The sequence below is a fragment of the Pezoporus flaviventris genome, unplaced genomic scaffold (assembly GCF_033815535.1).
Source record: "Pezoporus flaviventris isolate CSIRO_AGI_PZ_B2104156 unplaced genomic scaffold, CSIRO_AGI_Pfla_v1 ptg000172l, whole genome shotgun sequence".
Lineage (NCBI taxonomy): Eukaryota > Metazoa > Chordata > Aves > Psittaciformes > Psittacidae > Pezoporus > Pezoporus flaviventris.
The window spans coordinates 118260-257342 of NW_026892720.1; the positions used below are offsets into that span (position 1 = coordinate 118260).

Here is a 139083-nt window from a genome sequence, read left to right on the forward strand (position 1 = left end):
CCCCAGCTTCTACCACATGGCTGCAAAGTGAAAATACTTAATTTACACAGTTTTTTCAGCTGTGATTTATGGGAGTGTTTGTAAATTAATATAGGCATTTCCCATGAAAGAAGCAACAAACCTGCCATTGTAACAGCCCAATCCTCTGTTACACTAAAGCTGGTTTATACTGCTCTTGTGCTACCAGGGTGTTAGAGCAAAGAGTATCTGAGAATATCTCATCTTCCAGCAGTCACTGCTAGCATTAAGGGATCTAATTTGAATCCCTGACACAGAGGACTGGGACAAAACTATTCGTGCTTTTCGAGGAAAGTACAGCACAAGGAAGAAGACTTCCTATGTGTTCAACCTGTCTTAGTTATGTGCATCTGATTTAATTTATTAGCTCCCTGAGGCCAAGACATTTTGTAAAGCACTTGCCCAACATCCAAATTCAGAGGAGGCATTCATCTCCAAACAATTCCAACAGCCCTCTCCTCACCTTCAACATTCCTTTTTTTACTTTCATTTCTCCTGCAGATTCTCCAGTGTGTAATATTAAGCAGCATCTTCTAAAAAGTCAAAGAATTCAGTACCTGTCTCTCCTAGGCTGATATAAGAAATGGTTCTGTAGGTATAATATTTGCATCATGTTTCTCACTGTCCATTCTGTGAGTTTGATTCTCCTTCCAGTCAACAGGAAATTCAGTACCATCAGCAAGGCACTGGTCCAGGAGTCATGAATATCCTTCATCTAACAAAGGAGTCTGATGGCTGTTCTTTTCACTGGTGGAGGGGGCAACAGAATTATTGGGGCAGAACTCACATGTCTTTCTGTTCTCTATTCCAAAGTGGAGAGAGCAAAATTTCCAGTGGAAAAGTTTGAGCAATTAAATAAACACAACAAGCACGGAGCAGTTAAACTTCAGGGTGAGTATAAACATGCTTGTTTGGTTCAGAATGTTTTAAGAATGAAAACGAGGGGCCCCGCCTCTCCCTGCCTAGAAAAGGACTGTGACTAATGTGAAAAATGTTTTTGAATCAGAGCAGGAAAAAGTGTGCTCTCTGTTTTTTGGAATACTTCCTTGGCATTTTTGATGAAGTGAAAGCTTTCCTTGGAGAAAACACATTGCCTCCTGTAATGTATGCCTGATGGGAGCAGGGAAGAAAAGGCTTTCCTTTTGAGAAGCAATTTCCTTTTGAGAAGCAAACTGGAGAGGAAAAGCATAAAACTCAAGGAGAGAAATGAAGCAAAACTTTGAATGAAAGAAATAGTCCTAGTTATGCAGGTGTTTCTTTGTTAGTCAGAGTTTACTGGTGAGTCCCAAAATCAAGAACGTTGTGTCATATTAGGCTGAAGCAGTCTTGAAGTGTTAGAGCAGGTAATTCAGTATCCACGTGATACAAAGTTTAAGCTGAATCATAGCCTTCAACCACATTATGAAACACTTCCGTTCCAAAATGAACACCAAAGCCATTAGCTTTCTCCAGCAATCATTATATAACATGTAAAATAACAGACGAAACAACCTGGGGAGGTGTGACAGAGAGTATGTGCCTCATCATCCAAGCTAAACGAAAGGTGTTGTTGGGAAGTAAAAAGAATCAGAATGGCAAGACCATGCTGTTCCTTAATTTGGAGGATTGTTATGAAATGTAAAATATTATTGACTTAAACTGTTACAAAAGCAATAGTGATAAAATTACATTTTCTAATTGGAAATAGAAATTAGGAATAGGAGGCAAAAGTTTCCTTCAGATGCCATCGTCAGCTGGCACCACAGTCACTAGAAGCACTGGTTTCAATCCAAGATAGACTATTCTCTAAATATGTGATATAAGAAATCTCCTGTGACCACCTATTTCATTTATTTAATGCTATGATATTTTGTTGAACCAGCTTCTCTACAGAATCATTCTTTCCCTGGAAAAGGGTGCTTTTGAGATATGTAAATCTGGCCTACCCTTTATAAGTAAATGCACACACATATTAGGCCATAAACAAGACTCTTCTCAGTCATAATATTTACTAAATATTTTCAACAGTTCCTGGACCAATCCTTCTACTAGAACAGAATATAATCAAAACTCCTAATTAGCCTTAACTGCTGGCTATAAGCTTGTTCTCGTGCACTAACTTCTCTTACCACCTTTCTGCAATTCCTACCTTCTGTTTCAGGATATGAATTCATGTTCAGTTTTCCCTTTCTTGTTATCTATTATTTCTGAAATAATGGCTTTAATATTCTCTCTAAATGCAGGGTGTTTTTTAGATTGTATCACCTACTTTTTTATTCTTGGACATCTAAAAAAATCTTTAAAAGTTTGCAATAATCATTCACAATTTTTCTGTTCCTTTTAATAAATTATTTAGCTTTTAATTATTTACAGCATTAATTAATGAAATAAGAAAATATGAAGCACAAATTTAGGAAATGTACATGTTAGCTGTCCTTGTTCTGGCTGGGGTAAAGTTATTTTTCTTAGTAGCTGGCGAAGTACTGTGTTTTGGCTTTAGTCTGAGAACAATGCTGCAAGACACAGATGTTTTAGTTATTGATCAACAGTGCTCACTCTAAGTCAAGGACTTCTCAGCCTCTCATGCTCTCCCAGTGTGGAGGGGTACAAGAAGCTGAGAAGGAGCAGAGACAGGACACCTGACCCAAACTAGCCAAAGGGGTATTCACAGAATCATAGAATGGTTTGAGTTGGAAGGAACTTTAAAGATCACCCAGTTCCAACCCTCTGCTATGGGCAAGGACACCTTCCACTAGACCAGGTTTCTCAAAGCCCCTTCCAACCTGGCTCTGGTCATAGAACGTCATGCTCAGTATCTAATCTGGGGGGAGATAGCCAGAAGCCACTGATCACTGCTCAGAGATTGGCTGGGCATTGATCAGCAAGTAGTGAGCAGTAGTATTATGCACATGTTCTGCTTCTTAAGTTCTAGTCCTCTTTTTATTTTTATTGTCGTTGTTGTTACATTTTAGTTTATTTCAGTTATTAAATTGTTCTTATCTCAACCCACAGGTTTTACTTTTTTCCAGTTCTTCCCCCCATCCCACAATGAACAAGCAGCTGTGTGGTGCTTGGATGTGACTGCAGTTAAACCACAACATAGAATCATAGAATCATAGAATAGTTCGGGTTGGAAAGGACCTTAAGATCATCAAGTTCCACCCCCCTGCCGTGGGCAGGGACACGTCACACTAAACCATATCATCCAAGGCCTCATCCAACCTGGTCTTGAACACTGCCAGGGATGGAGCATTCACAATCTCCCTGGGCAAACTATTCCAGTGCCTCACCACCCTAAGAGGAAAGAATTTCCTCCTTATATTCAATCTAAACTTCTCCTGTTTAAGTTTTAACCCGTTACCCCTTGTCCTATCACTACAGTCCCTAATGAAGAGTCCCTCCCCAGCATCCCTATAGGCCCCCTTCAGATACTGAACATACCAAACACAGCTTTTGATAAAAAAAAGCAAATGCTGTAAGCAAAACAAATTGCTTACAAAATAGGGTTTATTGCAGGTAAATAACTGGTAGATGACAACAAGCTCAATATAAAGTGAACAGTGTAGTGCTGTGGCAAGGAAGGCCAACAGGATGCTGGCTTACATCAACAAAGGCATCACCAGCAGAGATAAAAATGTCATTATCCTACACTACTCTACACTTGTCAGGTCACACCTGGAATATCTGTGTTCAGTTTTGGTCCCTGCTATACAAAATAGATGTGGACAGGCTGCAGAGGGTCCAGAAAAGGGCTACAGAGATGACCCAAGGAGATGATCCAAGGACTGGGAAGCCTGCCCTACGAGGACAGGCTAAGAGAAGCGGGTTGGTTCAGCCTTGAGAAAAGAAGGCTCGGGGAGACCTTATCATCACGTTCCAGTATTTAAAGGGTGGCTACAAAGAAGATGGAGACTCTCTTTTTATAAAGAGTCACATGGAAAAGATGAGGGATAATGGGTACAAGATGATCCCAAGGAGATTTCAGTTGGACACAAGGGGAAAATTCTTCATAATGAGAACAATCAGCCACTGCAGTAATCTCCCTCAGGAAGTGGCAAATTCTCCAGTGTTGAACACTTCTAGTACTGAGCTGGATAGTATGCTAGGATATCTTGTCTAGACTGTGCTTTGCCAAGAAAGGTTGGACTAGATGATCCTTGAGGTCCCTTCCAACATGGTTTCTATGATTCTGTGAACAGTAATTATTGAAATGAAAAGTTTCCTGGTAGAACTGATTAGACTTGAGAATCTGTTTTGATATTAAGCACCTATTTCAATATAAAGAATATTGATATTCTTTATCAATAAGCCTGGCATTACAAGTAATGTGTCAATGACCAAGTTAGATATTTGGAGAATTGTTTCCAGTTCAAGGCTCCCGCATACAAGGCAGACAAGGAGACCAGAGCAAGTCCAGAAGATGTCGAAGAAGATGATTAAAGGGTTGGAGCATCTTTAGTATGAAGAAATGGTAAAAGAGCAGGGACTGTTCATCCTGGAGAGGAGAAGGCTCAGAGGGATCTTATCAATCTGTATAGATGCCTGACTCAGGGCAGGAGAAGAGGCACAAAGAAGGTGCAGCCAGACTCTTCCCATTGGTGCCCAAAGGACCAAAAGCAATGAGCATGAACTAGGAAATGCCACACTTTTCTTACTTTGAGGGCAGCCAAACACTTGAACGGTTTGCCCAGAGAAGTTGTGGAGTCTCCACTCTTGGAGATACTGAAAACACTACTGGACATGGTCTTCAGAACCTTGTTCCGGGTGACCCTTGGTCACATTGGTCCCTTTCAACCTCAACTATTCCATAATACTATGAAAATTGAGGACAATGATGGCATCAAAAAGCAAAACAAAACAAAACAACAAAACCAAAACAAAACCAAGCCAAAACAAAACCAAACCAAAACACAAAACACAAAAACAACCAACAAATGAAAGATGCTTATAAACTGGCTATAAACAAAGTTAGATGACAAAATTAAATGTTACAAACCTTCAGAATGAAGAAATTCTGCACAAAACCTCCAACAGGAAAAAATAGTTTTGAGGCTGAATTAGATCAGTTTATGAAAAGGATTAGAAGACAGTCTCCCACAATATCTTGTAATAAGACTAATCCACTTAGAAGATACCTTCCAGTAATAATTTCCAAAACTAGGGTTTTTAGAGCATGAAGTATGTAAGGACATTTTAGACATCCTGATCTAAACACAGTCAATTTGAATTAAGAGGTTGCTTACCCTAAAGGCTTACCAGCACTAGTGCATATGTAATTGCTCTCTAATCCAGTTGTGTTAAATTTCTCAGTTTATCTTAAAAACACTTTAAACACAATTTGCATTAAACATGTTTTTAGTGGATGTTTTTAAACCAGATAATTCTGACAGAAGTGTTAGAAAGCAATTACAAGCACAGGTCCAGCTGGGTGATGGCCACTCACAATAAAAGCTTTGACAAGTTAACACTGGGGGCAGCTTCTTAACTTGCATCAGCTATAGGCAGAACAGTTCACCCCACCATGCCCAAAATTACATGTGTGGATTTTAACTGTTTTCTAGACAAGTGAGTCAACTCAGACTATAATTATAGTTGGTGTGCCAAGCTTTGTTACATCCCCAAGTGCATCTCTTCTCCAGAGATCGTGGCCCAACCTTAAGTACTGCGTGCAGTTGTGGGTCCCCCTTCTTATATAGAAGGACATCAAACTATTAGTTGTAAAAAGAAGGGTGACCACAATGGTGAAAATTCTCAAGGGCAATACCTGTCTCATGACCACAGGCTTGCCTGGTAATCTGAACTGTTGGCTGAAACTTGCTACCATCACCAAGCCTGCTCTGCTCACTACCAGGGACTGCGTCCTTTGTCAGTGAGGACACTGACCTGCCTCCCTTGTCCCCTGCCTGCCTTCCTTACAGAGAGGCCTGCCCATGCTGCTTCCCGCTGAGTATAACTGTGAACTTTTGAAGGGTAGAGAATATATCCTTGTGCTAATTCTGTGGACAGAGCTCTCAAAAAGCATCCTTGCAGGAACGAATATTTCCATCTTTAGAAACATATCTGGTCTCTTCTATAAAGGCTTTCCAACACAAGAGAAAGCAAAGTCAGGTGAGCATTCGAATACTGCTTACGTATGCTTAGAATGGAGAAACAGTTTAGGAAAAAGCACCTGATTTTCTTGCAGGGATGGAACATCCTGAAGGCAATTTTCAGTTGCCTAAGCTCAACTGTCTGAGCTTTACAAACTAACCTACCAAGATGCTTCTAAACAAATCAGATCTATGCTACTGTATTGAATGACAATCTAAGTTACACAGTTTTAGTCGGTTGTTTTCCCTAAGTGCATACTCAATATGTTTGAAACTTAGGAGTGGGCCTGGCATTGGCAAGGATAGGCAGGCTGATAAGCAGGTGATTAACAATTCCATTTCAAGAATGTACATTTATACATTTTGCAAAACTGACCCCTACTGTTACAATAAAGGCAAATTTATGTCAGTGAGACATGACAGTTATGAGAGCATTTCTAAGAACATTATTTCCCATAATTTGATGAAAAAGGGAGTAAGCACAAGTTCCATAAGAGTGAATCATGTAAATTATGTATCTTTTCTTATTGTCTTTTGAACATGCAGTATCATTTTAATATGTGATCCTAAGCTGAGGGGTTTCAGCCCACAAAATCAGCATCAAGACTGGCTGATGCTTAGATCTTCTAGTCAAGACTAGAAGATCTAGTCTAGAACTAAATGTTCCTGTATGTCGGGTCAATCTGTTTTTCTGAGAATGAACTGAAAAGCTTTTCACTTTAGGTGTTTAAACTCCAGCATGAAAATTATGTAAGGGAATGTATGAGAATTTCCTGGTTTACTAAAGAGTACTTCACTGTCAAGCAGAAGGCAGGAGGGATGTATACATAATGCTACACACTGATAGAGCATTCCATTCCATAGGACTAAGAATTCAAATAAGGTATACACTTCCACTTCCACTGACAACAGTTTCAATCCATGTAAGACAGCGCAGGAAGCAGCCAACAAGGCTGGCTGTCTTTTAGATCTCAGCGACTCATACATATACCACTTTTGTAAGTTAATTTAATACTAAAATGGGCACTCATTGTCGTACTGAAGATTTATACAGTATCTTTGATCAGCAGAGAGCTCACAATACTTCACAAAGTGTTTCTAAACACAAATAAGGAAAAAAAGATACCACCATGTTCATATTGGAAAATGGCAGACATATAACATGTAGGAAAAATGTACCGTAGCATATAGGTCTAGTTACCCAAAAAGGAATAAGGAATTAGAATTAGAGTCCTTTGTTATGACTCATTAAAGTATATCCCATAATGAGGGTCTCAAGTTTCACTTTTACTCTGGAGTACCAGGAATCCCTGTGGTACTCTGTAAAATGAAAATCAAAATCATTGGAGCTATGAAGAGAATTTTTGTTTAGTGAAACATGCTACTTGAATTTAGCAAGGACACTGGAACAGCTGTGAGAGATATTCCCTGGCTATGTGATGAATACTTCAGAGCCCCGAAACACTGTACAGTGCAATTATTATTGCAAGTACCAGGACCTTATTCTTACACCATATGCAGAGCACAGTGATTCAGGAGGTTCTTGCATGCATGATCCTGGGACATTTGTTCAATTGCAATTAGGGACAGTGTGACCTGGTGAAGGAAGCAGCTGTGACACTTAGTGAAGCAGTACCACTTTCTACTTCTCCTAGAAAGAAACTATAAAAGCAATAATTGTGCTCAGCTCTCCTGTGAAATGTGACAGATTAGACAGAAGTATGGTTCTGGTTCTCTAGTTCTCAAAACATACATATCTCACACACATCAGGCTGAGTTTTTTACCTTACAGTGTACATCAGTTAAGTCCCAAAAAGAACATCATTTAAGACTTAAATGTCAATCAGTCTCCTTAACTTTGGCTGCTGTGCTGAAGAAGCCACAAATGAACCTCCTTGCACACAGCTTTGGGGAGATAGCTAGTTACCCACTAGAAACAACCAGTTCTAGTAAGTTTTTGTTATACAAAATTGGTTAAGAACCAAAACAGAAGAAGTATTAGAACTGCACCCATATACTCCCCCGATTTTAAAAGGTTGTGTTTAGATTTTACTTTATATGTTTTATAATAGACATAAATTGCTTGTCAAATTCAAGCTTCTACCAAAAAAAAAAAAAGAAAAAAAAAGAAAACATCTGAATCCTAAAAGCTCATTTGCTAGACATAATGGCACTGTTTCTTTTATTCAATACCTCAAAATATTTTAAGAAGGTGGATAAATATTATCACCTACCTATACATAAAGACATGGAGTTGATTCTCCGAAGGATATGCTGTTTGGCTTGGGTTTCTGGCGCTTCACTTGCCATTTAACTGAGGTGCTGGACTGGGAGCACTATCCTCAGTCCTTAGTGCCCTCTATGGTCCGTGAGAGGTAACAAGCAGCTTCAGAGAGCGACAAATCGTGGGGGGCCTGAGTCAGAGACAGGCACCCATCTCTCTCCATTGCCTTTCTCCTTTGCTCCCGGGGGGAACAGACTTCCGTGGAGATGCCTAAAATTTTCAGAATGAGCCCAGGCCCAGGGTTACAGTTGCTTTATGATCCTGTGATTCTTGGGTTTTTACCTGAACAGCTACATTAAGCTACCTCTGGGAAAAGCTCCGACGATTTCTAAAAGACATATTGATGATGTTTTTTTCTCTCCTTCCCTTTATTATAACCCAAGACAACCCAGAAGTATGTTAATACCCATATCAGTCATGCCCATATAAAAAATTCAGAAGAAATATGTCTATTGTTTGAGTATCTTCCATTTGTAACTTTGTTAATTCTTTCCCCTTTTTGAACTGTACAAAAACCTAAAAGATGAACAAATGAAGGATGGACACATGTCAGGTCTTCAATTATATCTCTCATCATAAAGGCAGTAAAACCAGCACTATTGCATAAATGAGTCCATCTCGAGCACAGAAGCATTTGATCATTCTTTAAGTGAATATAAGATATACATATTCCATGGTCTATCACATACTTACAATATGAAAGGGGGCAGCATGTTACTTGGCCTATGAGCCATGGACTGCCCCAACACTTGCTCTGTCCTTGAAAGTATATAATAGAATAATTCATAAGGATGGTTAGAAATGAATTAAGTAGGACTGCAGTATTACTCATTATTTTGACCACTTTCATCTTGGAAATTCAGATCTAACTGTGTTTAATACTAGGCAAACTACAAATACATGGGTATCATGCAATTTACAGAATGAAGATACACTGAAGATCCACTTACACATAAACCAACAATTTTCTAAAGCAAAGATTTGTACCAGAAAAAAAATCCTTAATCCCCAGTGGTACAAAGGAGTTTTGTTGGCTCAATTAAAGCTATTAAAATCAGACTGTTTATTGGCTGGCACATGCTGTGGATATAACAAAATGGTTAAAAAATGGCCAATAAAGCTTTCACAGCTTAGAGGTTTTACATGCTGGAGAAAAAAAGCAATAGTTGAGTTGCTTTTTAAAACTCTACAAAAACCCACCACTGTGCAATGGCACAAGAATTCCACCTAGCTTTTCTAGAGACAGCAATATTCAGCAGATGGAGTACAACATGCCTGGGACATTAATAACTATGCAAAAAATTTACTGGAGAATTCACACTCTATGTAGAAAAAACATAGCCTCAAGAAACTTGTTTATCGTCAGAATTTACAAATTATAAAAAGGTAGTTAGAGATTACATTGCATGACGTACTTGGGAGCTTCCGTATACAGAATGATTCTGGACCACTGACACATGTCAACACGTCTGAGTGAAAAGAATACATTTACCGAAAGCTTGTCTTCACCACACGGACTTAAACACTCAGACTTTCCAGCCACTGTTGGCATGAGAAAGTCTTTGCTTTCATGCAAGTAACTTTCCCATTTTCCATGCCTACATTATATTCTCTGCAGATTTCTCTGTATTGTACCTCACATTATTAATGCTGGATTTTTGCAGTGCTGCTTCCCTTCCTCTGTCCACTCCCTCTTTGAAAGTGTGACAATGGACAGTAATGTTTGTCTCCTCAAGCATGCTCTCATGAAATGCCATTGAAACTGAAATTTTAATGCTGTTCATATATATGTTTTTATGTCTAAAAATCAACTAGTGATTTAATTTTATCAAAGTTGATGATTCATAAATTCATACTGTATTACAGTTTGATGCTACTTCTGCAGCTGCTGCCATTAATGTTAGTAGCTGAAAAGCTACTTAAAGGAATTCTAGATGAGATGCAAAAGAAAGTGCATATTTACAAAGTAACAAAATTATAATTAACATAAGCATATGCTTAAGATGGTCTTTTAAAGTGTTCTGATGTTGTGCTAAGGGTCGTGCTGCTTTGTTCAAGTTGTAGTGAATTCTGGAATTTCTGTTCTCCCTTCGCTTACTTAAAGTATAAAACTGAATAACTCAGAAAAGCAAAACAAGTACCTTGATCTCCTGTGGTCTTGAGGTTAAATTATTCTGAATTTGGTAAAAGTGCAAGCCTCGAATGAAGCCTTTGTATCTGGTAGTAACCATTTCCTAGATTCGTAACAAAGATGCACTGCAGCTTTCAGTTTTGGTTGTATCCTGGGCCCCCTTCCTACCTACCTGCCTGTTTTCACAAATCTTCAAGGAGCAGACTTACAGAATCATAGAATCGTTACGGTTGGAAAGGACCTTAAGATCATCTAGTTCCAACCTCCCTGCCGTGGGCAGGGACACCTTACCACTCAAGGCCTCGTCCAACCTGGCCTTGAACACTGCCAGGGATGGAGCATTCACAACCTCCTGGGCAACCTAATCCAGTGCCACACCACCCTAACAGGAAAGAATTTCCTCCTTATATTCAGTCTAAACTTCCCCTGTTTAAGTTTTAACCCGTTACCCCTTGTCCTACCACTACAGTCTCTAATGAAGAGTCCCTTCCCAGCATCCCTATAGGCCCCCTTCAGATACTGGAAGGCTGCTATGAGGTCTCCACGCAGCCTTCTCTTCTCCAGGCTGAACAGCCCCAACTTCCTCAGCCTGTCTTCATACGGGAGGTGCTCCAGTCCCCTGATCATCCTCGTGGCCCTCCTCTGCACTTGTTCCAACAGTTCCATGTCCTTTTTATGTTGAGGACACCAGAACTGCACACAATACTCCAGGTGAGGTCTCACAAGAGCAGAGTAGAGGGGCAGGATCACCTCCTTCAACCTCCTGGTCACACTCCTTTTGATGCAGCCCAGGATATGGTTGGCTTTCTGGGCTGCAAGCACACACTGCCGGCCCATGTTCATTTTCTCATCAACCAACACCCCCAAGTCCTTCTCTGTAGGGCTGCTCTGAATCTCTTCCCTGCCCAACCTGTAGCAGTGCCTGGAATTGCTCTGACCCAGCTGTAGGACCTTGCACTTGTCATGGTTAAACTTCATAAGGTTGGCATCAGCCCACCTCACAAGCGTGTCAAGGTCCCTCTGGATGGCATTCCTTCCCTCCAGCGTATCAACCTAACCACACAGCTTGGTGTCATCGGCAAACTTGCTGAGGGCGCACTCAATCCCACTGTCCATGTCAGCGACAAAGATGTTGAGCAAGACCGGTCCCAACACCGATCCTTGAGGGACCCCACTCATTACCGGTCTCCAGCTGGACATTGAGCCATTGACCACAACTCTTTGCGTGCGGCCATCCAGCCAGTTCTTTATCCACTGAGTGGTCCATCCATCAAATTGATGTCGCTCCAATTTAGAGACAAGGATGTCATGTGGGACAGTGTCGAACGCTTTGGCAAGTCCAGGTAGATGACATCAACTGCTCTACCCCTGTCCATCAGCTCCGTAGCCCCATCATAGAAGGCCAACAAATTGGTCAGGCAGGATTTCCCCTTAGTGAAGCCATGCTGGCTGTCACAAAGCACCTTGTTGTTTTTCATGTGCCTTAGCATGCCTTCCAGGAGAATCTGCTCCAAGATTTTGCCAGGCATGGAGGTGAGACTGACTGGTCTGTAATTCCCTGGGTCATCCATTTTCCCCTTCTTGAAAATGGGGGTTATATTTCCCTTTTTCCAGTCATCGGGAACTTCACCTGACTGCCATGATTTCTCAAATATGATGGCCAGTGGCTTCGCAACTTCATTCACCAGCTCCTTCAGGACCCGCGGATGGATCTCATCAGGTCCCATGGCCTTGTGCACGTTCAGATTTTTAAGATGGTCTCGAACCAGATCCTCTCCTACAGTGGGCCCGAGGTCTTCATTCTCACAGTCCCTGCATCTACCTTCCAAGACTTGGGTGGTGCAGTCAGAGCCTTTGCCAGTGAAGACTGAGGCAAAGAAGTCATTCAGAACCTCAGCCTTCTCCAAATCCTGTGTAGCCAGCTCTCCTGAGAGCTTCCTGAGGGGGCCTACATTCTCCCTAGTCTATTTTTTATTTGCTATGTACCTGTAGAATCCCTTCCTGTTATCTTTAATACCTCTAGCTAAGTTTAATCCTAACTGAGCCTTAGCTTTCCTAACCTGGTCCCTAGCTTCTCGGACAACATCACTGTACTCTTCCCATGCTGCCTGTCCTTGCTTCCACTTATTATAAGCCTCTTTTTTCATTTGAATTTTCTTCAGGAGCTCCTTATCCATCCAAGGAGGTCTCCTGGCCCTCTTGCTGCACTTCCTTCTGGTTGGGATGCAACACTCCTGAGCTTGTAGCAGGTGATCCTTGAATATCAACCAACAGTCTTGGGCCCCCCTGCCCTCTAGGGCTATATCCCATGGAACCTTCCTAAGCAGGTTCCTGAAGAGGCCAAAGTCTGCTCTTTCGAAGTCCAGGGCAGTGAGCTTGCTGCACGCTCTTCTCACTGTCCTGAGGATCTCAAATTCGACCATCTCATGATCGTTGCATCCAAGGCTGCCCTAGAGCGTCACATTTCCAACGAGCCCTTCCCTGTTGGTGAGCACAAGGTCAAGCATGGCACCTCTCCTTGTCGGCTCCTCTATTACTTGCAGAAGGATGTCGTCTTCTACACAATCGAGGAACCTCCTGGATTGCTTGTGCCGGGCCGTACCGTCCTTCCAACAGATGTCAGGGTGGTTGAAGTCACCCATGAGGACAAGGGCCTGCGAGCGTGAGGCTGTTCTTATCTGTCTATGGAGTGCTTCATCCGCAGGTTCTCCTTGATCATGCGGTCTGTAACAGATCCCCACAGTAATGTCCCCCATAGCTATATTCCCTTTAACCCTGACTCACAAACTCTCTGTTGACTGCTCACCTGTCCCCAGACAGAGTTCCATACTCTCCAGCCTATCCCTAACATAAAGGGCAACTCCCCCTCCCCGCCTGCCAGGCCTGTCTTTTCTAAAGAGCTGTAACCTTCCATTCCAACACTCCAGTCATAGGAGCCATCCCACCATGTTTCTGTGATGCCTATTATATCATACCCCCTTAGATGTGTGCACATCTCTAATTCCTCTTGTTTGTTCCCCATGCTACGGGCGTTTGTATAGAGGCATCTGAGCCGAGCTCCAACTGAAGCCGGCTCATTGGCTGGAGCGGCTGGGATATCTCTGCATTGCTCCAGGCATTTATTATAGGTTCTGGGAACTGACTGGGTGTGTTGGGATGGAATGATGCCCCCCTCCCCCAACACATCTAGTTTAAAGCCTCCTTGACCAGTCTGGCAAGCCTCCTGCCAAAACTGCTCTTTCCCTTCTTTATCAGACCAGCTCCACCAGCCCCCACTAGACCTGGCCTATAAGCGTGGGTCTCATGTTCAAGACACCCAAACCCCTGACCATGACACCACCCTTTTAACCAGTTATTAACCTGGCCAATCCTCCTGGCTTTTTTTAGGTCCTCCCCTGTACCCTGGAGAATTGATGAAAGACCACCTGAGCTCCAGAGCCTCTAACCACCTCCCCCAGGGCTCTGTAGTCCTTCTTTATGTTCCCCAGGCTACTACTATCTATGTCCCTAGCACCCACATGTATTACCAGGAGATGCATGAGACCTCTATTACTTTGCCAATAAAACCAGTCAACAACTTCAGAAGATATTAGGGGCAGAAGAATACCAAAAAAGGTAATTAAATAAGACCTGTTTTCCTAGAAAAGAGAATTAAAAGTCCCTACTTTTCATTTCTTCCCTGCCACAATGAATCAGCCATTTTCCTCTTTAAATCAATAAGGCAGAGAAAGCATAGAAAGACAGACAGATGAGGCTATTACTATTATGAGAAATACAGGAACTGGAACTTAATTTTGCAGCAGGTCTAAAGGTGGTGGTATTTAGCAGCTTGTATATAGCTGTTGACTAAGTTAGTGCTTATTTTGGCATAAGTACCTGAACTTGACACCCAAGCATCAGAAATAGAACTGTGTCCCCTCTTGCCCCATATGCAATTTTACCATAAATAGGCTATACTTATGTAATAGCCCATCTTATTTTGACTTAACTACACAGCATGCAAAAACATCTGATAATGATACCAATAAATACAACACCTCAGCACTGATATCTAAGCTCTAGTAAATTTAGATTGTTATATTTTAACAAGATTTGCAAATTACAGACCAAACAGGGACTCTTGAACTCTCTAGAGGTTTAATGCTCACGTAAATGGCTGGGTAACACAAGTACAGAGATATATGCACAGATATCTGCCAAAGGTCTTGGGAGTCTGGGGAGATCCCCTCTGACTGGAAGCTAGCCAGTGTTACTCCAGTTTACAAAAAGGGCAGGAGAGAAGACCCAGGAAACTACGGATATGTCAGTCTGACCTCAGTTCCTGGAAAAAACATATGGAGAAGATCACACTGGGTACTATTGAAAGGCACTTAAAGAACAAAGAATAAATTATTGGTCACAGTCAACATGGGTTCACAGAAGGAAAATCCTGCGTAACTAATTTGATACCATTCTATGATAAGGTCACCTGCCTACGCGTGAATGGAAGGCAGTGGGTGTAGCTTTTCTGGATTATAGGGCTCTGGGGAGATGTTACAGCAGTCTGCCAATACCTAAAAGGAGTCTACAGGAGATCTGGAGCGGGACTTTTGACAAGGGCAACGAGGTCACCCCTCAGCCTCCTTGTCTCCAAACTAGACAAGCTCGGAGTCTTCAGCTGCTGCTCACAGGACATGCCCTCCAGTCCTTCCAACAGCTTTGTGGTCCTCTGGAGGCATTCGAGAGCCTTCACATCCCTTTTTAATGGTGGGCCCAGTACAGCACACAGGGCTCCAGGGGAGGCTGCACCAACACTGAATACAGTGGGAGAATCACATCTTTTGACTGGCTGGTCATACTGTGTGATGCACCCAGGGTACGGTTTGCTCTCTTGCCTGCCAGGGCACCATGCTGACTCCTGTTGAGCTTAGCATCAAACCAGCACCCAGAGGTCCCTTTCTGCAAGGCCGCTCCCCAGCCACTCCTCTCCTTTCCAACTGAACTAGTGTAGCCTGTGATGTGATATGATATGTTATGATAGGTTATATTACATTACATTCTGTTCTGCTCTTCTCTATTCTATTCTATTCTGGAAAGAGCCTTGACACTACAGACAGGTTTGGAATAAGAATGCACAAATAATGAAAATTCACACATTTGCATTTGTTGAATGCACAAAATTGCATTCAACAAAATCTACAGCATTTTAGATTGCTCAGATCTCGTCAGTGACTCTCATTGACAAATTGTATTTCTTATTTGCCTGTTTGCCGCCCTTTAAATGATATAAATAATCACAGAACAAAAAGACGTATGAAGGGGAATGCCCTGGTGGCATTTGCTGTCATGCTACAGCGAAAAGAACACCTTATTTGGTCAATAGTGTCAATGATTACAAGATCTTCTCACTTTCTAAGCTAATACCCTAATCTATGCTTAACTTTGCCTTCACATTAGTGTTTGCATGCACACACGTGTGGATAGGGAGAAGAGAAGGCGTGGTGCAACACACGTGAAGCAGAATGTCAAACCCTGCTTGTGCAGCCTGAGCACACTAAAGGCTGTTGAAGTCACTCGGAATACGCAGAGATCCGCTGAGCCCCTTTGTTGAGGTCAGTCCCGTGGGGAGCAGCGCAGCAGCGGCAGCCTCGGGCAGCTATGGCACAGATCGCTCGCGGCGGGAGCTGCTCGGTGCACTGCGGCCGGGCACCGGCTGTCCAACAGCCCCGGGCTGCCGGGATTTCCCGCACGGCGCAGGAGGCACACGGGGAACCTCCACAAGCCACCGGCAGGAGCTACTTGTGCTCTACCCGCAGGTCCTATCAGGCACTGGAGCAGCACCACAGCGGGAGATGAAAACATCACGGGGTACTGGTCCCAGCCTCGCACTGGCCCGAGCGGGTCAGAACAGCGCGGCTGTTCTGCGAGGTGAAAATCCACCCGGACACCGGTAAACCCGGCTTTTCGAGATACGGCCTCTGCCAAGCAGGCAACGCCAGCACCGCCACAGCAGCCTGCGCCCGCCCCGGGAGCTCCGCCCGCCGCCGGGCTGCCCCGCCCAGCCGTGACGGCTGCCGGCGCCTCCTTCCTGTTTCCGCTCGGCAGGCAGGGCTTCCCGCCGGGAAGCGGTACCGGGGGTCGGGGGGCGACGGGAGGGATGGGGGGGTGGTGCGGCCCCCTTCGCCCCGCCCCGAGCCCCGGCAGTGCCTTCCCGTCACGCTCCGCCCGAGCAGCGCCGCCTCTCTCTCACGGGCTGTGTGTTCTCTCCGCAGGGACCTGGGCGCCAGCCTTCCGTCGCTCGGCAGGCCCGGAGGGTGCCCGGGGCGGCGCTGGGCCCCCCGCCGCCGGTGAGTGAGGCAGCGGTCGAGGGCTCCACAACGCGGCCATTGGGAGGGGCGGGGCGCGGCGCGGCTGGCCGGGGGCGGGAGGGGGGAGAGGGATGGCTTTGGTGGCGGGCGGGAGGGGCCCCGCTCTCGGGCTCGGGCTCCTGCCCCGGGCCGAGGGGCCCCAGGTTTCCCCAGCACCCCCATGCGCCTCGCCGCTGACACAGGCCTGAGTTGGTTTTTGACTCCCGGACTATTTTTAGTTCACCGTTTAGCATAGCATCAACTGGGTTGGAAAAGACCTTTAAGATCACCAAGTACAACCTTGACCCCAGCACTGCCAAGACCACCACTAACCCATGTCACTGAGGGCCTCATCTACACGGCTTGTGAACACTTCCATGGACGGTGATTCCACCATTCCTCGAGTAGCCTGTTCCAATGCCTGAGCACCCTCTCTGGGGAAAGGATTTTTCCTGATACCCAGTCTAAACCTCCCCTGGTGCAGCTAGAGGCCATTACCTCTTGTCCTATCACTTGTTACTTGGGACACCGACCGCACCTCACTATTGCCTACTGCCAGGTAGCTGTGGCGAGTGATAAGGTCCCCCCTTAGCCTTCTCTTCTCCAGACTAAACAACCCAACTGGGCTCTCTTCTCTTACAAAGAAGCATGGACTTAACTTTTTTCATGTAGCACCTTGGTGTTACCTGAAGCTCTGTGAATGAAATGCCTAATTATTTTGTAAAGGCTGTACTTTAAGGCAGGGTCAACACTTTGTATTGCACTGTCATGTATGATGCACTACTTTTAACTTCTGGTAACAGTGAGCTTGCTCTTTAATAATGAAAGATGATGACATATTAAAATGACAGTTTGTGTGTATGCATTCCTTTATTTTCCTGAATACTCAGAAATATTTCTTTTTACTATTCTATAGGGTTTTCCCAATAGAAAACCAGAAAAGATGATTGATATTAAGGCCTGGGCTGAATACATCGTGGAGTGGGCTGCAAAGGACCCATACGGCTTTCTTACTACAGTGATCTTGGCCCTTACACCATTGTTCATAATTAGTGCAGCGCTTTCATGGAAGCTTGCAAAAATGATTGAGGCCAGGGAGCGAGAGCAAAAGAAGAAACAGAAACGCCAAGAGAATATTGCAAAAGCCAAACGAACAAAGAAGGATTAAATGGGAAAGAAAGGTCTTCCTTGTGCAAAGAATCCATTTCCTAAATGAAACACTTACTGTTTTATAACTGTCCTTTGATACTTGATCCTCTAATTTCTTGATGCAGGGAATTTAGTCCCTCTAGTGTATTTTTTTTCTGCTGAAATGATTTGTGTTAGTTTGTCCAAATGATACTTGTTACAGTCATTTAATCTACTTGTTCTAGTCCAGGTTGCTTTTCTAACTTTGCATGTTAAACTAAAATACCAACATGTTGGGTGGCTCTGGACATAGATGATTTTTTTCCCTTAGTTGAGCTATTGCTTAAGTGTCTTAAAATTGTCAAATTATGGGGGAAATTATGAATGGTGAACCAGATTACAGAAAGGCAAGTTTCTGCAGACCTTCAGCAGAGCTGTAGAGATGAGCTTGCATCAGTCTTCCTTAGTAGCACATGTTACCAGTTTCCTTTAATGACACTGCATATGGCCCTGCAGTTCATTTGGCTCTCTGCCCATAGAGGATGCTGTAGTGTCTTTGATGGTGGGGCTTGTCTGCAAAAAAAAACCCAACCTAGGTCTTCCTGAACTACCAGCCATCAACAGTATTTATATGCAGCCCAAACTCTAGGAATCTCATTGCTTGTTCTAACTACCTTCATTTGTCTTGAGCCACTTCTGTGTTGTCTAGGCTTCCCCTAATGCTCACCTGAATACTCCACCTGTAACTGTTTTCTGCCTTCAAACACTTTACGCCTCAAAGAATAGCCATAAATGGGGCAAGACCAAAGGCCCAGGTGGCCTAGTGTTTTGTGGCGGTTATGGGAGGAGGATGTGCCAGTAGTTCTTCCTACTTGCTAACCTGGCTACCTTTGGTCTAGGACCTTCTCAGTTTGGGGGCAGGGGATCTCTGCCCTCATGAACCCTGGAACTCTGCTGCTTTCCAGGTTGCAAAATGCTGCCATGCTGGAAAAAGTCCAAGTTGTGTTTGCGTTGTAACTATGCCAACATTATTTACCAATTAATGTTTTTCTAACAAGCGATTAATTTTTCAAAGCCTAATTTTTTTATTAAGTCTAGTTCTAAAATGCTTGTGTCAGTCATTAATTTCTTAGATTTAGTGTATTTCTAAACAGCAGCACAGAGTTATGCTTTCTAGCAGCTAGACCTTCATCATGTTTAAAAGTAAAACATCAATAATATTGTTGTTCAAAAGAGAGAACCTACAGAGCTGGTGGATACCAAGAGGGATTAGAAATGGGGAGTCTTTATGGAGTGAAGTGAATGTGAAGTACTGTTGCTCTCCTTTTAGTTTTGTTGGTCAAAGCAAGCATTATTGGAATGTGGCATTTCAGCATTTTATAAACACATGGGATTAAGCCTCCATGTTTTGTATCAAGTGTTGTCAAATGTGTACCTGTTCCATATTTGACATATACTAGCTTAAAACATGGAGAACTGATGAAGGATGCACTGCACAAATAAATTTGATACTTTTTTTTCAAAAAATTGGATGGTCTTTATTTTGACTTGAAGTTCTCAAACACCATCTCTAAGACAAGTAATCTACACATTCTATGTATCTAAACTATGGCCAAATACATGTATAATTTAGGGAAGTACTTGCATACACCAAGAATAAATAAAACCTTTTTCTTAATGACAGTCCCTTGTCCCAAACCTTGTGTTATTTTCCAGCAACTTTACCAAGTGCTTCTAACCTCTGCTATAGTAGTTAGATGTAGTTTAATTCAGCCTGATTTTACCCTGTGCTTACTGCTGGCTCAAATCAAGCATTATTCAAACACATTGACTGTTATGTTACAAGAATATCTGTAAGACTAATACAGTGCATAGTCAGTGTGGTGTCATAGTGATTCCTGTCAATGAGATCAACTTTTCCATCCACTTGCCAGAGTCAAGCACACTGGCACTGCCAAGGGAATTAAGCATTTTGAAAAACTATCTCAAACTGATGCCTAGGCTTAGGAAAATTTCAAGTGTACTGATTAACTAAAATTTATTACATCAAAAAACAATTTTAAATAATTATTTTTTTCCTTGAAAACTCATTTATTTTTAAGAAAATTAAGGTAGAAAACCTCCTATGATTTCAAATGTAACTGATGAACAGCAACTGTTGAAAACAAATTTACATAGTAACACAATGCTGCTTTTAACTAAACCCCAAAATTTTCCGTTTGTCATGATTAAGCCTATGTGAACAGTTCTGCAAACATAAATGAAACCACTTTAATATTACTTTATTGCAGACTTAGATATACGAGCTGTTTATGTTCGTGTTAAACTATTTATCCATTAGCAGTATCTGTACAATTGTTTACTTATTACGACTACTATCACTGCTTGGTGGCATCCATGAGCCTGGCTGAAATGTATTTGCAGTGCTGCTTGGATCTTGTGAAGGCTCCTCTTTTCCGTAGTAAGGGGCAGATGCATGGCCTTTAACACGTGTATGAGCTGGTTCAGCAACAAGTCCCTCCTTGTATCCCTGAGCCTGAAGCAGCTTATCCTTTTCAGATACATCTTTGATTTTCTGTTTCATTTCTTCTCTGTTACTTTCATTCTTAAGAATCTCCTAATAACACAATAGAAAGATAATTAGATACATCAGAAATAAGTGTGGTACATAGTTGGTATAAAATTATTTAAACAGTCACTGTTTCTTAATTTCATAACCCAAATTTTCAGGTATGTAGGTAAAATAAACTATCACAAAATTAACTGATCTTCAGTGTCAGCCCTGGTTTAGAATATTCTTAATGTTTCGATCATGTTGTTGAAGCAAAACTGTACTGTGGTACCCCAGTTTCAGTATTTTATTGGATCAAAAAGGTAAAGATACCCAGTCATCAACAAATGTGAAAATGCACTACAAATAAGGCTACCTTTTACACTGTTTTCTATGTAGGACTTGCTACTATACAGCTATTTATGATTTGCATCTCTTCTGTAACTCATTATGTCTCTGACATTAGTTATCTGCGCACTGGGATACTGACTGGGGAGAAACACACGTTCAATCTTGACTAAGCTGAAGCCACACAAGAAATAATAAAAAAACAGCAATAACAACAAAAACCTAAATAAAAAATAACAGGTGCAAAATCTTACCTACTGCCTCTGCACAGGTAAAAATAAAATAAAAATGATCTAGTTTTAGCATTTTACCTCTACCCCTGATAAACTGAAGCAACTGTATGATGTATGATCCTACTGCAAGGCCAAAAAACCCACCCACGACACGTATGCAGAAAAGGCTCGTACAGCTTGCTGATTCAACTTCATGAAGGTCTGTACTGAAACATGGCTGGGTACAGGTTACAGCTGGAAATTCACTAATAAAGATTACCTGAACTGGGATTGGCTTCTTCATCTGAGAAATGCTGAGGCTGAGTTGAAGCAAATGCAATTACTGGCTTGTCCACAGGTATAACAGAAAAACAGCTGCTAGTAGACTTTGCCTTCTTGTTTACAGGAAAACACAAAGAACTCCCAAAGTAAACACAAAAAAGTCTTGAAAAATACTGAAGTTTGATTTCTATCTGTTAGCATATGTTTCTTATTACAAGGATATTTTGCAAATCTTGCTAACAACATTTCTCTATGCTTTTGCTAGAGCAGATAGTGAAAAGTATTCTAAACAAAAGCAGACAGGTAATACACATAACAGATTGAGCGCAAATACAACTTGACTGTAACCAACACCATGCAATAAGGAAGCTGCTAATATCCACATTTAGACTGGAATACAGGAGGAAAAAGGCTGAACACTTTCTCTGGAAGACGTACGGAGAAACTAGACCAGTACCCATGACATTATTTCAAGAATGGCATTAAAACGTGATATTGCCAAGAGTTGACAAAGCAAATATGTGAACACTTAAGAACATTTTAAAAGACAGTATTTAAAGAAAACCTTGTCTTAGAGGTACTAAAACTATTTTTCTTAGTCCATAATTGCCTCTATTAAATTGCTTCTTAAATTCACAGATGCACAGAGCAGAGGCATAACACATACCTATTCATCATGAAAATACACAAGTAGCACACAAAAGATTTTGCAAACTGAAAGGGAGGCAGGGGGAAGGAACAAAATTCTGCCACACTCAAAGATATTGCCAAGTGTAAAAGGTCAAATTTTCAACAGTCAGTATAGCAAAGCCTCATTATAACATCTCTTAATTCCATCCTTGTTTACTATATGCCTGTATAAATCTACCATGACCTTACTGATTTCAAGGGGATTACTCCTACGGTGCTCATATAACCCCACTACTAAGAAATAAGTGTGTATACCTTTATGATATCTGACAACTGCAGTGTAGTATCTGCTAAAAGAGCATGAAATGATTTATTAAGGCACAAATGTAATTCACTTATCAACTAGCTAGTGGACAGCTACTTACTAACTTCAGAACTTTTCCAGTGATTACTTTAACAAAGTTATCCTAACCAGGTAATAGCAGCTGTAACTTAAGTCAGGTAACAGTAGCTGTAACTAAACTCCAAATTCTCCAAGTCCATCTTCAAGGTTGATGTGAAACTATCATCTGGTTTCCAGACTCAAGTAAAAACTCTTTTAATCAGCTTTCACTGGCCAAAGTGAAAGCAAACACATAAAGCTAAAGTGACTTGCTCAGCATCTTCTATACAACCCACAGCAGGAAAAAAAATTCTCAAGTCCAAAGTACCTGCACATGTTCATTTTATGCATTAAATTCATGCCACTAACATGTACACTGAAATAAGGGTTCTTGTGCTCAAACTAAAGAAGACGTGAATGAGGAATGTTGTGTCAATTGGCACCTTATAAAAATTGTGTCAAATAAGTGAGTTTTCTTAGCATAAACATCTTGTCCTTTGATACTGGAAAGTAACAAATTCCTATTACGATTCCATAATTGTGTGGAATTCTCAAAGTCCTTCCTGTTCCAAATATTGCCTCCAACAAATACTTCATTCCCAATTCTCAGTATATATACTTTTTTATAAAACACAGTGATTGTATTTTTAAGTACTATTGGTTCAATTACAATAGCTACTGCAGTTTGGAAAAGGTATAACGCCACAGTTCCCCTGCCATTACAGGAATTTCCAAATTTGAATAGGATAATCAACTTGGTTCACAATGCAAATTTTAATGAAATTACTAGATGCATATTTATCAAGGAATTATCCTCAAAACACACTAGAAATGTGCAGAATCTTTACAACAAATCTTCCAAATTTGGCTTTTATCTGCATGGCTCACTGTACTTAATTACAGTGAGTGTTAGAAAAGGTCCTCCTAAGACATCCTCCTGGTTCTACAGGGCTTCCTATCACCTGCAGAAGAATGGTAGAGAAGCCAACATCTGTGGGCTTTTCTACCCCTGACAAGTAGTCTAAGTAAATCCGCATAGCTCCACAGGCTCTTCAATCCACCTGCACACAGCTACATTTTCACCCTGAGTCTCTGTTGATGCCTGGCCCTTCACTGTTCAATAACTCTAAGCAGTGACTGGCAGCTGAGTCTTCTTTTTCTCTTAATTACATTGGCAGGTTCAGAACATTTATCTTCTCCTCCAAGATGAACTGCAATATTTTATAAATGGCTAGCTTCACCTACAGACAGCCCATCCCACCCACCCCCCAAACATACCATTTAAGTTTTCTGGGGAAATATAAGAACATAAATATGTAATGTACTCTGACCTTTAGGGGAAATACAAAAATCATACTATCCAGCACAGAGAACATGGTGTCTACTGGGTAACTGCAGTTTCCTAAGGGTTAGCTTGTTCTTCAAATACTCCTTTTTATACAAATTAAAAGAAAAAGCCCTTTGAACCTGCAGTTCTCAGGAGACATGGTATCTAAAGAGAATCAGAAATGCCCTTCATCATTTTTATTAAAAGAGAAATCTAAGGATTGGGATTGTGCTGCAAAACTGGAAAAGGAAAAATGCCTGAAGAGATCCAGCCACGTTTTATACCAGTTGAAATCCTTACATGTAGATATTCACCTTTAAATGCACCAGCTCCCAGCATTTGGAACAAGGTAACACATGACGTGGTGAGAACTAGGCCCAACTACGTGTACTACAGTTCACTTTTAGGTGGAATGTAAAAGAAGACATTTTACTCACTGCATGTAATTACTTGTCCAGCTTTGGTGATTACTGTAAGCTCTAAGAAGTTTTTGATCCTTCTAATGATTGCAGCTGCCTGCCTTCCCTCCTTAGAAAGGTAGGGTTTAATGAAGTGATCTCCAAGGTTTTCTTGAAGAACCTAACATTATTATTACTAAGGAAATGCCAAAGTGGTCCTATGGGGAGTTGAGGCAGCTGCTTTTCATCCAGATACTGACGACTTCTGCCCATTCTGACATCTTAGGTGGTAACTGCTGCAGAACAAATAATGAAAAACGGTCTGCTCACGGGGGCAATGAAGCACAAGACATGTTGCTGCCTTCCAAGTGTTGCTGCAAAAGGGATCAGGCTGCATTTTATGCCACTAGCATGAAATTTCCACTTTTCTTGGAAACTGTATTTTTCTTTAAAGCACTCAACTGTGGCAGCTGAGATGTATCATCAAGCATCCTCTGCTGCTTGGAAACTGTATTCACCTCTATAGGAGAAAAATCTAGAAGTTTGTCTCTAGTCAAAGGATTTAGTGCCTACAAGGCTGTACTGGAAGACCTGCTGCGTCTGAAGATCTGGAATGGACCCTTCTTTCACATTTAAAGGATCCCATCTTGACATAGCTTTCTCTTTTCTGAATAAACTAGTAGCCTTACACAATAAATAAAATTAGCTCCTCCGGGTAGAAAAATGTTGTAAATACAAAAAAGGTTTCTCTAGACCCAAGCTGAATCAGTTAAATACTAATTCTAACTCTCAACAAATCTACAATCAAATCTACAGAGAAGCAATGCTGTTATTATATAGCTACTTCTGAGAATGCAGAATCTCTGGCATGAGCTGAGATAGTCTCTAGGGCACCACAGTATAGCACACACGAATTTGGCAAGAACATGTATTGAGAGGCAAGAGAAAAGGCTCAGACAGTTACATTTACTGGAATGTAAAGCATGTCAGCAACACACAGACTCAGTAGGAGTTTGTGCCTGAATTATTTTTACAATGCTGCAAAGATTTTTCTACAGAACAACATATATAACATAATATAACATAGTAATAATATAACATAGTAATAATACAATATATTATAATACAATATAATATAATAAACATATAATATAACAGCAGTGTGCGCTCACAGCCCACAAAGCCAACCATATCCTGGACTGCATCAAAAGAAGAATGACCAGCAGGTCGAAGGAGGTGATCCTGCCCCTCTATTCTGCTCTCATGAGACCTCACCTGGAGTATTGTGTGCAGTTCTGGTGTCCTCAACATAAAAAGGACATGGAACTGTTGGAACAAGTCCAGAGGAGGGCCACGAGGATGAGCAGGGGACTGGAGCACCTCCCGTATGAAGACAGGCTGAGGAAGTTGGGGCTGTTCAGCCTGGAGAAGAGAAGGCTGCGTGGAGACCTCATAGCAGCCTTCCAGTATCTGAAGGGGGCCTATAGGGATGCTGGGGAGGGACTCTTCATTAGGGACTTAAACAGGGGAAGTTTAGATTGGATATAAGAAGGAAATTCTTTCCTGTTAGGGTGGTGAGGCACTGGAATGGGTTGCCCAGGGAAGTTGTGAATGCTCCATCCCTGCAGTGTTTAAGGCCAGGTTGGACAGAGCCTTGGGTGGCCTGGTTTAGCGGGAGGTGTCCCTGCCCATGGCAGGGGGGTTGGAACTTGATGATCCTAAGGTCCTTTCCAACCCTAACTATTCTGTGATTCTGTATGTTCAAGATCACAGATGAAGCTCTGCAGAGGCAGCAAAAGGCACAAATTACCCTGGCACCACTGCACCCTGCCCCGAATAAAGGGCAATGTATAGCCTTGATGTGCCCACAGAGCAAACAAGGAACTGTAGCCATGACTCAGTCCCAGTTTGGTCCTTGCTTTCCCCTTACGCTACAAATGATGTAATCTGTACCAGCCCTTTTCCTGGTACACATTACTTCTCCCTCCACCCCCATTCAGCTGTGCTGATAGCGAACTGGGAGACAGAGCCAATGCTCCGTGCGTTCACTCCCACTCGGGAGAGAAAGTAGCAGCTCTCCTCTACAGCCTTGGGATCTGCAGCACAGGCAAACTGGAAGTAATGGGACAAACTGGTGCCTCAATACTCTTCTGTGAAGGCTAACAAGCACATATGTTTTAAACCGGAGAGAAAGTTAAAGTGAGTAAGAGGGAAGGACTCTCAAATATGACTGCTTCTTCAAGTGCCTTTTTTAAAAATTACTATTATTTGAATGGCTTTTCTGACCACTCCCTTACATTTAGACCTTTGTAGTTCAGCTGTTTATACTGTTAAATTTCACTGCCCTTTCACACTGCGTAATAACCCTCTCTGGAACCATTCATAATTTACTATGCAAAAGGCTATTTAGTGCAAGTCAAGTCATTTGAGTATGTCCCGAATTTTCAATCCTGGTTGTCATCCTGGACAATGGTGGAAAACGTTTTGCTCAGACTGCTGTTCACTCCTGTGCTTTTCAAATAGCATTTCCCAGAACTGTAAATCTTATTCTGCAGCTTTTTTGTGGCTTCAGGAGTAAAATACTCATTTGCTAAGCCCTATTCTCTATGCAAGAATGTACAATCTCCATGTCAGAGTTTTTGTTTTAAAACTTCTCAACTGAAGCATCTGAAAAAAGACAGAAGCAAAACTGCAAATTGCAATCCCAAAAGTGACAAAAAAAAAAAAAAAGGATTTTGCTAAACTGCATCTCATTCTTGTTAAAGGAACATGAATTCTGTGTAAATTAATCACCATGACTGAAGCTAGTTTTGATCATACCATCTCTCAAATAAATAATGATTTATGTATGATCAAACAAATGGGAAAAGTGTGTATGTGCTGTGGCAAGCAAACAGAATGTAGTTTCAGTGTAATTATTTGGGCTGAGGGGGAAGGAGAAACAATCATTGAAATCTTATGCTTATTACAACTCACTGACGTATATTTTTCTTTCCTTCACAAGGAGTTTGTCAAAACAGATAATTATGGAAATGCCTGAAATGGTGTGAAAGAAGACAGGAGCTGTCACGAAAAGTTTCCTTTTTTAACATTTCACCTTCTATCCAAATGTGTAATTCAGAAGCCACAGAATTTTATTACTGTGTAACAAGTACATAATGCATGAGAAAAGCAGCCATTTACTGTGGTTTTCTATTTTAAATTATTTTCAGGCCCTTACACTAATTAAAGGAACATGCAATTCTACTTTACTTCCCATGAAATATTAACATACATACACATGCATACAAAGAAACAGTGAAGTTTCAGTTGAAACTGAGAATACTTGTAGCTATGCAGCCCTGTGTGCACTACAGAGGAAGTATAATCTAGCTTAACAGTGAACTGACTTCTAGAACAAAGATCTGTATCCACTGAAGAGCCACTATAGGTACGCATGTAGCAACTGCAGGACATGACACTGGCAGGTTCAGAGGTAAACCCCATTTTTCTCTAAACCAGTTTTTCTAGGCAGTATCATGATAACCTTCTCTATTTTTTTCTCCTGCATGTTCTGACACCCCAAGTTGGCCTGTAACTTTATTTCTATCTCCATCCTCCAGACAAGATCATACACAATGCCAAGTTTCTCAGATACTCTTGAACCTTAAGACACTGTCAGAAGTGGTGCATGGCTACAGGGACTCTCATAGAAAAAAAAAAAAGGGTTAGATTTCTAAATATATTCAAGTACTTGGAAATACATGCAGTAGGATTCTTTAAAAGCCCTTACAAATCTGATGCCCTCTAAAATCAGAAGTACTAAACAAACCAAATAGAAGCTAGACACAGAGAGGCTTAAAAACTGAGTGTATGCCTGCTATTTTTAAGGTTTGTTACATCCTTAAAAATATGCCTCTTAGTTACTCCCAGTGTTAGAAGCTGAAGACTCAATGTGTCTTAGATACAAGATACCTAAACCAATTCTGGTATGACTCCCCCTCCTACATGGGAGAAAACCCGTCTGTGTGTTACATACACACTGATCTTATCAAGAAGACAGAGAGGTATACTGTCTACTGAAACACGCACCACAGCCAAGGCTTACAAGCATTTTATGCATCCAGCCACTATCTCAATCAGTAGCTGCACCAACAGAAAATAATTTCGTTCATCAGTATCTTTAATGTATTTATGTAATGCTATCCCAAATTTTAAATAAAGCACTTTTTTTTTTAAACGGGGTATGACCCAGCACAAAAACAGGAAATGCAGAATGCAGCAAAGCTTGTCAATGCCATGCAAAGTTACCTATCAACCAATTGCTGCTCATCTGCAGAACTTTGACTGAAATTCATAAGGTGTATAAAATGTATGAGACATATCCACAGTGGTATCTTATAGGTGTTACATAGTTAAACATCCTCTAAATTTTGGGAGTTCTGCTTTGGTGATGGAATAGTGATGAAAGTCCCCCCAAAAAGGAGTCCTGAAGAGAATTATTTTACCCCTGCCTCCCAAGAGCATTTTTAATTTGCTTCGAAAACCAGATGTGAAAAATCCAAACATAAAGATGACATGTTTTAAGTTAGGAGTTAAATCTTTTAGCCACAAGGACAACTGGGAGGTAGGAGTATATGCAAGACAGCACGTTTGCATTTACCTCACCACCTAGTTGATGAGCCAAAGTGAAAGTGTACTACGGCTCAAAGAATGGAAGGGAATAGTCTGTTAAAGAAATAATTTGCATGGATGGAACATCACTCTCATAAAACAAAAGTTGTCCTGGGATAGAGCAGTTGTTAATAAATTCTGACAACATTAATGCTTAGCAGGTAAATTAATTTGCATGTAAAGTAATAAATTATTGAATCTGCTTCCACAAAATAGAATTTGATTAAAAATATTTTAATATTTGTAGCCTTTAAAACATTTTCATTAATTTAAAACTGTAAGCTCTTTAGACAAGACACATTTTCTATTTGCCCAAAAACTTGCTACATACATCTAGTTTCCTATATATATACTGAAGAAATGTAATAGTCTACTTCATTATTTATCACTTGCTAAACTGTTTAAAATATGATTTACGGCTGCACAGGAATAAAGGTAATGACTAGTTTTCCTCAGCCAACCACCTGTGACCATACATAATATATATAAAGGGACAGACGACAAAATGCTGTAGTAATGCAAAAATATACATATACAAGTCAGATTATCACCAATTATAAAGCAGTATGTGTACATGTATGTGTATACACACACGCATGCTAACACTGGATGCAGACGTGACCCAGAGTTCTCCATCAAGATGGGACTCCCTGATTACCATAGGAACAGAATACATTTAAGTGCAAGATAAGAAACAACTTGATCTGCATTCATTTGCAAAGTTATCACCCTCATTATAACTGAGTTGAGACTTGGCGTATTTCAAGCTGTAATAAAATCAAAAGGCAACCAACTATTTCCAGTATCCCAGAATCTGGCATTTAAAACCCAAGGTTTCCAACCACTAACACGCCTTACAATGCTGGTCAAATTAGAAATAACCAAGGCTATGAGCAGCATTCTTGGGTTATGACTAGTGCAGTACACAGAAGTCTAAGTGACTTCTTCCAAAAATGGGGGAAATGTGGTAGGGGAACAGGGGGGAAAGAAACCATGAAGCATATGAAACACTTAGGACTGAAGCTGACTTGTGAAGTCACTGGAGTACGCTTACCATATAAAATAGTAGAATCTAAAGAAGAAGAGATGTAAAGCAATTTCTTCTGTGACAAAATGAAAGCTTTACAATGGGAACATAAAAAGGTCAGTTAAGTGTTTGTGGAAGAAAGACTGGTTTGAACCAAAAACATTATCAAGTCTTAAGAACACCATGGACAGACTTAGCTGGTGTCATGACCTATCTACCTTGATCAATGTAAGGAAGGATAACTCACATTCGTCTCACTTAAGTGACTGACAAGTCATGATGATTATGAATGGCATTTTGTTGGCCTACAGAAGTTGGAACGGTGGTAGTCAAACAGAGCAGGGAATGGGTACAGAAATTTAGAGAAGTTTAACTATGTCTATAATAACTATAATAACTATGATGGGGGGGGGGAAGATATGATGAGCAAAGTACAGGGAAAAAAGTAAAAAACATCAAAAAAAGTGGTATTAACAGACTACAAACATAGGAACATAGAATGTATGTGAAAGAACAAAGAGATTTGTTACACAGGGTTTCGACATGAAATATGGTCACGAACAATCCCTCATTCCACAGCTGTCAACCAGCAGTTTACCATATCACCATTACTGTTGAAAAAGGCAATACAATATAGAGTAGCAGCCAGTAAAGTTTATGTAGCTAAAACACCAAAACCAATCAGTCCTACAAATAGGGACCAAAACAGTATTCTATATGTACTTCACTAGTGTAATTATATTAATAATATTATAAGGGTTTGTAGTATAACAGTTTCAAATAAGGAGAAAAGTAGATCCTACATATCACCACACACTAATACAGGGGAAAGCTTCATTATCATATATTTAAAATGTGACTGCAGCATTATTTTCAAAACATTATGTCAAGAATTTTTAACATAAATATATTTGAACTACCTTTCCTTATATATGAAAAAACAATTTAGAGATTACTTGAAAGAAAAAGATAACAGCCTTTCAAATCCCTGGTGTATAACTTCTGCTCTGATAAGGTCAATGCATAGCCCTGTAGGTAAAGTACCTAGCTGCTAAATTATTTTTCAGATTTATTACCTCATGAAACTCAAGGTGTAAGCTGTCCTGTAACTCTGAATGCACCATCACTCCCAAGAATCTTTCACTCTCCATAAATTGCTTTTTCTGGAAGGTAAATATTTAGCATGGTATTGAACCACAGTTCTGTCACCTGTGGAGACTCCTTGTTCCCTATTTTGAAACAGAATCACCACCTCCAGCACCAAGAGAAGCTTTGCTGCACCACTTCCAAACCCAGGGCTGCCCGTATTCTCTGAAGTAGGCTTATTTTAGTACAATTATCATGGCAGTCTGACTCATGAAATGGCAGGACAGAAGACATGAAACACCCCCAGTCTTTAAGTATCCCACAGGGTGGTAAGTTCAACAATAAAAGTTGTATGTATACAGTTAGTACGAACGAGAGCTACTTAAATGGAGATCAGTCCAAGCTTAGAACAACTGCACTTCTGCACAAGTAAGTACAATGAGGAGGTGGGGGGATAAAATTAATTAAAAAAAAATAAATAAAATCACACAATATTTCCTGGAATGTTAACACAAAGAAATGCATGTTAATTTGTTTTAAGTCCTAAAAGCTTTGAGAATAAATTTAACTAAACTTTATTCTGTTCATGGTTGTATTACAGGTCTTCTTATCTCTACAGTCACATTGGCAGGTATGAAACAGGGGCAGAGAGAATTACTTGAAAAGCTGTAAGCTGCATGGGAGCTCAGTTCAGTGACAAGCTTCCCATGTTATCTTAACTCACAGACAGGCAGGACAACTGTTCACAGACCACATCTCAGTGACCAAGTCTTTGACTAGAGCATGCCAACACAGCTTCACTGAACTCAACACAGTTACTCCTCCTGCTGCAAACTGTCTGCCTCTCTGGGTGTCAGTTTGAATCTTCTGTAGTAAACCATGCCTCCTCTACTGTCTCATTCCTAGCTGGTGCTTAGCAACTTGTCATACAAATCCAGGACAAATAGTGTATGTGCATGCATCTGTACACAGAGATCAACAGTCAAATTGTTCCAGTCTTCACAAACTCATCAGCATGAAAGACAATGGGATATTTCTCTGCTTCCGTTCATTAGAAACCACTCATGGAAAAAGCCATGGCTTCAACTCCCCCACCTCATTAGCACTATAAAATGCGAGTGCAATTTGTTTTCCCGTACTGATAAATCCACTGGCAACTGAATTTGAAACCTGCATTTTAATGTCAACTATCATGAAACAAACCTTGCATTAATACACAGACAACCTATTCTAAAAATTCATAGCAGTAATTTCAGAATTTGTTTAACTAAAGAAACTCTTGCATGGCCATGATCACCTTAAAAGAACCTACACAGGTCATCTTAGAAGAATTCATGTAGATGAAAGTAAGAACTAAAGAATATTGGAGTTTGTATTTCCATTTGCTTTTGTGCTCCCTAAGAGTTAGATATCTAGTATGTGTATTATTTCACCTAATTAGGCAAGCAACATATTAAATTCTTGCCCCAAAGTGTCAAAGTACTGGATAGATGAATCCACTACAAATTAATTCTTGTAGTTTAATTACAATTAAAAATTTAAAGACACTTCATCTCTCTCACCTCAATGGTGGGTGGATTCTTTCTTTTTTTTCTTATCCATGCTGCAAAAGAAAATAAAATCAAATGGATTATTTCAAAGATCAGAGAGACTATTAAAACTCAATTATGATGTATTTGTAACAGAAAGTAAATGCTTACATAAAAATTACAATAGAATTTGCCACAACCTGGCAACCCATAAAATTTCCTAATATATAAAGACCCAACATGTTATTTCCCACCTAAATACTCCCAGTCTTCACAGAAGGGGGGGGGGGGGAAGGAAAATTAAAAAGAAATCATGTTTGTGAGGAAAGCTTGGGCGCAGTTTACATACCACACTGGCTGCCAAAACAGGGCTTAAAAAGCAGCACTCACAGCCCACACCTGTTGTTGAGCTTTCTACACAGAGCTGAGCTTCACCCTGAGAAACCTGACTGGTGGAAAAGTATGAAAAACCTTAGACCTCTCTGGAGAAAAAGGATTCCTGTAAATGGCTCAGGCACTGTTAAAGCCAAAACCCTATTTATGTTAGTGCCAACTAGGATTCCTTTATGGGATGCAAGGCAGAGCCCCAAACCTGACTGAGGAGCTGCAGAGCCCTGCCTGCACCACGTTCTATGGCTGTGTGGGATTACCCACTGCATTAAGGGGGAGGACCCATAATCAGGGGAAAGCTTCTTCCATCTCAGTCAACTCATGCTGGAAGAGAGCAGAGGGATGAAAGCAATGGCAAGGACAACTGTTCTGTGGCTGATGGTTTCCATGATGAACCAAAATCAATATGCTTATGCCCATCCCACTGCAAACACTGATGGTCAGCATGGGACTGACTGGAAGCAGCAATCTAAAGGGACCCTACTGCAGACTCCATCAGTATTCCATTGGGTCTTGCTTCATTCAGTCAATGAATTATTAGGCATAGCTCAAGCTACAACAGGCATTATTTAGTCAAACAAATTATGTAACTGTGGGCAAGACAATATCCATCACTCTGCGTAAGTATATCACTGCTGTAGCTTTTCTTCATGCCTTCTCATCCACATAATTGGTAGGTACTTGGTTGTATACTTTTCAGACAGTCTTTTCTGCTCCTATTTTTCAAATGAACAAGAAGCAGAATGCAAGTGGCCAGTAATGAACAGAAGGACAAACATAAGGAAAGCCAGTTACAAGTGCCAAGACATGGCAAAACGTTCTTTTGTATATTTGCTTAGACAATTAAGACTTTGGTTACTGTGCTTGAAAATTAGAGTGAAAATGACATTTTTATTATCACCCAGTCAAATTCTTGTCTGACCTGTAGCTGTCTATGAAGTTTCAGCTTTAAGAAGGAATTATTCCAAATTTGAATTTTCTAATACCATCTGTGCTGCATTTTGAGAACTAGGGAATGATTCAGACAGCATGCCCAGAACACCAAAAGCTGCATAGAGTCAGTGCCACCTCACTACTGAAAATGCAGTTACACATAGAGTGAAATACTAATACCATTCTCTTACAACAACATTATGAACCTGGTTTTAGGAGGGTAGCTTCCAATTAAGATAAGAACAGAATTAAGGCAGGCAAAATGTCATTGCACAGCTTGGAATTTAGCCATGATAACAAGGCCAACAGCCTTAACTCAAGGTTAATGGTAAAATACCTGTAATAATACAAATCAAGGTATTACTTTTGGTTCTTGTCTAACAAATGACACTTTCTGAATATGTGTTCTTTTAAATACCATTCTCAAACATCTTCCACAAGCAGTTACTGCCAGCTCTTCTCAGAAGTCTTTTGGTCCTAACAAAGGTTAGACCTAAATTTGTTATTGTGGAGAAGTGATTCAGCACTGAACAGTCAACATCATCCTTTCTGAAAAAGTTTTATGTTAGTAGAAAGAAAGACAGCCTAGTAAAACAATCCAAAATACAACTAAATTACTTTAAATTTAATCTATAGAACCAGAAAGCATTTTGCATGTACCCATAGCACTTTTGAATCCTTTATGAGGATTTCCAAACACAAAATCTGGCAAGACCAGAGCTTAAACTGGCATGACTGAGACTGACACTTCCCACTGGAAGCCTTGTAGACAATCTTTTTAAAAGGGCTGACAATGCTATTAGACAAAATCACAGCACATACGCCTTTCCTCTTGACAGAAGTCATCTTTGTCTGTGCTTAGCAACAGTTCCAACATCACCCATTAAAGCAAGAAAGTGGTAGAGATATCAGGTATAGTGAAGGTTGTATACTAGGCACTAACCAATAAATGAGACAGCTGGATTAAAAAGGAAAAAGTAGTAGTTTTAAATACTTCATAGAAAAGTAAGTTTTAAACCTTCAAAATTCAAGGGATTGCTTTCAACAAAGTATCATCTGCTTTGCCATGCCTTGCTTCTGTCATGTGGAAGTACAATACCACTGGTTTCAGTTCCATATCTCTCAGCGCCTAAAAATTGCTTCATTAGTTTTAAACTGCCAGTATTTAAACAAAACAACCCCAAAACCAGCCACATTTTGACTTCAGCTGTGTGATTAGATTCTTAAAGAAAAATTCTTAAAATTTGAAATCCTAGAGAAGTTAAGTTGCAGTTAGAAACTGCTGCTGAAATACAACCATTATAATAGATTTTCTTTCAACAATAGATGGGACTTTTAGGCAGTTATTTGATTAACGATTTTCAGATGAATGAAATACTTCTACCAAAAGATTTTATCATTTAATTATCTGCCTCAGTTTAACAAGCCACAGACAGAACAGTGAAGGGTAGCACAATGACATGCATCCTGTGAACAGAAGCTGCAAAGCAAAGAGCATTATGCAATGCTTTCTCATTCATTAATAGATCTCAGTTAGTACCAACACTCAAAAGCAAGAAAACAATCCTTAATTTAGGAAGACTTCTCATATCAAACATTCCACTATCAGACTGTATCTATTTAAATTTATTAAATAATGCACACAGTTACAGCATTGTGCTGTTTTTCTTTCCAGCTATAAAAAGCATTTGAATGCATGGGTTTATAGGAGCTATCAACATTCCTTCTTTCTAATGAATGTCAGGACTACAATACTTTTTCAGTTTAACCCTTGCTGATAAAACTTGCTGACACAAAGACTGGAGACCATTTTCCAAATTATAACAGGTAAATTCATTTTAACATCTCTGATGAGCTGCATTAGGAAATTATTATTAAATTAAATATAATGCTATGTAGCTGAGGGATAAATACTGTAACAAAAATTACTAAAATCTCTTTATAGCCATGAGATGAAGTCAGTGTTAATATGTAATATTTCCTCCGTGCAAATCCATTTCTGAAATAGTCTATGTAAAGCACAGCTCAAGATACATTACAAAATTAAAAGCAAAGAAAACATCACCTGAATTGAGTAAAATTTAGTATATTGTACTTTAGCATTGAACAGTTTTACCAGTCTTTTAAAAGCAATACATTTTCCTAATAATTTATCTGTCCAGTCCTCAGTCTTTGAGGAGAACTGGAGGACTTTAATATATTTCTCATCTGTTTTTCCTGACAAAAAATTAAAAATCCTTTCAATTTTTTTAAGTTATCAAAAATATTTTGAGCTTCCAAAACAATGTTCAAAAAAACCATCAACACCTCATAACTCAGTCCTAAGGGAAATTCATTGTAATAATTAAAGGAAGAATGAATGTATGCAAAAATATAACCAGTGATTTTCTACTGAATTAGCACTAATTTTAACAAAATTTAAGTAAATAATATCTCAATAAAACATTCTGCATTCTCTTTGAAAAATACAGTCAATGTATACACTTTAGCAAGGAAAAGCTCTCCCACCTTTTTCCCACACCGTTAGCAAAGGAAAAGCTCTCCCACCTTTCTCCCACCTCTTTAGCAAAGGAAAAGCTCTCCCACCTTTCTTTCTTTCTTTGTGCTCTACATTACACTTTTAGTCAATTCAGGTTTCAATTACTGAAGGGACTTATTCCACAGTTAAATATTTGTTGATGGAAAAAAGGCAGGCAGGTGCTTTATTACACATTATTTGAAGACCATATGCACACAAGCATATATTTAATTAAAAAGCGAACAGTGACAGTTCTGGCTGGGAAAGATTTTCACATGAACACTCCCATTCCCTATGCTAATAAGAGAAAATGCCCCCATCACTGTCAGCCAGAATGTTTTAAATCTGGTAGAGAAGGTAACATGTATGTACTAAGCGCAACTAAAACATGCTTCCCTGTCCCCAAGAGCTTTGGCAAAATTACCTCCATTTCAAACTAATTATGCTGCTGCTTCTAATTTTATCTGACTGGCACTTCCTGCATTCTGTACTCATTGTAAGGTTACTTTTGTCTAAAAGGAATTTAGCAAGATAGCTGGACATTTACACATCCTTTCATCAGCACTCATTTGCATTCTTATTAGAATGCATGAGATTTTCATTTAACTTTAAGACTCCTACTGGCACAGAACACACTGTAATGGCCATAAATGTGAGCATGCAAATTAAGACTCCCACTAATCACTAAATGTTACCAAGAAAGAAATAATGAAGAAAAAGGGGAAAAAAAAAAGAAGAAAAAAAAAAAAAAAGAAGTAGGAGTATATGGGCAATAAAATGATGCGGTGTGAAGCATGCAATCTCATGCATCTCTATAGATATGTAAAATTACTGATCTCCTCTCAGGAGAGCCATTGACATGTCCCAGGGAGGTAAGTTACACTTTCTACAATAGGTGAACATTCAGTGCTAACATTACAGAAAGGTTATCAGTTGTGCCCATCCATATTGCCTAGAGAAAAGTATGTACTACCACTTCATAGTAAAATATAAGAGACTTCACCTAAACAAAAACAGGTAGTATTTGTGTTGTGCCTATGGATTATGTTCTAAATTCAAAACTACAGTACAAAAGGAAACACACTTTTGGATTTTTAGAATTAAAATGAACTTAATTTTCATGTACAAATAGCTAGCACTAAGCCTGGGTTCAGCAGTAGCAGTCATTTTTCTCCTTCTTAGTAGCTGGTGCAGAGCTGTGTTTTTGACTTTCAGTCTGGGAACAGCACTGATAACAGCGATGTTTTTAGTTGTTGCTCAATAATATTTATTCTGACCAAGGACTTTCTGAGTCTCATGCTCTGCCAGAGAGGAGGGGAAGTCGGAAGGAAGCAGAGACAGGACACCTGATCCAAACTAGCCAAAGGGGTATTCCATATCACAGCATGTCATGCCCAGTATATAAAATGGGGGCGGCTACCCACAAGGGCTAGATCACTGCTCGGCTCAGGATGGGTATTGGTCAGTGGGTGGCGAGTGGTTGTATTCTCTTCCCTTGTTATTTCCCTTATCATTATTATCATTGGTGGTAGCAGTAGTGATTTGTGCTATACCTTAGTTACTGGACTGTTCTTATCTCAACCCATGGGAGTTACACTCTTTCGATTCTCCTCCCCATCCCTCCAGGGGAGGGGGAGGAAGGGCAGGAGTGAGTGAGCAGCTACGTAGTTCTGAGTTACTGGCTGGGCTTAAACCATGACATATGGATAACACAGGGATTATGATTCTGTTCTTTTCACATTGAGCATATTTCAGTTTTACAAAGCCTTAATGGACATTCAGTACTTTTGTAAAATTCACAGGTCTGAGAATTTAGGAAATTTAATCCTGCGGCTCACTTAAAACTAAGACAGAAACATTCAGAAGAAACTTTCAAGGTGAGCCCTTCAGGAGTGAGCCCTTGGCCCTGTAATTGTTAAACTCTCAAGACTAATACACAAATCCTCTCTGGAGTTAGAGAAACAGCTTGCACAGATTTAGTCTGTAATATGGATGACTGGTTTATCTACTTGTTTTACAGCTTTCTACTTGGTTTCCGTTACTTTATTACATGTTTATGACTTGATAAACACAGTACAAAATCAGCCCTTTAGTTTACCAGCTGACGAGGCTGAAAGTCTTAGATATAGAATGAGATTAAACTGAAGACTAATATCACTACAGCCTGCTCTCAGTCCTTAAACAATCCCTTGACCCTGGTTTTGTGCAACTTCTCCTCAGACAACTCATGCCCTTAAGTATTTCCAGGGACTGTACTTTTGTTCATTTTGGTTACAACAGGTTTCTTTTCTAGTCACAAAATGTCATGTAGGTAAACAAGGATGAGGGAAGGGGGGTGAGACGACTGCTTTTAAATAAGGTGGCCATTAAAGATTACCTACAAGCTAAAAAACTGAGTCCTGGCAGAACAAAGAGCACAGGGGAAAGCAGCTCTCCACAGATCACTAGAAAAAGGAGAGGAAAACAGGCATCAGAAAGTTTAGCACAGTCGTTAAAGTGAAAAGCCTGAGAAGGCTAGGAAAAGAGCTGTTATTGCTGAACTAGCCAAAACTGAAGCAGAGGCCACAGATGTCAAAGTGCATACAGAGGATTTGGAGAGAAGGCCCCTGTAAGCATGTGGAGATGTAAGCATGTGCCCAGCAGAAGGGATTTAGAATACTAAAAATGCACAAAATTTCCAAGAGCAAAGAGAAAACAGAAATAAGAAATATTATACAGCTTGCTAACTTTGGGTTCATCTTTTACCGTTCAGAGAAAACAACAGGTATTTTAGAAATCCTTCTGCAAAGTCTCCAGACTATTTTCTGGAATGATTAGCATCCATGATAGCACAAACTATAAAGTGAACACCCACAGAAAGAATGCATTGGGAAATTTTCAAGAGTCTGGACAGAAGATACAGAGCGAAAGTTCAGGACAGGTCTTGTGTGCCTGGGAAACTTCAAGATCTCAAAGAGGAAAAAACAGAGACAGAATTGCAATGAGCCTTTTCAGCAAAGCACGTCTAAAAACCATAAACGGTTCCCACTCAGATAACTGACTTCTACAGTATTATTTAAACCCTCTACTCTTCCCATTCTTTCCCATTTCTTACTCATTGAGAATTTTTCATTTTAAAGAAGGCAGAGAGTAGTGATGAAGTGAACTTCAGAGCATCCCGCATCCATGATTCACATCCCAAAATGTAGCAAAGGCACAATAGTTACTGAACAGCCTTTACATCTACAGCAGAAGTACCATTTTGGCTTTTAAAGATTGTTTTATTTCCACAAAACTATTCGTAACATTTAAATTGGTATTGGACAAAAATATACAGGCTGGCCATGTTTTCTTGGAATTGCCGTACCTGATCTGTCAGAAACATGAACCACACACACATTTAGGGAAGGTACATGGGGGAAAAGACGCATGTATATCTTCTTTCTGCTTCTAGACAAATTTAGTACTTAACAGGATAAGACTGTTACCTATCTGATACTGTAAATTTTTGTTTTCTCTGTGAACTGTTTCTATTTGGTGCTGACAAAATCCCAAACAAAAACCAGCATTTACAAAGTTGAGGACATTAAGCATTGAAAGTGTAAATGCAGCTCATCAGGACTGGACTGCCCAATTGTCTTTGTCCTCTTTAAAACAGCCCTTGATAAGATGCCTTGACTTGCAAAAGTGCAGCTGCATGTTTTTGGCAAGTCCATACTGCAGGGTACCCGACCATTGACTGGTGCTTGGCAAAAGCATCCCTCTGAACCGCTGTATCCTCCCATGCACCAAGCTGTCAAGTCACATGGATATGTGATAAGGTATCCGGAGTGGGATATAATGCAAGCTTGCTGGTGCTACATCAATTCCAGCAGTCCTGAGGTGCAGATTCATAGAGCAAGTTGATTAAGACCCTTTGTGAAACTGTGATTAGCTCACACGCATCTTACAGAATGTGACTGCCCATGTTGTGTGCTGTTAATTGAAGCCATATGCAGGCAGACACTATTGCATTCAATTTTTCAGCTCTTAAAAGGCAGCAGCAGGTCTTAGATGAGAATTCATTCACACAGCAGAGCAAAGTTTACCCGAGGGCTTTGTATATGCTCAGTGTTTGTGATACAGAGTGACTGCATGACAGTCACGCGGACTTAAGATGACTAGCCATGGCTGGAGAACTTCTGGTGGAGGAAGTAGACCTTCAGAAAGTTGCATTAGGTAGATACCCATTCAAGCACCAGGTGATTTAGTAAGGACAAGTAGAGGAGGCTGCTAACTCTTCTTCAGAAGATGGCTATCTCAGACTAATAAAGAACCAGGATGAACCAGATTAAGACTTGCCAGCCAACTGCAGGTACTGCAGCAGTTATTTGTTGATACTGTGGTTTCACCACAGTTGGCAAATGCTGCTAATAGGGTTGAAATGTATTTTAGAAGCTTTTAGTTATTAATATAAGCTTTAGCGGGTAAAAAAGAAAAACATCACAACAATCAGTGTAACGACAATATAAAAATGAAAGATTGGAACATTTGATATTTCTGTATTGACTCCGTGAAGGTATATAATGAGACCAAAGTTTTCTGTTAGCTCACTATCATCTCCCTCAGGGGCAAACAGTGCACTTGAAGTAAAAAGAATGAGGTAAAACAAGTACATTGTGATATTTCCTCAAAATACACTGTAGCCTGCTTCAGTTAACTGTAGTTCACTGTAGTTCACTGTAGTACCATCTGTGTACATGAAGGATTTCTCTTCCATAAATTCTTTTAATCACTTTTTGAACTCATGCAAACTTCCAGCAAGCAGAATATTCAATGACAAGTTATTCTACAGTTTAACTACATGCTGAGTAAAATTGAAGTTTGCTTGCTTAAAACCTACCAACTTCTTTGAGTTCTCTAGATATTATTCTCCCCCAAAAAGCATGACGAATAATGGGCAAACCATGTACTATTTCAGGGATTCCTGCTTAAGCTATAGAGTGCTGGGTTTTAAGCCACGTTTAACCCCACATTTGGCTCAAGTTCCTGCAGCCTCAAAGGGCAACAGATGCTCCCTTTCTGCTCTCTCTCCTTCTCCTAGGGCTGCTCAGCTAACCCTTAGAACTTCCCTTATGTCTCTAAACTTCTTTATATGCCCCATGTTTTCAGACATGATTTTCACCACTAGCAACAGGTGAAAAAATGGTTAATAATTAACAGGTTCTTCAACTCTCTACAAGACTGTTTAAGGAGTACAGGAAACCAAATGCTACCATCACTATGCCACTAATAATTCAACTGACCTACAAATTCAACTGACCTTCACTGCAGTGAAGGCATAAGTAGGAAGTTTTTCACATTTAGTTTTGGCTATTCTATCAGATCCCCCTCAGGCAGAAATATTTTCACATTTAATAGGAGAAATCCATGATCATAGAGGCTTTATTTACATTTTTATTAAGTACCAATTTCCTAAACATAATTTTTTCCTATTTGTAAAGGGGCTACTTTTAATAATTATGCTAACTCTTAATAATTATGCAGTTAAACAAAAGCCTCCACTACACAAAATGAAAGATAACAGACAACCTATTCACATAGTCAGGCTTTCCATTAAAAACACTGAAGCTACATTCAATGGCAAAATTATCTCAAAACAAACCCAAAATATTCAGAATTTACCTTCCCATTCTGTTGGAAAGTCACCTGTTTCATACTGATATGCTTGACGATTTATTGGCTCTACAAATCTTCTTTCTTGTATAATATGCCCTGTAGCAAAAAAAAAGAGTTAAATATATTTCTGCATAGTATTTAAATTGCTATGTTATTGTTTTGAAAGAACTGTACTAGTCACACAAGTGCAATGATACCTGCAGGATAAAAATTAAAGATTAAAATACTGAGAAAGTTTTTACCATCTAGCTGTCCATTTGAAATGCTATGTGTTCAGTAATTTAACAAAAGCTTGCCTGTTCTACAATTGATTTAGATTATTAATGACATATATTTCAAACATAGTTATCCACCTCTGCTTATCCCTCTCTTTGAGAATGTTTCCCTGAACAAGTGTTGGTAAGTTTTCTAACAACTGTTTTTCCTCATCTGGATATCTTCCACACCATTGCTGGTGAGGGATCAGAAACTTGATGCAGTTTTGGGGTCAAAAATAAGCATTGGAAGTTCACTCATTGGCTTTGCAAAGTGGTCAGGCCACATCATCTCCCACCCCCGACTACTGTTCTGCTCATGTTTTCCACAGCCTTTCCACACGTTTGCAAACCAAGTATTTTCCGTGTTAAAAACTAAAAACCTGCAGGTTGCCCTCTGATACGGAACATTCACTATCTAGAAAGGGGAGCTAGTTTGAAGAATCTGGATCTACATCTCACCCACAGATTTTACTACTGCCAAAGAGGAAGCTTGAAGGTTCAAGCAGTGAAGTAGCACACAGTGGACTGACTGCCAGATCTCATGCTACTGTAAAGCAAAAAGAGTATTTTAATTTGCGTTTTAAATTAGCAGATCCTGGAAAGATGTGCAAGCAACCCACCCTTCCCAGGGAAAAAAACCCTAACAACATTCTCCAGGCTTTTTCTCGTAGCTTTTTCCCTTCCTGGGAGGCTGATATAGAGAAACTTCACATTTTGAGGAAACACAAGTATCTGCACAAAATACTTTCTTTCATAATGATGTGATTCATGCAATTCTTCCCTTCCACATGCTTACAACAAGTATTTCAAATAAAGTTATTAAAATTGGCAGAACTTACAATTCACCCATCTCTGATTAATAAACTGCACAGTATTGTTCATTATTATTTTTAATACAGCAAAATAAGAACTTGTATAGAAGCTGCAATTCCTTTTCTATGTACCTTCTTTAGCTTGATAATATTTCTTTGTATTTTTAAGCAATGCAACATTTTTACTGCTTCAGATACACTATTAGGCAAAGAAAACAGTGATGATTTGTGCTTGTTTTATAAATACACAATTCCTATATGCTGAAGATAACTCACAAACGTGCTTCAAAATAATTTCATTTCAACAATACCAAGGATAATTCAATTTCTCAAGCTCCTTTATCTACAAAGCAAATCAAAACTATGGAATTATTTTCCTCCCATATAGATTTCCAGAAAACCTGGAGACAAATTGGAGACAAATCTAATTAGGTCTGACCTATGTAAGTCTCAGAATTAACACTCTTCGCCATTATTGGAAAGGCACTAGATTTTACTGTTAGCACAGCACCTGTTAAAAAGCTGTCCATAATCTGAGTCCTGCACAGGTGGAACGGTATGAATAAACTGACAGAAGGAAAAGTAACAAAGAAATGTATTTTTCTACCTGCTACCACAACTTGTGATTGATGTTGTCTTTCTGCATTCCCAAATAAAATATTCTTAACTAATCTACTTTTAAGAAAATCCACCACTTTTTATCCTGCTGCAAGCTTTCATAAGACACTTGTAAAAAATTCATTCTCCAGACCCCACAGTCAAATTACACTGTAGAGCCAGGCTCGGGGAATTATTTCTCGAAGGCGTTATTTTGAAGAATCATCAGACAGTAGTGCTGGTGGCTTTTAGGCCTCTCTGCATTTGTGATGCACACACAACACTAATTAACTGCAACGGTCTGATTTGCCATGTCCCATAGGTTTCTTCTGGCAGACTACCACTGACAAATAATTTACATAGACTTTCCTATTGAAGATTACACTGCAGCCTTTTTAGATGTAATTAAAACCTTTTACAAGTTGAGAGACCTGTTCTTTCATACTAAAGATATTGACTATTTTGCTTTATATTAATCCATTCCCATGTTTTCAAATAAATATTCTGGTCTTTGCTGCTGCAAAGAAAGTTCACTTGTAAGTGTATACATATGAAGCAATTACCAATAGCAATGCAAGAACCACAGTTTAACTGCAAAATTAACCCCATTTTCAAGTGACCACTAGGTCTTAGAAACTGAAGAACCATTAACACTTCAAGATGGGATTTTATAAAACACAACATATCCAAAGAAAAACAGCCAATCACTCATAAAACAAAAAGCAGTTTACTCAGAAAGAATTTAACAGATGTACAAAATAGTCACATACACCATCATTTACACAAAACACTGAAGTAGCCAAGATTTGCAACTTTGCAGAAGTTACAGTGAGGCAAATGGCCAAGAAGTCTAAGTAGTGGACAGATCTTTCAGCAAGTGATACAGTATTAACACATTTTAGATTTATATACTTTCTTACTATACACATTTTCTTTAAGGCTTTCTGTCCCAGTCAATTTGAAAGTTAATGAGTGATGACTGAAATAAATTTGTATAAAAGCCTGAAAAGTGTTTAACAGAAGTCAGGCAGCCTGCTGCCATGAGAAAGGGATAGCCAAAGCCAGCAAGGGAAATAAGTCAGTGAAATGTGAAGGGGTAGCAAATGACTTAATGATTTATCTTCTAATTTTCTATAGCCCTATGAAGCCTAGAAACTTAAGTATTATTTACACAACAAAAAACATGGTTAACTGTAGATACGCACAGATGCTGAAAACATTTTATTTTTCCAGTCTTCTACAGACAAACCATCCAGCCACTCCTCCCCAAGCCTGTAGCATTGCATGGGGTTGATGCGGTACATGTGCAGTACCTGGTACTTCGCCTTGTTGAACCTCATACCACTGGCCACAGCCCATTGATCCAGCCTGTCCAGATCCCTCTGCAAAGCCTTCCCATCCTCCAGCAGACCAATACTTCCACCCAACTTCATGTTGTCTGCAAACTTACTGAGGGTGCACTTGATTCCCTCACCCAGATCATCAATTAAGACCAAGCAACACTGGCCCTAACACCAAGCCCTGAGGGACACTGCTAGGGACCAGTCGCCAACTAGATGTGATGCCAAATTAATTGAATTAATCTCAGATGTTCATGAGAACTCAGAACCAGAACTCTTCTGGCTTGCTGATTTGCACTGCTGCATAGTAAAAGTCCATGGGAGAAACACTTTTTTAAAGAAATATATATTTATATATATTTAAATGCACAGGCTGACTATACAGCCTTTGTTAATTTAAGACATATGGACTGAATTTCAGTTGCATGGCGCCGATGTGAACTTTCACCTTCTCTGTAGCCACCCTTTAAATACTGGAACATGGCGATAAGGTATCCCCTAAGCCTTCTCTTCTCCAGGCTGAACAAACCCGCTTCTCTCTGCTTGTCCTCATAGGGAAGGCTTCCTAGTCCTTGGATCATCTTTGTAGCCCTTCTCCGGACCCTCTCCAGCCACTGGAATTCTGGAACACAATATTCCAGGTGTCACCCGACAAGTGCGGAGCAGAGTGCGATACTACATCTTCACCTCTGCTGGTGATGCCCTTGTTGATGGAACCCAGCATTACATTGGGTAGATTTCTGTTTTATCCCCTTGTAGATGTCTATGGAAGGTCAAAGTCAAGACGATTCTTTTTGGGAACACATACTTTCAAAGTTAAAAGACTCACAAGCAGTACAATCCTCACAGACCCTTTTCACCTCCCAAAACAAATGCCAGCTGACAATGTCAGTATCATAGCCAAACTCAGTATTGTTTGTTATTTTTTATTAATTACCATTCTCACTATGCCTCACTATGTACCAAAATAATTGTTCTTTGCTCCGATTTATGGTATGATTAGGCTGATTTTGTCCCAAATTTTAATCCATTATGTCAACTTAAATCTGACTCTTCATGCCATCTAGATTCTGCCAGTCTTATAAGCATATACTAAACAATGAAGTTTTTGCAAACAAGGCTTACTATTTACTATTTATGAACTATTTACAAACTAGCAATTGAGATATCACAGTGCATACATACTCGGCAAGCAAACAAAACCCAAATAAACCTATGTTCAGGATCTACAACAGTAGACCTCACTGAAATCAGAAAGAGATGTTTTCTCAATACACCTCCCCCATTCAGTTTACTAAGACCAACCATAAATTGTTCGTAAGGTTAGTTTTACATAAAAAGCTTAGTACATTTTAGAACCAAGGTATTTAAAACGGATTGTAGAATGTTTCTCAACTCAAACTTTAAGCAAAAGTTAGCAGGAATAGTTTCCCAGAGGTAATTTTAAATTAATGACTGGAAAAAAAAAAAACAACTAAAATCTCCCACTTTCTCTTTAAATTCCAAACCATATTTCTGCTTGATTGCTCCACCTGCCAAAAATTTTACAATTTCCAACTGTATTTAAATGTCTCTTAAATGTCTGTTTAAATATGAATAAGCATATTTTCTAAATTAAGTGAACTTTTGCTATGGAAAGCTCAAGTCTTTGAAAAACTTTACAATAAATGTTTTATTTACACGTTTCTGTTTTACAAATATCATCAAAAAATCTAGAGTACCCTAGCAAATCATTAATGGGAGACACCCCTTTTTACATTGGTCCTGGCAGGGGGGTGGAGGATATTTTTATGATAAATAAAGCAAAACCACACTTTTCTACTAAGCTTAATGGTATCAAGCCATCAAGCCACAGTCAGAAATAGAAAGCATAAAATATTTGTACAAAAAAAAAAAAAAAGGCACTGTCAGATCAGAGAGAAACTTTTGCAAACTTGCAAAATATTCAGTGCAAACCATGCACTGGGTTTACCAGCATCACTTTAGCCATCTCTGAATGGAATCACCTAGAAATGGGAAATTTAAAAATACATATATATATGCACACACACACACATATATAACTATAAATGCATCAGGAACCTAACACAAGGATTTAGAGGCTGGTGAAAATAACTTTTTTTTGGTATACAGGGTGATGTGAAGAGACGTTTAGTGTAACATTAGATTAAAACATTTGCGTGTGGAAGGAGAAAAGCTTTGCTTACCAAAAGTGCGGCAGTCCAATTCTGCATTAGATCTTCCAGAATAATTCTGACACACTCTGGTTTTGTTAAATATTGCTTTGAAATCCTTCTGCAAGGCAACAGTGAACTCAACCCAAATACAGTCTTTGGGCTGAGAGGGCTCTGAGTTTTTAGTAGGCCAGAAGATGCTTTTTTTTCAGTGTAAATCTAAAAAAGCCATCTTGCCAGGTCTGAGTTAACATCTACATGCCGATCTAAAGATGTGGCTCCAGCTCCTGTAGATGCTTCTAAACTAACATCTGAGATGTTAGTTCAATGGATCTGGTGTGACAGGAATCACTTGATTAAAATACTGCTGTTACTGACTTAACTGCCAAGTTGAGTTTGACCACTGTTTGCATGGTCCATGTCCATTTATCTATAATTCTGACAAATGCATTTACTTCAGAAATAATCTATTCTGTCACTGTTACTGAGGATGCGGATGCCATCACTGTTCCTGAGGATATGGGTTCCATTACAATGCTATGTCATTATCACAGAAACCTAGGTCATGGACAAGGATCAAAACATACTGTTCATTATCTCCAAAAGGCTGTGCTGCTGAAGAAAAAACATAAAATTGCACTTTTCTCAAATAAGGGTATTTAGTTAGCAGTAAGAAAAATACAACTGCTCACTCATAAACAGAGTATTTTGTCAGACCATTTAGGGCTAAAAGGATTTTAAAACAAATGGGGACAGCCATTTTGAGACATGACAAATTCTTACCAAGCAGCAAGATTAAATCTAGCCTTAGATATAGCAGAAGATGAGGAAACCACAGAGTTCTCTGGATCCAAATGTTCTACAGTATCTTCTCTACAGCCAAATAAGTGAAGAATAAAACTCCCTCATCACTCCCCATAAAAATCCCCAAACCATTAGCTGCAGCCAAAGACAGCAAGTAAAACAAGGCTCAAATTCACTGCATTGTAAAAGCTGTAATTAGGTAAGCAAACGCTTACAAACTTAAGTATATCTACAATATGCAAACAGAACGTAACATGCCATGCCGCACTGGGAATAGGAAGTCAATCCTGTACAAAAGTTAAAAACGTGTGGTTCACATGCAGCAAGAAGAGAATAGGAAGGCAGAACTTGAAGTCTTAATAACTGTACTGAATACTTGGTACCGCTATTCTACATTATTTCACAGGAAGATTAGCAATCCATGTGTATACACTGATTCACTAGGGCTCACACACATTGAGAAATATTTTACTTTCACAAAGACCAAAAAAGTGATTATTAGAATGATTCCATTTTGAGTATGTTATTCTTAAAGAAATGGTCAAGAACTATACATAGTGTCAGTACACGTCCTAGTAAGCGTTTCTGGATGAGAACAAACTACCCAGGAACTTCTCAAAAGTTGCTTTTATTCACACTTGATTATCTAGCAGCTAATGATTAAGAGGGTGGTTTCAGGGTTTCTCTACATGCAAATGCTCCCTCATAGCTGGCTGCTGAGGTTTCCACACAGCTTCTCTTCTCCAGGCTGCACAGCCCCAGTTTTCTCAGCCCCCTGGTCATCCTCGTGGCCCTCCTCTGGACCTGCTCCAACAGCTCCACATCTTTTCTCTGTTGAGAACACCAGAGGTAATTACAGGAGGTAATGCTGAACTTACTGAAGGTACCCTTATGAGTTCAGCCTGAAAGGTCTCTAGGGAAGAAGTCTACTTTAACTGTCATTTCAGATCTTACACATTATGTAGTAAGTACAGGAAAACTTGAAAAGCACAGATTCATATTTTCTGTATGTAAGGACAAATAAATTTAAACATTCTCATTTCTGAGGGTCAATTTCACACTCTGTATGCAATTTGCAATTTTGCTTTTTTTAAGTATCCTTTGTCATTGTAGGACACCGAAGCTTGTCAGACGGGATACTTACAACTACAATGTTTCTCTAACATTAAATAGCTTATTCTAATAAAATTAGAAGGCTATGGTTAATTATGAGCTGCTGAGCACTCAACATGTATTCACTTATGACTACATCATAAATAAATGAAAAAACAGCACCCTGTGTTCTGTACTTTCTTTTTAGGAGTGGCAAATTTAATAATCTGAAAAAGATGAACCTGTAACTTCCTGAGGAATCAGAGACTACTGCTTTTTTATACAGTCACACAAACCTTATGTTTTGAAATCTGAGACTCTAGCAGTTAAGTAAAATATACCTTTTATTGTAGTTTGTCTGAGAAGCAAGTTCCTTCAGCAGACAGACAAACTACAATAAAAGGTATTTTATTGTATTCACTCTGCCATTTTAGTCCCCAAACTCTCCTCATCTGGCAGCAGGATGCATCAACACCAGTTCCCATTCCCTGCTCACTGAAGAGCCTTGTGCCTTCTACCTCATCAAGGCAGCATGAAGCCAACAGATACTTCACCTTAAACAAAGAACTACTGTTTTATAAATAAATCTATGCAACATTACATTCTTTCTGCAACAAAAATGTAAATGATACCAGTACAAATGCCACTTCCTTGGAGAGCTGATGGATTCTCAGTGCTCTGGCATGCAGAAGCTTTTTCCCAACTGTTCTTTTGGTCTGTTTTGGTTCATCAGATTCAAGAAACAGTTTTTTACCAATTACTGTCAAAATGTGAATAAATCCAGGAATGAAGTACTGAATATTTTCTGTAAATGCATGAAAAATGGGGATTTAGCATGTATAAAGGGAATTTACCAAGCAGACAGAGAGTGTACAATAGTGTGTACTCTATAAATAAAAACATAATGCAAGAAGGTAAACATGCAGGGAAGAGAAACAGGCAAATGACAGTAAGGGTAGGAACTGTAAATGACATGAAAGTTACAGCTGTGGAGAACAATAATTAATGAAGCAATTATTAATTAAGCAATATGAACCCAACACAGCAGTATTACAGTCTGGTTTGGATGATTAATTATATTCCAGTTATAAGTCACCTGAAAATGCTCATTTACCATCTCTTATTTTTTTCAGAATAAATGGAATTATTACAGCTAGCTGCACATACACTCTCAAGGAGCTAATGTTACTTCTGTTTTTTAGTATGCTTTAATAAGTATTATAAAAGCATTATGCATTTCAGATTTGCAGAAAAACATCAGTCGTACACAAGGTCTGAAAACAATAACAGCTAATACTGTGCACAGCACTTGAAAGCTTAAAGAACACTAGTACTGCTATTTTATTGTATTTGCTTTTCATTAGAAAGTATAGGGGAGAACACTCACGTATTTCAGCCACAGTCAACACAAGAGTGCAACTTCTGAAGAACAGGAAACTTAGCTAAAGTAACAAGCCCTTTGAGCTATATTAGTCATATGATATATATATATATACACACATATCCTACAGACATTTCTTTTAAACAGCATTAAAAATTATTCTTTATCCTACAATTTATATGCTACTCATTTTATCATATACATTACAAAATTATCCCTTGAAGCTTCACTTGCACTATTCATACACTCCAAACAGCATTTTAAGAACATAAGAGAAAGTGTGTGTTTATAAACCTCACCTAGTTCTTTCACTAAAAGAAGTCTCACACAGACTCTGATGAAAAAGCAGAATACAAACATATCAATGTAACATAACAAATCCTACTGTAGATGAGTTGCTTGTTCTTCCTGCTAAAGCAATTACACAAAAACTCTTGCAAGTTAACATCTAAGCAAGATGTGTACAGAGATCGTATTTCAGACACTAAAGGTGAAGGTGGTCTCCCTCCAAATATGCAAATACGGTTTCTCAAGCTGGTGGTGTGGTTGGAAATCTGAGTAGAAGAAGACTGAGCTCCCTATCCCTTCTGCAGATGTCGCAGTCAGCTTAGGAGATTTGCTGAATGTGTTTATTCCATTTAAAAAAAGCCTCTCAGGTGAAACACTACTCTTCATGAGTTAAAATATGGCTTTAGAACAAAAACAAGAAATACTGCGAAAGCTCAAGGACAAAGGTTGTGGGGGTGAATATCAGAGAACAGGGCCTAAACCTGATGCAGTCTTCACGGAGGACCACCTGTGTGACCTTGGCAGCCCATCGTGTATTGCACTGACAGTTTTAGTGGGGTGACAACCACCAGAAGACCATTTTTAAAGGAATGCTGTTAAAGGGATCAGGCTAGTGTGGAGTCAGAGGGACAGCCTGCTAGGCAAGACAAGGCATGACAGTGATCTCAGGCAATAGCAAGAGCTCTTCCTTGGAAGAGGAGGAAGCAATTGTAATACAACAGGATAGGTGACTATGTCATGATCCCGAACACACAAATGGTTTGCAGGGATGCCCACTGTGGGTAGCCTACCAGAGTCAAGAGAAACACTGTATAGCTTCAAGTAAATAAAATACCTAACAAAGATTTAAGTAAACACAGGTAGTGGTAGACTCTGCCAGGGCCTCCAGAAAACATTTTCCATTTCATCACACAGGTGGGTCTAACAGGAAGTTCTGTACCTTTATAAAAAAAAAAAACATGGCAAAGATATGTCTTGTGAGATGAGGCAATCAGGGTCAACACAACCAGGTAAAGTGGTACCAGGGACTCCTCTCCCTCAGATCTTGAAAAAGGCAACCTAAAGGGCTGCAATGGAATAGGCACCAACATGGCAAATAACGTTACTCCACAGCATTCAAGTGTGCACACAGGGCACTGCTGCCTGAGAATGCAGCCACAGACCTGGCAGCTGAAGATGAGATCTTGCAACCACCTTTTGCATCCAGATATTTTATTCATGTCTTATATGGAATACTAAAGTCTCTGAAAACAGAGACCTTCCACTTGGATTGAGCTTTAACCAATTCTAAAGAATCATATTTGAGATGAAAAAAAATTGGTACTGGAACAGCTGAAGAACATGAACGTTGCCTGACCTGAGAAAGTAGCATGGTACATTGAACTTACCCCTCAAAACCCACCACAAAGATTTCCTGTGCTTCAAAATACCAATGTTATGTAGTACATATATATTGCAGCAGTAAGTTCCACTAAAAGTATGCTTTCATAACTTGTTTCCAACTTGACAAATTAATTTTTTACTCAGATAAACTAACTGAACTTGAATACCTTACAGCATAAGCAAATCATACCTTACTTATACTATAAGAAAGAAAAAAAATTATTAAAGAGGGCTTTAAAGACAAACTCCATGTCTACAATATTATGGTAGGGTTATACATCTTGAATTAAAACATGTCATCTCGGTTCTAAAAAACAGAGGCTATGCCCCATCTTTTGTAATTTATATAAATTATTATTATAGCATTTCATCCTCAGAATCCTTAATTAGAAGCTGGGTAAACAGTTTATAGGCAAAAAAACCTCTTGTATCCTTATTCGTTCAAATATATGAGGGCTGAAAAGAAGATATCTGAAAAAGGTATTTGAAAAAGGGTGCACACCAGTTTAGAAATAACTTCATAAACATTTTTCTGACTCACTAGTTTGATGCTTTACAATAAGATTTCTTTTATGTTCATCAGCCATTGTATTTTCCTGTACCTTCATGTTCATATTTACAATAAATTTCTAGTGTGCTTTTTAATGTACCTATTAAGATACATATGCTACATATATCAATATTTAATGTTTATTTTAAAGGCATTGAGGTAAAAACCAAGAAATAAATTGCAAGCATTGTTAGTAATATGCTTTCTAAAAGGATTAAAAGAATGCTATATTAATGCTTACAGGAGTTTAAGAATCGTTCAAGTTAGCATGTAGTTCTATAACTTTTAATATCTTAACTTAGTAAAATGTCACCATTTGTTATATACAGAAATACAAAAAAATGTTAACTTGGTTAGAGTTATAAGATAAACAACTTCTTTTTAATAAAATTAAACAATACATACCAGAAGGTACAACAATTCAGTGAATTAATGTTAGTAGCGTGAAATCATTTACCTTTCAACAGCTGAAAATTTCTGCTCAATTTAACTCTTACTTTACATTGTCAGGTTACTTTTAAAGCTGTGCTTCAAAAGTCTGTTTCTTTAAGCCAGCCTGTGCACACCCCATGAGTTAAGGTATTTTCCAGTAATACCGATTCTAGGGAAAAAACAGCAGATTTTAGCAGTTTTGGTGAGCTCAGAGAGGTGTAGGTGGTGAAGAAGTAAAAAACTTTACATGGCCAAGGAATTGCAGCAATATCTTACCTGCTTTCAAAGTTACTTTGAGAAAGAAGAGGATAAGGTGCAAGAGCAGGGCCCAAGAACTACCTGAAAGTCAAAACTTTTTAGATCTTAGTCAACCCATGATTTTTTCTACTAAAATCAGAGTTTCTGTGGTCACTTTGCAAGAAAAAACAAATTCACATGCAAAAAACAACATCCAGCTCCCACTTAACAGTTTTTCTGGCTTTCTACTTTCACAGCTCCAGTTTAACTAAGCAAATTTTAGACTAAACAGCAAATACTGAGGTCACACGGTTTTACATTATCTAAGTACCCAGTCATCAAGTATTAAAATACTGAATTTTGTGCCTGTTGATTTTGGAATACTTTGCTATTACTATAAGCTAACATACCAAGTGCAACTATTCTCGGCAATAAGTAAATGCAAAATTTTCTATGTCAAATCATTTATGCTGATACCACTGAAAGAAAAGATGAAAGACTTACTCTGGACAGTAAACTCTAGACTTCCATAGCTTGCAATAACTGTAATACAAGTGTTTGATACACAGAGTTTACAACCACTGAAAGAACAAGCTGTGATACTTATAAGCTCTACAATTAAATAATTTCATGTCAAAAACTCACAGGTTCCTAAACTGTATTTTAATTTTTAGAAGCAAAAATTAGTTACTTGATTTCACTTCACCAATTTAATCCTTAAAATGTAAACACTCTGAAATAATGATGTTCACAGAGTTTCTCATTATGGCAGTTATTTGGTGAATCTCATTAGAATTCTAACTCGTTCATTTCTGGTGTGAGCAGCTAAGATACGCGATCCCTATGTTTTTATATTAAGAGGTTGCACAAGCACTTTCATTCTTAAATATCCCCATACACTAGGAAACCATAGTAATATCAAGACTACATGACTTGTGTCTCACCATACTAATGCATAACTCTTGTTATTGTTCAGCTATGGAGAATGCCGATACCAGTTTCTGGGACATTTAGATGTCTACTGACCTCCAAATTTATTTCTGTTGACCTTCCTTAGCTTGCCAGGCATGATGGAACTGCAGCTAAGGATGGCACAGATGCAGGCTATTAACTGTAAGGAAAGGCTTCTGAATTCAACTCTGTGAGTACAGCTGCCTTGCTATCCACTGCAAGTTGCACACAGAATTCTCTAACACCAAGATGAAAGAAAACACATAAACCTTAAACCTTTCCATACTCTAAAGATGTGCAGGTGTTTTGAAACAAAGGTGTTATGGGAGCTAGAATCTCTCAAGAAAGATACCAATGATGATGATTGTACCATAAAAGAAGAAACTTTCCCTCCTGCCCTGTTCCTTCCATAAAAACAGAAATAGTAATATGTAAACCCTTCTAAAGAAAAGATAAATCTGTTAAATTTTATTACAGCATTTGTTCCAATAGCATTTCTTACTAATTGTTTTGACAACATGGGTTTGTTTTTGTGAATGCATGTTTGCTTTTTAAAAGGTAACATAATGAGAGTTGCTGCTCAGAAAAGTGAATTCAGATCTTACATATCCTCTCCTATCTGTGCGTATATGAATGAGAGGATACATGCCAGAGATGAAATGAGATGAGATTTTTGTCCCTAATAAAGACGACCTACTTTTGCACGTTTCTATATCATTAATTTTCTATCCTGGGAATTTATTCTAGAATCAAATTACTTGTAAGATAAACCTTCTGTAATTACCACTAAAAGTCTCATTTTTCAGTTTAAGGACATTTTTGATTTGCAGTTGTGCATTTTACATACTGTACAAATGACTAAACATATATTTAAATATCAAATTCAGACATTGTTAGTTCAAATCAGTTAAACAGAGAAATCATTCCCTTCTGGCTACCTCCATTTCTCTTTAATCCTGGTCAGTGTAGAACCTTATTACAAGTAATTTGCTACTATAAGACTGAGGAAAAAATGCTAGCCTCACAATTTTTGTCATTTTTTCTTGACTTCCCCTGCAGGCTGCTACTGTTGATGGCCTTTATGGAAATATAAATTCAATCAGCAGCTGCAAATTTCATGAGATGTCCATCTTCATGCTGAATTTCTAACTGAGTGTCAAAACAATCTGTGGATTTCTCCCTGATGAAACACACTTTGAATTGTAAATTTCTGCAATCTTCTCATGTTAGAGTTTGAGCTGCACTAAAATAGACCTAGTCCAGATATAGTGCCTACCAGCTCGAGACAAGTGATTTTTTCCTCTCATTATCTCGCTCTGCTGTTGAAAGGGTTAAATAATAACCCATGAAAAATCACCTGCTTCTTTTCTTTTACATAAAAAATTAGATGACATTTTCTGTTCTTTTTAGTAGAAGGAAATATAAAGCCCTTCCATATATTACAAATGCTCTCAAATCAGTTAATTCAACCCGCTATTCATTTTACAGTACTTAAAATTAGCTGCAATAAAACTTAAAGCATTTCTTACATTGTCAAAATGGTGCAATATTCGAAGAGAACAAATTCAGTTTGCAGACACAGTTTGTTTCTTCTAAATCTCGACTTACATTAAATGTATATAGTAAATATAGTAAAACAAAATACAATTTCTCTTTCAATTACTGTTTCTTACAGTAGCACAGAAAGTACCTATTCAGTAAATTATAGCAGCTCATGCCATTTGCTTTAACATAATATTTGTTTCTCTTCTGTAGATACTAACATGAATATACTACTTTTCCAATTTGCAAGGAAAAAAAAAAGTTACACATTCTTATCTCCACTGCACATATAAAAGTACCATTCACAAAGAGAAATTCACTGATAAAGATGATCTTTCTACTCATGTAATAAAAACTTGCTTTGTATTTGTTTTCTTCTCTCCAGGGATAAACATTATGGTGGCATGGAAGCGGAGCTTAATAAACTGTTCTTGACTAACACTGAAAAGAATGATTCTGTTGTGGATGTTTCAGTACAAATACTATATTCCAACTCAAAATACTGTCTTCCAGTTAACAGAAAATTCAGTGGGCCACCTTCCTTTTTGTATAGACCAAACTTCCAGTTAATTATCAGAATGAGGAAAGAAACCGAAAAATGAGTAACTACAGAATAATTTCTTTGCATAAGACTTTCAATGTACTGAGTTTTATCACTCTTAATATGTCACTACAGCGCTTCTTCGATCATGTCCTCCCCCTGGCCTCCCTTGCTTACCTGCAACCTCAAATCTAAGTGATCTATACAATTTCCCGGACCTTAAATATGAAAAATACCACAAACAAAACCATATGCAACAGAACTAGTCTAAATCAAAAAATCTAAATCAAAAACTCATGTTTGTCTCAAAAAAAGGCCTAAGGAATGAATGCTGGTATGCAGGAGGGGAAGGACTGGCACTAGCTTAGCTGAAATCTTACGCTCTAGCAAATAAGCATATCAGAGGAGCAAGAATACTACTGGGCTCCCTTTTAAACTATACTTATTAAACTGACCCTTATAAACTCGCTATTATTAGAATGCAAATTCCCTGCTCAGTGAGTCAAAAAAAAACCCCTCAATTTTGCTCACAACATTATTTCAGAGATCTCTTGCTTTGTTTCACTGAACCACAACATCCCTGATCAAATAATGTCAGGACTTTATTTCGGTTTCACATGGTCATGCATTTATCAGCTTTAACAGCAAAACAAAAACACACGCCGATTTCTGCTCCAACAGTGATTTTATATAGTGAAGCAGATGTTTTGTAAACACACAGTCTCCAGTGAAAAGTTTTAGCACCCAAGTATAGCTACATATTCTGCTGGGTAGATAGCAGGAATGGTAATTACTGAAAGTATTATAATTATAATAAAGCTTTCATTATAACAGCTTCTTCAATATTGTGGTTCGGTTGATATGCTGGAGGGAAGGAATGCCATCCAGAGGGACCTTGACACCCTTCTGAGGTGGGCTGATGCCAACCTCATGAAGTTTAACCATGCCAAGTGCAAGGTCCTACACCTGGGTCAGAGCAATCCCAGGCACAGCTACAGGCTGGGCAAAGAAGAGATTCAGAGCAGCCCTGTGGAGAAGGACTTGGGGCAGCTGGCTGATGAGAAAATGAACATGAGCTGGCTTCAGTGTGTGCTTGCATCCCAGAAAGCCAACCGTATCCTGGGCTGCATCAAAAGGAGCGTGACCAGCAGGTCAAAGGAAGTGATCCTGCCCCTCTACTCTGCTCTCGTGAGACCTCACCTGGAGTATTGTGTGCAGTTCTGGTGTCCTCAACATAAAAAGGACATGGAACTGTTGGAACAAGTCCAGAGAAGAGCCACAAGGATGATCAGGGGACTGGAGCACCTCCCGTATGAAGACAGGCTGAGGAAGATGGGGCTGTTCAGCCTGGAGAAGAGAAGGCTGCATGGAGACCTCATCGCAGCCTTCCAGTATCTGAAGGGGGCCTATAGGGATGCTGGGGAGGGACTCTTCATTAGGGACTGTAGTGACAGGACAAGGGGTAACGGGTTAAAACTTAAACAGGGGAAGTTTAGGTTGGATTTAAGAAGGGAATTCTTTCCTGTTAGGGTGGTGAGGCACTGGAATAGGTTGCCCAAGGAGGTTGTGAATGCTCCATCCCTGGCAGTGTTCAAGGCCAGGTTGGACAAGGCCTTGGGTGATATGATTTAGTGTAAGGTGTCCCTCCCTGCCCATGGCAGGGGGGTTGGAACTAGATGATCTTAAGGTCCTTTCCAACCCTAACGATTCTATGATTCTATGATTCAATGATTGAATTATTTGGTTACATTTACCAACAGAGCCTGCCAGAAAGGAAGGAAGGTGTAACAAGAAAATGTTTCTCTTTCTCAAAATATCCAGAGTACTACTGAGAGAGCTGCTGTAGCAAATGCGGAAGACAGGAACCAAGAATCCATCCTAATCATGTTAATCCACCATTATTGGGTACTTGTTCCTGTCCAGTTTTAGGATTTAGCTTTGTCTCACATGATTTCAAAACCTCACCTCTATTTCTCAGAAACAACTGCTTCCCTTTTACCTATACCTTCCAAGTCCTAGGCCATGATGCTTTACTAAAACACAGTGCCTAAAGTACTTCCAAAGGAAGGTGATTAAACTTCCACCTAACACATGAAAGCACAGAATTTTCCAATTTCTGTGTGGACTCAGACACATGAACTTCCAGGCATCCTACCAAAACTGTAGTACTGAAGTACTACCAAAGTTCTTCAAAACTTAGGGAAGAAAATGAGAATTGAAAACTGTGTTAATAAGCAACACAGAGCTGCAAGAAGAAAACTCACTGTAGAACAAATCCAACAAATGTGATCTTACACAGTGTAAGATATGCTACATATTTCTTCAGTGCCATCTTCGGCACGATAGTTACAGCTACTAAACAAGTGTGATTTCTTTCTTCCTTCCAATATAACCTTGAAAGTCATATTATATCAATTACATATGCACATTTAACAAGAACAGCACTCAAAAACAACCCTCAGCAAAACAGTTTTAGAATTTTATGCTACATAAAAAGTTGTATTAGGGGGGGAATTCAGTCATCTGCTAGTGTGTTAAAGAAATTCATCAAGTAGTGATGTCAGAAGTCAGATAAACCTAGGATGACACTAACCTTACAATTCAGCAAGGTGTCAGAAGTATAACAAATAAACAAAAATGGTAATTTTTATGGCATTAAGGCTGACCGCCTTTAGATTGTATCAGTCTCTTTCCAGATGCCCCCAGACTCACATATTTATCATTGAAATACTTGATTTCTGACTCAGAACTGAAGATATGTTTCTGGGCTCAAAAATAAGTCTGTTTATTTTTTTCTAAAATATACTGATTGTTCTAATAAAAATATTGCCTTCTTTCCATAAGCCTTGCCTTGCTCTGTCTGTTAATGACCATGGCTAAAATTTCACCACAGTATTTTCCTTGGCTTTTCTACTCAAAGGTCAGTAATATTAAACAGCTGATTCAGCTTTGTTTCTAATTTAATAACACCTCCTCCCCCTAACACACACAGGAATTCATGAAGATTCCTTTTTCTCGTCTTCTTCCTGAGACAATTGGAAAACTTTATAAATGTCAAGAGATATAGCAAGGTTTTGCTCAGAAAGGTTGGTAGCACTACTAGCTTGTGAAGATGACTTTGGTTTTAAAATACAGCAGACAGTATCAGAAGCAGGCAAAAGTGAATTAGAAAAAATTAAAAAGGGCTTGATTTTACTCTTTGGTTTTGTAACTGTCAATTACTTTCTCACAAGGTATTTTGTAATGTGATGGTGTCTAAGAAAGATAATCATTACACTCAAAAAAACTATAAAAATACCTTCTTGAAAATTGGCGTGAAGCTTAAGCAAGACTTGAAATGAAAATGATAAAACAGCTTTCAAAAGAGAAAATACACAGTGGTTAAAACTGTATTATTTGCAGGATTGTCAGTTAATTCACCATACAGCATAAAAGACATATCTTCTCTTGGAACATTAACTTTCACAATTTCTGCACTCAATGGATAAGGAATTGGCTGGATAGTCACACTCAGACAGTTGTGGTCCAGGGCTCAATGTCCAAGTGGAGACCAGTAACAAGTGGTGCTCCTTGGGGGTCGGTGTTGGGACTGGCACTGTGGGATGAGCCAGCGATCAGTAAGCCAACCCTGCATCAGGAGTGTGGCCAGCAGGTTGAAAGAGGTGATTCTCCCCCTCTACTCCACTCTTCTGAGACCCCACCTGCAGTCCTGTGTCCAGCTCTGGGGTCCCCAACATGAGAGGGAAGTGGAGCTGTTGGAGTAAGTCCAGAGGTGGCCATAAAGATGCTCAGAGGGCTGGAGCTCTCTCTGCTACTGTCTCATAGCTGTCTCTGCTATGGGGATAGGCTGAGAGAGTTGGGCTTGTTCAGCCTGGAGAAAAGAAGGCTCAGGGGAGACCTTAGAGCAGCTTTCAGTACCTAAAGGGGCCTACAAGAATCTGGAGATGGACTTCTTACAAGGGCAGGCAGGGATAGGACAAGGGGCAATGGGTTTGAACTGAAAAAGCATTACTTATATTAGGTATTTGGAGGTAATTCTTTACTATGAGGGTGGTGAGACACTGACACAGGTGGCCCAGAGAAGTCGTGGTTTCCCCATCCCTGGCAGCGTTCAAGGTGAGGTTGGACAGGGCTTTGACCTGGTCTAGTGGAAGGTGTCCCTGCCCACGGCAGGGGATTGGAACTGGATGAACTTTAAGGTTTGAATTGATGATCTTTAAGATCTCCTCCAACCCAAATCATTCTATGATTCGACACAGTGTCCACAGTTTATGTCATATTAACAAGGAAACATAGGATTAATATACAGAACAGGTTAATACTGCAACAGTGACAAGCTGTCGACTGTGATATTCTTGTGCCTGAATGGAAAAGCACTTGGACACTAGCAAGAATGGAAAAAAACATTACAACTTGAAAACTATCTGTCCTTTTAGAGACAGCTTCGTTACTACCTGCTTTTCATTTTCATAGTCCTGCTTTTTTGCCTTTAATGGCCTCTCCTTTTCTGTTGCCATTGAAGAAAAACAGAATTACAGTGCTTCCTTCAGATGCTGGATCCATAGAGAAAAATTGTTGTATTAACCATGTAAAGCCCTAGTGAAACTAAAAAGTGAATGTTTATTTTATCCCTCAGGCAAACCCTGAAACATTTCTAGAGTCCTATAAGCCATGCTTGGATAATGGCACCTATAATAATATTGCATCACCCTCCATGCACACAAAGTTAACCTTTCAAAAGAAAACATGATCAATACCCAGTCTCTCAAAAATAACTCTCAGTATAATATGCAATTTTGTGCATTTTTCTGAAAAAGTTTATGTTCCAAAACTGTTGCTCCATTTGCAAAGCTATACGAATAATCATGTTGCTCAGTGAACTCTAATACCATGATTTACGATAGACTTCAAACCCTCATCTGGAGAGCGGCCATGACAGCATAATCAGTCACATATTATAATTTTCATGTGATTCTATACACGAAGTGCAATTTTAAAGTGATAAAGATGAAGATTTACAATTATAAAAAAAAAAAATTCCACATAGGCTGTGTGTACATGAGACTTCTCCACAGCTTTGATGTAGCAGGAAGACCACAAGGCCTAAACTTTACTTTTTAGGTATCTGCCATCAAATCCTAGCCTTCTGTGCTCATTAATATTTAAAACTTACTTCCTAGTCCCTCTTAAAAGTACAAATTTCACTGTCTTTCTTTCACTTACTTCTTCAAAGATTAGCCCAAATACCTTTCTGTTATTCTTGTAGTTTCTCTTAATGGGAGGAAAAAACATACAAACAACAAAACTAAAACCAACCAAAACCAATCAATCAACCACCATCACCAAAAAAATGTTTCTCAGTTGCTTCATATGAAACAGCGTCTCCTCTACACAAATCTCCGTACCTGAAGTGATGCACAGAATTTGGCAGTCAACAACGCACATAGATGTCAAAGCTCTCTAAATCTAATTGCTTTTATAATCTGCACCACAAACAGCAGGGTCAGAGTACTGTCCTGATGAAAAAGTATGAAAAGGAGAACACTGAAATGGAAAAAAAAAAGTGTGGACTTCCTTCTATGGATTCTTCCATCCAAGACTTTCTGCATGTTTGCAATACCAAAAGGTGTGTATATCTATCTATCTACCTACCTATCTATCTATGCACACACATCAATGTTTCTTGTACTTAAAAAAAAATAATAAAAAAATCCCAATATTCTAAGTGGAAGTTTCCACTGCGTATTTTAAATATATTTTGCATTGCCTCTCCAATTTTGTAAGTTGCAGGTTTTTTTTCTCTACACAGAATTAAATACTGTGTTTCAGTCCTCATTAATTTTCAGCAATTTATTACTCATCCACACTTATGCAAATCTTCAGATGCAGCCAATAATATTTTTTTTCCTTTTGAGCCAAGTCCAGGTGTCTCATTATATTTTGTTTGTTTCTTTTCCTAATTAGCAATGTCATAATTTTTTACTCAGTTCATTCTTCATCATAGTACCCTCTCCCACCCCCATTTGGTTCATCTAGGTGGACTCCAACTACGTATCTCTTCATACGCTCCAATAGAAAGTCAATGGATTCTTGAACCTCACTGCACAGAATGTCAGAGAAAACAGCTGAAATGGCTCAGTACATTACAGAAACACTTCAGAATCTGTGTCCCCAATCCCTCACTTATAAAATACATCACAACCCCATTATACCAGTGTCAATCCAAGCACTTGCCACCTTATTTATGCAGACTATCAACTCTTGCCTAGAAATTGCCTTCCATAGACAGTTTCAGTTTCACCTAGCAGTCATGAGGTCTTCTATTACAAAAGAATTCAAGATAACACCATAATTTTAAAATACTTACACTTTGAAAATAATAAATAGTGATATCATGATTTTAACCTACACTGTGAATTTTCACTACAGTAAGGTAAGATAAAAGTTCCAGTCGGTCAATAACTCTTCAGAAATAAATCTGGAGCTCTTTTGAAAAGGCTCACAATAAAGCAATAGTCAATAAACTACAAATTTTCATTTAAGAAGGAAAAATTTTCTAAATTCACAGAAATACCAGCTTCATAATCTGTGTGCTCCTTCAGCACAACAGAAGGCAAGCCACGAAACATGCCTTGGGAAGCTACCCTGAGAAAAAGCAGCACATGCAGCTATGCAGCAGTATGCCAGCTACAGAGGAGCAGGGTATTCATAAAGGGGTTAAATGTTATTGCTGCTTGTGACTTGTTACTAAAATAAAGCACAAATGGTTGCTATACTCTTCATGACTTGAGGATTTGAGAGGGAAGTAAGTGCAGTATCTAGTGAATACTGCATGCATGTCATAACTGGCCTTGCCACTGCAGCACCACAGAAGTAATGGCGGGGGGGCGGAAGTATCATCATTTGAGACATGTTGGTTTTAAGTAGAGAATTACTTATTCTTAGACACCTGGGAAGTGGGGCAAAATTAAAAACAAAACCTAAACCTAACAAATTACGCTGTCAATTTTAGATATGATAATGTGCTTCAGAGATAAAACATTCTTCTAGACAACTGAACAGATGGAATTTCTCATTTTTTGTTAATTGGACAAATACTTTTTGTATATATATAATTCAAATTAAGCTGAAAGTTACTTCCATCTATGAAGCAGGTGCACCATTCAAAAACACAATGATTGAGTGCTGCAGAGATTAAACTGACTCCTAGTGCATTACACATTTATGCAATACCTCAAACTAAATGTTGAAGAAAGAATAGGTGTTAATGCACAGTTCATTAATGTGAGAAAGAAACACACTTTCCTATTTGGGAGAAAAAAAGTAAAAAACTACGCAGGGTATGATTCTCCTAAATCTGAAATGTCTACACATTTCTGTTCTCTCCCCTCTCTCCCCACCCCTGAAATAGTCTTACTGCTTCAAACAGCAGTATAAATGGACAGAACCCTAAATATCAATATTTAAGCCCCCTTTGATAAGAGCCTTTTTTTTTTTTTTTTAACTTTCAGCATCTCTAAATCCATTTCCTTCTAACTGTATTTGAGGGAAGTCTCTGATTTGATCCAAGTCTTTGCCCCCTCTTACCTTATTTCTCATGCACTCTTGTTAGGCCTTTCATGACGTTTCCTCTATAGAGTATGCCAACAGCACTGCTTTCAATAAACCTCCACTGTACCCTTTCCTGCTACAGGTTCTCTATTACACTACTTCACTGGCTTCCACCTTTTTCTGTTGCATCAGCATTTGAACGGCAAGATGAGCTAGAAAGCTTCAGTGCACTACAAGATTTGCAATTGTTCTAACAGCTGGTCTCAGAAATACATAACTAGTAATTATACTGCAATACTTCCAATGCTAATCCTTATGGCACTGGCTGTCCTTAATCCCCTCTTCTCTATGCTTCACCTCCAGAGACACTGCAATCTTTGCAGCACAAACCAACCTTCAGACAAATATTTTGAAGTACAGCATGCCGTAACATAATGCCAATCTCTTTCTCCAGTTATTAAATTATTGCTAAGCACCCTCCAAATTTGTTTTGAATGGGTTCACCCATTTCATACACAAAACCAAATTCTCTGAAGAATTTCAAGACTTGCCTCTTCCTGCTTTAAGAGCTCTGATAACTCCAAATAGATGTGTAACAGCTAGAGTAAAATCATCATATCTAAACCAGATCTTATTCTCCTTCCTTTCCACACAATCATGATGAATTCTCCTTTCTTTCTGGTATTGTTTTAGAATTGGAGCTCTTGTGTCTGTACTCAGGACTTGTCTCCAACATACAGGGTCTTTCTGCATGAGATTTTTTTCAATAAAAATTTCCTGGTTTTCCACACTGTTAAATCTGTCATTCAGGCTCAATTACTATGACATATTTTCTCTTGACTTGGCATACAGATCCCACCCTACTTATGAATTTATAATACTCCTGCAAAGATTGCTTTCCTGGTCAGAAACTGTGAGCACTTCAATTCTGTCTTCAGACCCTCCACAGGATCCCTGTTTTTCACTTTGGCTACAAGGTACTTAGTTTCAAACTCGTCTGCAAACTGTCCCCTTCTCTGCCTTCCAACAGCCTGAGACATATGGACTCTTATCACATACATACAGGTCTGCACTAATGAACCCAAATATATAGCTCTTTGTCTAGACAGGAGAACTCCACGAATACCTACAAACTAATTGTAGAATTTTTCTTTATTTTCTAATTTGCCATGATGGGTAAACCAAAACCTTCAGTTTGTCTGCAGGTGAATTACATTTTTACTAATGAGGATGGCCACTACTGTCTGTATCTATCTAGGTTATGCATCAACTTTAAACACTGGATAAAGACTATCTTTCCATCTCGATGGCCAGTCAGGTACTCAGAAATGTAAGACAATGGTTCATGGGTCATAAGCATAATACACTTACAAATATAAAAAGTAATATCTGTAATAAATTTAAAGTACATTGTAAATAAATTTAAACTACATGGATAGGAATAGTGTTGCAATAGCCAGGAACATAAAACTAGAGGTGTTTTTTGTTCTCTGCCCAGAAGTACAGCAAATTTTGAAGTAGTCCTACAGCATGTTTTCCTACTACAAGGTCAATAATTTGAAATAACAGTATATAAACAAACACATTTCAGCCCAGAGCAACTGAACTTCATTTTTCTCCTAATATAATTCCTCTGTATTCTTCCACTTTCAGAAAGACGCACTTCTTTCTAAAGAAGAATATTTGGTGGGATATGGAAGAAAACAGGTCTCTACAGATAATGAAACTGCCTAAGGAGAAAATGAAATATTTGAGATTTCCTAACTTTTTTTAAAAACACTTGAAGGAGGAAAGATACAGTAAAGGAGGCTGCCAGAAACAATGATAAGGAATCATCACTCCTACTGCATTACCCAAGCAATGTCAGTGTAAGAGCAGGTGCCCATAATCCTTTTAGCAGCCAATATAAATCCACAACTGATCAATATGCAGAAAATATGACATGGTAGCTGTAAAGCAGTAAGTAATGCCTAACAATATGTCATCTAGACTGTTTAATACATCTTTTCCACCTAGCCAGGCAGAAAGCCAGCTAATGAAGCCATGCCTGGTCTCAGGACATGCCCAGAGAAGAAAAACAAAACATTTTTTAAAGAAAAGCAGGTAAAATTTATTCCCTTCCCTCACCAATTGCACTTTACACATCTGAACAAAGCATCACATCAAATTTGCCTTTGGCTTCCACTGTGCAATTATCACAATTATTAATTTATTCCCTTATAGCTCATATAATTTATTTCCACTTACTTCCCTATTTACATTTAAATAGCTGTAGTCCCGCTTCACATTATGGTCATACCTTTCCATGACACAAAGATTTCTTTCATGAACTCTGCACCCAGAATAATGTATCTACAGGAATCCAAGAACACTTGAGGAAGAGAACAGAATCCCTTTCAGCTCAAAAGAGGCCAGAGTCTGCAAGTTGATGTATTTTAATCACTGATTCCGTTGTCTTGATTACCAGAAATAATGTAGCTTTGATTCAGTATTTCCATTATATCCTCAAGGGTAGCAACCAAACTAAAAATCTGAGACAAGATCGATTAATTAATGCATTCAACTTACATGGTAAATGAAAGCATATAGATATTGGTAACCAGTTAATATATTAACTTATTGCTGTTCCAAACTTTTAAGTGAGGACAATTCAAATCAACTTTTTCAAGCTACACAAGATTCTGGAAATAGTTTGAACAAAAAAAAAAAAAAAAAAAGCATTCAACAATTCAACATAAGGTTTTCCATCGGAACAGATTCATAAATTATGGCAAGGAATAACTAAAATCCTTGACAATCTTCTCCCACCATCTGATTCATTCTTCTCCTTATCTGAGAGGGTGGCAAGGTGGGAAATTCAGAAAATGGCAGCTGTGTCTTCCTACTGCTCTTCACGGTAAAGTCCATGATGCATTGCAGCAACATTTTCATAGCAACAGGTCTCCATAGTGAAAACTCTTCCCTTTGACAGTTTGCCCCTTCTCTGTCCCTCCCCCAGAATTACACTCATTGTGATATGGTGACTCTCTCCCATGGCAAACAGTATTTACAGCTATGCAACTGTATGATAAAACTCAGTGAAGGGTCTTTTTTAGGTAATGACATACTAATTCATATTAAAACACCTGATGTTTTATGTACTTTTAATAATCTACAAATGCATTACTACAAGGTAATTTGGTGACTTATCTTTATACAAAAAGAGAAAGTATGTTACTGTACATAAGCTTATTACAAGCATGGAGACAGTCACAGCTCATAAAACCCAGAGAAACAGCCAGTGCATAGCTGTCACTCAAGAGGGAGGTCAGAATGTGTTACTCCCTGAAGATCTCTTTCTTTTGTAGGAATGTCTGTAACTGGCTCCAAGGGGCATGGGTCACCCATGTTTGCTCCTTACTGTTTGCTCACTAGCTGCTTTACTATTATTAAGGCACACCAAACATACAACAGCTAGCTTGCTACTATGCAATTTACACACCTAGCACATTTCTTGCTGGCTTTCTGGTATATTGAGACTACTTTGGCAGACTGTTGTGGTTAGGCATTCAAGGCCTCTAACTCTGATTCTGAATAGCTGCCTTTCTTTTCCTGAGGGCAAGATGTGAACAACTAAAGGACATGGAAGAGACTATGTCAGTATTATGAACTATACTCAATTGCTTTGGAACATTGGAACAGCAGAAAACAGTTTAATTACTTCTCTTTGAGAGTCTGCCTATATTCCTGTTCCAGATGACAGAGTGACACGAATTAACTGCACTCAAGAATACTGTGGCCTTTGCAAAAGTTTAAAAATTAGTATGACCAGCAGAGATTGAGCTTCTTTTTTCATCCCTCAAAGGGAAGTCCTGGCCTGGCACAGACAAGGAGCTCCTCAGGAGCATTACCTTACTATTGTATGTGGCCTCCACAGACCATGGAGACCTTCCTTCCAGCTGAAGGTAAGTCAAATACTAGTAGAGATTCCATTAACAGAAACTTTCTACGAAGTTTGTTAAAATCCTCAATTTGGCAGTCTTCTCTTCTGGTGACAGGATTAAATGGCTTCTTCCAGGACTGGAAAAATATTTAATACACCTGCCAAAAAACTGTGATTCTAACAACAAATGACATTACACTAATTTCAGCAAATACTACCACTTCTTTCTCATATGAAAGGTTCACGTTTTGTTCCAACACAAAACAGAAATCAGAATCTCATAGGCAATCCTATAAAAACACTGAAGATGAATTAAGCTACACAAGGAGGAATGTGTTCCCCTGGCATGTCTCAGGCCCTGCCAGCCAGAGTCAGTGACCTCCCTCCCCACCTTCAGCTCAAAGGTTCCACCTTCCTCCTTCGTCCCAGCTTCATAGCTCATGGGACTACTTGCTTTTCTATTGTGCTGAGCTAAATTGGTGCAGAAATAATGCTCACGAGTGTACTGTCAACTTGAGGGACAGAAGGTATGAACAAGATCTCGCCCTTTCAAACTTATGCGAATCAAGCAACTCCACCTTCAGGTTCACAAGTGATCCTGTCTCCAGTTTTTTGCACTTTATCCCATACTATTACACATCTGGGTCAGACCCAAATCCAGGAGTTGCCCCAGGAGCTATGGCTCAGAAACCGCTTACATGGCATGCCTTTTTGATCAAAGATGACAGAAATGTCACAAAACCAGCTGATTTAATAAACTACCTGTCATTTTCCCAATTCAATATTTCAAGAACAATCTAGGAAATTTTGATGCATCACACTGAAGCGAAGTTATTACTTGCTTCTGGATACTTATTCTCAATACTAAAATCAAGACTGGATTAAACAAACTTTCCTTTTTTTTTTTGTTTTTCTTTTTCAATTAGGAAATACCCATGTATCAGTATCAGGCACATTTTAATAGCACGAACAAATGTCTCTATTTCACCTGAAGAAATTCTTACAAAGATACAAAACTATTACACTGACTTTAAAAAGAAATTATCCCAGACAGATAAAATAACAACCATAACTTAATTCCAAAGTATTCTTTTCATTATTTTATAATCTTTATAATGGGTTTAACTCATAATTAGCAGCTCAACTAGCATTTCAACCTAGAAAAAAAGTAGGTGACCTGCCTTGTTCCCATCTGTTCTGGGTTTAGCAGTAGCTGGGTGCTTTTTGCAAATTTGCACAGCTTGTACTATGAACCAGACCAGATAACTATTCTTGCTGGATAAAAGGAAGCACACTAGATTAGACAGGTGACAGACCCAGCACAAGGCTGCACAAATACTTCTAACGATAAAGAGAGAGAGGCCAGTGTACGAAAGTAGACATAAGCAGCACGACAACGGAAGAGAACCACTATGCCTTTTTTTTTTCCTTTACAGAAATATTAGGTTTTAGATCTCACATCAGAGATTTACTTTATCATGGAAATAAACCTGGATGTTAATTCTACTATAGCAAAGTATTTTTGCAGAAAATGGTACAATGAACAGGTTGTAGGGGTTTTTTGGCCATTTTAGAGTCCAATATTTCTTGCATATTGCTTAGATCATGTATTTACAGTTTGTGTTTTTAAATCAGTTTAAATACTGAATGCCATGTGCATCAAATTAAATATACATTTATATACACAGCTCTCCCAGTAAGTCTTTTGCAAGAACAAAAAGAGGCGAAATTCTGCAAGACAACAGACATGCAACATGAGCAGTTTTGGTAGGAGGCTTGCCAGACTGGTCAAGGAGGCTTTAAACTAGATGTGTTGGTGGAGGGGGACATCATTCCATCCCAACACACCCAGTCAGTTGCCAGCACCTATAATAAATGCTTGGAGCACTGTAGAGATATTCCAGCCGCTCCAGCCAATGAGCCGGCTTCAGTTGGAGCTCAGCTCAGATGCCTCTATACAAACGCCCGTAGCATGGGGAACAAACAAGAGGAATTAGAGATGTGTGCACATCTACAGGGGTATGATATAATAGGCATCACAGAAACATGGTGGGATGGTTCCTATGACTGGAGTGTTGGAATGGAAGGTTACAGGCTCTTTAGAAAAGACAGGCCTGGCAGGCGAGGAGGGGGAGTTGCCCTTTATGTTAGGGATAGGCTGGAGAGTATGGAACTGTCTGGGGACAGGTGAGCAGTCCACAGAGAGTTTGTGGGTCAGGGTTAAAGTGAATATAGCTATGGGAGACATTACTGTGGGGATCTGTTACAGACCGCCTGATCAAGGAGGACCTGCGGATGAAGCACTCCATAGACAGATAGGAAAAGCCTCACGCTCGCAGGCCCTTGTTCTCATGGGTGACTTCAACCACCCTGACATCTGTTGGAAGGACGGTACAGCCTGGCACAAGCAATCCAGGAGGCTCCTCGATTGTGTAGAAGACAACTTCCTTCTGCAAGTAATAGAGGAGCCGACAAGGAGAGGTGCCGTGCTTGACCTCGTGCTCACCAACAGGGAAGGGCTTGTTGGAAATGTGACGCTCCAGGGCAGCCTTGGATGCAACGATCACGAGATGATCAAATTTGAGATCCTCAGGACAGTGAGAAGAGCGTGCAGCAAGCTCACTGCCCTGGACTTCAAGAGAGCAGACTTTAGCCTCTTCAGGAACCTGCTTAGGAAGGTTCCATGGGATACAGCCCTACAGGGCAGGGAGGCCCAAGACTGTTGGTTGATATTCAAGGATCACCTGCTACAAGCTCAGGGGTGTTGCATCCCAACTAGAAAGAAGTGCAGCAGGAGGGCCAGGAGACTTCCTTGGATGGATAAGGAGCTGCTGAGGAAAATTTGAAGGAAAAAAGAGGCTTATAAAACGTGGAAGCAAGGACAGGCGGCCAGGGAAGAATACAAGGATGTTGTCTGGGAAGCTAGGACCAGGTTAGGAAAGCCAAGGCCCAGTTAGAATTAAACTTGTCTCTAAATTGGAGCAAAATCAATTTGATGGATGGACCATTCAGTGGATAAAAAACTGGCTAGATGGCCGCACACAAAGAGTTGTGGTCAATGGCACAATGTCCAACTGGAGACCAGTAATGAGTGGTGTCCCTCAGGGATTGGTGTTGGGACCAGTCTTGTTCAACATCTTTGTCAATGACATGGACAGTGGGATTGAGTGCGCCCTCAGCAAGTTTGCCAATGACACCAAGCTGTGTGGTTCGGTTGATATGCTGGAGGGAAGGAATGCCATCCAGAGGGACCTTGACACGCTTGTGAGGTGGGCTGATGCCAACCTCATGAAGTTTAACCATGACAAGTGCAAGGTCCTACACCTGGGTCAGAGCAATCCCAGGCACAGTTACAGGCTGGGCAGAGAAGAGATTCAGAGCAGCCCTACAGAGAAGGACTTGGGGGTGTTGGTCGATAAGAAAATGAACGTGAGCTGGCAGTGTGCACTCACAGCCCAGAAAGCCAACCGTATCATGGGCTGCATCAAGAGGAGTGTGACCAGCAGGTTGAAGGAGGTGATCCTGCCCCTCTACTCAGCTCTCGTGAGACCTCCCCTGGAGTATTGTGTGCAGTTCTGGTGTCCTCAACTTAAAAAGGACATGGAACTGTTGGAACAAGTCCAGAGGAGGGCCACGAGGATGATCAGGGGACTGGAGCACCTCCCGTATGAAGACAGGCTGTGAAAGTTGGTGCTGTTCAGCCTGGAGAAGAGAAGGCTGCGTGGAGACCTCATAGCAGCCTTCCAGTATCTGAAGGGGGCCTATAGGGATGCTGGAGAGGGACTCTTCATTAGGGACTGTAGTGACAGGACAAGGGATAACGGGTTTAAACAGGGGAAGTTTAGACTGGATATAAGGACGAAATTCTTTCCTGTTAGGGTGGTGTGGCAATGGAATGGGTTGCCCAGGGAGGTTGTGAATGCTCCATCCCTGGCGGTGTTCAAGGCCAGGTTGGACAAAGCCGTGGGTGGCATGGTTTAGTGTGAGGTGTCCCTGCCCATGGCAGGGGGGTTTGAACTAGATGACCGTAAGGTCGTTTCCAACCCTAACTATTCTATGATTCTATGCTGCTAACAGACTTCAACAGAATCAATTTCTTCTAATTTCTTAGGGAAAAACATTCAAAGTCTTTTTTTTAAAATCTGACATAGTAAAAGAGAAACCATAACAGATGGGCCTGGCTATAATCAAGCCATCATTTATTAATTAATATTTCTTGACTGACTAAAAGTAGAGAGAAATACATTACATCCACTTACACAAGTGATATCACTACAACTTAGACATTCATATTTCCACTATTAGAAGTTGTTGACATCAGGGCAAAGTTTTTTAAAGTTTCTAGAAGATAAGTTCATCTGAAGTTTAAAATAACCCTCATCATTTCAATATTGTGATGACTACCAATCAGCATTCAGTATTTCTAATTTCTACCTAGTATACTAGAAAAAGACAACACTTACAATGTACCAGACCTGATGGCTAAACAGACAACTATAACTCTTCTTAGCTAGAACATTGAAACGGTCTATTGGGTCTCCTGGTAATACCCAGCTCTGAGGCATCTTTCTTATTCCAACTGAACCTTTCACAACTCTTGTACAGCATGAAGCTCTTCGTCACTAGACGTGTTTTTTTTTCATTTCTTTCAACAAAGAATAAATGCTTCTTGATACGGAGATAATAAAGGCTGCTAGATACAAACCAAATTAAGGTAACACTGAACTCACTGTGCCCTGGCTCCATGCTGGCCTGAAAAGGTAGCATCAGAACCACCTTGTGTAAGGGCAGAGTACCACCAAGGCAATCTAAAGCGAAGTAGTGCTGAAGTGACCAATGGCACAACACCCCTACTTGAAGTACCAAAAAACACAGCTTATCTTAAACAACTACCCTTAAAAGTTCTTTCAAACTGCAAGTTCTTTTTAAAATTACTTTTTTTTCACCATAAACATTGCTAATGTAAGATGTGCCTTCCAAACTTTCCACTTCTTAAAATAAACAAATAAATAAATAAACTGAACCTTTTGTGATCAGTTTGGTCACAGGAGCAAAACAAGTGTTCCTTACCATGCTGTTCTGGATGCATCTTCTTGAGACCCGCAATCCCGCTGGATTTTGCCACTCTGCATGACTGGGAAATGTTATTTCCCCCTTGCTCAACTCTTAATCACCCAGTCTGCATTAGAGGCGCAGAACCAGCCAGCAGGCTACAAAAGGAAATTTCCTGTGAGTGCAAATTTGTTGTGCTGGTGATGATGAATTAAGAAAACATTCAGTTCCTCTCTTATGCTCCATACAGTCAGAGAAACAATACCAACAATTCAACTCACTTAACAGTGCAACAGTAAACTGCGTTATCAACCTATGTAATTAACCTTTATACTAACCAAACATGAACTATGCTCCTGAATGAATTTCTCCCCAGCTTCAGGCAGAACCTCACCCTGGCTGCTATCAGCCTTTGGGTGGTGCATCCTGATCCAGATAGCAAAACACAATAAATGATATTTCTGACCAAATGGCGGTAGGAGATGCATTTAGTTTTCTATACAACAGAACATGAAGGAGCAAGTAAGCTCAATTATCTCCATTTCTTCACTGCATAGTATATCTTCCTGTTACAGCTGTTAAATTTGAGCATTCTTGACCATACCAATAAGTCACTGCTATAACTCTAAGCAAAAAGGAGAAAAATAGGGATAAAGGTGAAAAAGAAGTGGGCAAGACTAGGAGGCTAGGAAACACTGGCAGTGTTCTGCTATTCTAAACTGCCTTGTTACATTGTCTTAATTTAAGATTCCTCCATAGCAAAGAAATAATTATTCCCCAGCACTGAAGGAAAAGCCTTGATTTATGTCTTGGAGCTTTTTGACACCTCCTTATAGAGAAGCAAATAAACAACTGATGAAACTACACAGGTACTATTGAAGGTGTGGAAAATCTTAGTTGCTTGGAAAACCATGGCATTTGGAAAGTCTGCATTATAGGAAGTTCTGATGCAAGACTGGAATAAAACTCAGGCCAATGTATACAGGCTACTAGATGCAGAAGCACATATCTGCTAAACAGGCATTTTCTTCCAATATGCTTCCAAACGCCCCCCTGTACAAATACTGATGACACACAAGCAATGAAGCCTCATATAATCATGCTCCCTCATTCTATTAACTAGAACAATAACATTTTAGCTGAGGTGATGCCACTTTCACCAGTATCCATTCTCACTTTCTCTCTGGATATCAGTGACTGGATGTAACTAACCTCCTTTCAAGGACATCAGCTCTGCTAGATTAAAGTCTGCTGTGGCTAGTATCTTCAGGGTGCTCCTCAGGCTTTGCAGTGGACATCCTGCTGCACAGTGCTATGTATCTTTCCATTCTATTTTTCTGTTTGTAGTTCTGTGGACCAACTTTTCCTGATCCCTGAGTTCGATATCCATTACAGGTACAAAACATCAATTAGTCCATCCACTTCATGAGTTCCAACGCTTGTGGTATTTTCAATTATTACAGCACTGACCACTGCCTGCAGAAGTCTGCCAGAATCAATCCTTTCTCTGACCTCTCATTGGAAGCAAATTTCAAACTGACTGCTGTTCCCCTAGATAGGGCTTCCAGATGACCAAATTAGTCCTTCACATTCACATGGCCATAAGCAAGGGATACCTAGAAATAGGGAGATAAGATCTTAATTTCATGATTTCCATTTCCTCAACCTGTCACACTCATTTTTATATATTCTTCATTTCTGTGCAACTCCTGTACCCAGAGGCAGAACATAAAACTGATTCTTCCCTCTTTTCAAAGCAAAGAGGCTCTTATCTCTGCAAATCTGACCTTAAAACTATCAAGCTTCATATGACAGAAACTTTATTTGGTATTTTAAAGATCTATAAAGAACACAAAAAACTTACTGTACAAAGTAGAAGTCAAACCTAATTCCCAGCTGCCTCTATTCTTCAGGAGAAACTGAAAAGGTTACAGTGGCCCACAGGGTAGCATACCAGCCTTCCTCAGCTCCTTTCATTTACCCTCTCTTTTACTACGGTTTCTCAGCTGCACTCTTTTGTTAACCACTTTAGCCTTCTATTCTATATTAGAAAAAAAAAATCATGTAGCCCCACCAGTTCTATTTAATTGCTTTCATTTTCTTTTTGCTTTTATTTTACAGTAATTGACAGTTTCTAAAAAAAGATACACTAAATAAGGTACCATCAAAAGTGGACATGGAAAATTTTCACATGACAATCACAAATAACAAAGCATTTGGACAGTATTTATAAACTTGTTAAGTCTAACTCATATAAATAATGAGCTGACATTAATTACACAGACATACTGAAATTTTTTTCCTGTACCAGCTACAGACACAATTCCAGTCTTTTCTATGTTAAATTTGCTCTTTAGTTTGCCAACACAATTTCAAACCTTAAAGCCTTATACAGAGTAGGTGATGTGTTCTTCTTGTACATATTAATGATGGATTTTTTTTTTTTTTAAACTCCTTTGGAGCCAGAAAAATGAGCCAAATTCTCCTTATATTTCAGGATAATGAAACCGAAAGGGATAAAATTCAGCCATAAAGCAGGTATGATGATATGCCAATAAACCTGATTGATTTAACAATCATGCTTGCACTCATAGCTCTAGTGATTGTGTTACAATGATGAAATGTGGGTAAGATGACTGACAGTTTCAAAATCAACAGAGCCCCATTTTTGGGACAATTTGTCCTCCTGCGGCTGTAAACCCACAACAAGCTCTCCTGTGCTAACTTACAACGGGATGATGTAGTGGTGAGTCAAATCGCTTTTTAATATACAGCTAGGAAAACAAAGTGCAAGCAACTTCATCAAGACAGTACAGATTCCTTAGAGTTATTTTAACTCTTATGTACTATACTGTTTTTTTCTCAATACACAGTAGAAGAATGCTATTGAGACAATGTTATTTATTTCTTTATTTTTTACTGATGACTTTCTGGTCATCAAACAGACCTCTAAAACAATCCAAACAACCCAAACCAGAATCTCCCCACACACCTCTACTGAAAGACTCAAAACAGGTTCTCAAACCAAACCTGTGATAATTACAAGTAACCAATGTACAGCATATAAAACTTAAAAGTAGCAGGCAAAATTGAACAAGATCAGTTTAATATAAATATAGACATTCAAGATCAAACTTGGCCATAGTGACAGATAATATGCAAGTTACTGCCTGTCCTCATGACTACTTATTGCTATTTCTGGTTTTCAAGTCAGAGAGATTAACATACCATGCCTGTCGTCAGTTGACTTCTGGCAGCTGGAAGAAAAAATATATCACTGCACCAAAACACTGCTTTTCAAATATTAATACCTTTATAATCTGCGGTGAGCTCTTCACAGTGTAATTGCTTGCCTGAATAATGTATCAACAAAACTGAAAAGCTACTTTGTCATTCAAGAATTACCATCCTAGAAGCTGGCAGTATTATTTCTGTACAAACACAGATACACACAATTACTTTAGAGCTAGGTTTCTCTGTTCTATAGTCTCTCTCACCCAAAAGGAACATTCAGCATACATGTCAGTCACTACCCACTCTCTCTGGAACAACGTTGCCGCCATCTGGACAAACCTGTAACTAGCTACTACTGGGATGCGAGAGCATGTAATTATCTGGATAAAAAAACTGTATGTGAAAAACTCCAACACTTCCACAATACACTTATTTCCATATCCAAAGTATTTAAGTCTTAAAATTTGGTTTTGTATTCATTAATCAAAACTCAAATTCTGTGTTTCATTATTATCTTAACACTAGACATGTAAAACCAAAATGAGTTTATTAGCTTTCCACCAACACTTGAAAATCCAAGTTTTATGTTCAGCAACATTCTGTACAGTTATCTGCAACACTTGACCATCAGTTTATGAATGCTTCATACCATCAGAATCAGTCTCTGCCCTTCCTCACACTTCATTCCTGTTAGTGAGAAAGTAACATTTGAAATCAAAAGAAAACAATAGCTCTAACACAGAAGATAACGTTTTGGAGAGATCTTCCACTCTATCCTATTCACTATAAAGCATTAACGGAATGTTTCGGTCTAGTTTTCAATATAAAAATGTACAGGAGATTTTGAATAAAAGTAGCAATTCTAATCTACACTTCTGATCACAGGAGGCAACAGGCCACTATCTAAAACAGAAAAGAAGCAGCTACAAAAACAATCACAGAGAATTCCTTTATTCTTATCAAAACTGAAATTTTTTCCAATGTTCATAAAATATGTGTATATTTCTGTTCAAGTCTGTATTCAATAAAATTTAGGACATCCCACATGTTTCATACACCTGAATACTTAGTATCTTTTCCTTACACAGATTCTTTCTTACTTGCGCAATTCTGGTTTGTTGAGAAAAGAGTTCACAGGCCACAGGGCTTTTATGCAAACTGAGTGGGCATTTGACATGAACAAAAGGTTCCCCTCACAAATCAGTGCCAGCACTCAATTATTAGCAACAAAATTTACAGCTGAAACTTGGTAATTTCTGATGGCATTTCTGAGAATATGGAGAAATTGTTTAGCTTGCCAGCCTCCTTCATAAAGCTTCTATCACCACAGGTTCAGGCCATGCATGCCCCCTAATACAGAGTTTAGGCATCATAAAAAAAAACAACCTATGGAATACAGAATGCTTTGGGCTTTTTCAGCTCCGGCTGGTAAGCTGCAGCTCCAAATCAAGTCAAACCTGAATCTGTTGTTTCCCCAAAGGGAACATAACACTTGAGCCATGTTTTTAGCATCAATACACTATTTTAAAAAGAAACAACCCTTGTTGCTGATCTACTGTTCCTATAAAAACTTGCAGATACTGGCATTTTAGAGAGAGAACTCATTTCAACTCTGAATCATTATAATAGAGAGGACAAATGAAGATACTGAAAAAGTTTAAGCTGCTCATTTATCAGCCTTTAGAAAATATGAGAAATATATACCAGATCTTAAATATTTAGTGCTTATCTTCCTGCAATGTTTAATAAATTGGTTATTCAGAGTCCTTATAAATTATTTTCAATGGAAAATGGAATCAGCTACTTCCTGTAGGATATATTTGGTTGTCATAAATGTACAAACTGTTAGAGAAACCTGCATTGTAATTAAAAAAAAAAAAAGAACATTTTCAGTATCACTCCATGTTCTGTAGCAAGAACAATTAATCACATAGCAAAGATATGGCAATGCCCTGACAGTATGTTACACAATAACAAAAATAAATGCACTACACTGATAAAGCTAGCCTGTTTAGCAAAATACTTGCCTGAGATCTTTAAATGAGTCATCAATCACTACTACCCCACTGTCTATTCCCACCTTCCTTCACATCCATTTTCAGGACTGGCAACTGAAGAGTCATCTCAGAGTTAATGAGTTATGCTGGATGTTTGTCTCATGACATGTATGGTGTAGTTGTACCATTTAAGCACTGTCATCACTTTAAGGTTATCTTGTAAAAAAAAAATACCACTTGCAGAATGTCATTAAACACAGAGTCATCTTTTCTTCAAAACGAGCCTACCTCACCATATTGCCAAAGGTTTGGCTTGACTTTGAAGATGACAGTTTCTTCCCACTTATAAATAAAAAATAAAAATCCCTGATAAACACTAAACAATGTACCTTCAGTCCCACCATGTCTGAAGTTCCATGTTTTCAGAAAATTAACTACTCTAATTCTGAATTCTTTCATAAATGTATGGGCAGAACGGTTTCTTTTTCAGGGTGTTTCCCCTCTGTATTAACACTCAAATTTTCCCTAACCCCTTTTCTATTTCTAGCAATTATCTTCTTTACTGAATTTAACAACTTTTTATTCTTACAGTCTAAGGACTTTCAATGTTCACTTTCTCTCTTTCAAGAAAATTAACACAACCAGACTCAAACAGCTCAGTTTTACATTTCCCTTCCCTTTTACTCCAAACTGCCAAACCTTTCTATATTCACCCAGGAGAACTATGAAAACTTTGCAAGCTCATATCTTTCTGCCATTCCTTATTAGACCTTTTTAAAGGCAAAACACCTGTTAAAATCAGCACCTTTGCATGTTACTGACAGCTGGTACTGCTGCTTACATCTTCACAATGACTCCCTACACCACAGTGAAATGCATTCAAGTAGCCAGCTCTTCCAACAACCTAATTAGCTAGAGAGTCAAAATCAGGAATGCAAGATAACTTTCCTGTGACTACAGACAGGTAAAAGTGGTCTCAGGATACAGTTGCTACACCTTGAGTTTGACCTGGACATCCCACAGTTTACGATATTTGTGAGACTATGTCTATAGCAGCAAATAGATTCAAAGCAAGTGTGGTTTTGTAGTCAATCCTGTGCTGCCTCTATTTACCACCTGCTGATCTGGATCTCAAAGTAGTTTCTGTGTACACAGCTTTTCTCCCCCACTACCCCAAGAAGAAATCCTCACTTAAAAACATTTCAAAAATCAACAAGATGTTAGGTGCCAAGACAATGTGAAAGCCACACCTGTGGCATCTACCTACTTTACCTTTCTGAGCTCCTCAAATTACATATATTGTGGAAGTCCAGTCTTGGTAAACAGACTAAATTTAATCTGAAATAAACTCTTCGAATCACATGATGGAGGTGTAAAGAAACTCAACATCAACCTCTTGTATCCACTGATCAGCTCCTACTACTCCTTACTCATGCAGACAAAGCTCCAGGGGTCCAAGCGTCCCGGACTCTGGACTGAGTTCACAACTGAAAGAAACTAAATACAAATTCTTTGCATCATGGGCTTCATGTAATTCTATTCTAAACTTCTGCCAAGGGCCAGGGAAAGCCAAAAGGAAGTTGTCAGCCAGCTTTTGCTTGAAGCACAAGAAGGAACATGTACTACACACTCCATCCATTCTCACCTCTAGCTGAAGGGGGTATCTCCCCACTGGTCTGAAACAAAGCCCAGCTTGGTCCTGATAGACCTACCACGTCTAAAACATAAAAAGGTAAGCAACAGCTGTCTGCTCTGCATGAGCTTATTTGATCAAGTACAGTACAAAAGGATGAAGCATGTTGGGCCTGGCACTGTGCTAGAGCTACTCAGTCCTCTCCAAATCCAGAGAACAGAAAATCATGGTGCATACACCATGGAACCCACACACAAGAGCTCTCTGCAAGGTCTCTACAAGGCTGCCTCTACAAAGAATTTTTTTCCAGTGCTGTCTGCATCCTGCACTGGTCTTTTACACAGTCTTTTATACATATAATCATCTATAATCACTGTCCTAGCAACAGAAAAAACTGACATATCCTTAGCCACAAGGTAATACAAACCTGTGAAAGCACTAGCACACCTCCCTGCCCTCGAATAGACCAAACCTAGTATCTTCTCTCTAGTGACACCACAAGGATTGATCGACATGTACATAAGTAAAAGCACACATTACAGTGGACGTGAGTCACCTGTGGGTGGCAAAATTTAACGGATATAGAATCCCCTGCGTCCCAGTAACCCAAAGTAGCAAGGCAAAGGCACTGTCACAGCAGGCAGGTAAGACTGTATCTTAAGGAAGATACCCCTTCATAAGGAAGGGTTTTTTTCCCTCAAGGAAAGTAAATAATGATATGTAAGATGGAAACAGAGAAAATGGGTATCTAAATTAAGCAAACACAGAAATAGCAGCACTAATATGATACACGCTGTACTACTGAATTACATGCCACCGAATCATGTGCCCTTTGTTTAGAAATAAGCATGGCTTGATGCCAGCTGATCCCCCAGTTGAATTATATGACAGTTGACTTCCCGTAAGACCTTCACAGCTACTCTCAGTTTCCTCCTGCACAGTTTGACCTGCAAATGTAATAAAAATACTGTCTTGATCTTCACCAAAATCACTAATTAAAACTTCAAGTAGTTCTGAAAGTTCTGAACTTCAACTGACAGCTGGTGGATACTCCCCTCCAGCTGACCGGGTAACATTTCTGACAATTCCAAGAACAGTTTTCAACCTGCTCTGCAGCCACACAGCAAATTCATCATCGACAGTCTTAAATTTTGCACACAAAAAGGTCTAAACCCGTCAAAGTATTCTGCACACTGAAAACAATTTTGGTAAGAACCTATCTTGTCACACCAACAATTTCACATCAGTTTTCACTCACTACGTTGTGAACATACTTACAAGCTACAGCTTGTTCCTCTTACTTTTCCAGCACCTATCAGTTAATCTGATTCATGGAGGGATTTTTTACTTTTGAGGTCACTAAAACCTCATGATTTAGCTAGGTCAATTTATTGTTATACTTCTTAGCCTTCATCCACATTAGGGCAATTTTTATTTGTGCCTTTAAAAGTTGGAGGAGGTACAGGTATGAACTGTGCTGTATAGCTTTTCAGTTATTCTTCTTAGCCATTCACAGGATCTCTTCTATTGGTTTCCCAGATTAATTGAGGCCTGTTTTCCTGAAGCTGTTTTAATTCTGTTTATTTTCCTCCCTCCTTAATGAGTATTACATCTCACATCTCAACAGTCAAGTGTGTTTGATTGTAACAGTGAGCTCCACCAATAAGTATAACACAGAACAAATCAACAGAATAAAAAGCAAACTTTCATGAAAAAGTTTCACCATCAATTTCTTCTTTGTGTGGAGAAGTCTTTCTTACTTCTTTGAGAGTTCCTTCATTCTGCTGATGCTGAGGAGCTAGGTTTTTTTTGATCATCCAGAGCCACAGGCAGCACAGTGTTAAATATACATCAGTAAATTAAACAGAAAACGGGACTTTCAAAAGTAGTATATTCACCCAGAATTCTAGTAGTAGTATTTTTGATACACACTATCCTGTCCTCTAAATAAAAAGAACAATAAGGAAGAATTAACTAACCGTGAATGAATACATTTGTGGAAAATGTGGTAATTTTTTGAGTATCTCAAATTTCCATTTATAAATCTAAACTATAAGAATCCTTACCTTATTTTCATTCCAAAGACAGAAGCACTGGAGGAGTGAATAAACATTAGCCATTTGCTAGGGTTTGTATTTTACTTTTTCTTACTCTGCTTTTTAATATTTTTTAAATACATTATTTTTCCCAGATAATATGCATTTGACTGACAGATGAATTGAAAAGCTTTATAGCAAACTATTAGAAGGCAAAGAAAAATTGAGGCAAATGTGGTTAGGAAGTATTAGCGACTCTAACTTTGTCCAGGACAAAGTTCTAGCTCTCCCATTTGTTTCAAGGTATCTTGTATTATCTTACTCTATCTAACAGCTCATCCTACTCATTCCCACTTCTATGCCAGTTCTAGCTTGCAATTTCATCAAATTATTTTAATCCATTGCTCTATTAAAGTTTTCTACAGAAGGATCAAAGAAATAATAGTGAAAAGTTAGCAGCAGTGAGAAAAACAATAGAGGGAAGAGATCTCTCCCTTATGGTGGCAGTAAAACATTGCATCAGTACAAGCTGGTGGTACATAATCTTCATCAGGCCAAGGCAAAGACAAATGGGAGAATGAGAGGAAAATCCAATAACAGAGGAGTACCGATAATACCATTGACCTGCATTGTATCATCTGTATCACTAAAATAAAGTTAATGTGCAAAAGCCTTAAGATTTACAGCAGTGCGGGTCTCACAGACTTCAGCCATAGTTGTAGTTGCAGAGGATTTAACAACCAGCCCTCTCAAAGCAAAATCAGTGCAACTTCACCTCCTACAGTTCACCTTAGCAAAAACCGGGAAACATAAAGGCTACTACGATGTCTGCTTTTAGATACAACTACTGCAATTGGTTACTAATTTTAAAAGCCTGTTAATCTCCTGGTGAGTTCAATGTCCCACCTCCCCTGCCCTCTTACTGACACTACAACTACCGCGTACTTAAGTCCTAAATACAGAGAGATCAGCCTTAAAGTTTCAAGAGAGAGCTTCCACTGTAAAAGGCATGGCAGCATAAATTCAGCTATCAAGAAAAAGTCTACCACTATTTCTGCTAAAACAAGGCATTTTTATTGGTAATTAAGGACTGGAACTGCAGTAATCACACACGAGAAATCTGACTGTAGTTGTTACTGCTTCTTGTACGCTAAAAGACAAGAACTTTTATATGCCCCTCAGAGTCACCATGAACCCCAACAGAGAGAAGACCAACAGCTGAAAGTAAGACACAGAAAGCCTGTAAGTGTTACACTGTTGTATTCTGCAGAGGGACTTTTTATAGAGGCATGTAGTGACAGGACAAGGCGGAATGGCTTTAAACTGGGAGAGGATAGATTTAGATTACATATTCAGAAGAAATAATTTTTCTGAGGGCGCTGAGGCACTGGTACAGGTTGCCCAGAGAAGCCGTGGCTGCCCCATCCCTGGCAGTGTTCAAGGCCAGGCTGGACGGGGCTTTGAGCAACCTGGTCTAGTGAAAGGTGTCCCTGCCCACGGCAGAGGGTTGCAACTGGATGAGCTTCAGGGTCCCTTCCAACACAAAGTATTCTACGAGTCTATGATTAACCCAGAGGAAAAACACACTGCTGACATAAAGGGTTTTCACATGTTCTTCTCAGATGGCTATTTCAGCAGACCTGCTCTAAGTCACTGTCAGTTGTTCATGAAGTTTCACAGAAAAACTGGTCAGCAGAACTGCTCTGAAGGGAAGGTTTGCGCCCCTTCCTTCCCTCCCTTCCCTTTAGGAAGTGTAGTGACTTAAGTCTCAGACTTTCTGCACAAGAATACAATTGTGCTCTAGTTGCTGGAGCCATATAAAACATGGAGAACAGCAAACAGATAAACAAATCTGTGCAGGGAGAGGAAACAGGACTATGAAATATTAAAGCATGGGCACTGAGACATCCTCAGGGAAACCGCCTTCACTAAATTACACATAGCTATGCAGTGGAAGCATAGTATCTTCAGAGAATGATGTGAGGACATGCTATGAGAGCACCCAGGCTCCTGGAACACATGCAGAAACATAAAAAACTATTTCTCCTTGGAATGCAGTGAACATACACACAGGAGTTAATAAAAACATATGCAGAAGTGCTCTGAATCATCAAGGCAGGGGGGTTGGAACTAGATGATCTTAAGGTCCTTTCCAACCCTAACTATTCTATGATTCTACGATTCTAAGATGAGTCAATCTGTTTATTGCTGCCTACCTACCTACTACAGGGTGATGGCTATGCTCCAAAATTTCTCAATAACTTGCTTTAGGCTTCTTCTTGCCTTAGAGCATCAGCCCACTGATCCCGAACACTTATCCAGAAGCGAGCCGCACGGGATGGGCCTACCGCCGGTCCCCTTCCCTCGTTCCCTCACTTACAGGAGACCTACCCAACTGCAAACGGCAGCGGCACGGCTACCGACCGCGAAGCACGGCGGTCCGCCGGCAGATCGGAGGGTCTCCGCGCAACCCTAACCCCAGCCACCAGCAGCCACCACCATCACAGGCCCGGCGGTCCCCGACCGCGGTCCTCCCGCCTCCCGGCCCCCACGCGTACCTGGGCGAGTCTCGTGCTTAGGCACCCGGTAGTACTTGTTGCCGAACTGGTCGGTGCCCACCAGCTCCTTGTCGGGCCCGAAGAGCCGCAGGCGCAGTGCGCGCAGCGCTTGCCAAGACCAGCTCATCCCGCCGGAGCAGGGCTTACCGCGCGGCACGCAAGGTCGCCGCCACAACCGACTACCCGCCGCTGCCTCTCAAGCCCCGCCCCCGACGGGTCGCGTCACACGCGCGCGCCGTCCCGTGCCCTGACCTGCCCGGTCGAGCACACAGCCTGACTCCGCCCATCTGTAGCAGACATGCCAGCAACACCGCTCACCATTGGTGGAGGTCGGCCACCCCTGGCCCAAAATGGCTGAGCAGAGAGGAGTGGCTTCACGGTTCCGCCATGTTGGGGTTAATTTGGGCTCGTCAGGCCGGGCTCGACGATCCATTGCGGCTGCGCCGGGCCGAGGCTACCCGGAGGTAGCGGGGACCGGTGGGGAGCTAGGGGTGGGTGGGGCTGCGTGCGCGAGGAGGCCCCGGAGGCGGTGGCAGCGGCAGCTCCGGGCGCTGTCTCTTCGGAAGCCGTCCCCGACCCAAGCTGTGCTAGGCAGGCCTGAGAAGGGGCTCTCTCCGAGAGCGGAGCTTTGCCCTGCCCCGCCCCGCCCCGCTGAGTGCCCCGAGCAAGGGGAGCCGGCAGCCTCCGCAGGCCTCAGCAAAGGCTGCCCTATGTCCGCGGTGCCTTTTCTCGGAGCGTTCCGCGGGGTTTTCAGCTGTGGGGGTCAGCAGCCGTGGGGTGGTCTGAGTAGGGGCAGGGCAAGGAGCTATACCCTCGTCTGTTGCTACCGTAACAGTTTCGCCAGGAGTTTTAATGTGTGTGTAGCTATGCTTTGCTTTGTGAAAAACAAGGTGGATGTGATGCTTGTGCCCCTACAGTTTGTCTTTCCTCTTCCCAAACTTGGCATGTTGGCAGGTTGCAGAAGGGTTTTTTTTCTAGGTTCCCAGGAGCTTTTGTGGAAAGTGGTGATTGCATGGAGACGCTTACTAATATTCCTGCTAAAGATTATAATGTGGTAATTGTTCATTATCAGAGAATCAGTTTTGTACCTGTATTTCGAGATAAAGCAAGTCTCAGTTCAGTCACTCACACAGCTCCAGCAGCAGGAAGGATTTGTGTTGCTCATTTGCAGCTTTTGGGGCTTTGTCATTGTAAAAAGGTTCTAAAAAATTGAGATTACCTTTGGCGATTCAGAAAACTTATTTCTATGTGCATTTTGGCAACACGATTTTACTTCATTTCTGTGCTCTAAGCACTCATAGCGTTCATTGTTAAGAAAAGAAGCATAGTGGGAAGGTTTTATATTATCTAGACAGCTGTCTACCTAACATTCCCCATCCTAAGCGTTTTAATTTTGACTTTAAAAAGAATTTGTAGTCTTCAGTAGATTGTATTTATAACTTAATTTTAAAGTAATTTGTTTTAAAACATTTCCTTTGGGGGATTTATTGCTTCATTAAAATTCAGTCTTGACCTCAAAAGCTTTAAACTAGGTATCTTGTATACGTCAAAATTCTTGTTCTAGGTGAATTCTTGCATACTTACATTTAACTTATTTTGAAGGAGTTTAAATGACTCACTGCTTTTGAAGCATGCCTTCAGACTTGCTATTGGGGGTCTGCCTGTAACAGCCTATGTTTCTTGCATCATGATTTTTGCAGCTGAAGCAAAGTAAGGGCACTTGGCTTTACAGCTTCTCAATTATCTACTTGGTTACACTTTTGTTGATAGCAGTTTTTACAAAATAGTGCTGTGGGAAGCTCTGGTCATCTTGTAAGGCTAATATTGTATCAGGTAGCATGGCTAAAGGAAGCAGAATCTGTTTCTTTTTTGATTATATAATATTAGCATATTTATAGATGCAGGCTACTACTAAGTAGTGCAAGATCCTAATTGCAGTTTGCCTCGGGAACTTCGTGTGGATCGTGTATTTTTTATTTAATGTTACAGAAAACATACAAACATTGTTTCCTTAAAGGAAATACTGTAATTTGTTCAGCTGAGTGAATCTGTCCTCCACTAGGTGTCTGTAGTTCCAAGGAATGAATTTGTCCTCCACTAGATGTCCGTAGTTCCAAGTAGGCAGAAGCTTGGAAGGATGGTACATCCGGAAGCTTCGAACTAATATTTGTTACATCTAAAACAACTGCTACTTAATGCTGCTTTTGCTCACTGTTTGCAAATTACGTCCGTTTTTTTGTTTTATATCTTGATCCCCAGATGCAGTTTTACTATTTCTTTGAGCCGATTCTACGTTTTTCTCTCTTACCTTCAACAAAGTATATATATTTTTTTTTTCCTTACAAGTTCACAGGACTTAATTCCAGCCCTGTATTGCATCTGTTGTCTAGTTTTGGAAAAAATAACAGGGATGGGTTAAGTGCATTGAGGAAGTAGGAAACTGTGGTTTAAACTGTTCAGAGCACATAGGAACATTTTGAAATTCTGTGCTAGTCTTGTTCATGCTTCTTCATAGTTCTGTTTTGGGATTTTTATTGGGTTTTGTTTTGTTTTGTTTTAAGGGTTCTAAGTTTGGAATTAAATAAAGATAGAGATGTGGAAAGAATACATGGGAGTGGTATCAACACCCTTGATATTGAGCCTGTTGAGGGAAGATAGTAAGTATATATTTTAGTTGGTAAAAATGTATATGAGTACTTCACTGTGTTGGTACTATGGATTTATTTTCTTGTTGAACACTCAATCATATTGAATATATTGAGTGTTGTAGCTTATGTGCTTTGTTAACTCTTTCAGCATGTTATCTGGTGGGTCAGATGGTGTTATTGTGCTTTACGACCTTGAAAACTTGACCAGAGAAAAAAGTTACACATGTAAAGCACTTTGTTCTGTGGGAAGGTAAGTACTCAAAAGTTCTATTAGAATTTTGCAGTGTAACATCTGTTGTGTGACAAATTAATGTGTGTTCTTATTTCTAGGATAAAAGACTAGAAAGATATTTCTAGGATAAAAGACTAGTAGAAAATAGTGCCAGAAATTGTGAAGGCTAGCAGGATGCATTGTGTGTTTTGGCATGCAAAAAGAAGGCAAAACTTTGTATGGATTTATGTGATTTACTAAGTAGCAGGAATAATTGTTTTTTCTTTATTTGCCTGACAGTTGCAATATCCGTACAATGACTGCGTCTTGTAGAAATATTCTTTGCATCCCCCAAGAATATATGGCACGTGTCTCTTTGAATAAATACATGTTTAAGCAAAAGGAAAATTTTATTTTCATAATCTTGTTCATCTGGTAGGAAAAAAAATCTAATACAGATTTGTAGTTGTTTTATTTCCCATCTGCCTGCTCCAGCTTTACTAATAGCTATTTTAGGTTCACCAGATGCAAAGACAATTAATACAGGACTTCTTAAGAACATGTTTGACAAAGACATGTTTGATGTGAGTGATGAGGCACTGGAACAGGCTGCCCAGGGAAGTTGTGAATGCTGCATCCCTGGTAGTGTTCAAGGCCAGATTGGACAAAGCCTTGGGTGACATGGTTTAGTGTGAGATGTCCCTGCCCATGGCAGGGGGTTGGAACTAGATGATCTTAAGGTCCTTTCCAACCCTAACTATTCTATGATTCCATGAAAGACAGATGCATTACTGACAAAAATGAGACATTTCTGAAGAACAGGGTACTACCGTACTTTATGTAATCTATACAAAGACTCAAACCTTTATTGACTTGTCTGGGTTTCACTGCAGGCAGTATAGCTTTCTCTGTTGTGATCATTAAGTCTTCTAGGAAAAGCTTTTTTCCTTGTTTTTAGATAGCAAAGTTATCTAGTGGGTGAGGGCTTTATCTGAGATTCACTAAATATGTCCTACTGTGCAAAAGATTAGTAGCTACGTTTTCCCTTATTTTTTTGTAGTCTTCAAATTACTTGTGGTCTAAGAGCTTTATGCGTAAGACTGACAAGAGTAGAACAGATTTGTAAAAGTAAAAGGCCTAAATGATATCTCGGGCGGTAAGAACGAGAAAGGGTACTAGAACATGCATCAAAACCAGTGAATAGGAACAGAATTTACTGCAAGTCAGCTGCATTTGGTAAGAGTTCAATGGCTGGGATTTCTTGAACAAAATTAATTAAAACTGTAATTAAGAACAAGTAATAACTATACATACCCAAATCTCAAAATAGAGATGAATTCTGAAACAGATACAGCAAACTGAAGAAATACATGGTGAGAAGACAGCATGGAAACTGGCAAATCCATGCTAAAATGACACTATCATTAACTTCAGTTGGGTCAGTAGAAATATTCCTTACTTGAAAATTCTATTTATGAGCACAGTTGGTAGTCTGTTTCTTTTGTAAGTATTAAGATGCATCTAGACAAGTTTGTTCCTTATCAATTGAGTAGAGGCATAAATCACACTAGTAGAATCTGATTCTGTGTGACACAGTAATGATAGGCTTATTTTGCTATCATTTGTGCATAAAGTGACTATAGTAGGTTTTTTTAACCTCAATTATTTGTTTTCAGTTTTCATGTAGCTTTCTAGTACATTTTAAATACTTAGTGTAGCTAATTAGCTACAGATACAGCTTCAGATATTGGAATATTATTTGTACAGAGTTCCTGACATTTTAAATGAATTTGTAGTTGCCAATAAGAAATGCTTCCCATCTGACTGTCTGGCTCCTATCTTTGAAGCATATGATAATGTCATGTTACTAAAGTTAACCCGTATTCCAAGTTTACAATATCACAATGCAACTGTGGTCCCAAAGTTCCTTACAGGAAAAGTAGAGGCCCTTTGAAGCTCTTTATGTATAGACCTTGAACTGGGCCTGCTGAGTTTAGTGCATCCTGATGTCCAGCTGTGATTTAGCCAGAGTTTCTCTCTAGAATGTAGGGCCACTATTGCAAAACCAAGACCTTTCCTTGTTCCACTTGGAGTCAGCACACAGAGCTTTACATGTTTTTATCGGATCCATGGTGTTCTGTGACAAGAAGTGACATTTGAGAGTAACTGAACAGTACTAGCTTCTAAGTAATACACAGCTGATGCTTGTCTGTAAGGTAGTCTCTTCTAGTGAAAAGCCTTCAAAGAGGAATGAATGGCAGTGACCTTACTATCCATAGAATTAATTATGTACTTTGGTAGAAAAGTTTGGGATATTCTGTGTAATGGGAGAAAATGGGTATAAAATGCAGCCCTGAGAGATGAAGTTGGGTCGAGTGACATGTAGCTGTTACTAAGCCTAGCCAGATCAAAGACTATTCCTGCAGAGCTTCTCAAGAATATTTTAGTTCATTCCTAAACCCTCTGGATTATGGAAGAAATAATTGCTTTCACTTAGTGCTGGGCACAGTCCAGTGTTGTGCACCTGTACTCTTAATACCAGGATAATTAGTTCCATGAGTTTAGGGTTGTTTTTTTTTTTTAATTCTTCTGCATAGTGCGTACAAAAGCCTCTGCAAGAGTAAGTTTGCTCTGAGTCAGGAGTGATTTCCTGGTGCTGCAGGTCACGAAGATTTTTACCTTGGTCCACCTGTAGCATAAGTGCCTAAGATCTGTTCATTTTTGGCACTATGACAAAGTAACAGGCTGCTGTCAGGTATGCCTCAGATAAGTGATGCGGGAGTTACTAAGGAGAGCTCAACAGTTGCTCAATAGTTCCCACTTGATGTCTTCAGTGCTGGCTTATGGCAAACTATTTAAAGATATCTTCTGTGCTTTCTAGCAACCCAAGTGAGCAGGAAAGTTTAGTAGCTTAGGTGTAGTGCCAGATCTGTACAGAAGATCTGCATCTGTGTTTACACAGTGGTAGCCCTGCAATAGTTATTACTTTGGAGACCAGGACACCTGAGAGAGCAATGCAAAGATAGCTGAGGTGAAGAAATCTGAGCCCTTCTGAGCTGTAGATGGAGCCAGCTATTTTCACAAGTGTATTGCATCTGGCTGGAATGGAGTTCAGTTTCATCATACTAGCTTGTGTGGTGCTGTGGTTTGGATTTGTGACTGATCTTGCTAACATGCTGTTTTAGCTATTGCTGAACAGTGCTTGTGCAGTGTCACACAGAGTCTGTTCCTCACTGTGCTCCCTTAGCAAGCAGGGTAGGAGTGGACAAAAGGCTAGGAGGGAATACAGCTGACCTGAATTGATCAAAGGGATATTGATGTTCGATACCATGCAACGTAATGTGCAGCAACAAAATTGAGGGGGGGGGGGGAAGTTTTTAAGGGGCTGTCTTTTCTCAGGTTCTGGGTCTTAAGGGAGGGATTGCTTTTGCACTGCTTGCCCTTATTTTATTTTTTTTTTAATTTATTGTTTTGTTTACTTTTACATATTAAAATGTCTGTATCTCAACCAAGTTTTCTCACCTTTGCCATTTGTATTCTGTCCCTCATCCCATTGTGTGTGGGGTGTGAGCAAGCTGCTGTGGTGGTGCTTAGCTGCCTACAGTTAACCCACAACAGCATGGTTAAAAAGGTAAATAATCTGTAGTTCCTTGAAACAAAGGCTCTTGGAAGTAATTAACATTGGTTGATAGAAAATTGAGGCACTGAAACAGCTAGTTCTTTAATACTCCAGTACAAAATTTTGTTAAAGAAGTTTAAGCTATGTTTTCAACTTGTCATCCAATATCAAGACAATTCTAAGTTTATTATCAAGACACTAACCAATTGGAATCTTTTCCTTGATCTTAGGAGCCATCCTGATGTACATAAATTCAGTGTGGAGACAGTCCAGTGGTATCCTCATGACACTGGCATGTTTACATCCAGCTCGTTTGATAAAACCTTGAAAATATGGGATACAAATACTTTAAAAGTAAGAGAATTTCTACAAGTTACAGGCTTGTTTATATACGTATTATTCATTCCGCAAATGCAGTTCTCCCAGAGCTCAACAGGACCAGGTATCCAGAGGCTGAAAACTAGTGAATTTTTAGAACTGTGGATACAGGTCTGTCATCATTGTTATCATTGCAGGGACACAATAGAGAATAAATTTTGACCTCTTTTTGTTAGATGTGAAGCCATATTTGCAGTTACTAAATCTTTTCATAACTCAAAAGATCAGTTTACTTCCCAGGTAGCTCTGTGGGCATCACTTAAAGGGCAGTGAGCGTGTGAAGACTGATTGACCTGTTGTGCCACCAAATGTTGTATTTGAAAACACAGAAAAGTCAGTTTTAAGTTTTTTTTTCAAATACACTTTATTTTAGAATGGGACAACAAAAGCAATTGTTCCTGAAAGTAATTGTACTGATTATTAATGCAAATACAATGTTCCTGTAATTTTAACATTCACAATGTTAAATAATTTTCTGTGGTGGTCTTTTTGTGGATTTTTGTTTCAGTTTTGTTGGTTTGGGTGGTTTGGGTTTTTTTTTGATTCTTTTTTGTTTGTTCTTTTGTTGGGGGTCGGGGTTTTGTTTGATTGGGGTTTTGCTGGGTTTGTTTGGTTGTTTTTTTTTTAGGAATTGAAGATAGTGTGATGTTTGTGAATGACAAGAGACTTCTAAATTTAGATTAAGTGCTTTCCTCCTCTTGCCTTCTGTCTCCATATCATAACATTCCCATTTGCTGGTGGTTGTTTTTTTTCTTGCTAACTTTTTTTTAATAGTTTTAATTTATGCCTCTGAATAGCCAGTTTTCTTGGTCCTTCGAGTCACCTCAGAGCTCCAGCCTAGTTGTTCTAATCTTGGAAACATACTTACTTTGCAATGCTTGTGTGACATGGTTTCTAACCAGGAGAGTTATTGTTAGTATGTAAAAAGTAATACTTGTATTGATCTTACTTGTAGCTGTTACTTGAAAAGCTCTTAACAATGAGAATTTTAATTCTGATAACTTGTGCTGTGATTAAATTAAACTTGCTATAAGTCTGCAGATGCCTTTCACTTTAAAGGAACAGTTTATAGCCATCACATGTCTCCAGTTGCTACAAATCATTGTTTAGTAGCAGGTATGTATGTGTTTTCAAGAAATGCTGTATGTATTTTGGTCTTAAAGTATAAGCAGGTGTAATATTCAGTAGGGTTTTTTCCTCTCCCCTGTCTTTGTTCCTTGATAAAATATTATTGGCTAGTTAGGTGTTTATGAAAGTATCACGTTGGTTCTTCTGAAATAATGCATCAGATAAAAATTCCTAGCTATAATTAGATTACTTTTCATTACATAAGTTAGCATTTGAATGTTATTAGAGCCAAACATAGTAAACAGTGTAAATGAGCTCTGTGCATGTTGCTTGCATGTCCACAGTTGAGCTATGTTTAGAAAAAAAAAGTTGTGTTTGTTTTTTTTTAATGTTTAAGTTTCTTAAGTACTGTCCTGTTTACCCCCAGTTTTTAAGTTGTCTGTTATATAGGAAGTTTACTTGGGCTAAAAATATAAATCCATTAATAGAACCCATTGCTCTGACTAAATGAACTATTATGCAGCTAACATTTTTCTTCTCTTTCTTTCTTGTTAAGATTTTTTTATTGTTTTCTCAAATGCTGGGTTGTTTTATTTTTTTAGATGTCTTTCTTTGTTTTTCTTGTTACAGTTGGTACCAAAAGCCCCAAAGTACAGCTCTGTGACTTGAAGTCTGGATCTTTTTCTCACATTCTTCAGGGTACTTTTAGTCTGAAACATAAATGTTAAACAATAACTACTTTGAGTAAAACAAGTCCTGTAAAGAAACACTGTATACAATGTATTCTTTGTAAGTAACATGACTAATTTATTTATTGCCAGTTGTGAAAGTTACACAGTGGCGAAAGGTTCTTCTGGGTGTTAGTGATAATGAATTGGATAATACAAATACTAATTAATGAACAATTATTACAGATGTTCAGGCGTTTTCATAATCTAATCGATAGTGATAACTGTTTAGTACATGTTTAAGCATAGGCAGTGTTTTTGTGCTCATGGAAATTTGATATGGGTTGCTGTTTCTTTTGGGTTTTTGGTGGGATTTTGATTGACCAAACACACACACACGCAAAAAAAAAAAAAAAAAATAAAAATCAGTCTTTTCAATAAAATATCCTGTGGAGGTGCTTGCATGGCTTTGTTTAGAAGTTTCTGTATAACTGGCGAGTTATTACTCGCTATAGAAGTGTGATATCTAATCCTTTTCATTTACCCAGTTCACTAAGCACAGGGGCTTTATTGTTCTCTAAGCCATTCATTTTTGTACTTAATGTTTTCTAATATGTACTTTTTGGAGTATGGGTATATATACAAATGCTCAAGTGAAGGCAATTACAAAGGAAATCATCATGCTTCAAACCAGCAGAGCAAGAGCCAGATCTGATCCAGAAACTTTAGAGGCGTGTTAGCTCAGACAACAATGTGGAAATGCAGCCTTATTTCTTCACTTGGCCAGCTGCTCAAGTCTAAAAGGTGCTTTCATGGGATGCAGAGCTTAAGTCACCATATCCTTCTGAATTAAATTTGCTTCAAGAGGTATGTCAGTGGTCTGTTTCTAGAACAGAGAGCACCAGAGAGTGCAGACAAAAAAGTTCTTCACTGAAGAATCAGTTTTGTTCCAGCAGAGCTACTTAATTTTGACAGGAGAGTTAGTGCTTTCCAGGAACAAGCTGCTTGTGTCTTTTCTGATATAGTTAACTTGAATGCAGTATTAGGGGAACAAGGAGAAAGAGATTGTCTTCCACTGAACGTAATCATTCTTTACAGAACTTGAACCACTCAATAGTGTCTTGGAAAATAGATATGAACATTTTTTCACATTGACTAACTCTAGCAGCCGAAATAGAAGTAAATGCTTGTCTGTAATTTACTTAATGGATCCAGATAAATGTGTCTGCCCTGGGCCTTCCAATTGTATCTAGTAGTATCTGTGTTACAGATATTTCTTCCATTATCATGGGCATCATGGCTGTTTGATTATTTCAGGTAATGGAAAACCAGCTACTAGAAGATGTGCCAGGAACAAGGTGGTTCACATAGGTTTAAACTGCATTAGCAGAAATATATTTGCTACAACTTCTATTTGCTATAACTTAGGGGTTTTTTTTCAACAATGTATTTCTAGTATTACATGAAGCATGATTTCTACCTTTCCATCTAAGATACCTTACACTCCTATTGCCTCTATTTATGAAATGATATTCATCATTTTAAAAACTTACCAAGTTTCAAAGCATGTGTGTGTATGTACATAATACATATTACTTACCCACTAAGCAGCACTGGGTATGACATTTTATCTTAATGTCTTAATATTTTGGAACTAATTAAGGGAAAAAATATTCCATATTCAGGACAAGAGTATTTGAGCTGGGTGAAGTTTTAAGTCTTAAGTACATAAGGTAAATATACTTTTTTATTAAGCATTCTGAAAGGATTTGAAGAAAAAGAACTGGAAAGTACCTTCTGCATATGAGAACACCAGTGAAAACATAAAACCTAATAAAAGTATTAGAAGTAAATTGCAATTCCACTTGAGCAAAAGGAAATAACCTCTAGCACAAAATAATACGTTTTCACAAAATTCGAATTCACATTACAATTTAGATAATTGTTCTGGATTGGTGGGTTCTATAGAACAAAGTATTTGCTTTTACTTTTAGTTATTTACATAAAATGGTGTGTATAAGCCTTTTCATTTAACTTTTAGGTCACAGGCAAGAAGTACTGGCAGTGGCTTGGTCCCCACGTCATGAATATGTTTTGGCAACAGGAAGGTAAGGATGTTGTTGGACTGTTACATGCACTAAAAACGTCTGATAGTAGAACTTTATATGTTCATTTTCTGTGGTTTTTACAATTCATATGCACTTTTCAAGTTTATTTCCATCATTTACTTTAACTTAGTCACAGTTTTGAAGGTCTTGCCTAGAAAAAACCCTGAGATCCAAATTATTAGAACCATAGAATAGTTAGGGTTGGAAAGGACCTTAAGATCATCCAGTTCCAACCCCCCTGCCATGGGCAGGGACACCTCCCACTAAACCATGTCACCCAAGGCTCTGTCTAGACTGACCTTGAACACTACCAGGGATGGAGCATTCACAACTTCCTTGGGCAACCCATTCGAGTGCCTCACCACCCTTACAGTAAAGAACTTCTTCCTTATATGCAATCTAAACTTCCCCTGTTTAAGATTGTAGGGTTCTGAAACAGTAGTTGGATTTAAATGTATATGAAAATGATAGAATATTATTAAGACACTTACTTTTTACTGTTTATTAGCACTCATATTGCTGATGTGTTTTATAACAAAGTAAAATGTTTAGCTCAAGTATCATTTTGGTTAATCACCAGTAATATCAAAGAGCATAACTTGGGTAGCTTAGCTGATGGGTAATAACCTTCCATGCTGCAGTATTTCTATGAATATAGGTTGTATGTTGATATTCCTGGGCCTTTTATTTTTTTCAGTCTAAAAGATCCTCTTGACTTTCCTAGAAGTTTTGCATAATTTAGCTTTTAATTATGATGTGACATTACTCAGTTTCATGGTTGACATTTCTTTTCTTTTGAATTGCAGAGATGAATGGCCATTTTATAACTTGATAACTTGAGAGTGAAATTTAATTAAGTTGATATCAAAATTGCATACCTTTGCCTTCTGATGTCAAACCTCTTAATTCAGAGGTGAACCAGTACAAGCCCCACGAAGCTCAATAAGGCCAAGTGCAAGGTCCTGTACCTGGGTTAGGGTAATCCCAAGAATAAATACAGGCTGAGCAGAAAATGGATTGAGAGCAGTCCTAAGGAGAAGGACTTGGGGGTGTTAACTGATGAGAAGCTCAGTGTGAGCCAGCAGTATGAGCCTGTAGCCCTTACACTATCCTGGGCTGCATCAAAAGAAGTGTGGTCAGCAGATCAGCAGAGGTGATTCTCCCCCTCTGCTCTGATCTCATGAGATCCAGCTTTGGGGGCCCCAACACAAGAGGACATGGACCTGCTTGAGTGAGTCCAGTGGAAGGTCACAGAGATTGTCAGAACGCTGGAATATTCTACTATGGAAACAGGCTGAGTTAGTTTTGTTCAGTCTGGAGAACAAAACACTCCAGGGAGACCTTACAGCAGCCTTCCAGTACCTAGGCATAGGACATGAGGTAATGGCTTTGAACTGAAATAGCATAGATTCAGATATAGGTATTAGGAGGCAGCTCTTTACTGTGAGGGTGGTAAGGTACTGGCACAGGTTGCCCAGGGGAGCTGTGGCTGCCCCATCCCCGGCAGTGTTCAAGGCCAGGCTGGATGGAGCTTTGAGCAGCCTGGTCTAGTGGAAGGTGTTTCTGCCCGTGGCAGCTGGGTGGAATGAGATGTTCTTTAGGTGTCCCGTCCAGCACAAACCATTCTATGGTTCTGTGATCTCTGTTCATATTCTTAGAATATTTGTTTGCTGTAAAGTAATATGCTATCTGCATACTCAGTTGAAATATCACTTGAAAGTTAATAGAATCAGTCTGTAGTGTACAGAGGAGCACAAAAGAATAAATCACTCATTAGCTTTGTCAAATATAGAACAGAAAAGTAACAGTTTTGCTTTGGTCAGTTGAAATATACTATTTATATTTGTTATATACTGCACCATTTATGGACAATTAAGTTGCTGGGAAGTGTCCAAGTAGTTTCACTAAATACATCTACACTGATGACTTAGTGCATGGGGAATAGTGTTTTCTGTTAATTTACTTCTCATCTATAACTGGGAATCTTCGGGATGCACACAAAATTATACTACTGGAATGTTTAAATCAAACTGCACTTCAAGGGGCTGTGCAAAGTGCACTGCCTGCGGTGTTGCAGTCTGTGTGTACGTAGTCCCAAGAGTTACCGTAACTTTTGTTGCTGGCAAAGACAAAGGGTGAGCAAAGCATGAACATGTGGTGGCCTGGGAAGCAGAATGAGTCACAGAAGCCTGAAACTCTCCTTGTGCCACCCTGGTGGACAAAGCCAGAAAGTTTATACAAAAGGAAGAATCACTGTTTCTATGTCATAGTGTGTGAGAACAGAGCATATAACCTGCATGACAGCAAAGCATATAGACCTATTCAGCCTACATGTCACCAGCCAACTTCTGTACCAGTCATACTATAGACTTGTGATAGCAAGAGCCTTAGTTCCCAGACAATCATTGCGGAGAGTGATGGAGTCTGTAGCTACAGTTTACTCAACAGAAGAATTAGCATGTTTATTTCTAGTCTGTGTGGGTATGTAAGACTATTGTGCTACTGACAAAGAGGCAAGTATATTGTATTGTAAAAACAGGTTCAATTTTAACTTAGGTGCCTGTAGTGTACTAGCTATGTGTATGAATAATTGTAAATGAATGTCTGAATTCTGACAAAAATCTTTTCATTAAACTACTGGCTTGATTGTGACTGCATAATGTGTAGTTCAGAATAGTTGCTGAACCAGGGTGAGTGCAGGTTGGTTGGCTTAAGATAGTTATTGAACTAGAGTGTACACAATTTCCTTAATGTACGCAAATCTGTTTTTCTTAGTGCAGATGGTAGAGTGAAATTATGGGACGTGAGGAGAGCATCTGGATGTCTGAGTACACTTGATCAGCACAATGGAGAAAAGTCCAAAGCATCTTCGGAAGCAGGTAATACAGAATATAATTGGTGGTAATCTGTAGGTACCTAGAAGTAGTCTTATATTTCATAGATGTATTGAGTGCTGAAACTATCAAGGACAGTAGTGATAATCCAGTTATTGTCTATTGTGTGACACCAGCCATTGAATTTTATTCAGTTACTTCTGTTACAGAGGCAGTGTTTGTCACTGGGGATCTTGCTTAGAGAGATGTCTTTGGCAGTGGTATTGTATCATTCTAAATGTTCCCCCCCACACCTAAAATGGGAAAAATTGCCATCTGTTTTATGGACAAAAGAATTTACTCCTGCTGGAGATGAGGCAATTGTTTCATATTTCGCAAGCTGTGTCATGTTAAGGTGGTGTCTTTACCCCAGTGAGAGGCTTATCTCCCTATAAGGGGGAGGATTTCACCCCTTCACCTCTAAGTTTGATGCATTTATTACTATCCCAGGAAGAACAAGACCTTTGAGACTCTTGAGCCTGATTAGCCTATCAGAGCCCTCTGCAAGCACTCCACTGGACAGCACACTATATCAGAAGGTGATTCCTACTCTTCTATTCAGAATACACAGCAACAGATTCACTCATCAAGTTAAAAATTTTCTAAGTTTTTAAGCCAACTTTAAGCCAATTTAAATATCTGAAAACTCAAGACAAAATAGATCTTAACTGAGCACTTCTATTATATAATTTTGACGGTTTTAAGGTTCAAATGCTAACTCAAATAAGCAACATGAAAATAATGTATAAAGCCATTCAAAATAATGCATAAAGCTAAAATTCAGTCATTAAATGTGCACAAATGTGTACATTTCTTAGCCAGTAAGTGTCCCTGTCTGGGGGAGAAGATGGGTTCAGACCATCAGCTGATCCGAATAGTTACGCTGGAGTCTTCCCTAATTTTACATACATACACACACCCCCCCCCCTTAATTTTGCATACTTATGTGATTTAATGTGAATTAGTAACTTTCCACACTATCACCCTACCTCTTTTTTACTGATTGGTCTACCAATGTGCATAAGGATTACATTATTAAATGCCTAACTATGCATGGTCCTAGGAGAGTCTCCTAACCTGGGCAGGGGTCTTTGGAGCTATGGGTATGACTTTTAGTATTAAAATGAGGCTGTAATGAGGGAAGTTTACCAAAAGGGCACCTAATCTTCTATTTCTGGCTCATGAAAAATATTTTGACAATTGTCCTGGTGTTATCAGGATGTAGCAGACTTCAATGATAGTATTTCTTGATTAGAGGTTCATTAGTCTAGTTTTTCTCAGTCTTGTTTTTCTGTCAGCCTACAGAAGAAGCCAAAGCTTCTCCAGCTATCAGTTCTCATTGTGACTCACTATTGTTTTTCAGGTCTCCTGATCCTTTCAGGGTCTTTCACAGTAATACAGGTTTTAATTTCTTAACTAAATACCTATGGAATTGTAACTATATGCCTTATGCCTATGGAGTTTTAACTATGGAGCTTGGGTGGCTCTAGTTGTACATATTTTGGTGCGAAATTCTCTCACTTTACAATCATTGTCAGCTGCTCAGAGATTTATCAGTACATGGTCTCTTCATATCCCTGCACTTTCAGGGACTATAATAGCCTGTCCACAGTGTCTTCACTCTGCTCCACTCTGTTTGGTTTATTGTAGCATGTGCTAAGGGTGCAGGGTTGCCTGAAGAACTGTTGTAGGGTAGATTGTGTGCATGCTAACCACATTCCATCCCAGAAGTAGCAGCTGCATTTTACCCTAAAATTTCTTTAGTATTACAAAAGAGTTTAGTATTACAAAAAAAAGCCTGAAGAAAACCCAACCCTAATTCAAAGGGAAGGTTTTGAACTTAAAATTATAGCTCATTTTTTTGTCAGTTCTGGACAAAAAAGACATAATTTTGTCAGGCCAAAAAAGTACTTGAACCATTGCTGCTCTGAGGTAAAAATACGTAGTATTTGGAATTGAATTGTAAAGTAGGAACTGTTTCATGCCTCTGAACAAAGGGGGTTTTGTAGCATAGATTACAGTGATTAAAGCATACAACTTTGTCTCACTTGTATGTGTAATTTAAATTGTATGTAGAAAAATAAGTGTAAAACTCTAAAGTCAAACTAATTTTCTAAAATGTCAGAGGACATGAAGTAGCAGTAAGTATATGTTTTAATAATCATTTTCTAATCTCTCTGCTGTATAAATTGTAGTGTAATATCAAGGTTTGGTTTTGACAATTTGACATTTTATTGAAATTCAAGAAACTACTGAGGTGAAAATGCTTTAAAGAAATCTATGGATTATGAAAGAAGAAAAAATCTGGGCAGATTGTTTTAAGAAAATTTGAATTCTGTGTAATTCACAGGATAATTAGCGCCATTCCTTTGAGTGTCATGATGTCTTATTTAAACACAACTTTCTTTGCAACTTTATTTCTCTGAGAGCTTCAAGATAATATTTAACTAATGGCAATCACGTAGACTAGGATATTAAATGCATTGAAATGTAGCTTAGCTAAGCTAAATGTGGCTTTTTCTAATAAAGTCTTTGAAAAACAGTTAACACTTCTTACCTAAGAGGCATGTCTGAATTGTGTGCTGCAGTATAATGCAGTGATACCTTGTCCATTTTGCAGGGAGTTCATTTATGGGCATCATAATTAGGTTTGCTTTGGTAGCACTGGGTTGAATTTAGCTACTTGAATATATGAAAGAATGTACAGTATTGCAAGATGAACTAAGTGGAGTTAATTGATAGTACTCTAAAAAATATAGAATAGACCTACAATGATTTTGTAGTCCAGCTGCCTATCCACTTCAGGGGTGACCAAAAGCTAAAGCATCTTATTAAGGGCGTTATCCAAATGCCTCTTAAACACTGACAGACTCGGGACATCAGCCACATCTCTAGGAAGCCTGTTCCAGGGTTTGACCACAGCAGTAAAGAAATGCTTCCTAATGTCCGATCTAAACCTTCCTTGGTGCAGCTTTGAACCATTCCCATGTGTCCTGTCACTGGATCCCAGGCAGAAGAGCCCAGCATCTCCCTTTCCGCTTCCCCTCCTGAGGAAGCTGTAGAGAGCAATGAGGTAACCCCTCAGCCTCCTTGTCTCCAATCTAAACAAGCCGTAAGTCTTCAGCTGCTGCTCACAGTACATGCCCTCCAGCCCTTCCAACAGCTTTGCTGTCGTCTTCTGGAGGCATTCAAGGGCCTTCACATCCTTCTTCAATGGTGGGCCCAGCACAGCACACAGGGCTCCACGGGAGGCTGCACCAACACTGAATACAGTAGGAGAATCGCATCTTTTGACTGGCTGGTCATACTGTGTGATGCACCCAGGGTATGGTTTGCCGTCCTGCCTGCCAGGGCACAATCCTGTTGAGCTTAGCATCAAACCAGCACCCAGAGGTCCCTTTCTGCAAGGCTGATCCCCAGCCACTCCTCTCCCAGTTCATACTTGTGCCCTGTGTTACTCTGTCCTAGGTGCAGAATCTGGCGTTTGGATGTGTTACATTTCATCCCATTCATTGCCCAATGCTGCAATCTACCTAGATTGCTCTGCAAGGCGTCTCCCAGTTTGGTATCATCAGCAAACTCTAATGGTGCATTCAGCCCCAGAATCCAGATCATTGATAAATATATTAAACAGAACTGGCCCTAGAATTGAACCCTGAGGAACACCACTAGTGACTGATCACAAGCCACACTTTTATAAACCAAGAATTGAAAATTATTAATTTACAGATACATTGACATTTAAATAACATTTTCAGTACTATGCATAGAAATAAAAATGTGTATATAAATAGTAATTATTCTGAAGAAATCTGAAGCAGGTTTTTTTTTTTCCTCACAGCAAACAGTGCTCACACTGGGAGGGTTAATGGTTTATGCTATACAAATGATGGACTTCATCTGTTAACCACTGGTACAGATGATCGGATGCGACTCTGGAACAGCTTCACTGGAGAAAATACATTAGTAAGTTATTGAGGATCTTCAGCTGTGTTTTTACTTCCTTTACTTAAGTAAAGCTTTACTTGCCTTTTTTTACTTACTTAGAAGATTTATAATTTTTGCAATTGTCATTCTAACTTTGCATATTCATTTCATAAAGGATATAGCTGCTTAATCTTATCATTAGAAGATTGAACTTTTATTTTTTCAAATTTCTTTTGATATTTCTTTTGTTATTTCTACTTAGTAAAAAAAATAGTATCAAGAAGCTTGGGTCTACTTAAAGATTGAATATGGTAGCTTCTCGTGGTTTAAGCACAGTCAACCATGCAGCTGCTCACTTACTCCCCCCACCCCACCCACCCCCACCTCCCTCCTGCTGCTCACCACCTGCCAACTGATACCCAGCCTGACCTGAGCAGCAATCTAGCCCTTCTGGGTAACTGCCCCCAGTTTATATACTGGGCATGACATGCTGTGGTATGGAATACCTTCTTGGTTAGTTTGGGTCAGGTGTCCTGTCTCTGTTTCCTCCTGGCTTCCCCTCCTCCCTGGCAGAGCATGAGACTCAGAATGTCCTTGGTCAGAGTAAACATCACTGAGCAGCAACTAAAAACATTGGCGTTAGCAGCGCTGTTCCCAGGCAGAAAGTCAAAACCGCAGCACTACACCAGCTACTAAGAAGGAGAAAAAATGACTGCTACTGCTGAACCCAGGATGTAACTTTAAGTTCATTTTGTGAGTGCAGCTGAAAACACTTCAGACAGTAGTGAAAATCTTAATATGTAGTGACTATTGGTAGAAGTGTTTATATTCTTTTTTTAACTGTTAGTTATCAGTGTGCTAGCCACAGGGTAGTTGTCCATACCTGATTGACTCCCTGGCTTTCTTGCAACTTTGTATTCTTGTGGAATCTCTTCTGTGAAGTTGTGTAGCAATCTTAAAAGTATTCATTCCTCTACATCCTCATTGCAACCAGATGTGGAGGGAGGAATATTAATCTTCGCTGCTTTTCCAGCGCTTTCTATTGCTTGCTTTTTGCTAAAGGTTCCTGTTTTAATTTTCTGTTCAGTAAATATATGCTTATTTTGAAAGAACGTACTAGATAACTCAGTTTCTGTGGGATTGTAGCCAGATGTGGTTATGGTCTGTCACTGCTACCAGAAAAGGAAGAAATTTTACTCTACCTTAGTAATATTTTACTTCTGCTGCTGAGTTTCAGAACACAGCAAGAATAATTCTTTATAGACATTTAAATGAAAGAATTTTTCTGTCTCCTTGCTACCCATATTTGCCAGCTTGTTCTCAGGACTTCATATACAGACACCTTTCTGCCTTGAAATCACCATCACAAAAGTAGAAAATGCAGTTTGTTCACTCTCCTGTCACCAGCTGGATCAGTATATTCTAGTTTTCTGTGCCTGTTAGTTTGTTAACTTGTTTCACAGGCTATTTTACAATTTTCTCTTTGGTGTGGAATAGCTTGATATCTTGCCTTGACTTTTCAAGTTTAGAGTTACAGTGTCCAGAGTACTGTTTTTTCACACATGGCCCAGAGGTATTGCTTAAACTAATTTTAAGGCACCAGCAGACAAATGCGTGTGCATGTCATACCATAGTGCCTTTATTTTCCCTGCTAGCGCCAGTCCTTTTGATCTCGGGAGGGGGGTGGGGGGGTGGTTTTTTTTTATATTTTTAGCAATGAGCCAAATTTGGGGCCTAGTGGATCATTTCAGCTAGTAAGAGAAATGAATGTTGTAGTCTTGTGTATCTTGCATACATCCTTTATCACAAAAAGAATAGGAAGTCCTGATTCACTGAGCATAGCAAGAATCAAATAGAAGGAAGCAGTTTTCCTGTTTGAGGTTTAAGCAAGAAGCTTTAAATTGACCCAGAGAGCTTTGCTAAACTGTGTGTGTAATCGGATCTCTGCTTTTTGCTGCAGAAATTAAGAGGACAGTAAGAAATTAATATGAAATTAATAAGAGTATTGTAGGACAATACTTTTTGAAAACAAAATATTTTGTATATAATGGTATGTAGTACTAATTTAATCTAAAACACCGTTATTAGAAGGAATACTACCATTAAATCATAAAATAAGATATGAATTTAAGGTGTTCATAGTGAACTTCATCATGGAAGAAAGTTTTGTGAAAATTCTAATGCTTTGTTTTGCTTAGAGGTAAGCTATGTTGTTCTCATTAATGTGTTTCTGTATTTTCTCATGTATGTGTTCCTGATGTCTGATAGGACCTAATTAGACTGATATATCCAACTGGAATATATCCTAGCATGTCTGGAAACTTTTCGCTTTCAGCCTTTGGTGAGATTATTGTTTGTATTGGAGCTTGAAATGAACAGATGCTAATGAGCTATACAACTTACAGTACTTCTATTTTCAAGGCTTCCCACACACGTCACAGGCTAGGGCTTAGAAATGTAGTATTTGCAATTATCATAGCTTCCTTTATAGGGAGCAGTACTGAATATCTCAGTGGTGATTTGGCTTTGGCTAGAAGATAGGGATTTTTTTTTATTTTTTTTTTGTTCCCCCCCCCACACGCTTAACTAGTCCATAATTCAGCGAGCTGTTCTTTGTTTCTCCTCCATAAATCTTTCTTCTAATCCCTTTGCTTTGCCCTTTACTTATGCCATCCTTCTGCTTGCCCTTCAGTTGTTTTTAGTACTGCCTAGTCATCTTCTACTGTTTCTTAGTAATCCATGAGGAACAGCTGAGAGAGCTGGGGTTCAGTGTGAAGAAGAGAATGCTCTGGGGAGGCCTTAAAGGAGCTTCCAGTACCAGTCTTCTTTGCCCCTCTGCTCTGGTGAGACCCCACCTGGAATACTGCACTCAGCTCTGGAGTCCCCAGTACAGGAAAGATACGGACCTATTAGGGCAGGTCCAGAGGAGGGCCACGAAAATGATCAGAGGGCTAGAGCACCTCTCCTATAAAGAAGCGCTGAGAGAGTTGGGTTTCTTCAGCCTGGAGAAGAGAAGATGCCAGGGAGACCTTGTTGCAGCCTTTCAGTTCTTAAAAGGGGCCTAAAAGAAAGATGGGGGGAGAGTTTTTAGCAGGGCCTGTTGTGACAGGATGAAGGGTGATGGTTTTAAACTAAAAGAGGGGAGATTCAGGCTGGACATGGGGAAGACTTTTTACAGTGAAGGGTGATAAAACACTGGCACAGGTTTCCCAGAGGGGTGGTTGATGTGCCGTCCCTGAAGACATTCAAGGCCAGGCTGAGTGGGGTTCTGGGCAACCTGATATAGCTCAAGATGTCCCTGGAGGTTGCTGGAGGTTGGACTAGGTGACTTTTGAAGATCACTTCCAACCCAAACTGTTCTATGATTTTATGATTTATCTACGGTTGTGCATAGGTAGTTCTTCAAATATCTGAGAAAAAATTATTATGTTGGATCATCTAGGAAAATATCCGAGGCAGTAATTTTGTACCACTTCTAATTTCAGTGGTAGTTTAGGTGCTTGGTGTAGATCTGGCACACAACAGCCTGTGCGAATTCAGTTTCTAAGTGTGAAACTCCTTAGTTTTAGACATAACTTTCTCCTTTTTTTTTTTAAGTATGATATTAAGGAGAGTGAAATTTAATGAACAGAAAAATGATAGACATCTGTAATTGGAAATCTCAAGAGTTGTAATATTGCAAATCTTAAAATTACTTGTATTGGGTATAAAAGAAGGAATTAATTTGACCTTTTAATGTAAAGTCATTTTCTGTAGTTTTAGTTAATAGCTAACTGAATAATCCTTCATTTTACAGGTGAATTATGGGAAAGTCTGCAATGAAAGCAGAAAGGGACTCAAATTCACCATCTCTTGTGGCTGTGATCCGGAGTTTGCCTTTGTACCATATGATAGTACCATTGCTGTTTACACAGTTTTCACAGGAGAACTGATAACTATGCTTAGAGGGCATTACACTGCTGTCAACTGCTGTGTATTTCAGCCTAATTTTCAGGTAAGTAAAGTACAAACTATTTCAGAGAACCTGAAGTATTTATGCAGATTGCCAAACTATTTGCACAGTAAGTGTTAAACTTTCAGGGATATGCTCTAATCAAAGATCTTGACATAAGAGGGAGTTCTGTGTCTTGTGTATCAAGCAAGAAAGGTTGGCTAAGTTATTGGGAGGACCCTTTCCATCTTGGATTCCTTTCAGTATGCATTTTGTCTCATACATAACTTTTCAATATACCTATATGATTTTTTTTGGCTTATACTGTCACTAATGAATGGTATGCATTAAAGCTTTTGCCCGTTTTCTGTAAGACTGAAGAGGAGGCATTTGTCTTTCTCTGAGATACCCAACACTAATCATAGTTAGAAAGAGAAGTACATTTAGCTGAAGTGTACTAGCATTGCTCTCCTGTCCTGAGAATCTCTCAAGTACTTTGCAGAGGTGGTCTTGTTCAAATGCCTTTAGTTATACTAGTCAGTAAATGTATGAGCAGTTTGGATGAAGCGTTGGGAAGATGGTGAGCTTAAATTAAGCTGAGAACATTTCATCTAAGAAACACCATAGCATTGCAAGGACTCAGGTTGCTGACAGCCTTTTTTTCCTTTCCCAGCCCTTTATGTTTTTGGTTTGTTTTTTTTTTCTTCTCCCCTGTGGTGAACCTTTCTTTTGTAATAAAAGACTTAGGGATAACCGCCTAATTTATTATGAGATACATTGCAACAGATTGTTCTTACGGATTGTGGTATGGCAAGAGCAGAGTAGATGTTAGTATGGCTTTTAAGGCTCTTAAATAATTGCCCTCAGGTGTTGAGGATTGTACTTAAGTTCCAGCTCCTCCTTTCTCATCTGAAATACTAAGCAGAAAGGGCATATGGATATCTTTTCATGACCTCTCATACAATATATCATAGAAGTGAATCTGGTAGCCCTTGCTTTCAGTCCAGGAACTTTAACTGAAACAATGTTTCCCTGTCACCAAGATGGACTTCACTGAAAGTTTTGCACGCCTTATGGCTGGACCAATAGAACCCAAGTTAATAAGCCTTGCTAGCCCTGGAAGGCAGCCTGGCATGAATAGGCAGTGAGATACTAGATCCACTGAAAGGTGGAATATTCACATTATAGCTAAGGCATATCTCTTCTGCACTGTTCTTGACTAGTTTAAAAAGCCCTTTGTATTTTTAAGAACAGTTTCCCAACAAAATTGCTAGTGTGTTTATATTGTCATCTTTGGTGTTCTTTTTGATAAGGCTGAAGAGGTGAGGCTCATTGAATCTCACTACAAGTCATGTTTTCTGGCCCTGGAAATGCAAATGTTTTTATAGTGTCTCTATCTTGACTTTTAAGATCTTTAGTAAAGGATCACTCGTGTGCATGCTCACACAAGAACTGCATCAGCCGCTAGGACTATAGGTTTATGTTGACAAACACTTGATTCACATACCTGTTGCGGTTCCTAATTCTCTTTCAGAGTCATGCTTTTTCAAAATTCAGTTCTATATTCTAGAAGCACAAGTAGATTTTCTTTCTTTTCTTTACTCTGCTTTTGGGTGTATTAAACTGTATTAAGTTGTATTAAACTCTGATCGAATAACGTTGCTACAGTCAGTGTGCCAACACCACAGGTAGCGGTAGTGTTATTTTGACTGTGTTCAACACCTGTACTTCTAGTTAGCTCATTCTGTCTTGAGACAATTAAGTACATCCATCAGTCTTCATGTAATTACATGTAATTACTGATTTCCCAGTTAATATTCCTTTTCTGAGAATGCAGCAATTGGTAAAATTTATAGTAACTTGTTTTATTTTACTCTTGCAAGCAATTTTAAATCAGTATGTTTGAAAGTTATTCACAGCTGTGCATCTCTATTTTCAGGTACTAGTTGTAGATAAAATCAGTTTTACTTAACAAAACCTGCTTTGTAGCAAACCATGTTGAATGATCTTGTTTGTACTCTTATATCTTTACTCTGAAGTAACTGAATTATTTAATCACCTGTTCCATTGTCTTGTTTAGAATGAAAGAAAGTTAGTTCATTTGTATCTGTATCATTCCACTTTATTTTTTGCCCCTGAATGGCATATTGATTTACTTCTAACTCTGTAGTGCTTCAAAACATATTAAAACATAATTATCTTGTCTAAGAAAACTTCTGCTTGGTCTACTCTTCCAAGTTTCTCTGATATGTTATTCATCTAGTGGTGGAATACGTAGTAGGTGGTTTCTAGCACTTATTTATTAGCACATTTGATATTAGTACACTATCTTCATAGGAAACAAGGCCTACAACTTTTCTTTATAGTTTCTACCATTTCCATCTAGTATTGAGTCTCTTGTTAAGAGTTTTCTTGTATTGATAGTCTTCTAAACATTTTCGGCTGTCTTTAACCTTGCTGAGTGATATTTTTTTTTTTTTTTGTCCTACCCACCCTCGCGTTTGGTCCTTAGATATTCTTACTACTTTTCTGTGTGCTTAGAACTTCTGATTGCTGCCAGTCCTTTATGTTTTCTGTTCATTAATTGTACTACCTTACTTTTACCTCATACCTGGAATAGGATCTAAAAGGAACTTCATCTTTCCACCAATTATATATTTGAGGTGAGCAACTTCTTCTGTTTGCTCAAAACCATATCATCAAATATGTTCACTGATACATAAGCAACTACCTATTTGCAGTGCAATGACATTAGTTCTTTAGGTCCAAATTAATTAGCAGGTTTGTGTCTGAGGTATTGTGTGGTGCTATCTCCACAGAGTGGTGTGAGGTTTAGTTAATGTCTCTTTTGAGAACATTGGAATAGAGCCATAAAATCCAATATGTTATTGTTGGCCTAAATTGTTCTTACGTAAATATCTCTGTAAAGTTAATAAGATGTTAGTCTGCTTGAGTAATAAGAACTGCAGAATTTGACCCTTTAATAAGAGCCATTAACTTAATAGGAGGTCGGTAATTTCAGGGGTGGTGTGGAAGAGGTAATCTTCATTGTGCAATCTCTTACATGATGTTTACTGTTGGATGTAATATACTAGGTACCATTGTGCCATATTAGCTGATTAAAATAATTTAAATAAACAGACAAGGAATGGCGTAAATCACCATGTGTGAATAACATGTCATAAGATTAGGTATGCATCAGGAAACAATTTTGCTTTAAATTTATAGATACTTCTATTGTTCAAGACATACCAATGACATTTACAAAGTTGTTTGGCAAATCCAGTGGTAGGCTAATAACTAAACATAACTGGTTAAATCAGGTCTCATTTGCAATCTTTCCTTGGAGTCGTAAAGCATAATATTTCCATATATTGTTCCATAAACATGTAGAACAATATATGTGTATGTCTTATACTACATCATGTACATACTGGCACTTCTTTTGACTGACTTTAGGAATGAGTCACCATTTCAGGCTGTAATCATTAATTGTAAGTATTACTCAACGCAGTGGATATTAACTGAAGATCTTGCAATGCCAGGATCAGAAAGTGAGACAGGTGGTAATAAAGACTAAATGGAAGTATGCTGATGTCACTAACATTGCTTATAAGCAGAGAATTTGGTGTGGGAAGAAGTTTTCAAGTTGTAATGATAATCTCTATCCTTTCAAAGACAGGAGGCTTGAGTAGACTATTACTGACATGATGAAGTGGGATTTGATTTGTGTGTTGGTGTAACTTTGACCTGTCTTTAGCAAGATAGGTAGAATATTTCTCTCATAAAATAATAAACACTAATCTTGCATGTGTTTTGTGTACAAACAACTTAATGCATGGGACCAGTTTAATCAAAGTCATCTCTCTTGAAGATTACCACATAAATACGTATTTATAGGAATTAGGCACTAAGTTCCTGCACTGTCAGCGTAATTCATAGAATCGTAGAATGGTTAGGGTTGGAAAAGACCTTAAGACCATCCAGTTCCAACCCTAGTGTGAGGGATGCCTCACACTAGACCACGTTGCTCAAGGCTCTGTCTAACCGGGCCTTGAACACCGCCAGGGATGGAGCATAAACTTCTTTAGGCAACCCGTTCCAGTGCCTCACCACCCTCACAGTAAAGAGCTTCTTCCTTGTATTTCACCTGAACTTCCCTGTTTAAGTTTGAACCCATTACCTCTTGACCTATCACTACAGCCCCTAATGAAGAGTCCTTCTCCAGCATACTTGTAGGCCCTTCAGATACTGGAAGGCTGCTAAGAGGTCCCACACAGCTTCTCTTCTCCAGGCTGAACAGCCCCAGCTTTCTCAGCCTGTCTTCATACAGGAGGTGCTATAGCCCCTGATCATCCTCGTGGCCCTCTCTGGACTTGTTCCCACAGCTCCGTGTCACTTTTGTTGATGGCACCAGAACTGCAGAAGATGGCATGGAGAAAACACAAGGATGGAAAGAGTTGTATGAGACAAAAGGGATAAAATTATGAAAGACAGAATAATTATCCCAATAGGAATGGAGCCCAAGATCTCATGGGAACGGCACTGTAATATTTCTTTACATGTTGGTTTCTCCCCTATTACAGAACAATTATAATGCAGATATCAGTCAAGATTTCAGATATCAAAGTCCTTAGAGTTTTTTATATAATTCATGCAGTTCTAGAATTAAATATGCATAATAAAGCAACTTTCTGCAAAGACAGAACTGAAATAATTTATTGAGCTTACATTGAATCAATGTATTAGTAATGTGCCCATATGCACGGAGTTGTTAGTTTAAGTGTAAAAGCCAACATGCTTAAAGTAGGGCTTTCTTATTATCAGCCTGAATACCAAAAAAATACTTGTATGTTTCACTCGGGGAGTATAAATTCATGGAAATACATGTTGTCAGACATTGCATATAACATGCAGGAGTATGATTCAAGATTGAAGGCATATGAGAATATCTTCATCCACGTTCATTTAAGTAGCACTTTGTAAAATAAAAGCATTATTAGTGCAAAATTTACTGTGAAGTTGGTGAAGTATTTCTCATTAGCAAAATTTCCTTAGTTTGAAGTGGCAGAGAAGTCTGTGTTTCATTAAATAAAGAAGAAAATTAAGCTGTATTTGACTGTTAGCTGTTTGCTGTAGAGACTGTTTGTTTCCATGTGTTTGCAGGGTGCCTTGCACAGTGGGATCTCAGTCCTTAGTTGCTACCATAGTTATTTATATTAAAAATAATAAATTAGTCTTTCTGATTTCTGCCTTCTCAACAGGGTACGGGCTTCAAACTGTCCTTTATTTGTTCTTTTTCTTCCATAGGTGTACTGAAAAAAACTTTACTTAATGTTTCTTTGTTCCATATGTATGTAATCTTAACATGTGTTACTAGATGCTTTTGAGTTGATTCATATTTTTTAATTATAATAAGGAATCTCTTCCCTGCCCCCACTTTTTTTCCCCTTCTCTATTGAACATAAATCATTTCTTAAGCTTCCTTACTTGAAATGTCTTCTCAGGAAACATGAGAGAGCAAAGAATAAAAGTGAATTTAAGCAATAAAGTTCGCTTAAACGTGGGTAGTACTCTTTTAGTGAGCAATCTGGGAATTATGTTGTGGCATATTATTTAAAATACCGTTTATCAAGATTACAGTACAAATTAGAGATTGCATGTTTATCTTTATTTTAAAATAAATCTTTCAGACATCTGTATTCCCAGCATTATATCTATGTCACTGTTCAATAAGTTCATGTAAAAGTAATTTTTGCTTACTTTTTTAAAGGAACTTTATAGTGGTAGCAGAGATTGCAATATCCTTGCATGGATACCAGCTCTTCGAGAGCCAGTTCCTGATGATGCTTCTGAAAAGGTAATGAATTTGTGAGTTTGAACTATATTTTTCACAGGTGTTATACTTGGAGAGGTGGTGTGGAAATTAAATAGAAATTGTGTTTTACCATCAAAATCTGTAATAATTCCTAATTAAGAGAAGAATTGTCCATTATTTCTGCATAATTTTTGGTTGTCGTGGAGTTTCAGGAGGGTGTTTTCTTTCAGAGTCTGTAAAATCTTTAGCAAACTTCTCGCTTTTCAGTTACTTAAAAGTAGTACTTGTCATTTGGTTATCAGTCTTTCAGTGTCTATTTAGCTTCCTTAATATCCACACTGTTTTCTGTAGTTAACGCTATTTAGGAATTGAAGAGGTGCCAAAAACTGTGTTTTAAATTGTTTAAGAACATCCTGTGTATTAAACAGTAAGATTAGGGGTACTACATTTCATACACAAATATTTTGATGCGGAAATTTAATGAAGAAGATTCTAAGCAAGCTTATTTTAGTGTCTGAGGCAAGAAATTCAGGTTGTTACTAGGAAGATAATCTGCAACACTGGTTTCCAAAACAGTACTTTATCTCTCTTAGTATTAGAGCTGGACAATAAACATTTCAGTGAGCAGCTAGAAGAGGAAAAGTTACAGATTTTAAGGAGCTGAAGCCATTCATGGAATTGGAATCTGGCAAACTGTACTAATGTCAGAAAAACCAAGCTATGTGAATGTTTTGGATCATAGAATATAAAAATTCTACTTTACAAGATTTCTGAAATGTTCCATTTTGGAAGGGGGAATAAGGATAAAATTTTTTTAAATGCTTATTTTGCTTTGAAGACAACCTGTTTCAAAACTATCCTACACTTGAGCAAAGAAGAAAAAAAAGTCGCATTCAAAGGTTAGATACCCCAAACCCAAGATGTGTTCAGTTGACCTGAAAAAAAGTATTTTTGTTATAACTGAGAATTTTGATGTGTGAATTTGTTTTTTTTTTTGTGTTGGTATGAAAATAAAAACCAGACAACAGTGAGATTATTTACCCAGCTCTGATTAGAACTGCCCCTTTAAATTTGATATGATGAAGCTATGTAAAATGTGCCATTGTGTTGAAATCTGTTAAGCTACAGCTGCTCTTTGCAAATGTCTAGATGAGCATTGCCTCTGAAGAGAAGCATTTCTGCTGTTCAAGGCCACTAGTTCCTGATCCTTCTTATGTACTATGAAGCCATTTGAGTGCCTATATGACCAGCAATCCAGGATAGAAACAAACAAGAGAAATTCCACGCCATGTCACTGTGATTCAGTGCATTACCTAGCTGCACAAACCCTTTAGCTTTACCCTGGGGTCTGAAGTGTGAATTGGTTATTGATGTGGGTGGAGGTCAGGGCTGCTTCTTGAGACAGTATCCTCAGTTATGCTGGGCCAACAAAATAATGACTTAAAATCAGTGATGCAAAACAAACACAGTAATGTCCATCTGCTGTATTTTGTACCAGACGCTTCTAGTCAGTGCTCCAGATATTCTTTTGTAGAAATTTGAGTTAGAGTATTATTTCTTTTCATCATTCATCCTGTCTCTAATCAGTAGAATGCTAAATAAGTAGTTAAAAAAAAATCCAGTACTCATAAGAGACACAACAGTTTGTCTTCATATAGTAATTTGAGAAATGCCATAAGCATTGCCTCTATTTGATTTTAGTATTTCTAATTAAGCAAACCCCTGAGTGAATTTTTGTTTTCTTTAGTCTCTGCCTCAACAGCATTTAAATCCAGCATATGAAGACGCATGGAGCAGCAGTGATGATGAAGGCTGAATTTCAGTTATGTGGTGATATGCAGTTGACGTTCAGGCACTGCGTTCACAGGCTTCATCTACAGATTTGGATAATGTCTTATAAATTACAACTGGATTTTTGGTACAGTTCTGTTAGGGCAAGTTATTTTGGAAATAAGTTTCCACTGTTCTGTGTTTTTCCTTCACTTTTAAAGGTTTGCTTTTTCATACTTACGGACTTTTATACTTAGCTTTACACATTGGTATTCTTTATTCAGTTTTGAATATCTGATGAAAGAAAAGTCCCTTGGCAACAGTAAATACTGCACTGCTTCTGGGGTCACTAATATATAAGGAAATAATACCTTCATTCCCAAGAGGCATGCTACAGAAGATTTTGCCTGAAATAGGACTAGTTCAGGGATACTTCCATCTTATTTTTATCAGTGTCTAGATGAAACAGACCAGCATTCGTTTTCAATGGATGTTGACTGTGGGAGCCAACAGGATTTTGTGTCTGTTCTTTTGCTTTTTCAATTTAGCCTACGTTACTGCACAAATGCAGTAATTCAGTTCAGAAAGAGGTGTAGCTGAGATCATCTATTCAAGTATTTATGTGGTGATCCTATCAGTTAGTATTTGAATCTGTCCCAGAAAGTTAAGAATAGAAAGTAGTTTAGAGTTTTTGTTGCTTCTGTTAGCAGGTTTTAAGATCAGACTCCATGTATGAATCTCTCACACTTCTCTAGCCAGTATGAAAAATTCATGCACAAACACAGGCTTGAGGTACAGTACAAGGCAGAGAGTGAATCACACTTCAAGGTAGGAATATCAAATGTAGCCCTCCAAAATTCTGAATCTGTGAATTTCCTCCGTTTTGAAAGGAGAAGCTTTGTGAGGTTATTGTCTCATCTCAGTTGCTAGTTTGTGCTTCAGACATAGTGCAGTCACCAAGCAGAGAGTGGAGTTAGAGGTTCCCAGCAGCTGTAGATGCAGCTGTATAGATAAGAACTTCCTTCCAAAGCAGAGCAGATGCTAGGACCACAGATTTGTACACAAGGAAAAAATATTGTAAAAATAAATGAAAGATAATAATTTAATCTTTGTATAGTGTGTATTATTTCTGATTAGTACTCATTTTATTCACTGTGCCTCTGTATTTCAATATGAATGCAAGGTATGTCAATCTACAGTCTAACACTGTAAAAATGATACAAAGCAAGGAGTGGGCATATCGAGAGATGCTGTAATTAAACAAGCTTCGTATGCAGTGCATTTTTGCTAGGAAACGCCCACTATTAAGTGGATAGCTGCAGGGTGGAAGGCTTCCAGAAGTTTTGGCTGGAGTTAACCAGCGTGACACTGTCACTTTACAGGAATAGAGAAAATAATTTTTTATTTATTTTTTTTTCTCCAAATTAGTTTTCATTAGCATGATGGCTGTTCCCTCTAAAACTGGGGAATAAATTTTGAGAAAATACAACACATTGACTTTTGTCTTGATAAGGATGAACCTTTTGCATGTTGTAATTGTGCATATGATTTGTATATGCAAACTGGAAAGCATGTATTTACTATTTGAATTTCTAAAAATGTGCTTAGTAAATTATAGAGCTAGTTATCAAAGATTTTTTTTTTGTTGTCAGTTTTCAGTTATCTGTAATGTCACTATAACTGGTGTTGGTCTCAAACAAAAGCCCACCACATAACCAGATCTGTGCTGGACAAGGAATGATATATAAAATGGGAGAGGTAGAAAAATTCCATTTATTAAAAAAAGGTGGTACAAAAATTAAACCTGCAAATAAGAATGTTGTATTCTCCTGGGTTTGGGTTGTTGTGATTTTTTGTTTGTTTTTTTTTTCTTTGAATGACATTTTCTCAAATTAATTTATTTTCTTGTGCTTTAAGTACCACAATTATGGAGATTACAAAGGACTACTGTAGCTAATCTAGTCCAACCTCCCTGCTTAAAACACAGTCATGTATACAGGTTTCTCAGGTTTGTGTCCAGTCAAGCTGTGAGTATCTCTACAACCTACAAATCTGTTCTGGTATTTGAGCATTATTAGACTAAAAGTTTCCTCTTAGATTTAAATGGAGTTTTCTGTATTTTGGATTGCAACGATTGTGTCTTCCCCATTCCTGGATACCACTTAGAATCTGACTTCCTCTTCCATACTGTCCTTTTCCCTGGATCCATCAGGTATTTCTTCACATTTGTAAGATTCCCCTCTGCCTTTTCTTACCCAGGCAGAACAGTCCCAGTTCTTTCAGCCTCTCCTGGTAGGAAGAATCAGCTCCCTCAACCTGCTGACATCACTTTTCCTAATGTAGCTCAGGTTGCTGTTGGCTGCCTTTGCTGCAAGGGTACATTTCTGCCCCTTTAGTATCAACTAGGAGTGCTGCGTCATTTCCTAGAGCTGCCTTCCAGCAGGTTGGTCCCTGGCCTCTCCTGGTCCATGGCCTTTTTCCTCCCTGGATGCAGGATTTGATATCTGCATGTATTGAACATCATGAGATTCCTGTCTGCATATTTGTCCAGTCTGTTGCTACCTCTGAATGGTAGCAGCACAACCATCTGGTGTAACAAGCACTCCACCCAGTCTTGTATCATATCATGTGTATCAAACTTGTTGAAGACACATCTGGTTTTATCATCAAGGTCATTAATGAAGATATTAAATGTGACTGGATCCAGTATTGCCCCTTGGGGTACACCACTAGTGACTGGACTTTGTGTCACTGGTTGCGAAGCCTCTAGGCCTGACCCTTCACCATTTTTCAGTCTTACTGTCCACTTACCTATTCTTTACTTCGTCATCTGTAAGGGTGTTATGTGAGACTGTCAGGAACCTTTCTAAAACAGAGGTAGATACCATCGACTGTTTTTTACTCATCCACCAAGCTAGATACTGTATTGTAGAAGTCTGTCAGATTGGTAAATCATGATGTTCCCTTCATAAATTTAGGCTGACTGATACAGTCTTTGTCCTTTATGCGTCTGGTAGTGGTTTCCAGGATGATTTGCTCCATCACCTTCTCAGGGATGGAAGTGAGGTTCACTGACCTGTGTTTTATGGATCTTACTTCTTAAAGACATAGGTGAGTTTCACTAGCAAGATCTCCAGTCACACTGCCCAAGTCACAGAATGCAAAGGGAGAATGAAGAACTGCCTGCTGTGGATCAGGTTTGAGATCATCTAAGGAACCTGAAAGTGCACAAGTCCATGGGATCTAAAGAAATGTGTCTGTGGGTCCTGAGAGATCAGGCAGGTGTAGTTGCCAAGCCATTATCCATCATGGTTGAGTATCTGTGGCAGTTCAGTGAAGTTCCTGCTTACTAGAGAAGGGGAAACAGAACCCCTATTTTTAAAAAGGGGGAAAAAAGGAAGACCTGGGAAACTACAGACCAGTCAGTCTCGCCTCGGTGCCCAGCAAGATCATGGAGCAGATCCTCCTGGAAAATATGCTAAGGCACATAGAAAATAAGGGGATGATTGGCGATAGCCCCCATGGCTTCACTAAGGGCAAATTATGCCTGAACAATTTGGTGCCCTTCTATGACGGGGGGGGATAGATTTGGTGGATAAAGGAAAAGTGACTGATGTCATGTACCTGGACTTGTGCAAGGCACTGTCTCACATGACATCCTTGTCCCTAAACAGGAGAGACATAAATTTGATGAATGGACCACCTAGCACATAAGGAATTGGCTGGATGCCCACAAACAGAGAGTTGTGGTCAATGGCTCAGTCTCCAGCTGGAGACCAGTAATGAGTGATGTCCCTCAGGGATCAGTGTTGGGACCAATCTTGTTCAATATCTTTGTCAGTGACATGGACAGTGGGATTAGGTGCGCCCTCAGCAAATTTATTAATGATACCAAACTCTGTGGTGTGTTTGATATGCTGGAGGGAAGGGATGTCATGCAGAAGGACCTGGACAGGCCTGAGAGGTGGCCAGTGCCAACTTCATGAAGTTCAACAAGGCCAAGTACAAGGTCCTGCACCCAGGTTGGGGCAATCCCAGGCACAAATACAAGTTGGGCAGAGAATGAATTGAGAGCAGCCCTGAGGAGAAGTACTTGGAGGTGTTGGTTGACATGAAGCTCAAAATGAGCTAGTAGCATGTGCTTGCAGCTCGGAAAGCCAACAGTATCCTGGGCTTCATCAAGAGAATTGTGACCAGCAGGTCAAGGGAGGTGATTCTTCCCCTCTGTTCTGTTTGTATGAGAACCCAACTGCAGTTCTAGGGCCACCAAGATGAGAGTGACATGGACCTGCTTGAGCAAGTCCAGAGGAGGCCGTGAAGATGCTGAGGGGACTGGAGCACCTCTCCCATGAAGACAGGCTGAGAAAGATGGGCTGGTTCAGCCTGGAGAAGAGAAGGCTCTGGGGCCACCTTAGAGCAGCTTCCAGTGCCTAAAGGTGGCCTACAAGAAATTTAGAGAAGGGCTTTTTATAAGAGCAACTAGTGACAGAACAGAGGGTGATGGCTTTAAACTGAAAGAGGGTAGATTTAAATTAGATGAGGCAATTGTTTTCTATGAGGGTGCTGAGGCCCTGGCACAGGTTGCCCAGAGAAGCTGTGGCTGCCCCATCCCTGGCAGTGTTCAAGGCCAGGTTGGACAGGGCTTGGAGCAACCTGATCTAGTGAAAGGTGTCCCTGCCTGTGACAAGGGGGTTGGAACAACATGATCTTTACAGTCCCTTCCAACCCAAAACATACTATTATTTTTGATTCTATGACCCTGGCTTTCTTTCAGTCCTCAGAAACCTCCCCTGTGTACTGTGACTTTTCCAAGATAACTGAGAATGGGTTTGCAATGACATCATGACCAGTTCATGTAAGCGTTTCTCCATCAAGAGTATGCTTTCCTTGCTCCAGACTTAATAGTGGTCTTGGGAACCTCGGGTTGCTGAAGTTCAGTCTTACCATTAAAGACTGTTGTGAAGAAGCATTGAGTACCTCGGCCTTTTATGTGCCCTTTGCATCCAATTCCGCTCCTCCATTTAGCAGCAAGATCACATTTTTCCTGAAGTCTTTCTTTTGCTGCTTTTATACCTACAGGTATACTGTAGGTTTTAGTTTTGCTTTTCATATTTCTCACCAGATATAACCCCAGGTGGGTTTTGGCTTTCCTAACCCTGTCTATGTGTGCTAAAGTAGTTTCTCTATATTCTTCCATGTTTCCACCTCTTGTATGCTTCCTTTCTGCATTTGACTTTTCTCAGGAGCTCCTTTTTCATGTATGGGTACATCCTTCCATCTTTGCTTTGTTTCCTTTGTGTGGGGATGGACCATCCTTGAAAATCAACCAGCTTCATGAACCCTCCTTCTCATCAGGGCTGTATCTCATGGAATTCTTCCAAACAACTCCCTGGATTTATCTGGAAATGTGGAAACTTTCTTTTATGCTTTTATGTGGCTCATTTTCATACTGTTGCTGAATAAATTTTTGTGTATCAGTTTTGTGTATGTTGCATCATGAATGTGACATGGGATTCAGCCAAGGGGAGGTGGGCTGGGGATTATTTTCTCTAGTATCTATTCATCCAGGCATCTCTTTTTGTTTAATGTCTAAAGCTGTCCCAAACAATTCAAAATAGAAATTAGTTGCCTTGGGGGCTTATTACTCCTACTAACAGCTAATGTTTTTTACACAGAAATCTTTCCGAATTCTCTTCTGGTATAATGATGTCATTAATCTCCCTCTTCACTGTTGTCTTTTTGGGGAAATGAAAAACATCTGTCATATCAAGGCAAGAATCCAGACACATTTTTCTTCAATCCAGCACCTGCAAATCCTCCATGTAATGGCAGTAGCCAATAGGTGGGTCTTAGTTTGCCAGGTTTGAAACCTCTTGGTACTAGCCAACATCTCAAATGCAAATTTCTGTGAAAATTCTACTTTGAATGATGACATATTTTTTATGATTTCCTTAAGTACTTCTAGTTTTCTGTAAATATATAATTTTTTTCCAGAAAAAAAATATTATATTTTATTTCTGTTGCATTCTTATAATGGCTTTACTCAATTACTAAGTAAAGTGTTGGTACTTCAAAATGAAACATTTTGAAGGGTGGTGAAGGTATGCTGTATATTATTTTTCACTGGAAAGAACCAAGTACTAAGCCACTGGTGTCAGCTGCAACTGTGCATGTCTTGCTTGTGTGTAAGTTAAATATGATAATTAAATCTGAGTCTTCCTCTTCATTCCTGCCTATTCTGCTTCTGTGCTTCCAGAATGTATTTTTATACTATCAGAGCTCTTTCAGAGCCAGAAACATAGCAAGTGGTGTACTATAGACTTAGTTGCACTTCCCATCCTTATGTCAGTAAGGGAACTAAAAAAACACATTTGAAAATCCAGTCCGGTGTTGAAAGGGGTGTTGTATTCATGCTGAAGTAAAGCTGCTCACTTGAGAGGCAGCTAGCTGATAGCTGCGTTCTTAGTTCTTGTTAAAAATAGTAAGAAAAGTTCAGACTGTAAAGAGAGCACTTGAGCTGGAATAGACTGCACTCTTACCTCAGTAGCAGTAGTGGGATTTAGTAGTCACACTCTGTATCAGAATAGGTAGAGAAATGCTTTCATCTTTTCAGGCCATTCTGGGAATTGACTGTTGCTTGGAAGATTTGCTTTGCCTGCCAAGGCAGAGACTTTTATTTGAGCTTGATATAGCAGGCACCAAAAAAGGGAAAAGAATTATTTGTTCTTATAAGGGATCAAAGAACTTCCTTTCCCTTGTAGCCTAAGCAGACCATGGAGGTGGGAATCAGTCTGAGCCAGCCCAGCTGAAGAAATCCAGGGAGCCTAAGACAAGCCTTCTTCAGCTTGAGCAAAAGTTGTGTTCTGTAGAGACAGTAGGATAGGACTGTAACTATTCATATCTAGGTTATAATGCTCAGAAAGGATTGAGACATCCAAGCAAAAACCTGCTTCTTTTCCTCCCCTCCTGTAAGCAGACCTAGAAGAAAGCATTAGCACATGAGAATTTAAATATGGTTAACTCACTAGTATTTGGAAGAACAAGTTAGCACCACGTGCTTACCTTCCTTTGCCCTTTTCTTTATCCCACGTTTACTGACTCCTCGGTTCAGGCTGAAAAGACTGAAACTGTAGGGATTTGTTTGCCACCTTTTTTTGTATTGTTTGGATCTGTAATCAGGCCAGCCTTCTACCCACACAAGACATCTGGGGTTTGTTGGGTTTTTTTTTTGTTGGTTTGGTTTTGAAGTTTTTTTTTAATCAACAAGTTCCTCATATGCTCAGGCAGGGTTAGGGCCCAGAATATAAGACACTTGTCACTGTAAAGCTGAAAAAGTCTTAGATATGGTAACATCAATAGAATTAACGATTTATTTTTTTCCCCTTACATTTACCTTTGTGTTACAGTCATTATCCTACCTTGAATGGAAATACAGAGATATACATGTATGCACATATATAGAATCATAGAATCAACTAGGTTGATCTTTAAGATCATAAAGTCCAACCACTAAGGGCCTCATCTACATGGTTTGTGAACACTTCTATGGATAGTGACTCCACCATTCCCTGGGCAGTCTGTTCCAGTGCCTGACCATCTTCTCTGTGAATATTTTTTTCCTAATACCCAGTCTAAACCTCCCCTGCTGCAGCTTGAGGCTGTTACCTCTTGTCCTGTTGCTTGTTACTGGGGAGACCAACCCCATCCCACCACAGCCTTATCTCAGGTGGTTGCAGAGATCAGCAAGGTCCCCCCTGAGCCTTCTCTTCTCCAGGCTAAACATCCACAGGTCCCTCAGCCATTCCCCATCACACTTGTGCTCCAGACACTTCACCAGCTCCATTGCCCTTCTCTGGACCCACTCCAGCACCTCAATGTCTCTGTCATAGTGAGGGGCCCAGAACTGAACACAGGATTAGAGGTGCAGCCTCACCAGTGCCCAGTACAGGGGGATGATCACTGCCCTGGCCCTGTTGGCTACGCTATTGCTGATACAGGCCAGGATGCTGTTGGCCTTCTTGACTGCCTGGGCACAAGCTGAATCATGTTCAGCTCCATCAGTCAGCACCTCCAGCTCCCTTTTGGCTGAGCATCTTTCCAGTCACTGCCCCAAGCCTGGAGCTCTGCATGGGATTGTTGTAACCCAAATGCAGGACCCAGCACTTTGCCTTGTTGAACCTCATACCATTGGCCACAGCCCATTGATCCAGTCTGTGCAGATCCCTCTGCAAAGCATCCCTACCCTCCAGCAGACCAACACTCCCATCCAACTTGGTGTCACCCACAAGTTTACTGAGGGTGTGCTCAATCCCCTCATCCAGATCATCAGCAAAGACATTAAACAGCACTGGTCTTGACACTGAGCCCTGAGGGACACTGCTAGGGTCCGGTCACCAACTTGATGTGACACCATTTACCACCACTCTTTGGACTCAGCCATCCAGTCAGTTTCTAACCCAGTGAAGAATCCGCCCATCCAGGCCATGAGCAGCCAGTTTCTTCACTGCTGTAGGAGGCAGTGTCAAATACTTAAGTCCAAATAGACAGTGTGCACAGCCTTTCCCTCATCAACCAGGAGGGTCACCCTATTGCAGAAGGAGATCAGGTTGGTTAAGCAGGACCTGCCCTTCATGAACCTGTGCTGATAGAGCCTGATCCCCCTGTTTTCCTGCATGTGCTTTATCATCTTGCTCAGGATCAACTGCTCCATGACCTTCCCCTTCTCCATGACCAGAGTTTAGGCTGACAGGCCTGTAGTTTCTGGTGTCTTCCTTCCTGCCCTTTTCATAGAGAGGAGGCACACTGGCCAACCTCCAGTCCTCTGGGACCTGCCCACTAGACTAGGGCTGCTAATAGATGCTGGAGAGTGGCTTAGCAAGCTCCCCTGCCAGCTCCTTCAGCACTCCTGGGTGTAACCCATCCAGCCCCATAGACTTATGCATGTCTTAAGTGGAGCAGGAGGTCGCTAACCATTTCCTCCTGGATTTATGGGAACTTCAATGAGCTCCCCATCTCTGCCATTCAACTTGGGGAACTGAGTACCCTGAGGATGGCTGGTGTGACTGTTAAAGACTGAGGCAAAGGCAGCCTTAAGTACCTCAGCTTCTCCTTCATCCTTGGTCACCACATTTCCCCTTGTATTCAGCAGAGGATGGCGGTTCTCCTTGGCCCTCTTTTTATTGCTAATACATGTGTAAAAGTACTTTTTATTATCTTTTATGGCAGTGGCCAGATTTAGTTTCATCTGTGAGTTCACTTTTCTAACTTTGTCTCTACATAACCTAACAACATCCTTATACTTTTCATGGGGTGACAGTCCCTTTTTCCACAGCTGATAGATTCTCTCTGAATTAAAGCAATATCTTCCTGTTCAGCCAGGCTGGTTTCTTCCCCACTGGGTTGATTTTTGGCACATAGGGACCACCCGCTCCTGTGCCTTAAGGTTTGAATTCTTGGAGAGTGTCCAGCCTTCCTGGACCTCTTTGTCTTTTAGTAATGTTTCCCAAGGAATTCTGCCAACCAGCATCCTAAAAGGCCCAAGTCAGCCCCCCAGAAGTCTTAAGGTGGAGGTTTTGCTGACCTTCTTCCTGACTTCTCCAAGGACTGAAAATTCAGTCATTTCGTGATCACTTCGCCCAAGATAGTCTCCAGCCATCACATCACCCTCCAGTCCTTCTCTGTCTGCGAACAGCAAATGTAGCCAGGCACCTCCCCTAGTTGGCTCATTAACCAGCTGGGTTAGGAAGTTATCTTCCACACCCTCCAAGAGCCTCCTCGGTTGTCTCTTCTCTGCTGTGTTGTACTTCTGGCAGACATCTGATATGCTGAAGTCCCCATGAGAATAAGGGGGGATCATGAAACGTCTCCCAGTTGTTTGAAGAACACTTCATCTGTAGCTTCGTCCTGGGTAGGTGGTCTATAACAGACTCCTGCCAGGATATCTGCTTGGTTGGCCTTCCCCCTGATCTTCACCCACAAACATTCAGCCTTCTCACTCACAACATTGAGTCCAAGGCAGTCGATGCACTCCCTGACATACAACACAACCCCACGACTGCTCTTTCTTTTGCCTATCCCTTCTGAAGAGCTTGTAGCCATTCATTGCAGCCCTTCAATCATGCAAATCATTCCACCACATTTCTGTGATGGCGATTATGTCATGATTTCCCTGCTGCACAATGGCTTCCAGCTACTGCCTTTTGTTGCCCATTCTGTGGGCATTGGCATGGGTGCATTGAAGTTGTCCTGTGGATCTGGGCTCCAGCAGTAGCACGCTACCCTGTGTCTCATGTCTAGCAAGCCTGGTGTTATTGCCTTCCCCTTAAAACTGAGTTTAAAGTCCCCTCTATAAGCCCTGCTAGCTCCTGGGCTAGGATCCTTTTCCCGCTTTGGGACAGGCGTATCGCATCTGCTGCCAGCAGGCCTAGTGCTGTGTAGACTGACTCATGGTCAAAACTCCCAAAATTCTGGCGCTGACACCAGTCATGGAGGCAGGAATTAATTAATGAGATTTTTCTGGTGTCACCACTGTCATTGATTGTGTCTGGCAGGAGGGATGAGAACACCACTTGGGCTCCCTGTCCTGGGTTCAGTTGTAACAGTCGTTTTTCTCCTTAATAGCTGGTGCAGTGCTGAACCCTGAGCCAGTCACCTCAAGGCCCTGAAGTCCTTCTTGAGCCCCTAAGGCTTCTTGAAGAGATTTCCGCATTGTCCACCTGGAAGACTAATAAAGGACAGTAGTCGCAGGGCTGTAACAGTGAGTTTCCTGGTGAGATCCCTTACTCTGGTCCCAGGGAAGCCTGTCAGGCTGATATATGGGGCCCTCTGTTCCCCTTAGGGTAGAGTCACCTATCACAACTACTCTTTTTTTCTAGTAGAGCTGGTCACAACATAAGGTGCTCTCTGACTCTTCTGTGGAAGAACATACGCACACAAGATATAAATGTGTTTAAGTTACCACTGTTCTGGCACCATTGGAGGATAGTTCCCTGTTTTTTTCCTAACTCACTTTTTAATGAAGGTAAGGGTTCAGTGCATACAGTTGATAATTGTAAGCTTCTCAGTGCACATTGGCCTAGGATCTGCCACAATGAATGGGTAAGTTGCCACAGAAAAAATATGAACCCAGTCAGAGGTCAATATGATCAGACAAAAGCCATTTATTGCAAAGCCTTAACTCCTTATATACTATTGCTTACATGCACTTACAGTGATTTGGCATATTACGATTGGATACATGTCTTGAAGACCCTTAGTGACTAACATATTATTGGTTAAGCACAGGTGTGAGAACTTGACCTCGAAAGCTTGCCAACAGTCCACAGTTCTCATTAACTCAGTGAATTCCAGCTTCTTCTTGTCTTGCTTGCTTAAGCTTCCTCGGGCCTCTCATGGCCTTGCTGTGTCTTTCAGGATTATTCAGAGTTCATGTACCAAATATCCGTTCTCCCGTGAGAAAACTGTCTCCACATCTCCCCCTTTTAGTTTTATATATCTTTTGGATGACCCTACTTGAGCAGGGGATTTGGGCTAGATCATATCTCCAACATATGCCAACTACAGGCTGCTGGGCCTGCCCTTTTTCTGCTGTATGGCTCTCTGGTAACAGGGGAGGCCATCCTTCACATCAAGGTCTGGCATGGTATGTGTCCCCACTGCTCCATGCCTGCTGGGTTGCAGCCAACAGCGGAGCTAAAGGTTCTTCTTGGTGGCAAACACAGAGGCCAACCCAGTCTTGCCCTTGACTGTGGTAGCAGGCCTTTCATCAGCCTCAGTCCTTGGACCTTGTTGTCAATGCAGAGTTTCACCTGCTTCACCCAGTAACAAGTCGCTACTACAGCAAGGCACACACAGATTTACATTAGCAGAGTAACTATTACAGGGTGCAGCAGCATGTTGAAGATGCTGATGGCAGTGAGGGACTAGCCAAAGAAATTTCTTGCCAGTGGAATTCTCCCACCCTCTTAATTTGTTCCATCACCTGCTTTATAACACTACCATTGTATTAGAATCTTTCCAGCCTTTGCCTTAGCATTTTCTAGCAGCTACTGCAAATTTCCGTACTCTAACATCTCTTTTACAAGTGACAAATCTATACAATACAAGGTGTAATTTCTTATTAGCAACTGGCTAGTAAATACAGGTGGTTTTATACACAAAATCACAGCCTCTAATAATAGCTACTTTACAAGCACACATATTCAGGTTGTTACTTTTCAGTTGCCCCCAAGTGATGTTTTGCAATCATTAGTTTTTCTCTTCCTCTATCTCATTCTGATTGGGTTATTCATGGTCACCTCCTGTAGCTGAGGCATCAGGTTCCTCCATTCGTCTGTCCAGCTCATGGCAAGGCTTGACAAACTTTGCAGGCAGTTGCCATGGACCTGTAGGCAGGAGGACACAAATATACCCCCCTCCTCCAGGTTATCAGTTCTTGAGAAGTAGGCAGGTTAAACTGCACATTGTTAACAGTCGAGGAGTTTGCTGCATCAGTAAGTCTACAAGTAAAGTTTGTGATACACAGTCAAGTTACAGGCATATAAATTAGACCACTGGAACTGCCCAGATACATATTTTTGGCATGTAAAACTTAGGAACTAACATGGTTAAAGTCATCCATAAACAAAGAGAGCTTCAGTATAGGCCATGTGCTTAGACTCTAAGATGTGTGCTAAGATTTTGGCACAGGGGAGATGTTCTTGAAGGCAGTATACCGGTTTCAGAGGACTGCAGTTAATGCTTCTAATACCCAACAAACCAAAGTATGTAAAACATATCAATAAAGTCCTTTCGTGTGGTTAGAGTTGAGTTATGAAATGGACATGCCTTCTTCCACCCTCACATGCTTTTTAGTTATTTTATAAAAACAGTAGGAATGGAGGGTAAAAAGTGGCCATGAATGCAGGTGCATAATGACACAGTTTCATCCCTTCTAATCATATCTGTGTGCTGCATAGGCAGCCTTAAGAAGCAGCCCACGCGTTCTGACCAGATAGCAACTAATCAATGTAATCCACCATGCTGACAACCCTTACCCACGCCTAGTCCTGCCAAATTCCACCAAGCCCAGGAGAGTGGACAAAAAATATTTGGGGCTTTTAAGGCATCTTTTTATTTACATATGAAAGAATTTTTTAATTGCGTAGGCATACAACTTTGCTTCTAATTTCAATTTTATCACCATTTGTTTTCAAACTTAGGCAGAAAGAAACTAGGGTATTTTTAGTTATGCATGTTAGCTTTTGACCAAAGAAGAGACGTTCAGTCAGTCACTGAGATCTGTAAACTTGGAAGATTACAAATCCGCCTTACAGCTATGGCACAGAGGTGCATCTGCAATCCTAACAGGTTTAGAGCAAATTTCCTCTTGCCAAATCAGAGATTAAAATCAGTAGTTTAAATCAGTCCAACCAGTTATTTTTACAGCCACATATTTGTAATCTAGAACAACATGTTTAAACAAGAATGGGATAATTTATTCAGCAACAAAAATATTATGTCTTTGTTCAATACAAAATAGTTTAGTGTGGGGAATAAAGAAAGGGGGGTTTCTTGAAACTTTTTTTTTGCTGTTCTCAGTGGCCACTTTTGAAAGATTCTGAGCATTTTCCTTTTCCATTGACTGCAAAGTATTTATTTAACAGGGTACTTGCTTTGTATTAGTTACAGCTCTTAGCCTCCAACAGAATTATCAAAACAACTTAAGAAAATTTGGAATCATGTTTTTAGAAAAGTAAGCTCAAAAAGTTATTCATAATACATGAATAAATATATTATGGTCTTGCCGGAGATCATTGGCAAGAATAAACTTACATTTGGTAGCCAGCCAGTTCCACCTGTATTTAAAATTTAAAGCTGACTCTTAATCTTCCCTGTTAGTAGTTCAGGGTGGTCTCTGAAGGAACTGTAGTTATTAATGCCTGCCTGCAATGTTTTCTTTTCATCCACACAAATGCACCTTGGTCTGTGTGGTAGATCTTTAGCCTGTCAGTGCCATTTTAAGAAAGGGAAGTAGCCTGGGGAAAAGGAAGGAAAAAGAGAATCCTTCTCTAACTTAGGTTACATCTGTTCTGCAGTGTAATACAGAGCTGTTAACTCCAGTTTACGTGAGCAACCGCACCACAAGCAAGTTTATCTTGCTGGCGTGCTGCATCAGTTCACCTACATCAGTTAAACTGTATGGAGTTTAATACTGCCATGGCCGGACTATACTTTGTTTCTGTATTAATATGCTTCTTTCCTATTTTATGTAGATAAACAGGGCACAATGAATGCAGCAGTCTGGACTGCCCATGTTTGCTGTGATAAAAGATGCACCAAAAAGTAGGTGTATGGTAAGAGTATCAAGTTCTCGTGTTTTGTGGCAGTCAGTAGGGAGTGTCTCCTGTTGCTCAACAGTTAATTACTGTTGCTATCACCTCCTACACTGTTCCCTAACACCTCAGAAAACCAGCTGAGGATGTTTCTCATGCTAGCAAACATGAAAAAAAAAAAAAAAAGAAAAGGTTTGGGACTTCATGAAATAGTGTATTTGAATGAAGCTCTTTTTCTTTTGCCCATCACTAGATCTTCCAGGTAAAGTATATGTCCCAGAGATTATTTGTGTACCCAAGTCATGCATTATAGCCTATGTGAGTTGAAGCATCCTATGTATCCAATTGGTCCAACGCTGTTCCATGGTTTTGCACTGCCACTAATTCAACAGGTGGCTTACATTGAGCAGTTCTTCTGCACATCTTCTGTGGGAAATGGTCATGTTTGGCACTTGCTTGGAGTATATTGTGTGTTCTCAGCGCAAAGCATAAATTGTTTCCCAAGGAAAAAAAATGCATCTCTAGAGTTGCATGGAACTTTGCCATCTGAATGCTATTCATCATTGTTTATAAAGAAAGTTTCCAGAATATGTAATTGTTTTGCAGACAGCTAACACACCTGAAGGCCTTAATGAAAGTTTGAAACAGCTGCTTCATCCTGTTCTGCCACTATTGGTAACTATTCAGGTTTAGGTTTACTAATGAAGTATATCAAAGTAATTTTGATATCAGTGATGGGCTACTATATTAAATGTAAATACCTGTGAGACATGCAGAACTGTGGTGTATAAAAACTATACTACTGCTTATCAGAACTCCCGTGTTGTATTATGGGTTTCAGTACTTCAGGAGGCTTGCTCTGTGTGCCTTAAGCACGTGTAATATCTCACTAGTACATCTTATATCAGGAGGAAGGCTTATTATATTTTCCAGTGGTTTGAAAACTGTGCCAGCAAAGTTTTTTTCCCTGCCAGAAAGAAAAGAAATGCCTGTCAAAAGGTGTAAAGTTATTCAGTAGTTCACAAGGCTACTCAAGCATTAAGCTGTACAGGCACAAGAATTATGAAGACAGCGTATTGTAGTTTAACTGCAGCCAGCAACTAAGCATGGTGCAGCCACTCACTCACTCCTCCAGCAGGCTGAGGGAAGAGAACTGGAAGGATAAAAGCGAGAAAACTCATGGGTTGAGATAAGAATAGTTTAATAGTTTAATAATTGAAATAATAACAAAAATGTAATGAAAAGGAAAATAAAGGGAAATAAAACCCAAGAAAGACAAGTGATGCAAATGAAAACAATTGCTTACCACCAACAGACTGATAACACATCCAGTCCCCAAGCAATGGCCCCCCTGCTCACTTTCCTCCTAGTTTTATTGTTGAGCACAATGCCATATAGTATGGAATATTCCTGTGGTCAGTTGGGATTGGCTGTCCCCGCTATGTCCTCTCCCAACTTCTTGTGCATCCCCAGCCCACTCACTGGTGGAGTAGTGTGAGAAGCAGAAAAGGTCTTGGCTGTGTGTAAGCAGTGCTCGGCAATAATGAAAACATCCTTGAATTATCCATACAGTTTCCAGCACAAGTCCAAAGCATAGCCCCATACCAGCTACTATGAAGAAAATTAACTCAACCACAGCCAAAACCAGCACATGGAGGAAAGAAATGAAGGAGCCATTCTAGTTGATAGAATGAAAGGTAGAGCCCAGCTTGTTCCCCAGGACACACAGAGTGTATGTCCAGCAATCCTCCATGCTGCAGTGGTATATCATCAAAGCCAGTGCTCACTTCTGTGGAGTCCTAATCTCCTGAAACCTGAGCTGAAGGTCCTGCTCCACATGGGCCAGGGTGCAGGATTTGTGAGAGCAATGGCTTTCACACTGCTCCTTCTTCCACACACAGCTCTCCAAGCCAGGACTTTATCCTAGCCTGTCTCTACACTGAACTCCTCAACCTTTTGCTCATTCAGTATTATTCATCAAGATCTTCTGCTTAAAACTGGTAGTTCTGTTTGCTTTTGAAATATCACCCAGCCTCTCCAGGCAGACCTCAGGCCTGTTCTCCCTTTCCCATTTCTATTTGCTGGCATAGCTACATGCCTAGGTGCATACTTTGGTTTGCTAGTTCAGGTGGTGTTTTGAGCAGAAGAACATGAGAGCTTTGATCTGAAAGCCATTTGGCTATGTTAGAGCAGGACTGTACCCACAGAATAAGGAAAATGGAAGGAAGGCTTCATTAGCTTTTTCGTAATCCTAGGTTAACATACACATGCAGTTTCTGGAATAACATTAGCTGCTTGTTAGCTCACTTGGACCCAGTGCAAAACTTTTTATGAGGAAGCAACTTACTAGTTCCCCCACTTACAGCATTTGTTCATGAAAGTTGGTAGAAAATAGTTATCTTGAAAACCTGGCATTTAAATGTTAATTTAATTTTATAATTGACCTGTGTTCATCACTATTTTCCCCTAATTTCAGCTCATTATTTGTAGGGACTGGAAGATCACACCCTGTCCCAGGAAAAAGCATCTCTAAGATGCTGCAGGTTGGTCCTTGTAAAATCTTAACATGCAGGTGGTTGATTTAGCTGCTTTGGTCAGTGTCTACTTCCCTCCAAAGAGAACTATCACCAGCTTTTCTGCAGAGAGTTGCAGGCAGTGCTCCCTCACTCTTCAGATTAGAACACATCTGTGACTCTAGTATTCTCTTTATGACTGCCACTGCTCCTCTGCAGCACACCTGCACTTCCTGAATATATCTGAACATATCTGAACATGCCCTGTGAGACTGCTTTTGTGACTCTAACAGGTTATGGAGGTAACTGCAGACCTGCACAGCACATCCTTTCGAAAAAGAAAGCTGTTGGATTTCCATATTTCTATGTATAGAAGCATGATAATGGAAAACATCCTTAATGCCTCTTGCAAATATTTTAGAAAAACAAATACATAAATGAAGAATTTTTTTGTTCTTTGGGTGTTTGTGTTTTCTGTTGGTTTTTATTTTGGTTTTGTCATTTTTTTTTTTCTTAATTTCAAAAGCCTAATTTAAAATACCTTGTCTGTGCTAGTACTATAGGTATGAGAAACCACAGAAGAAGTGTAATTAACTGTGAAATGTAATACAGATTAGTTTGATTTATTGGTAATTAGCTTATGGGATTTCTCTTTCTCAGAAAAGATTCTTCTCAGAGTCATCCTACAGGTCTTACTTACATTGCCAGTGAAGAAGCTCCGTTTCAAAACCAGCTTGCTTATGTATGTATCCTAGCTGTGACAACACGGTATGAACTACAAATACTCCTCTATCATGCTGCAAGATTAAAAATTTCTTGAAGTTCCCAGCCTACTCTTTTTACATCTTATCTAAAAATTAATCTAAATCAGCAAGTTCTTACACTTAATCAGTTGGTTTCTTCCGAGTTTATTGAAACCCTTATTAGGAAAGTGGCAGTACTTACTTTAACCCATTTGAAACATATCTTGCCTGTAGCTCCTTTTCTGAGTCCTTGAAAACCATGTCTGCCACAAGGCTGTTTTTCCATGGTTTACCTCCCCTTGAGCATGAATTGGTATCTTTGGATTCAAGGTAATTAGTAATCTGTAGCCTCCTCCAAGCACAAGTGACATTACTGTCATGGCAAGAACGGGGACAGAAATAGCCTGATTTGTCTGAAATCAGACAGGAACCCCAACCAGGGAAAGCTGTAATGTATTCACAGATATGGTGTTGGATACCCCTTTGCCTTGTGCTTATCCATTTAGAATCACAGAATCAACTAGGTTGGAAAAAAACTTAAAGATCAAGTCCAACCACTACGCCATAGTGGTGGCCAAGACCACCACTAACCCATGTCACTGAGGGCCTCATCTACACGGTTTGTGAACACTTCCAGGGACGGTAATTCCACCATTCCCTGGGCAGCCTGTTCCAGTGCCTGAGCACCCTCTCTGGGGAAGGGAATGTTCCTAATATCCAATCTAAACCTCCCCTGACGCAGCCTGAGGCTGTTACTTCTTGTCCTATTGCTTGTTACTGGGGAGAAGAGACTGACCCCACCTCACTACAACCTCCTGTCAGGCAGTTGTAGAGATCAATAAGGTCTTCCCTCTGCCTTCTCCAGACTAACCCCCCGCAGGTCCCTCAGCCATTCCCCATCACACTTGTGCTCCAGACACTTCACCAGCTCCATTGCCCTTCTCTGGACCCCCTCCAGCACCTCAATGTCTCTCTCATAGTGAGGGGCCCAGAACTGAACACAGGATTCAAGGTGCAGCCTCACCAGTGCCCAGTACAGGGGGATGATCACTGCCCTGGCCCTGCTGGCCACACTGTTGCTGATACAGGCCAGGATGCTGTTGGTCATCTTGTCTGCCTGGGTAGAAGCTGGATCATGTTCAGCTCCATCAACCAGCACCCCCAGGTCCTTTTCTGCAGAGCACCTTTCCAGCCACTCTGCCCCAAGCCTGTAGCATTGCATGGGGTTGTTGTGACCCAAGTGCAGGACCCAGCACTTCGCCTTGTTGAACCTCACACCACTGTCGACAGCACAGCTATGACAGATCCAGCATACTTGTGCAAATCCCTCTGCACAGCCTCTCTATCCTTCAGCTGATCAGCTTTTTTCTTGATACATGTTAGAATGAATTTTCAGTCATGAAGCACTGCTCTATAAAAGGAACTTATTTTTCCAGACATGTTTATGCACCCAGCTCATGGATAAGGCTGTGATTATGGCATAATGTTGTGGCCTAGGTACAACAGACTCCACAACCCTCCAACACCTGAAAAGATTACTACTTCCTTTAGCTTTGTCTCTGTGAGTTCCTACAGAGTAAAACATTTGCTCCCATCACTGCCCATAACACATACAGACAAAATCAGACTTAAGATTCATTTAGCTATAAATTTTGTATAAAAAAACAGTTGACAACAAGCATCAGAATTAGAATTCTCAGCTATGTTGTGGCTAAAATGTTGTGGCTCTAAACCAGCCACTGTAGTACTATGGAATGTGCTTGGAGTGTTCATTCGAAGGTTGTCTATACTACACAACAAACTTTTAAATCTTCATATTTATACATTTTTAAATTGGAGATTATATTCACAATGTTAGTGAGGTTGGCTCTTTTTTTTTCAGATATTGTTTGCAGAGATGGGATAGGCTAAAATGGAAAATCTAGTGATGCAAGTTTATGATTTTGGGGAATAGTCTGGCCAACTTGTGGCTTTGGTTGTCTCATTGCATTAAGTAGACTTCTTTGGCTGACTGCAATGCACACTTTGCAGCTGACTTAATTCGCCTTCCTGGTATAGACTGAGCTGCAATCAACCTGCATTTAAGCAATACACTCTGAGGAGGTGTGTCACTATCAGTTTTCATTTCAGAAGCATAGTGTTTATGTAATAAACTGTATTATAGACTGTGTGTGTATATGTATTGTAAGTGTATTTATATATACAATATTTGATACCTGTGTATTATGTATATAACGCGTATGTACTATATACACATTATACATAAACTTTAAAATATATACATATAATACAGAATGTAGTATATATGTATATCAATTATTTGTATCATAAATATATGACAGCATGACACTACCTCTGCTAAACATCCCCTTTAAAGATATTTTACATACACTTATGATTATTGCTTCTGCTTTTGCAATAGCCATTTTTCTTTTGGAGCACCTTTGTCACTCCTGCCTAGCACCAGTCTCAGCTGCATAAATAGTAAAATTATTTTTCATGGTAAGAACCTAATGACTTTAATACTGTCACTTGAAATAAGTGGGTTCCTGAGGAAGGTTCCGTATCTGAATAGCTTTGCCACAGTTGTGAGAATTTATTGAATTTCACCATTGTTCAAATGGCAAAACTGGAGCTCAGCATGTAGGTAAACATATAACTGTTGAAACAGATCTGACTTCACAATACTGCAGTGGCTTATGGTAAGTTTATGGTGCCAAGAAACCATGCAAATCCAGCAACAGCTACTCACTTCTGCACAGTTACCTCCAGCATATGTCCACAGAGGGGGGAAAAGCCTCCTTGCACACCTCAGATCATCCTTAGATAGATGAGCAGGACTGTGCCAAGTTCCCACCTTGTGCCTCAGCAAAAGTAATGATATGTGTGTGAGGAGGAATTTCTCTGACATTTGGAAACTGCTCTTGAAAGGTCACCACCACCATTACACAAGGACCCATGCTTGGCACTCTGTAACAGGCCTTGGTAGGGAAAAGTTTAGAATGCCTCAGAGGATGCTGTTCTGGCTTAGAGGATTAGGTAGTAAAAGCAATTCTTTTCTGCAGTAAAGAGTAAGCAAAGTCTGAAAGTAACTCTATTTGGAAAATGAGAAGGATCATGAGAGCCCTTCTGTCTCCAGTCCAGCTGCCAAACACAACAACACACTGTGCTGTTACAGACATGGGATGTGGGCCACTTGCAACAGAGCCTGCCTGGGACAGATTCGTCAGTTGTGACTCAACACCAGCAGAGGTGCACAGGCAAACCAGATGTTCTCCAGGAAAGCAAAGCTGGCAAACAAGATTTGGGTACTGTTTGCATCTCTTGAAGACTGATGTGCAGATACCTGTTGCTGTTCTTTCGGTGACTATCTTGCTTGGTTAGAACTCTTTCAGCAAAAGCTCCCAGCACAGTTGGTGCACGAGGGAGTGGTTCCTGAGATTCTCCTGGTGATCAGCCCTTCAGGCTTCAGATACAGTCCTAGAGAGTGCTCATCTCTAAGAGCCTCTTAAAACACAAATCTTTCCAACAGCATGACAATCTAAACATCCTTTAGTCAGTAGAGAAGCAGTGTCTGAGCTATGTGGATTCCAGTAAGGCAACAAAGGCAACAAGCACTGTTCTCCAGCATGGACCAGGAGTTAAGTCTTCATCATCTTGTAAAATCTGGAGAGCTGTCTCCAGTGTCTACATTCATTTCCCTCTTGTCCTGTCCTTGCGATGGTGACTGTAGGGAACTTGAAAGATTACTTACACTTACAATATATCTCATGTGCAGATTCCATGTGCTAAGCACTGAAAAAAAACCTGAGTTGCTGCCAGCTGTCTGTTTTTACAATTTACATCTCTGACTTCCTGTGTGACCCTGCTTTCTCTGTGCGTGCAGGGCACAGCCGTCTCTCCTTCATGCTGCCTTTCCCCTCCTGCATGTTAATCATTTACTTGCCATGAGCAGGTCAACCATTATTTCTGTCCTCTCCCAACAACCCAGGCTTGTTTGATGATTCAAATTACCTTTGCTCCTGAAGCACATGGAAGGTGAGGCCACTTACTCTCTTTATGGGGCTCCAAAGAGAGCAGAAACATTGTTGCTAACACTGTTGGCATCAAATGTGTTAGAGCTGTTAGCTTGCATCTGGTAATTGTTATTTTCTTCCATTAATGACAACAGCCTTGCATTTTGAAGTCTACAGGTGACCTACTTAGTTTTTGTTGTTATGCTCCCTAGTGTCCCATTTTGTCTCGACCAAGGCAGCCCTATCAGGCACGGCAAAATAGATTTTACAACACATGAGGAATATTAGTTGCTTGCTCAGCCACATAGCTGCATCCCTCCGGACAAGTCAGGACTTACTGGCCTTAAGGCTCCCAAGAACTCTGTCTGAGCAGGGGTGTACTGCTTCCTAAAGTCTGTTTGTAGTTTTTCTTGGCTGATGCCTTAGAAAAAATGGTTTTGAACCAAGAAATCAAAGAAAAAGCTCCGACTTCTGAAAGTTAAGGAGTGGGGGAATGTTTTAATTTTGTTTTGTGATGTTCCCCCTCCTAGGTGAGACATACAGTATTGCTCAATGGATTATCATATTTCTATGTATCCCTTTTGACCAAACCCAATGATCTTATTAAGATGCTCTTTCAAAAGCACCAGGATTTCTTCACCTGTCATAATCCCAGCAATTCCAATAGGAAGATGAAGCAAATCCAGAATGTTATGGTCCCCCTCCCAGTCTCCAGCCTAATCAGTTACTCACTGATGTGGAGTTTCTGCACAATCCCTGTTACAAGTGCAGTGTTTACCCATCCCCATGCCACCACTTGTTTTTTCAGCCTCATAGTATTTCCACACTCATAACAAGCTTTCTATGTTGGTTCTGCCTCTTGTGATCTCCAAATTTGGGTTTGAGGTTCCCTATGTCCTCCAACTCAGAGGCCCTTTCTGCACCTGCATGTTGGCTATGTATTCATTTCACAGCATCAGCTTACAGTCCCTTTGTCTTGTGCTTTCCTGCACATCATAAAAGGAGTTTGCCTCTTCAGATTGCCTTATGACCTCTCCCTGCTCCTTAGGCTTTTTCTTTTGACTCGAACCGTTTACCTCCATGTTAAACATCTTGGAAAGCTGTTATTTCTAACTCTTTCTGGACTAAAGAGACAAACTAAAACACATCACTTACACTGTAGGAACCCACCAACACCTTTCTGTGTGCCCCATGCTTCTCTAGACCGGGGTCGTTGGGGGGTGTTATCTTCATCCTCAACAGCTTCTAAGGAAAGGGTACCGCAGTCGTTCTGGGGTATGCCGAAAAGCACCGAGCTGAAGCTGACCAGCCGTGCTTTCACTTTTCAAAACAGTTACTACGTCTCCCCGGCGCTGCCGTGGCTCACCCCCGGCTGCCACCGATCCCGGGCTGCCCCGCTGCGCGCTCCGCACGGAAAGGGGGGGTCCAGGTGCAGCAGCAGCTCAAGAGGCGGGTCCCGGCTGGCGGGTCCCAGGGGCGCCCGAAGCCCCTCGGCTCGGCTCGGCTCGGCTCGGAGCGGGCGGCAGAACTAGGGCCGGTGACTCAGGGCCGTGGGCCCGGGGGAGGGTGCGGCGAGGGGCGGGGACGCCCGGGGGTAGAGGGCGGTGCGGTTCCCGCCCCCGTCGCGCGCTCTCCCTCCGCGCGCGCCGTCCCGACGTGCAGTTGTTGGCCGGCGGCTGCGGGAACAGGTGGGGTTGTGCTGCGGTGCCTGCGGGAGTTTGCGTGAGTGAGTGCGTGAGTGAGTGAGCGAGTGCTCCCGGCAGCGCGGCGCGGGAGGCAGGGAGCGAAGGGAGCCCCGGTGCCCTGCCGCGAGGTTTGCGCCGCGCTTGGTTGTGCAGGGCTGGGCGCGGTGGGATTGGGGTTAGGGTTGGGCCCGGGCCCGGGGTTCTTCCTGTACACCTTACCCCCTAAACTCCTTAGTTGCGATCGCATCCTTCGCATCTCTCCCGCGGACCCCCGGCTGTGCCTTTTACCTCGCCGCCTTCGTCCACCGGCTGCATCCGCATCCCCGGTCCCTATCCCTGCTGCGCCTTACCCCCAGGCCCTCGAGCTGTGTCCCGCCATGCCTATTCCCCAGCCTTCCTGCCGTGCTTGGCCCCCAAGGTTTCTGTCTGCGCTTCCCACTTCACGATTGCTGTTCCCCCAGACGCGCTGTGTCCCACTCGCAGTGGTGCCTGTCCCTCCAAGCCCTTTAGTTAAGCCCCACATGTGCTGAGCTTATCCTCCAGTGCAGGAGAGCAAGTTGCACCAAGGATGAAGCATGGGGATAGCGTCCAGCTTGCACAGGAGGCTGCACCGGCGGTTTTATTTCTGTAAAATACCTCCTCTTACCCCCTCACCTCCCAGAGAGAGGAGTGGTCGAAGGGATCAAGAGGTGGAGGGGCAAAAGGTTGGAGGCAGCCAGGGGAGAGGTGTGGCCCACGTTCTTCAGATGGTGGTATTAAAATGTGCGGCTGGAGGGACCATGTCTAGTCAGGTGTTGTCTGGCCGGTTGAGACGGTGACTGTCTGGCTTGCTGCCTCTTTCCTCCTTGCAGACAGGTCTCTGCTGCCATGCTTGGTGAGTCCGTCCTTTGGGGCTGGCTGCGGAAGTAGTGCCCTGAGCTGAAGAGGCAGGTGGGTGCTAGCTCATGTGGCTGACACGGCTGCATTGGGCCAGTCTCTTGGGCTTGCCCTCTGCAGCTCTGGGTGTTGTGTATGTTGTTTGAACATTGGAAGTATGTTGTTACTTGATTTGTAGATAAAGTTTTAAGTACGTTTATACTTTGGTTGGGTTTCAGGTGCCTGCACAAAGACTTGTGTGATGCTTGACAATGCATAGCGAGGCTGCAGACCAACTTTTACTGATTTCTTTGCTTGCTTCCGTAAGAAATCAAGATAAGTTAACAAAAGCTGTATGGGCAAACCATAAACCTTACTCCATTGAAACTCAGTCCTTTCCAGACCTCTGTCTGGGTCCACACTGAGTGTTGCCATGTGGGAGAAGTTTGAACGAGTTTTTCTGGTTGAGGGGAGCAGCCTGGGAACAGCGTGCTGCCTGGCTTATTCTGCTGCTCAGCATCTGGGGTGCTGCCCGGGAAGCGTTCAGGTTCCCTTGGATCTGCCTCGGGTGGAGGTAGCGTCGTTGTTTATCAGCATGACATTAGGCAGTGTGGATATTCCCTCAAAACGCTTCACTGAGGAAAGGGAGTGCTTGTAATTGCACGTTTGCTTGAAGATATACTGCAGAGACCTAAGATATGAAACCCTAGCCAGACGTAGGCTTTTAGTCTTCCTAGGCAGCATCTCTGTTGCAAGTGTGGGGAATAACATAACTTTACAATTCAGTAACTTTGCAATTTCATTGCCATGTGTCCACCAACTTTCTATTAAATAGTATTTACCGGTGGAGTGAGGCAGATTATGGTACAGGAAGCAATATTCATGGAATGTGTCGGGAAAGATGCCATGGCATTAGTCAAGTAATACATGCCAAATAAGATTTAACTAGTTATTAAGCTCACTGAATACCATGAAATGCCTATCAACTAATTGCATACCTGTAAAGGAACTAATGAGGTACATTTCTGTATCCTGATATGACTCGGTGGCCTTTGCTGAGCGTGCTGCTCCACTTGCCGTGCTGTGCACTTCCGGGCTTTGTTTCACTCCACTGCAATAAATCGGGAAACTTGTTTTCTTTTTCTCCCCTCACCTTGGGCTCCTGCTTTTCCTCTTGAACCTACTTCTGCACAGTGCTTCTGGTCTAATGCTTATCTCTTCCCCTGCCCACCCTGTCCGGTTGCTTAGCGCATAGACTTTGGGAGCTGCAGGCAGATGCGGAGCAAGGCAGTGGGGTAAGCGGTTTGTGGGACCGGCTGTGTGTGGAGGTGAAGGTGGGAGAATGTCTCCTCTGAGCTGGGTGCAGGAGGTGGAGTGGAGCAAGAATCCCTTCCTGGATCTTTATTAGCTGCTTGTAAAATCGTGTTTATCATATTCTGGGTCTAACTTGGTAGGCTTCAGTTTGTCTGTCCCTGATGCATCTTGGCCTTGACGTGGCTCTCAGAGACTCTCCTAATGAAGGCTGGTGTGAGCTCCTGGTCTGCCCTGAGCCAAAATGAGATGGTTTAGTGTTGGCTGTCGGTTTGCTTGCTTTGTCTAAGTGGATTAAGGACAGTTTGTAAAATATGGGTAGTAGAGCTATGGTACATAGGCACACATGAATACATGGGGTGGTGTCATCTTCAGTGGCATGGCATGACTTGATAAAAATGATTTTA

The 139083-nt window shown here is 40.0% G+C and overlaps 3 protein-coding genes across 7 annotated transcripts; 2 read left to right on the forward strand and 1 right to left on the reverse strand.

Annotated features, from left to right (window-relative positions):
- Positions 1-16574: 16574 nt before the first annotated feature.
- SMIM15 (small integral membrane protein 15) lies at positions 16575-19472 on the forward strand. The gene is made up of 2 exons (XM_061480126.1): positions 16575-16827; positions 17744-19472. The coding sequence occupies exon 2, from the start codon at positions 17771-17773 to the stop codon at positions 17993-17995; it is 225 nt and encodes a 74-aa protein (XP_061336110.1). The 5' UTR covers positions 16575-16827; positions 17744-17770; the 3' UTR covers positions 17996-19472.
- NDUFAF2 (NADH:ubiquinone oxidoreductase complex assembly factor 2) lies at positions 19468-84393 on the reverse strand. The gene is made up of 4 exons (XM_061480125.1): positions 84223-84393; positions 41865-41954; positions 32414-32454; positions 19468-20572 (listed from the first exon to the last, which is right to left on the reverse strand). The coding sequence occupies exons 1-4, from the start codon at positions 84347-84349 to the stop codon at positions 20315-20317; spliced, it is 516 nt and encodes a 171-aa protein (XP_061336109.1). The 5' UTR covers positions 84350-84393; the 3' UTR covers positions 19468-20314.
- A 118-nt stretch (positions 84394-84511) lies between these two features.
- Positions 84512-113456, forward strand: ERCC8 (ERCC excision repair 8, CSA ubiquitin ligase complex subunit). 5 transcript variants are annotated; one of them, XM_061480128.1, is made up of 12 exons: positions 84512-84686; positions 86784-86879; positions 87019-87120; positions 90931-91054; positions 92113-92194; positions 92777-92796; positions 94856-94922; positions 97703-97801; positions 101637-101761; positions 105519-105716; positions 111427-111513; positions 113219-113456. In XM_061480128.1, exons 1-12 carry the CDS (start codon positions 84610-84612, stop codon positions 113285-113287), a joined length of 1146 nt encoding a protein of 381 aa, XP_061336112.1. In that variant the 5' UTR covers positions 84512-84609; the 3' UTR covers positions 113288-113456. The 5 variants fall into 5 exon arrangements, with proteins under 5 accessions (XP_061336112.1, XP_061336111.1, XP_061336115.1 ...); XM_061480127.1 differs by having other exon boundaries at positions 84514-84686; positions 92777-92845; positions 97698-97801; XM_061480130.1 differs by lacking the exons at positions 84512-84686; positions 86784-86879; positions 87019-87120 and adding an exon at positions 90550-90712 and having other exon boundaries at positions 92777-92845; positions 97698-97801.
- The last annotated feature ends 25627 nt before the right edge of the window (positions 113457-139083 follow it).

Bases quoted from the DNA above. Each gene is read 5' to 3' on its own strand.
- ERCC8 (XM_061480127.1), top strand. From the start codon at position 84,610: ATGTTGGGGTTAATTTGGGCTCGTCAGGCCGGGCTCGACGATCCATTG. The intron at 92,195-92,776 runs GTATGTATGTGT...TTCTTGTTACAG, and splicing joins AAATCATTGTTTAGTAGCAG to TTGGTACCAAAAGCCCCAAA. The intron at 105,717-111,426 runs GTAAGTAAAGTA...ACTTTTTTAAAG, and splicing joins TATTTCAGCCTAATTTTCAG to GAACTTTATAGTGGTAGCAG.
- SMIM15 (XM_061480126.1), top strand. From the start codon at position 17,771: ATGATTGATATTAAGGCCTGGGCTGAATACATCGTGGAGTGGGCTGCA.
- NDUFAF2 (XM_061480125.1), bottom strand. From the start codon at position 84,349: ATGAGCTGGTCTTGGCAAGCGCTGCGCGCACTGCGCCTGCGGCTCTTC. The intron at 32,455-41,864 runs GTAAATTCTGAA...TTTCTTTTGCAG, and splicing joins CTTTCCAACAGAATGGGAAG to CATGGATAAGAAAAAAAAGA. The intron at 20,573-32,413 runs GTGAGAGAGATG...TTGTGTTATTAG, and splicing joins AGAATCCACCCACCATTGAG to GAGATTCTTAAGAATGAAAG.